Consider the following 115,322-nt stretch of genomic DNA (forward strand, 5'->3'; position numbering starts at 1 on the left):
ATGAGATATTAAGAAAAGGTTGGGGGAGAGGGGTTGGATAGAGATAAAGAAAGAGAGTGCCAACATCAAGCCTGGTCTAGTATCAAAGGATTGGACTAGCAGTAGAGAATCTGAGTTCTAGTCTGCCTTAAGTATGAAAGAAAGCTAGATGACCTCAGGGCCAATATTTTCTTCTCAGTCATAGGAAAACAGAAGTGGCATACTACACCCAAAAATGCTGCCTGAAGAGCTTCATGGACTTGTCATATAAGCACCAAGTAGAAAGTCTCAAAGAATACCAGGAATCACATTCTAAAAAGTAGGCAGATAGTTAAGATATAAGGCTTGGTTGAGTTTAATGTGCATAAAACACTGCATCATGGGAGTGAGCTTGAGGGAGCCCAACTACCAGCCACTCAACTCAATAAGCCACTGACATAACAGCAGTATTTACAGTTTACTTATGAAGAATGGCTATCTGTAATTACACCAGAGGTGGTATTCAGCAGGTTCTGACCAGTTCTAGAGAACTGGCAGTGGAAATTTTGAATAGTTCAGAGAACCAGTAAATACCACCTCTGACTGGCCCTGCTCCCATCTTTTCTCTTCCTCCCAAGTCCCAGCTGATCAGGAGGGAATGGGGATTTTTCTGTAAACTTTCCCTGAAGTGGGCTGGAAATGGAGATTTTACAGTATCCTTCCCCTGCCATGCCCACCAAGCCACACCCACAGACCCAGTAGTAAAAAAAAATATTGAATCCCACCACTGAATCACATGGATGATCTCAACATCTCTCTTCTAGGGAGATTTAGCTGGCCTAGATCCAGATGCTATTTCCTCAGAAATGCAACCTTGCACTTCAGCAGGATGTCAGTTTCACCACTGAAAGTCTGTTTCTGCCAATATGTCCAACATTCAATTGAGAATGACTTCTATATTTATTTATTTATCTGTATAACCAGTTTGATTTTATCATTGTGTCTGGTGATCTTTTCCATGTAATGTCATGCCTCAGTCTTTATTTGGTTTCCTTGAATGATACTAATTTAAAAAATAATGTTATTTGCTTTTGGACTTTTTTTTTTTTTAAAAAGGCCTCAATTAGGTTTGTCAGATAATGAGGAAACATAGTGTCATGTGATCACCCTTTGTGACCTTCTGACAAGTAAAGTCAACGAGGAATCCAGATTGACTTAACAACCATGTTACTAATTGAACAACTACAGTTGACTCAGTTAACAACTGTGGCAAGCAGCTTGTAAAATGGGGCAAAATTCACTTAACTATTTCTTCATTTAGCAACAAACATTTGGGACTCAATTGTGGCCATATGTCGAGGACTACTTGAACAGTATTTACACCACTATCCTATTCATGAATAGCAAGGAGTTGGTAGCAAATTTCTTTCCTGACCTTAAAATATTTTTTTTTTTTTAAAGATCATCACTAGAAGACTTTTGGAGGAAAGTTAAAAGAGAATGTAAGCTTTTAAACGAAGAGTTTCTGGTCCTGTTATCTTCTTTTTTAATTAAAAAACCCAAAACCTTAAAGCTTTGTGAAATGGATTTTCAGCACTCATTATAAGTAACACATGCAAACATACACAAATAAATTATGTCATAGTCTGGGCTATATATTAACTCATCCTTTTAAACATTTCAGTTCAGACATTGATCAAATATACTATTGTGTGCATGCTTATTTATATTATTTAATATATATTTGATATATTAAATCTAAGAGAAATGAATAATGTTTTAAAATAATCCCTTATTTCAACATTCTTAACACGTTGCTGTTACTATTTTTAAAAACATATTTTGTGGATTTTGCTCTGTTGTTAACCTAATCGTTCTTTATTTTAATATATTATTTGTTTGGAAGTCTTGACATATGATATTTCAGTGGAAAAAAAAGTATAGTCTTAATTTTTTTTTAATATTAACAAAGCTATCACAAAGTTATATTAGAGTGCCCTCTGCTGGAAATATTTCAGTTTTGACACACAAAATGATATCCACAGTTGAAAAAAGATCAACAGAAGTGCCACAAAGGCTTACTCTTTAGATTGAGATATGGAAAACTGGCATCATCTCCAAAACCAAATTGTGTATGAGCTCATGCAGAGATGAAAGGAAGTAGGCTGGATGCCAAAATTCTATTCTATTTTATTTTAAGGCATCAAAATGAACGGAATATGATAAATAATGGATGTGAACGCATTAAAGCCTATATTCTAATCCCAGACTCTGAAACAACAAGTTAATCACTTGTGTTGGTCCCATTATTGTCCTCAGATTCAGAATAGGACAATAATGAACTGAAAGCTAATAAAAGATATATTTCTAGCAGCTACCAATTCCTAATATTCCATCTCTTCCATTTTTGTCTTTTTCAAAGTATGACCAAGAATATTTGGAATGTACACTCCTAAACAGTATCAAGTTAAATCAGAAATGCTTTAACATTAAAAAGCATTCATTCCCCATTCCCAGTTCCTTATTTTTCTCTGGCCAGGAAAACAATTAAAAACATAGGCAAAATGGCACTCTCTTAGTTTTGCCTCCCGGGGATATATTTTAACTGGGTTTGGGTATTTTAATTGGGGATGTTTTTTAGGGTTTCCATAGCATATTTATTTCTTGTACAGTCTCATCTCCTCCACCTAAATGTTTAGTATTCAATTGTTTTATATTATTTATATTGTTATTCATGTATTTTATCTGCATTTTATCTGACTGTACACCGCCCCGAGTCCCTTTTTGGGAGAGGGGGCGGTTTAGAAATCTAAATAAATAAATAAATAAATAAATAAATTCCTAATATTCCATCTCTTCCATTTTTGTCTTTTTCAAAGTATGACCAAGAATATTTGGAATGTACACTCCTAAACAGTATCAAGTTAAATCAGAAATGCTTTAACATTAAAAAGCATTCATTCCCCATTCCCAGTTCCTTATTTTTCTCTGGCCAGGAAAACAATTAAAAACATAGGCAAAATGTTCTGGTGATACTTTAAAATTACAGGTAGTCCTTGAGTTATGATCACAACTGAGACCAACATTTCTGTTGCTAACTGAGACATTTGTTAGGTGAGTTTTGCTCCATGTTACGACCTTGCTTGCCACAGTTGTTAAATGAATCACTGCAGATGTTAAGTTAACATGGTTGTTAAGTGAATCTGACTTCCCTATTGACTTTGCTTGTCAGAAGGTCACAAAAGGTGAAAACATGACTTTAGGACACTGCAACCGTCACAACTATGAGACAGTTGCCAACATCTGAATTTTAATAACATGACCATGGGAATGTTGCATCAGTCGTAAGTGTAAAAAATAGTCATGTCCCTTTTTTTCAATGCCATTATAACTTTGAATAATCACTAAATGAATTGTTGTAATTTAAGGACTACCTATATGTAGATTATCCAATCACTGTTTGTTTGTTTTATTCAGTTTGGACTCTAGGTGGCTCACTACTATAAAATAACATAAAAACAATAAGATATCAAAAGCTAACCAAAATTCCCCTTCAAAAATAGTTCCAAAATAATCACAAGTTGGAAGTTCAATAACAAAGCAAACATAAACCTTGATATTTCTTTATAAAAATAATTACTGCATTCTCTTTTGATTTGCATCGCTAACTGAATACTCAGCATTATATATCGGAAATGTCATTTTCTTCCATGTACTCTTTATAATATGGTCAAGGTGAAAGATTATTACTTTGGATCATAATGATGTAGACCAGTGGTTCTCAACCTATGGGTCGGGACCCCTTTGGGGGTCGAACGACCCTTTCACAGGGATCGCCTAAGTCCATCGTAAAACACGTATTTTCAATGGTCTTAGGAACCGAGACACCAATTTTATGGTTGGGGGTCACCACAACATGAGGAACTGTATTAAAGGGTCACTGCATTGGGAAGGTTGAGAACCGCTGATGTAGACACTCCCTTCTTTCAGAATAGTTCATTTTCACACAACAGAATATGGATTTTACTGTGTTTTTTTAAACAAAATTGTTTTAATTGATATTGTTAGCAATATGAGTACTTAACAAAAAAGAAGTAATCTATTGGACTGCTTTTAAAAATATTATTTAAATATAGTTTACATAAATAAATCTTAAAACAGTATTGCAAAGGGAACTGAAGTCGGACTGCATCAACTGAACTCATATTTCAAACACTAATTCAGAACCAATTGCATTTACAGTCAATATTTTTCCAATACAGAAACAAGGGACAATGTATTTGCAACCCAGATACATGTTTCACATTTTGAGTTAAAATAACACTTATTTCACCTTGAGCAAATTAGACAAAAGACAGGGTCCAAAAAAATAAACTCAAAACCACAACATTGTGTGACTTTCCAAATCATTCTGATACGAAGCAGGATATGAAGTTGAAATAGGTTATGTGGTTCTCCTTAATTGTTAGGATTTTAAATTTGATCTGGAAAATGTATTTAGCAGAAGTAGTAATTGTATATAATCTCTGACACTACAGTAGCATACCATGTTCTGTATAGAAAAAAGTTATATTTTTATACTAATACTTTAATATGATTTTCTAAATGGAAAAAAACGGTTGGATTTATATATCACCTCTTCTTTAAGAATTTAAGGCATCTTATATGAGGGTCTCCCTTCATTTTATCTTCAGAAAAGCAACTATTTTTCAAACAAAAATAGCTGTCTTAAGAATGGATAAGAATGGATTAGAGCTGTGATGGTGAACCTATGGCACATGTTCCACAGGTGGCATGCGGAGCCATTTCTTAGGGCACGTGAGATGTTGACCTATCAGCTTCAGTGTGCATGTGCACACTGGCCAGCTGATTTCAGCCTTCATTTTCGGCTGTTTTTTGCCCTCCAGAGGGAGAAAAATGGCCCAACGCGCAAACCGGAAGTTGGAAAATGGGCCATTTCTGGCCTCCAGAGGGCCTCTTGGGGGGGGGGAGGCCATTTTCGCCCTCCCCAGACTCCAAGAAAGCCATGCGCGCATGCGCGGGGTAGCAGGCGGTATCACATGTGCATGCACAGGGGGCATGGCATGGGGGCATTAAGTTATTGGAGTGGGCATGCAGGCATGCGCGACAACACAAACGCTCATGCTCTTGGCACCCAAGGCGAAAAAGGTTCACCATCACTGGATTAGAGTCTGAATCTTCTCAGTCACAACCATTGCACTGTTGTATTTGCTTATAGACTCTGAGCCCTCATAACATTTAATATACTCATTCTCATTCTCTTTTTCTCCGTCTCCTGTATTCTAGAAATTGCAGGTCATCCTAGACTTATGATAGTAATAAGGCCTGGAATTTCCATCACTAAGTGAGGTGATTATAAAGCATGACTACATCACTTAGTGACAGCTATCCCTTCGGTCCTGGTTGCTTCGTCACCTGAATCCTACGGTCATTAGGCAAGGCAACTTTCTGCTGGCTTACCACAACCAATGCCATTGGGATAAGATAGCAGGAAATTATAAATTGCAGGCTTGCAAATAGGTGGCTGCTGCTGGGTGAAGAAGAATGTGAGTGCAGAGAGTGGAAAGGGCTGGAGAGAGTGCCTGAAGTTGTGGGACAGCGAACAGGTTCAGGGAGGCTGCACAAGCAGCATGGCATGGCATGGCATGGGAAAGATTGTAAGGGTGCGAGGGAAGTTGGGATAGGTGTGTGAGACCGCAAGAGTGTGTTCAACACTTTAGAACAGTTCCTGATCAAATGGTCATAGGTTAAGGACTACCTGTAAACCATTAGCAAATACAATACAATACAATACAATAGTAGAGTTGGAAGGGACCTTGGAGGCCTTCCAGTCCAACCCCCTGCCTAGGCAGGAAACCCTATACCATTTCAGACAGATGGCTATCCAACATCTTCTTAAAGACTTCCAGTGTTGGGGCATTCACAACTTCTGGAGGCAAGCTGTTCCACTGATTAATTGTTCTAACTGTCAGGAAATTTCTCCTCAGTTCTAAGTTGCTTCTCTCCTTGATTAGTTGCTTCTTGTTCTACCCTCAGGTGCCTTGGAGAATAGTTTGACTCCCTCTTCTTTGTGGCAACCCCTGAGATATTGGAACACTGCTATCATGTCTCCCCTAGTCCTTCTTTCTCTTAAGCTAGACATACCCAGTTCCTGCAACCGTTCTTCATATGTTTTAGTCTCCAGTCCCCTAATCATCTTTCTTGCTCTTCTCTGCACTCTTTCTAGAGTCTCCACATCTTTTTTACATCGTGGCGACCAGAACTGAATACAGTATTCCAAGTGTGGCCTTACCAAGGCATTATAAAGTGGTATTAACACTTCACGGGATCTTGATTCTATCCCTCTGTTGATGCAGCCTAGAACTGTGTTGGTTATTCTATTCTATTCTATTCTATTCTATTCTATTCTATTCTATTCTAATTAGATTCAGTAATTAGCTTAAAATAATGAATTTAATAAAGTAATGAGTTTGTTCCATTCTTTGTTACAACAATGGACAAGAAAAAAAGGCTGCCACTGGCAGGAGACTATTATAAACAGCAGATGGCTCTGTTTTCAAATACATTTCTACATGTGCTCAAAATAGTAGGAGCGTAAATGCACTATTCAGGAAGGAATCTTAGTGAATTCCCATTGAATTCCTGTTGTGTCAGACAGTCCCTTATTTACAATTGGGTTACATTCTAAGAGATCGTTCTTACGTCCGTTTTGTTTGCAAGTCCAACAGGCAAAAAATCTTGCACAGTCCAGTGCAATTCTTACTTTGCATGGGTAGTGATCCAGAGGGCTTTGAGTGGTAGCAGGAGGGGGTTGACATATGGCATGCCACATAAGTGCACTGGAAACTTGCCCTTTCCCATTTCTCCCACTGCAGCCCAGGGCTTGCAAAACCTATCAGGTTTTGCTGCAATACTATTGCTTGTGTGGGTTAACAATTGTGCTGCTCCTATCTGCAACTCCAGCCCAAAGGATCTTTAGAGGTGTTTGGTGTGTGTATGTCAGCAAAGTGTGGGAGAGAATTAGTTTCTAGCATATGACATATGCATATTTATTTGTATTGGCAAAATTTCACAACTTGAAAGTTCATTACTAATTGTATATATTTATGGTTGTATTTCTCTGTATTCATGACTGGGCTATTTATATTGTATATTTAGACATATGTTTGTGATATATGGAACATTTTCTTTTTAATATAGATCACAGCCTCCACACGGAAACAAAATTTTTGACTATAGAAATACTCAATTGAATTCATGCTTATGGAAAAACAAGGTACACACTTTTTATTTGACATGGCAAATATGGGCCAATGCTCACTGCTGACATAGTTGTGAAGACAACTATGGGAGCAGTGAAGATTGTCCCATATGAGTTGAAGTTATGGGTTGGGAACTTCTGCTATGCATTGAAACTTCGGAAACTTCTTACAGCATCAGGAAGGTAATTTTTAGGGAAATAGGTAAGAGTCACTGAATAATTTAAGAAGACTGAAACATTCATTAGGTCCTGGGAAACAAGATAATATTAAGAAGAGACTCAAGGAAGCTGTTACTTGATTCACTGGAGCGTAAGATGGAAGAAAGTTAAAACTTAAAGCAGGCTTGCAAGACTCTGATATTATAACATAGTTGTAGACTTCCTATGGAGTCTGTTTCCTGATCTTTTCTACTGTGAAGAGCTGACAACATAGAAGCAACACAGAAAGAATCCATCATAGAGCTGAACAAAGTTTAGAGTCCATATTAAGTCCCATCAAATTTGACTAAAATGCACCTTAATTTGGTTATCTGGGCTGTATCCAAAACTCATCATATGCCATCTTCCAGGTAGCCTTAGCCAGCCAGGAGGGACATGGATCTAAAACCAAGGTAGCTGAATATAAAGTCATGCGAATACATCCTTAGACTGATTATTTGGAACATTCTTGGTGGTTGCCTCACAGTCTCCAGATGTTTAAATAGGCTTTTAACCACTACACCAAATTGATTGACATCTAAGCAGGACCCAGTGCCTTCCATAGCTGCTCTGGAACAAATGCCATAATGCTTGACCTTGTGTCCCTGAAAGAGGAATTATACCCTTTATTGTAAAATGTAATAAGTAACATTTATTTGTTTTTTGGTATCCATAAGTAACGTCAGCCAACAAATATGTATAAGTAGAAAGGAAGATGCTTGAACTGCTAATTTTTATACAGTTTTGAACTGAATTGTTATAGTTTATACAGTTTTGTTTGTGGGTCCTTCCTTCCTTCCTTCCTTCCTTCCTTCCTTCCTTCCTTCCTTCCTTCCTTCCTTCCTTCCTTCCTTCCTTCCTTCCTTCCTTTCTCTCTTTCTTTCCTCTGCTGAGGTGAGATCCGAAGGATTTCTTGCGGAACGGAATCATACCGCTCGGTTCGCGCGTCTCTGCTTGGATTGGGAGGAGAATGAAATGTCCCTTTGCTTCACACGCTCTTGGGCGTCCGGCACCTTTTTCCTACCCCGGACCAGGATTCTGCAAGCTTCCACTCACTCCTCACAAATCGTCTCTGGGCCGGAGCTTCGCCGCTCCAAGTTTGCTGCTAACCACTTTTGCGTGTTACTGGCCGGTCCGGCTGGGGGGCTGAAGAGCGCCTTGCAGCGAATCCCCGAGAAGAAGCGCTTCCCAGGCACAAAGGCAGCAGGAGGCGCTGCTTGGCGCTTCTGAGGCGATCCATCCCCCCCGCGCCCCCCAGTCCTCCGCGCCTTGTCCCGCAGAGCGGACGCAGAAGAACTCCGTGGGACGGGAGCAGCTTAGCAGTTTCGTCTTCGGAGCGTCGCCGTTTTTTTTTCCTCGTTTTTTTGACTGGGGCCAACTTGAGAGACTTCGCGGTCTTCAGCTCGGACGACCCAGAGCAAACGATGGCGCTTTCCAAGGAAGCGCGGTAGGAAGTCTGCGGGCACGGCTGAAGACCTTCGCGGAGAGAGCCCAACGCCCCGACAGCTCAGCTTAAAAGGTGAGGCATGTAAGAGCGGGAGAGGCAGGTGCCTTATTTCGGGGATGCGATTTGTCGAGGACTTTTTCGGGCGGGGAGAGAGGTTGGGGGCCTTCGAGGAATTCACGGTGGGGAGGTGGCGATTTAGTTCGCCCTGTTAAGAGTTCGTAAAGTCATCGGGTGTAAAATAATGTATAGATAACCTAAGAGATCTATACTTCAAAAACGAAGGATGTCTGGGCAGACCGGTACGCAGGCACGTTAGAGAACTTAAAACTGTTCAGGTGATTGTGGGATGCCCCGGGTATGTCTGGATGGAGGGAGCGGGGGTTGGTTGGACTGTACACGCGAAATCTCTGTTGGGTGAACGTGCGGAGGGAAGGCTTCAGAAAAGGCTCTGGACAACTAACACCCCCTCCCCTTCGGGTTTTCTGAGACTGATTTGCTGCGTGTTGCAGGGAGTGATGGGGAGTCACACATACCTACATACACCTGTGCCATTGTTGTGTAAAATTGCGATCTTCCAAGCATGGAAATGGAATTGTCTTTTGGCGTGATGTTTTTGGAGATGGAGATGGACCAGGGAAGGATATCTTTGTAAGTCCAAAATGCCCATATGATTCTAGGGCTTGTCAAACTTTTCAGCTTTCAATTTCCAAACGTTAGGGGTGCTGAAAAGTTGGGACATGCCTTGAGGATTGTAAAGATATTTTGGTTACTTTAATATTATTTAGATGTGCTTGGTAAGCAACTACATGAATATCATAACTTGTTAGCATTTTGTTTGTTTCATTTGATTCATCATGAAGTAGGTTTTGCCCATCAAAGCTGGTCCCCTAAATAACCCCAAATAATGGCTGTGATTACTCTTTCAGCTATTCTAAGGTTAACTTGCCCACATTTTACCAATTTATCTCTGGCTTTTCAATTTTCACTATCTTCTTATGAGAGACTTTTCTTAATATAACTCTGTTTTGAGAGAGAGAAAAAAATGAGGCACTGTAGTACCTTTCCTTTTATGCCCCACTTCAGAAGTTAATGTGGGGTTGTTGTTTTTTTCAATTCAGTAAGAATTTTATTTTCCAGAAAAGTTGGGTTGGCACCCTTTGTTTCATTAATAATTTGTCATTTGATTAGTTAAATGCAGAGTTTTTTCATCATTCAACCATGAAATTTAAACTAAACAATGTCCACCAATCTGTTTTTTAATTAAGTTACCACTATCACTACTTTGAATATGTGAAGTGACTCTAAAGGACAATGCAGCAAATGAAATCTGTTGTTGTTGTTAGTTGCGAAGTCATGTCTGACCCATCGTGACCCCATGGACTACGCTCCTCCAGGGCTTCCTGTCCTTCCTATCCTCTACCATCCTCTGGAGTCCATTTAAGCCTACTGCTTCGGTGACTCCATCCAACCATCTCATACTCTGTCGTTCCCTTCTTCTTTTGCCCTCAATCTTTCCCAGCATTAGGCTCTTCTCCAGTAAGTCTGTACAGTGGTTTTTTTCTTCTTCTGAGTGATGGTACAGTGTCTTGTTTACAAAGCTGCCCTTTTTGTGATCCGTATGGACAACAAAAATAGCAAGGATAGACTGACTGATAGAATGTCTTGTTTTACAAATTAAGGACTAGCTGTTTGTAATTTGATTCTCCCCAACAAGAACTTGGCAGGCTCACTAGTCTTCAAACACTTGACCAGTATCAATAAACCAGTTAATTAGATTTGATGGTTTGACATTCCATAGCACTTTCCCATCCTGCCATAAAAGAGAATCTTTTGTAGGACTCGGATTTGCGCAGTTACAAAAGCCTCTAGTGTTGTTTACTTGTCTCAGACATGATTAAGTACTGTAGTATTTGCTGTATTATATCTGTTAATGGCTTCTATTCCGCAATCTTCAGGTACAAGGAGTATTAGCAGAAGTGCATTGTAACAACAGAATGTTTAGAGAAATTTCTTGGGTGACTGAAATAGGCCAATAATTTATGAGTGAGCTCAAATGGTGACTATTAGTTGGGTGGGAGAAATAGTGAAGATACAGCAGAAAAATGCTTGGCTAAAAATTCAGTTCGCAATGTAATGTTTTATTGCAGCTCTGATAGCTATAGCTAATAACACAAACAGGATAAATAAACAACAGTTCACAAGCATTGCATTCAAAATGGGTATAATTGAATGTTCTCTGATTCGCCTTTCTCACTGATGCATGTACAAAAAGAGAGGATGCATCTTGTTTTCTTAAATTGTGATGTGTGGATAACATCAGTAACGAACTACAGGAAATAATTTCTTGGCTATTTTTGAGAGGAGGAAGACCAGTGATCCCATCTATCGGGACACTAGAGTAACAGCAGAGTTACTTTTTGCTCTAGTAAGTAAATGAGATGATAATGAGGCCTTCCTGAGCATAGAGAAATTCACAGAAAGAAATAAAATAATAAAACAAAAGTAATCCTTTTATTTCCCTCGATATGGAAATTCTTACTAATGATAAGCAGCATTGTTTTCATATTTCATTGATTATCCATTTCATTCACTTGCCTGAATGAAGTCTTTCAACTTTTGTTGGCATTCAAAATATTCAACAAGTTAAAATTACATGGTGGACTTTGAAGCCAATGAAACTATAATAATAAAGTTTAGGATATCCATTAACTTAAGGTATGATATTTTATTAGTGGTTGAATAGTTTGATATGATTCTACCATGTAGTGGAATTTTTAAGAGAAACACCAAAAACATATTGATTATTTTATCTGATCCTGACTGTCATTTTTATTCCTTTTTTCTGAAACCCTTCAAGAAATACTACTATGCTCTGTGATAGTTTTAACAGGATTAAAGTTAATAGGTTTTGTGCACAGTATACTTTGTCTTGATTTTTTTTAATGCTTGCACTTTTTTGTCATACTTTTAATTTTTATAATACTTGTTAGGCAAAAAAATAGAATTTAAATATTTTAAATTGTATCAATTGTCTTTAGATATATTACATTGCCTCTAGTGGGACATCCTTCAAGCACACTTGATTTCTCAGTTTTCTAACTTACTTTCCTTCTGCGTTTGAATTGTAGGGTTTTTATCTGTTGGTTTTATCTGTTTTGTATCAGTCATTTTACCATCATTTATTTACTCCTTTGTGTTCTATATTTTTAGCTTATAAAAGAATCAAGGTCATTGGGTGGTTAACAAATATATGAAATAGATAAAATACAATTTCACTCCTTTTCTTTTTCAATTTCAAAACGACCAAGAGTGCTTATTTCCTCAATATTGGTTAAGCTGGATACAAGACTAAGGTAGCTCTTGGAAAGTAAATGTTTAGCAGTTTAGAAGCTTTTACAGATCTGTAAAAGTGGAAGTTTTCTAACCAGCTAAGCCACTGTTTTGTACTTCAAAAGAATGTGCCCATTGATTGAGCTCCATATGTGATGCAAGGCTGAAACTGAAAACTGGCTTCAGACTTCATTTTTCTCTGTAAACATTCCTGAATACCCAGTAACACTATTCAAAATGAGAGCATACATAATTAACAATGTGTGTTCTTCATGATGTGCATGCAGTATGGGATGTAAGGAAACGGGCTTAGCACAACAGTAAAGTGAGTAACTAGCATGCTGCTGAATAGTTTATTTACATTTTTTTTAGGGCCAAGTTAAGAATGGCAGTCAACTATAATGGAGAACCTTGATCATTGAATAATGAATATATTACAGGGCATATTTATGCACTGTGTGAATTTAAAAATATGTACACTTTTTGACATGTATTCCAGCTTGCTCTTAAAAAATAATACTTGATTTTGCATTTTTTTAACATGCTAAATATTAACATTATTTGATAAACACACACACAATGATTGGAATTTTAGTGCTGTTTGTTTCAACGTTATAGATAAGAAAAAGAAAATTACATTCCTTTGTGCAGTGGAAAGGCAGTAAGGCAAGAAAATAAATGTTCATTACATTTTCAACTTCAATGTCTATGCTGTTGAAGGAAAAATAACTACTTTATACTGATCAATGTTAGAAATCACTTTAAACCGCTTAATCTGAAAAAGGTTGTTATGAAAATATTTTATGGATAGATGAGCATTTAATGTGCTGGCCATGTGACTTTTTTTTTTTTAGCTAAGCCAAACAATGTAGCTTGATTTTTAAAATAAGATGTATTAATTGGTTTCAAAATACAGTGGAACAGTTTCAAGAAAAATGAAATAAATCTTCTAAGAACTCCAGAAGCCTATAAAGCTTGACCCCAATTGCAAATGAACTGTTCCATCTTGAAATTATTCAAATAGGGAATTATAATCAATTAGACCAAAGTCAGTATGGTTATACCAAGAGAGTCAAAGTTTAATGCAAGCATCAGATATTCTATATAGAAAACAATGCCAGTAAAGGATTAGCTCTGGACAGTAGTGGGGTCTGGATCCCGTTGCAACTGGTACAATGCAACGGGGCTCAGCATCCCCCACATGCATGCGTGCAGCACACACATGCACATGCGTTCTTACCTTCACGATGCCTCCATGATGTCTCCGCGATGCCTCTACGACGCCTCCGCGATGCTCCAGCTGCTCGGCGGAGTGTTGCCAGGTGCCGTATGCTCTGTGCGCATGCACGGAAGTGCCAAAGAGCTCAAATACAGGTAAAGAGCTCCTGGCAGGAACCGGTACGCCCGTACCAGGGCATACCACCTGCAACCCACCACTGGCCCAGGAGCATAGTCAAAGTAAAAGCAGAGATTCAAATTGTAAGTAAGCAAACCAGTCAAAGTTTGAAGCATTAGGACATGAGGTCAAGCAGTTCTTGTTTTTAACAGCTTTTTCTTTTATGTAATAAAAAGACTTAGCTCATCTTTATTAATTGATAATGATGCTCAAGTCTCATTGCTTATAGTTAAATATAATTATTGTATCTAGATAATATGATTTTAAAGAAACCTGGTGCTCCTGCACAGTACTGTTATTTAGTCTTCAATGTAAGGAGGAAGTCATTTACATGGGCTTGGACCTACAAACTGGATTGTAGGATAGGAAGACCAGAAGGATTACTACGGTCTTCCAGACTACCTTTTAGGGCTTAATTCCTTAAATGAAAGGAATAATCTCCTTACTCAGATGATGCAGAGAAATTGAGTTGGTACTACCAGTTTAATGAAAGCACACCACTCTAAATGTCCTAATGAGCATCCCAGTGTCTTTTCTTCCAAACCTTCCCAGACACAATAAAAGGTATTTATTACTAGAAGTTAACCCTGAGTCTCTTCATTCGAAATTTTATCTTAACTGTTTTTATGAATGAGTACATTTATAAGGAACGCAACTCTTCATTGAACTCAAGTAAATGTTTTTTTTTTTTCCATTTTGCACAAAATGAATATACTGAATGACCTATGTTATTTCTAAAGGGAAGATCCCAAAGTTCTTTTTACTGTGATTTATAGTTCCTATAATTGAAATACCTACAGTACCAAGTGATGGTTAAACCAAGAGGAGTTTTAAAGGCAAATCCACTCCTGAATTTAACTTGAATTATACAATATTTTGATAAACATATCATGCACCATGTTGGCACAGTAGTTAGAATGCAGTATTGCAGGCTAACTCTATCCACAGTCTGGAGTTCAGTGCTGACTGGCTGAAGGTTCACTCAGCTTTCCATCTTCTGAGATTGGTAACATTGTTGGGGGAATATTCTGACTCTGGAAACTGCCCAGAAAGTGTTGTAAAGCTTTAGGGCAGTATTGGTGAACTTTTTCAGCACCGAGTGTTGAAATGGGAGTGTGCATGCGCATGTTAGTGCCAAAAACCAGAAGAGCAGCTTTCTGGCATGCATGTGCATGCCGAGAAGCTGGGAGTCCGGTTTCCCGCCTGCACATGTGCACCGGTCACCTGGTCTTCCAGTTTCTGGCATGAATGCATAGGCGGAGACCAGCTGGCTGGCATGTATTCTTGCACAGAAAACCAGAAGCTTAGCTTCCCGGTGCGTGCATGCACGCTGGGGAACTACTCTTCTGGTTTCCGGTGCTCCCCCATGTGCGAAGACGAGCTGGACAGTGCACATGTGTGTGCCAGAATCCAGAAGAGCAACAGGCAACAACTGACGTGCCTGGAAAGATGGCTCTGCATGCCACTTCCGGCACATGTGCCATAGGTTTGCCATCACAGCATTAGGGGGCTGTATATAAGTCTATGTGTTATTGCTATTTTTATTTGCATACTACAACAGAAGTAGTAGACTGAGTTCATCACAGCAAATAGTACTTAATAACTTCCTACATATTACCAACCTGGTTTTAATATATCAATTGTCAAGGTTAAAATTCTGACCTTTTAGCTGTTATTAAAGATTTTGAACATTTTGGACAGCAATACCATTAGGCAAGGTCTTATGCAGCAAATTCTGGAAAATTCTAAGTGCTCCTCCTGTATCTCAATATTGCCTTCAGACATATGGAAGCAAGTAAGGAAAAGACTTTCAAGTAGCTTTTAGAATATGAAATTTCTTTTTAAAAAAAAATATTTCACTGCAATGAATCCTAATGACATTCTACCTAACCAGTACAGGCTCTGGACAATTCATCATGTTATTTCCCCAAAGTGTGCATCTTTGTTTTGCTTCCAACAACAAAATATCATGGAATGCTTCTGCATCTAACTATACATATTCTAAATTTAACATATTAGAAGTATTTTATATACATGTCATAAACATGCAATGGAGGACATACTGTACATCCTTAAGAAGTTTTGTCTTTTCCTCCTTAAAATCCACATCATTGCATAAAGAGATGCAAGTACATTGCAATATTTTCACAAGATTGTATGTATGTATGTATGTATGTATGTATGTATGTATGTATGTATTTGTGTTACAACCCCTGGTATGCCCAAATATGGGAGGGAGCTCACTACTCCCCCTTTCTGTCCTTCGGCTCATTATAGAGGGTCATCCAGGCAGAAAACCATATTTTTATTTTTAATGTTGCCTTTTTATATTTGTATATATATAATGCATGCATACATACACACATATGCACACACACACATACTATACATTCTCAGCTGCAAACACATCTCAATCTATTGGTTGAAAGCCAGTAAAAACATTTTAATTAAAGATTGCCCTTTTTGTTTTGACTTTTTTTCATCAACATCCTGTAAGGCAGATCACAGGATGAAGGCAGTTCAATCTGCTTACTCATTTTTATTGTCATTTGGTCTTCTAACATGATGGGGTTTACATATGTTGAGTTCTTTCATTCAGCAGTGAGGCAACTGGTGATTGTGAACTACGCTGAAGAATTCAGTGATCTTTAGAGACAACTGCTCTGTAGGAAACCCTTAGATATATATCACACTTATATTAAATTATGCTGTGATATTAATTCCTTGAAAATAATCCTGACACCAGAACATTGGTATAATAAGACTATTATATAATTAAAAATAAGTAACTCATGCCTCTAAATTTTGATGTAACAGACAGTATTAAACTACTTAATCAGTTTAACAGCTCTGCAACTCTGGAAAGCTGGTAATTTAAAGGAAAGCATCTTTTCCATTTTAAACCTTATGTAACAATAATGATAACAATGCTATTCATGTGACAGCTAGACAAAGAAACCATTATACATGTTGAACTGCAGTTTTAGTCTGCTTAAATTCAAGGAAAACTTGGCAGAATTAAGGTTAGAAAATATCTAGGATCATTCACTTTTCCTTGAAAACAGCTGTAACTTTTCAGCTAGAATCTGCTTGGCTTTATTTCTTTTACAGTTCTTTTGTACTAATTGCTTTGTTTTGCAAATATAAAAGTACAGCATTTTTTTATTTTAGAATGAAGGAACATTCTAAAATTGACAACACAGGTGGTCATTCCCCTCCTTCCCCAAGCTACTCTTCCAATCCCAGTTAATTATAGGTAAGAAACTGTCATTTCTTTCATTTCTCCTTGTATTTCATACTACAGAACGACCTCCCCCTATATCCACAAAATCACATTTTATTTTATTTTCATTCAAATTATCCATTTAAGAGACCATCTATGGCCATTAAAAAGATATCAGTTGCCAATGAAACCAGGTAATTGTATGTCAGCTTTAATTAAATTATCAGTTTTAATTTATTACTAAAGTTACTATTCTAAGATCATTCCATAAGTAGAGACAATAAATTATATTTAAATGTTATGATTCTCATTTAAATGTTTTAATTTGATACCATCTTCATTGGCTGAATATTTTAAACTAGATAACAGTGATTTTTTTTTCAATCTGGAAGCAAAGGTGCTTTTTCTGGAGGCAACTGGACTTGTTTTTCTTTGAAGACATTTCTGCAATTAGTCTGCAATTTTTTTTCCTCTGGAAATCAATTCCCACTCCCACACAATTCAAAGGATGTTCATCCCAAATTGTATGGCCAAAAGTCTGTAGAGGTTTTCAGTTATCCAGGTCATGATTGTCCCAAAGGTGCTTTTTATGGAAGCAACTAATTTGTCTCATGTTAATTACTGCTTCTCTGGATGTTAATTGTTGGAAAATATATGTTCTGGTCTTTTTGTTTCTTTTCTAACATTTTTATTTTCTATTTTGAATGATGTGTAAATGTGGTTTATGCCCATGTGTCTATTGATGGCTGATTTATCTGAATACCAAGCTTCTAGCATCTCATAGTCTGTTCATTGTGTTAACCGTTTGTCTGACTTAATTTTTAATTACAATTGTCATAAAATATAATAATAAATGTCAAGTGCCGGAGAAATCAGGAGATTCAGGCAGTTCAAATGAGTGTAAAGATTTATTGCAGCTTAAGCTCTCTAAAAGAATTTGACCAACTAACCATCAAACAAATTTAGCGGGAGATAAGATAGACATTCAGGGTGGGCTAATCTTAGAACTCTTGCAGGCGTGCAGGGACTTGTGACTTATGACACATTTGACCCCTCCTTCCGGCTCAGTCTAGTCATCTCCTACAATAAATAAAATATCATAACATGCAATTATGCAGTATTTCAATTTTATTATTTCAATCTAGAAATAATATACCATCTAAATAACAAACTATTTTGTACTAACAGCATACCTAAAACAATAACTAGTAGTTACAGATCTGTAATAATTCAATAGAATCCGTAGGATTTGTTTGTAAAACATAACTTTCTGATTATGTTTAGCACTAAGCAAGGAAGAAGCTGAAGAAACAATTAACACATCTATGCCTAATCCAGAAATTGAATTTGTCTATTACTGACAATATACAGTAATATATTCTTTCTTCCAACTACATCAAGCCTTCTAGGAAAAGTGACGACACAGCTGAATCGGTTAAGTTAATTAAGGCTAGACAGACTGTTACTATTTGTAGATAGCAATTTTGACAAGAAGAACCTTCATTAAAATATAAAAATAATCATTTGGGATTTTCAGCCATACCAGACATGGTGGGTGGGAAAGGGAGTAATATACCATATGCCGTTCAAAAATACTTTCCTAAATTATGCCTGGAAGGCTTGCATGAGCTCTCAGTGAAGTATATCTTAAACTGCAGTGCATTATTTTAGCAGAATTTAATTACTGTATCTTTGTCCAAAAAAGTTACAATTTCTAGATTAAATAATCAATATTAATGCATGGAGTTTTGGTGACCCCTGAGTTTGGTGATTGGCTTTGCAGGTGTTTTATTACCTGACTAGATGTTGTTATCTAGTTGGGTAATGAAACATTTGCAAGGAAACAACCTAGCTTAGGAGCATGAAGGACTCTGTAGATCAACCCCAAGTTACATACGTATATTATCTTCTATTGCAATATTAATATGTTTTAAAATAAGAAAAATCAAAATTTAGGATTTTCTAATGTAGCACAGAGAAACTGAAGAATTGTAATTCAAATAATCATGACAGTTATTTTCTAGTTTTAATAATGCCGCTTTTATAATACATCAATTAAATATAGGAACCCCCCCCTCTCTCACACACACACACTTAGGGCAAAGAATCCTGGCAAAATTATCATCAGGAATCAGAATCCCTGATCAAGCATCCTGTTTGTTAGGATGCTGATGATAAGTTCACAGTATCCATAGTTAAATCTACCTAGCCCACCAGAGCAGGAAGATAAGGTATGTTACTGATCCCAACTGTTAGGAAAGTACATTTAGTGCAGTGGTTCCCAATCTTTTTTTGGCCATGCCCCACCTAAGCATCTCTAAAATCCTGATGCCCCCCCCCCCCCGGTGACATATAATTCTTACTTTACTCAAAAAGTGAACTCTATTCACTTGGAGGAAGGCTAAAGGGCCATTAACTTGGTTTAAACAAGGTTTAAATTGCCCCCATTAAAAATCAAATTGCCCCCCCATGGAACGTGGGCCCCACATTGGGAACCACGGATCTAGTGGGATCAGTGGTGGGTTATGGATCCCATTGCAACTGGTACGGTGCAATGCGACCCGGCGTCCACCACATGAACACGTGCATAGCATGTGCATGTGTTCTTTCTGTACCTCCTGTGACGCTCCGCGATGCCTCCGCAATGCTCCAGCTGCTCGGCAGAGTGTCGCGCAGGTGCCACATGCTCTGTGCACATGCACGGAAGTGCCGAAGAGCTGAAATACAGGTAAGGAGGGCGGGCAGGTGGGCTCTCTGGAGCACCATACCAAAATGGTACCCAGGGCGTACCGCCTGCAACCCACCATTGAGTGGGATCCTTCTGTATGATGGTTCCCTCCCTTTTTGGAATATCATTCTTCTGGAGATAAGAATAGTCTCAACTTTGACACTTTTTTAGAAGGCCCTAAAGACATGCTTCTGTCAGTGGATCTGGGGACTCCATAGTAACAGAACTAATCATGCTTGTTGCCAGGAGAATGGGTGGTGGGTCAGTAGGGTATATGGGATTTTTATATTGTGTAATTTTAATGTTGTAAGCTGCCTGGAGGCAGTGTGCGAGTTGGGTGGCAATATACAGTACATGCATTTAATAAACAATTTAATAATTAAGTAGGACAAGATAGCAGAACTCTAGCTTTAGCCTATAAGGACAACTGCAAGGGCTACTATGACAAATCAAATTCCAAATGAATTTAGGTATAGGAAGTTATTTCAAATTGTGCATTTTGTATAATATGCTTGATGAAAAAACAGGTGAAAAAATGGACAGATGTCATAGAAGTGATTTCAAAGAATAAGGAGAAAAAAGAGTAATGCCTGATATTCAGATAGAAAAGGGGAAATAACTTGTTTTTAACCAGTTATATAAATTTTCAAACCTTGCATTTCCTAAGCATTGTTTTTTTGCGTCCGTATTTTATTGTCCTGGTGATTAGTTGTTTCATTTGACAACTTTCTAATGCTGTAATTATTCAAATAATTCTACACCATCTTAAATCCTGTTTGGATGATGGATAAACTAATTTAGAATAAACTAACTTCCTTGAATTTTTATTTGCACTTTTTTTTAAAAAAGAAAAGAAAGCAAAGAATTTGGTTATTACAGTACTTAGTGAGAATATATTTAACAAAGAAAGTAAGGAATTATGTTATTAAAAGCTTTACCAGGAGACTTTATTGTCTGTGATTCCAGTTTCAGACCTGAAGAATAATTCTGCAGCAATGGTAATAAATATGCAAGCACTAGGTACAGGCCTAGGGATTAGTGAGCTTGATCTTTTACCTTCTTTTGGTTAAATTGAAAGTATCTAGCAAAAGGCTGTTGGCTGTATAAACTCACATGTAGCAGATCAGTTTCATTTGCTTGTCATTAACCAAGTGCTTAAGGACAGATGCATGTACAGGCAGTCCTCGACTTACGACCACATTTGAGCCCAAAATTTTCCTTGCTAAGCAAGACAGTTGTTAAATGAATCGTGCTCTATTTCACAGCCTTTTTGTTAAGTGAATCAATGAAGTTGTTAAGTGAATCATGTGGTTATTAAGCGAATCTGGCTTCCTCCTTTGACTTTGCTTGCTAGAAGCACTCCAGGAAGGTTGCAAATGGCAAACCCAGGACCCTGGCATGCTGCAACCCTTGCAAATACATGCTGGTTGCTAAGCACCCAAAGTTTGATCACATGACTCTGGGGAAGCTGCAGCAGACATTAAATGTGAAAAGTGGTCATAAGTCACTTTTTTCAGTGCTGTTGTAACTTTGAATGGTCATTAAACGAATGACCTATATTTTTAAATGGTACATTTGGATTAAAATGAATCAGAATTGATTTTCCAATTCAGTACGATAAGACTGGTTTAGACTGGCTAATGTTCTGTCTAGGTAGTTAATCATGCCCTGTGGTTAAAATCTGAAATTGAAATATTTGGTGCCATTGGTTGAAAAAGTGTAATATATAAATACACAAGCTTGAATTGTTTTCATCTCAAACTGATTTCTATCACACCAAAAAGAATATTTATATCAGCCCTAAACTCTTGTCAGAGAAATCCTGTTCAATTTGTGAGGAAAGTTGTTTAACTGAATGCAACTGGAAAATATAATGTACCGGTAAGTATTTTCTTCCTGCATATGCCCATACACATTGTATCTGGAAAGGCCTGTTTGTGTGCCAAGGAGAGAAAAATAAAATCTCTCTGGGCAGCAATGAATGTAGTCTTTGCTCTTAAATATATTAACATCTAAATTGTTTGGATTTATTCTATAGTAAGCATACATAAGATACTTTTCCAAAGTGGAATAATAACTAAAAAACGATTGATAGTTCAGTCCTTGTTTAAAGGACTTGCTTATTAATAAGCTGCACTGATGTAGCCATTACTGATTTCGCTATTAGAAAATGCTTTATTTGTATGGTTAGGGATAGCTTACTTCGTGAAAATGGAAAGAAAAATACCTTGTTTACTCTAGTATTTCCCTAACATAATTTACTATGATTTTTTCCTCTGACAAGAGGTTTTCATAATTTGGTTTCATTAATTTTCATGTTTCTTTTAATTTATAAAAATAATTTTAAAAAATGTTTAAATTTATTTATTTATTTATTACATTTATGCATTATTTAAAAATAATGAAATAGGTTAGTTGATTTATATCAGCAAAATTCTGATATCCAATTCTGAAGATAAAGAATTAATTTCATTAATAAAAGATGCTTTGTTAGTTAATTATTTTTAATTAAAATAATATAAGGAGGTTTTTTTTGGTACAAGGAAGTGAGTTGTTCCTGTTGAAAACACATTTGCTTGAGAGATTTCCCTCCACATATTGTTTTCTATTCCCTTTGCCGTTTTGTTTTTTTAAATCACATCTTTTTCATTCTTTCAATACTGTTGAAAAAATGTAAGTTCATGCAGTTTTGCCTTGTAAATTTAATCCCTCTGAAGAACATATTAGAAGGCAAAATTTACCAGTGTCGGAAGAGTTTGGTCTGTAATCTCACTATTTAGCCTAGTTTTATATTTTAAAAAAGTTTTACGGCGGCTTTAATCCATGCCACATGCAGATGACCCGAGCAAAAACCAACTGTAAGACAGAAGCCTTGTTGTATATGCATTGAACAGTTGCTCAAAATTTGATGCACCAGCTGTGGTTTGACCAGTTTGGAAGTTAAGGGAAACTTGATCTTTTAATCTTTATTTCAGCAGACAGACTACAACTGTTTCCAAAATGTACCTGTCAGTTAAACTTAGTACAAAATTTGAACAGAGGGCTTTATTTACATATGAATATTTTTTAAAAGATAGGAAAAGTTAATAAAGAAGACACAGGTTTTCCCCCCTTCATCATTTTATTTGTACTCTTCGTTATAAGTTTGCATACAATAAAAAAATAAGAAAGTTAAAAATTATTATGATTTGGGTGAAATGCTGTCATATTTTTTCCATTGATTTCTCTGTATTCTGCTTGATGTAGCTGAGCTAAAACGACTTAGTTAAAACAAAGATCATTGATATTGGCTTCTGAAAATAAAAGATTAGGATAATCAGTAACAAAAAATACCAAATAACCAGTGTACACAAGTATTTTATAACAGACTAATTTTAAAAACTAATAGAAGATATTGTGAGACAAACTATCAATTCCAGTTGGATGTACAGTCTACTTATGTATCTGCTTATTTTTTTTGGCACACACCAATAAATTATTGTAAATTACTTCACAACTCATGTTGCAACTGAACTGTAGAACATTCTTAATTTTTACTATGGAGAATACATGTTTAATAAAGTGGCTCATTAAGTTAATATTTCACTAAAACTTTGTTTATTTAATGCAGTATCTCAGTAGTTAATTAGGTCATACTAGAAACAATATTTTTTGTAAAATATATGCAAACTCAATATATTTATCAATATTTATCAATATCAGTACTATCTACTTTCTAAAGGAAAACATAGTCAGATTTAATGTATTCAAATATTTTGTAAGGATCACTGTTTGAAAACTGAAATTCCTTTTTGCTTATGTTAATAAAAATATACTCACATTGTTGCTCACAGCAAGGAATTAACTTCTGAATTTCCTATCAAAAGATTAATGGAGAAGATGCCAGTCTTGGGTCATTCAATGTAAAGTGGACAGTACTTCCTAAACTTTCTTCTTTTCTTGTTTCTCAATGCAAGGAAGTGCCTCCTCAGTTCAAATTTATAGTATCTTCACAAAGATTTTGATTTTTAAAAAACATTTATTATCTAATTCACCAGTTTCTTTTATATTTTTCCTATTATAATTAATGCTAGCACAGATTTAACAACAGCAACAGTTTGAAATTACAACAGCACATAACAACAAGACTTAAGACTGGTCCACACAGTTGCATCCACAACAGTGTATCCAGATTCTAACAGATTAACAGAGTTGGAAGGGACCGTGCATGTCATCTAGTCCAACCCCCTGCAGGCGCTTGGCAACTGGCAAATGGTTGCAGAGGCCCATGGTTGCATGATTGCCATTTGTGATTTTACTGCCAGCCTCTGACAAACAAAAGTAATGAAGATTCTGGCAGGAGGTCACAAATGGTGCTCATGTAACATTGCACTGAAGAACTATGCAGGGTTTGCGTAACCACTGCCGCAACTATCTTTGTAAGTTGGTGCAGTCATGTGATATCCTGATTTTTGACTCTGTTGCTTAGTGATGATGTTGTCAGTCCTAATTATCATTGTTAAATAAGGAATAGCTGCATTTCTTGATTGCACTGAAATGTTGTCATCACATAATTTAATATTGAGTTATTCTATCACTCAATGCTAATACGAGTATGGCCTGAATAGTAGTTATTGGGTGTCTTTATTTTATACATCAACAGCATTTTAAATTAAGTCTTCTTTAGAGGATGCATTCTCAGAGTTGCAGGATTGAAATATATAAAATATTTGATGCATTTATCAAATAGTCTTTATTCTCTTAACACATTCTCTTTAACATTTTAAAATGTGTGCCTTAGCATTGGAAATAGCAAGAGTTAAATATACCTTCTACATTTATTGCTAATATGACCACTTTAGCAATGCTAATCAGCTGTACTGATTTTCTGTTTTGATTTTTCTTAATAATTAGGCAAAAGATCTAGTATGCAATCATGTTTTACACTAGGGGGTTCATGCAAATAGCTCAAAACTTTTTTACATTGATTTTCTGTTATTGTTAAATATATTCAGTAGGAAAACTATTGACATTAAAAAAAAAGGAAATACAATTACCTTCTTAATAAGTGAAATACTGCTGAAATCAAAATACTGAAATCAAAATGCACAAACGGGTACACTTTTAAAATTTATTTTTGATGTAACTGACTCACTATTGAAAAATTATATGCTTGTAAAATGTTGATGTTGATCAGGGGATCTAGACATGCTTAAAGCTAAGAGCAGACGTGCTTAACTGTAGCCTCTTCGCTTGTTACCTTTGTCCTAGGCCACTATGTTTTTTTTATCAGATGGCTTTTAATATTGAAAGTGAGCCCTTTTCTGCAAACAGGAATGAGTCCTTTTGCTCTTCAGATTGATTAATCAAGGCTTGCATTCTGTGTCATTAAAACAATTATGCTAAGAGCATCTGGTTGTTCATGCCATTATATTTAGTTTGGCTTTAACTCACTGCCCCTTTCCAATATAATTTCAAACCACAGTTTGTGATTATACATGAATCTACACAGTTAATAAGATAATATTTTGTGAGAAACTGTAAAATCAGGCAATCAGTAATATCAGCACAATTTACATCAGAATTGATATATTACAGTTATCTTTGCTGCCCCCAATCTTTTGGGCACCAGGGTTCTCCATGGTTCTGTGGAGAAAGGCTTTTCTACGGATCAGAGGGGGCATGGTTTTGCATGCTGCCTGCATCCTGCGGATGGGGTTTCGCTTGTTTGCGCAGACCAGTTGCTGGCATGCAGCGGAGCAGTGCCGCTCCATGGACCGGGAGTTGGGGACTCCTGCTTTAAAACATTAATACACAGGAGGATACAAATAAATTCACAAAATTTTAGTAATGAGAAATTGAAAATAGAAGCAAACAACCACAATATACCTGACGAACATTGTAGACACTGGAATATATTGACTTATCTACTGCACTCAAAATTGATGTCTTAATAGATTTCTGACTTAGCACTCTCTTTATTCCCTTCCAAATTTATTGTCTTTCTTGTACTTTTCTCTTTCCCCCTTAGCTCACCTTAGGGCTGGGTTATCTATCTATTGTTATATTTAAATAATAAATCTAAAGCCAACAGATGTGGGATGAACTGACTACCACTTCCCAAAATATCTGAAACTTAGCTGGAGGGTGAAATTTTGATTAGGAAAAGCAGATTAAGGACTGAGCAGTTGTCATAGTTAATTACTGTAAATAAGCAAAGTTATAGTTCAACTTGAAACTTCTTGCACATTTCGTAAAGTACAGACAGGCAATAATTTCTGAACTCTTGCATGTCACTAAAACAGATGTCATTGACAAACCAACCTACAGTTTAAGCAGAAGCAGGAGGTTGAAATTTAAAGCATTTGAGCATGGGAAATTGTGTTACACCATTCACAATCACTTGCTTTCTATTATTTCCTCAAGATGATATATGTTTTCTCATTCTGTTGCAAAGCAGGACTGGCTTTAGTTGTTTATCCAAAGTCTATGACTTTATAATAGCTTGCATAGTACCTGGCCATTAATATTAGCAATCCTTTTCTTTTCTCTTTTTACAGGCATTTTGTTGAAAAGATGGTTCTTTATTTGGACACCTTTGTTCATTTCACATTCATGCTTTTTAACCATTGGATAGTGTCAACTATATGTCTAAATCTTGAGGATCCAAATGTGTGTAGCCACTGGGAGAGGTAACATTACTTTTAATCAATAGTTCTGAAATTCTACTAGCATGGTTATTTTAATTACTGGCTATGTAAAATATGCATTTACAGTCAAACAGAAAGACATGGGTAACATTATGAAATGACTATATTAAAATATAAATATATATAATATAAAACCAAACCACAAGTGTGTACCTGTATTTTTATGAATGGCATAAAACTACTAAAACAAGATATGGGTATAAAACAAAAATAGCAGCAATGAATGATACTCCTCATCTATGAAGTACGCAGACTCTATTTAACAAGATTAACTGCCCCAAGACGATTGCACAGATTGACTATAAACAATGGCAAGATAAATAGCAACAATGGTGCTTTGGAATGTCTGCAAAAAGTATCATTTGCCTGTAAACAGGGGTATGCTTCAAAATGTTTAGCAAGGGGTTCTGTTCTCAGTTGCTGGGTGGGCATGGCCATGGTGGGCGTGGCCTAGTTGGCCTCCTGCATCATGGTGAGGGGGATTTTTGTCCTTCCCAGACTCTGGAGGCTTTCTTGAAGCCTTCGGGAGGGCAAAAACTTCTACTCGAAGCTCCGGAAGCCCTCTGGAGGCTGGAACTGGGTCCATTTCCGGCCTTCCTGAACTTCCAGTAGGCCCATTTTTTGCATTCCCCGAGCCTACACTTACCTACATACAAAATGGGCTGTGTTGGGACTCCTGGGAGGGGCAGGGTGGGATGGGCAGGGCCAGCCAGGAGTGAGATTTGGGGTTTTTCCAAAATGCACATAATCTTAGCTAGTGGTTCTCCCAAACCTCTGTGAACTCTCAGCAGCCCATCCCTGCCTGTAAGCAAGAATTGCTGGACCACAAAGTAGACAAAGTAATAGAAAATGAAGAAGCTAAAGTACTATGGGACAAACACCTGCTGCAAATCACCCCAAACTTAACAATTGTTGATAAGAAGCATAAAAAGTCTGAATACAAGGTCCTGCAAATAGAAGTAGAACAACTGTGGCAAATGAAAGCAAAGGTAGTACCTATAACCAATGGTGTCTTGGATGCTGTCCCAAAACATGTAGAGCGTCACTTGAACTCTATTGGCATTGACAAAATCACTATCATGATCATCATCTCTTAATCGCAGAAAGCAGCACTACTTGGAACAACTTGCATCCTTTAATATCATCCTTGCATCCTTTAATATCATTGAATGAGAACATCTGCCTATCCCAGATCTTTGAGAAAGACTCAATAGCTAGTCAAAACTGTCCCAAACAATCTAAACATCTGGCTAACTGTGTGCCCAACCATAATATTCATTATTTCATTGTATGCCCATAAATTAATACATTTTATTATTTTATAGTATTCAATAATATAAAAATTAAAGCAAACATTTCCCATACTAATGCATACTGTAAGTGTTGTTTGTAGTTTTTATGTGATCAATAATTGACTTCTAAATTTTCTGACAATGTCCTGGGCTCATAAGTGGAAGGAGCCTAATCAGCAGAAAGTGTCTTCTTTTTCTAATATACACGATTCTAACACAATCCACTTGAAGGAAAATAAATAAAAAAACTGTGAACCTCTATGAATATCCTGTATTCAAGGTATGGAAGAATATATGTACTAAGTATATAGAAATAATCTTGTATCTGAATTTAATAAGCAGAATTCCTAGCTAAAGGCTGCAATCTGCATCCTTCTGTTTGGGACTTACATTGTCTAAGTTAACATGGAATGGGCTGAACTTTCTTGGATTGTCATAAAACAGTAGGTTCGTATTATATTTGTAAGACATTGTATGTATGTATGTATGTATGTATGTATGTATGTATGTGTGTGTGTATATATATATATATATAATTACATTGTTTAGGTAAGCTTGAAAAGATACACTACTTGAATTAAGCTTGTCTTATGTTGACAGTACAGATAGTACTTGGCTTATGAACAGTCACTTAATGGACATTCAAAGTTACAACAGATCCCTGAAAAGATACTTACCAACTCCACTCCAAGGAAGGACAACTGCAATGCCCCCATTGTTATTCACTTTCATGTTTAATTTCAGGGCCACTGTAGTAGGGAGTGTATTTATCTTATTATGTAATTATTTTCACTCTCACCTTTATTTCCATCCTATTGAAATTTCTTTACGAAGTGCATGTTTAATAATTTTATTCCTTTTTTCCTGTGCAGTTATTCTGTTACAGTGCAAGAATCCTATCCCCATCCTTTTGATCAGATTTACTACACCAGCTGTACAGACATACTGAACTGGTTTAAGTGTACACGACACAGGTGATTTTTTAGTAATTCTATTTTGCTTACCCGTTTAAAGTGATGTTTTATAAATACTTAAAAGGTGATACATGTTAAAAACAGTAGAAACATATTGAAGCATAGTGGCACATTGATAGCATTTGCAAAATCAGATGATATGGATATTTACATGTACAATGCCACTGATATTTACATGTATAAATTATCTTCTGTAAGATAGCCTTGAAAATACTATCCTGAATTTTGAAATGCATTACTAGTTTAAAGAGGACGGTACGACTTGCAAAGATCTTCTCTTTCTCTAAAAAAGATAATTCAGTAAAATGGATATAATATTATTATTTGAGAACAGAAATCTTCAAGTGGTTCTGCAGTATAACTACTCTGTATTTAAAAAAACCCTGCCCCCTTGTATGGGGCAGAAGTGAAAATATGGCTTCAGCTACACATAGTGGAGCCACTGTGTGTGAGTTGGGTAGTTATAGAAATTAGTTTAACAAATAAACTCATGTATTTATTTACTGATTCTTTTTGAACACTACAGAATTTGTTTTTAATGTTGAATCATTTTGAGTTTTAAAAGTTCGGAATTTGTAAATTCATGACACTTCGGAGAAGTATACTTTGTTCTTGCTGTGCTGCCTTGTCTGGCAATGGTTTTGTGCATTTAAAAATTAACTATTGGTCTGAATGTGTACCAATTAATTAGTTAAAATATTTAATAGCAAATATAAGTTACAAATCCATATAGTATCAGCTGCAATTCTGCAGTATTTGTCATAGATCTTGAATAGGATCTCCATTTGCAGGTAATGCTTATCTTTCTTTGTAAGGGATAGCTGATTTATAGAACCAATACAATTTAACCTTAAATAGCCATAGCTGGATCTTTTGAAATAGTTGCTCACAAATTTTACATGTCCATATTTTAACAGAATCAGTTATCGAACTGCTTATAGGCATGGAGAAAAGACCATGTATAGACGGAAATCTCAGTGCTGCCCTGGATTTTATGAAAGCAGGGAAATGTGCATTCGTAAGTAAAATTATTTTCATAAGAATATCCAGCTATTGTTAATAATGAGAATGCTAATGAGAATTCCCCAAGAATCAAAATGTCTTTAGAAAAGCAGTGAGACGAGTATGGCGGTTTACAGGTATGAGATGCTTCTGTGACACTAATGGATAGGGAATGGGGAGCCTTAGTGAATATAGTAGTTATCAATTTGGCACTAAGCAGAGGAGTGTGGTATAACAGAATAACATAGTTGGAAGGGATCTCGGAAGCATTCTAGTCCAATCCCCTACTCAGGCAGGAAACCCTATCCCATTTCAGACAAATGGTTGTGCAAGCTCTTCTTACAAACCTCCAATGTTGGAGCACCTACAACTTCTGGAGGCAAGTTGTTCCACTGATTGTTGTAATTGTCGGGATATTTCTCCTTAGTTCTATGTTGTTTATCTACTTGATTAATTTCCATTCATTGCTTCTTGTTCTGCCTTCAGGTGCTTTGGAGAATAGGTTGATCCCCTCCTTTTTGTGAAAGCCCCGCAGATATTGGAACTTTGCTATCATGTCACCCCTAGTCCTTCTTTTCATTAAACTAGACATACCCAATTCCACAGTTGTTTGCATGTTTTAGCCTCCAGTTCTCTAATCATCATTGTTGCTCTTCTCTGTACTCTTTCTAGTGTTTAAAGCATCTTTTTTATGTCGTGGTGACCATAATTGGATGCAGTATTGTAGTTTAGTGCATTGAATGTGTGTACAGGTACATTGAAACAATCCTGCTGGTCAATAGAAACATATGTTTGCATACAATGTCCTTTGCCCCTGCCATTAATTTTCTTTTTTAAATAGTAATTTTTCTTATTGTATTGCAGATGGTAGTTCCAGTTGGAAAACTATCCAACCAGCCATCGTTAAAATGAGTTTTTAAACGATTCAAATTAAGATTAGGACTATTTGCGTTACCATACACAGCCTAGACATTGGGAAATGGCTTGTTAGTAGTTGTAGATTAACATATAATTAATTAAAAGAGTACTGATACATGCATAAGCACAACAGCAGCTCTTTCACATGCCTTGGAGTCTCAATGCACACAATTTAAGTGTATAGAACTTGGTGATTTGTGCTATGTAGCGAGTTTATTGTGAAGAAACAAACCTGATTTGCCTGGATAGACCTTCTTATGAGGTATTTTGAGACCATGCGCCCCATTTGTCAGTATTTAGAGGTTTAATACACCTTTTTATGGTGTACATCACCTCCCTGCAGTCTTTTCCCTTCAAAGTGAAGTGCAATGTTAATGTGTACATAATTTTGATTGACAGCTCCAGTTGGCAGTTTTGACTTCTTGTCTAGCATCTCTGGTGCCAGAATTAGAAGAGTCACTGATTATTTCTTCAGCTGTCAGTCAGTCAGGAAGATACTACTATAAGATTAAAAATGGATAGTGTTTTTCTTAAGCAAATTAGAACTAAATAAATGAATGAATGAAGAAAGGAATATCCTTTAGTCATATAACAGCATAGCAACTAAAGACAAAACCATAGTCTCTTTTTTATGCAGGAAAATGACATAGATTCCACAGACACTGACTGTGAGAAGGGCATGATAGAAAGTTATTATTTCCAAACACCAATTTCCACAACAGTGACATCTGTTTGTATTTTTTTTTATAATTAAAAAAGATCAGTTTATTTCTTGGGCACACATGGATTTTTTATTGCTGCCCCTTTTCTCTTCCACTGCTTCACGTGGCCTGAAGTATTTCCACAGATCAACTCCTTTTTTGAACATATTTAGATTATAATAGTAAAATATAATACTAATTAAAATTGAAGAAAGAAGTATAGAAATAAGAAATAAAAAGTGCAAGGAAACAGAAAAGAAAAGGAGAGAAGAAAGAGAAAAGTAAGAATTTAATAAAGAAAGAAAAAACGTGTATTTAGACGTGATTCCCCCCCCCCCAGTATAAATAAATGTAGTGATTCTTCACCTCCACTAAGATTACAAACATTTATTATTTCATTCTATATCACATCTCTTATCTATAAACAATTCCTTAAAACAACATATTTTAAGTTGTGATGTCAGCAGAAAGTCCCTAAAGAACTGATAGAACTAACACCATATCTTGTTTTAACTTTGATCAATTAAACCATCCTTATATTTCTTCTTTTTATTTCTCAGCTTTATTTCATTCAAATATTGTCATAAGATTTGATTTCTTTTATTTTTTTCATTGTCTTTTTTCTTCAAGGCTATAACAAGCCTCTTTTGCAAATCCTATAAAAACATTCATTTTACTCTTGGTTTGTCATTTGTATTCTCCTTTTAAATTTTAAAACCTCATCAAATTTGTTTTGTAGATCTAATGAAACATTCTTTTCTAAGTGATACTGGTCTGTGAGAACAATTTTTGATACCTCTTTTGATTAGTTAGCAATCTCATGAATATTTTCTATTAACTGTGTCCTACACAGCAGCCATTTTATAAGTTCTTGCTTCTAAAATACAAAATATACCACCAAAAACCCCTTCCTAAATTAAGAATTTAGCTCTAGAAATCTTACAACAGAAAAGAACACCATATGCTTATTTTTTATTCTGCACAGTATCAACTATTACTAATCTATAGAGATTAGGCATCTGTCTGAAATAAGAGAGACAGATAAGTATTATTGGACAACAGTAGCTAGTTAGAACTTTTTTTTATAACTTCAAATTTAGCAGATTAGTGGTCTCATGTTATATTTTCTTAGACATTATTCTTTAAAGATGACTAACATCCTTCTAACATATTTTATATTTATCCTTAAATGTGTTGGGAAATTATGATAAAACACATCTTTTTATTTTCAAAATTTTTCTTTCAATGCAACCACATCATAAATATCCCTATAGAGATAGTTCTCCATTTGGGCCCAGAATCTCAATAATTGCATGAAGGAGCTGTTAAGTGAGACATGTGACTGCTTTGTTCAATGACCACAATCCTGTCTCTCTCGTTGTGGTTGTTAAGCAGAATGGAAGGGAGAGCCTCCGCCTCCCACAACATCCAGGAGCCTGGACCTTCTCTCTACTCCACTAGGAAAAATGAAAAAAGAATGAGAGAATTTGATAGCAATTTTGCCAGAGTGAAAGTCCATTCCCTTAAAAATTTTGTGGCATGCTGGAGGAATGGACCTCCAATCTGGCAAAAACATTAGCAAACACCATAGTTCTAGAAGGCTTAGAATGCTGGCCATTTTGCTAGATTTGAGATCTTGTTTCTGCAATGCATGGGAGGATTTATGCTCCCTGTAGGGAAGGAAGGAGAAATCCCTTGGTACACTAGGGCAACAGACCTCAAATCCAACATCCCTCTGCTTGCAACCTTCTTTGCTGGCTTCCCCATTGACTTTCTGGGGAAGTTAATAAAGAAGATTGCAAATGGTGATCACATGATAGCAGGGCATTTGACAACCAGTTGTAAATGTGAACAGGTTTTCAAGTACCTAAAATGGAATCATGTGACCAGGGGAACTGGTATGTCATTTTACAATAGTTGGGAGTGCTTTATACACTGTAAGGCAAAGGTGGCCCCATTATCACTTAATGGACCATGCTGGCTCAGAAATTCTGGGAGTTGAAGTCCACAAGTCATAAAAGGGCCATAGTTCCCCACCCTTGCTGTAAGGTATCTGTTCCAAGTCTGTCGGGACGGGGAGCAGTTGTTAAGTAACCATCCATAGTCTAATTGCTTCTAATCTATAATTTATCCCTTGGCAGCGGTGCTCTTTTTAAATGTTTCTTAGGGCTGGAAGACTAAAATATACCACTGCAGTTTCATATTCCCATAAGAAACATTATATATATATATATATATATATATATATATATATATATATATATATATATATATATATATATATATATATATATATATATATATATATATATATATATATATATATATATATATATATATATATATATATATATATATATATATATATATATATATAATTATTTCAGATAAATGATCAAAGAATAAAAGAGGTGATGATAAAAATAGAAAAGGGAGGGGGCAGGAAGCTGTTCATATTGACTGTTTGAAGATATTTATCAAACATTATCTAAAGCACAATAATTTTCAGAAGTTTCTTTTTTAGTTACCAAGGTACTGTTTTACATTAATTTAGTAAGACATAAAATAAAGAAAAGATGAAAGTAGACATTTCTTTGGATTCATTTTTATCTTAGAAACATCTTTAAAGTAATGATTATGAATTCAGTGCTTGATTAGGAAGTTGTATATGAATGATATTTAGTAAATATGAAATTTACATTTTATAAAACCTTCCTGTACAAAATGCTAATAGTACTTAATACCACTGTTTCTTGCTTTTCATCACTGGAATTTACAGGGTTAAAATATTGCTTTCTTTATTTTGCTTTCTTTTTGTCTTTTTGTTTCAATTGTAGCAAGCTAGGACAATTAGTAAATAAATGCATATAAATGGGTGAAAGAATAATGACATTTAGAGTACAAATGAAAACAAGAATTGAACAACTTAGCCTCTTAATTTTGAGAGGAAACTGGAAAAGGATAGGTTGCAAATGGATAGGCAATATTCATTGTTGCTTTTTTGCAACCTGCTCGTTCATTGGTTTTATTCTTTCTGATTTTTCATTATTTGTTTCACTCACCCTGTTTCTTTGACAGCTCACTGTACTGATAAATGCATTCATGGCCGTTGCATTGCTCCAAACACCTGTCAGTGTGAGCCTGGCTGGGGTGGACCCAACTGTTCAAGTGGTAAGTCTGCATCTGCTCCTGTCAGTCTTCTCTGCTGTCTGTTCTGTTACTCTTCTTTGCAGGGAGATTAAAACACTGTTGTGCTATAGTTCTTCCGCATTTGAGATATCACTTCCAAAGGTGATTCACATGTGATTCAGTCTTCAATTTATTAAATATCAACATTGCTTTATTATTATATAACATGTTGTTAAATAGAGAGAGCATCTGAATCACACAAAAATGTTAAATAATTTGATCTCTTCCATAGAAATATCTCCTTCCAAAATTATAACAGAATATTGGCAGGTAATAAACTTAAACACAAATTCCATGCCCAGGTTTCAGGCTTTCTGATAGAAGTTATTTTTATATATTTAGACCTGAAAGGTTATCAGATTGATGTGGCAATAGCTTAGTTGTTCTATATATAGTTTTCAGGAATCAGAGAACTAGAAGAGAAAAGGACTACCAGTCATTAAGTCAGGCTTTTTCAAGCTGTACCACTTGTTAAAATAGTCCTCACTAAGGTGGAATTGACCTCATGACTAATGCATTTTTGTCCTTAAAGGAAGACTAGCATGGCAAAGGAATTGTTTAGTGCACCAGTCACCAACTGGTGGTCCGTGGATCACTGCTGGTCTGCGAGAAAATTTAGGTGGTCCGCAGAAAAATTATTTGCATTTTTTAATATTGCACTAAATCATGGGTCCTCAAACTACGCCCCCTGGGATGGATATGTGCAATGAATGCTTGTGTTGCTGCTGAGAGTTTCCCCCTTTGGGTTCTTTTTTGCGAGTTGGAAGGAGGCAGAAATTCCGACTTGGGCTCTGCTTCAGCCTCCTGGTGCTGTGAGTTTTGGCAAAGGCAGAGGGAAGCACTGCTAGTGGCGAAGAGCCGGAGGGTCTTGTTCCAGTCAGACTGCATCATGGCCTGGAACTGGCTGACCATCTCAGCCCACTGAGCCTCCAGGCACAGGTACCTAGCCTTCCCTCTGCTTGGAAAGCCTACGCTCATAGTCCTCAGTGAGTTGTTTCTACTGAGCCTCCTTCTCGGTCACATCCAATTTGAACTGAACCAGCTGTTGTGCCAACTCTTTCTCATGGTAGTGCTTGGCTCCAACAACTGCTTTCTGTTGCAGCCTTAAAGAGTCCAGGTGGAGATGGGAGGAGTGGCTGGGAGGTGAGGGGCGAGTAGATACTGGTGAGGCGCCTCTCGACGTGAGTGACATTGAGTTGGCCATCCCCACCCAGTCACATGCCCACCTAGTCACGCCCACCCAGCCGGTCATTTGGCAGATCATATTAGTGGTCCGCGGGATTTAAAATTATGAATTTAGTGGTCCCTGAAGCCCAAAAGGTTGGTGACCCCTGGTTTAGTGTAGTGGATAAAACAACCAGGTTAGAAACAGGGGGATTTTAGTCCCACTTACGGCAGCCCTAGGAAGGGCTGAGCACTCTGTCAGCTTTAGCAACATTTCAAAAATTGAAAAGGAAGACAGCAATGGCGAACAATTTCTGAAATCTTGCTAAAAAGACTGCAGGGCAATTGCCAAAAGTTAATACTGACTGGAAGCGGATACGCAAAAGATGCTGAACATGGAACAGGAAGTTCAAGTTTTCTTTTAGGCAGAAAAGCCAGAAGAATGATTTTGGGCCAGCCATTAACTCTCAGCCCTAGCAAGAAGATATTGGGAAACTATTTTTGAAATATTGACAAGAAAACTTCTTCAACCTGCTTATGCAGTCATCAGAAGAGAAAATGTTCTCCAAGGATGATAACAATAGCAACATTCTTAAAAGAAGTAACTCTAAGACACCAGAAAATACTGCCTGGATGAAACTGTATGTTGAATGAAATAGAACTAATTGAGATCAGACGTGTCTATGGAGATTCTCAGTCATCCAGGTCATGGTTGTCCCATAGGTGCTTTTTCAGGAGGATCCTGGACTTTCTGGGTTTTTTCTAAAGACATTTTGCTTCTCATCCAAAAAGCTTCTTCACTGTCTGATCAGCAGATTCTGACCAGTTCTGGAGAATCAGTAGCGGAAATTTTGAGTAGTTTGGAGAACTGGTAAATGCCACCTCTTACTGGCCCCGCAACCATTTATTCTCTGTCTCCCGAGTCCCAGCTGAGGAAATGGGGATTCTGCAGTATCCTTCCTCTGGAGTGGGGTGGGAATGGAGATTTTACAGTATTCTTCCCCTGCCATGCCCACCAAGCACGCCCACCAATCCATGCCACACCCACCAAGCCATGCCCACAGAACTGGTAGTAAAACTTTTTGAATTCCACCACTGTATGATCCACTCAGTCTAAAATTAAAAATGCATTATTTTCTGACTCTATTTGGAGACTGACTTTTTATACGATTCCTGTATTGTTTATGCTGGATTTCAGCTTATTTTATTGCTGCTACCTTTCCTTTCCATTTCATCTTGATGCCAAGTTCAGCAGTGCAAATGTTGTCTATTTACACAACTATTGTGTGGAAGACATGTTGCTGAATGAGTGAATAATAAGCTGAGAAACCCCTGGGATGTTAGTTACCCCGTATAAATTTTTTTTTGCATACTAATTGCAACTGACTTGAAATGCTAATAAAGAATGTTTTTTTTCAAAAAATATTTTTGTAGGGCACTTCAGGATAGAAAATACTGCTTTGTTCACACGCTGTTAAAGCAGGATTTTGTAAGCAAGAGGCCTAGGCTGTCTGGCATGCATCCATTTAACCATAGCAGACAAAAGGAGAAATGAGAGGGTGTTTTTATTACATTGTATTGCTCCAAATTTTATTTTCTCTAGCCATTCCAAAATGAAAGAGCAAATTTAGCTTGCATAATTTTATAATACTTCAGTTTGTTATTGCCACATTGTAAGATATGTATGACTTCCTTTATCATAGATTTTGCTGAAAACTATGAGATATTTCAATCCAAAACAAATGAGAGATAACAAGCGAAAGTGCTGGGAGATTTCTATGAATATCTGGAATTTATTTATATTGTAGATTTAATGTTAAAACTATTCTTCTGATTAAAATATAGGAAAAAGATATGTCACAATCTGCAAACAAAATAGGCTTGAACTTAATCAGACTACTTGTTCTTAGAAATATAACCCAGTTTGAAATGAAATTATTTTCTTCCTTGTTGTTAAACTTTTTCATCAAAATTTGGTTTGTTCATAAATTCATGTATATTCCTATCATTAAAAGGGTTCAAAATCAGCTAGTGCCATAGCTTTTTTCAAATTGAAATTTTACCTATCACAAATAACCCATCATTATTAATTAGAAAATCATTACAATTAAATGTTATATCCATAGATATTATTCCAGAGTGGGATCCACCAATGGAATGACATACCCATGTTGACCACATAGCAGGATGTATTATGTCTGTATGTATTTTAAACATGATTTTGAAATAACCCTTTACGTCCTGTTACTATTCAGCATAAGCCATTCGTTTTATGAATGGATTTTAAATAACTACATTTTTGTCAGTAAAAATTTAGTATTGTCACTTTTGAATTGTTTGTAAGCCAGTTAGAATCAAATTCACGTAATCATGTCAGTTAATGCATTCAATTTTACTAAAATGTCAACAGTGGTGTAGGATTCCTTTCCTTGAACCATTTTCTTAATCTAACCCAGTAATTCTATGCAATTTACTCAGACAATAATCTAAGTGAATTCAGTGTGCCTTAATCAGAAGAATATTCTAGTCTACTAATCTTTTCCTTTGATAGTAACTATATATGGATAAAAACCTCTGAACAAAGTGGCAGATGTACTTAATTCAGTGCAAGAATTTTGGAGACACTGGAGTTACAGTAGCATCTGAAAGGAGCATTAGAGTACTCTGTCCTCTTGAAAGTGTGTTCCAGTGTAGCAGAACCAAGTGAGTAAAGGCCAGACAAGAGGGCAAGGGTTAGAGACTTGTGTCTGGTGTGTAATTTAATATGTAATGGGAGGATGACTTAACTTTGAACTTAGCATTGTGAGACTGTGGTTAGATTGGGGCCAATCCTGTATTCGATTTTCAAACTTTTTTTTTTTAAAAAAGCAGCTGCACGAAAGTGCTGGTTTGTTGCAAATATCAGTAGTCTTTTATCTCTTGTAGGGCAAATGGCAACTGCTGGAGTTTATTATTTAAGTTTGCTAAGTTTGAACTGATCCATTTGTTTATCAGATTCCTATCCTATATTTCATTTAGGTTGCCATGTGCAGGACTAATTTCCTTTACTATCAAATGTAAAAGTGTGAAAATGTGACATAGACAACATCAAATTAATATTTCAACATATTTCTGAGCTGAATAGAAGTCATAATTTGATAAGTTTAGATTTATATACTTTCTCTGTATTTCCATGTCTAAGTGATGTTCAAAAAATTCTCCTTAATGTCAAACCTAGGTTTAGTGTTGTACATTAACTTAGGAAGTATAAATACATTATAGTTGACAAATTTTGGTTCCATTCAGTTTTGATTATTAATGGGACGATATGTATTTTATAGCAAGTTAAATGTAAGTGCAGAAAAAAGGTGATTCCTTTACATGATGTCTTACTTTCTAGTTGCGATTTAATGTTATCTTACTTGCTAAGGTAAAACTAGATATTGATATTACTTAGAGAGGGTAATATTACAAATTAGCAAATAATGCTGTACTGTAGTAATTAAAACTCAGCCATTATATGACAGTTGCATAGGAAGCTAAAGTAAGATGGAATGCATAATCTTTAGCTCAATTCTTGGATTTTTGAATAAAATCCATTCATTGTACATACTTTTGCTGCTTTCCTACCCCTTAAGATTCCTCATGCCATCCTGAAATTATCTTCTGGAAAATGAAATGAATTGTTATATGATTATTATTATTGTTATCAGGTTATGGGAAAATTTATGTAACAAACATACTTTAAAATGTATTTAGTTATCAATAAATACTTGTACTAAGACCCAAGAGAAATAACAACAAAAACAACAAAAACAAAAGCAACAAGAACAATGGGATAATGGAACAAACATGTAACAGTGGTACCTATTGTCATTGGGGCGCTTGGTACCATGTCCAAAAATTTTACAAAACACATCAAGAAATAGCAGCTTCCCGCAATAACACCAGTGGAACTGCAAAAAACTGTGCTTCTTGGAACATCGTACCTGGTTGACAGCAACCCATATCAACCATTAGCGCCAGTCAATGGTATTTGTGATACATTTTTAAATGTTCAGTTCACTGAGTTTCATGTTTAATGACTAAAAGAGATAACAACAACAACAATGTTCAAACTTTTTACAAGAATACTGGCAAATTCAGTATTCAATCATCTGATGGAAAATAGTTTGTATCTGGTAAAACAAAAAGGAAATTATAAAAAAATCAAGAGGAACTGCTAATTGACAAAATGGTACTAAAAATACAAAATGAAGAACAACAAATTTAAATATGGCGTGGATTGATTACAAGAAGGCATTTGACTCATTAGCCCACAGCTGGATTAACGCCTATCTAGAAAATTTTGGAATCAGCAAAAATATTTGTACATTTTTGAAAGCAAATATGCAAAAATGGAAAACAGTTCTAACAACAAATGGGGAGAACATTGGTGAAGTCAACATCAGATGAGGAATCTTCCAGGAACATATATTTTTTTTCTCCTCCAAGCACCTTGCAGACGCTTCCCAGGATCTGCCATCAGAATGAACCACTTTACTCCACTGAATGGTTGAGATAGCACTGCTAATGTCATTCTTCCTATCATAATGGCTTCGGACCCACTTTAATGCAATACTAAAGCTTTGTTTTTGTCTCTAAAAGAGCCAAGTGATGTGCTATAGTTTCCTAACTTCTCAAGTAACTTTTGATTCCACCCCCCTTGCCCCTTCTTTTCTATTCTTTCTAAGATCAGCCACTATTTCACTGCATTTTGCCTTTCATGTTGTCTCTAAACAGAGCCCTTTTATATCTTGCCCTGAGGGTACACTCAAACCAGCCCCAAACATCAAATTTCTTGCATTGCTCCACTTTGAAATAATTAGTCATAGAATCAATGAACATTTGTTTTAATGATTTAATAAGCATATATTACAAGTTTAAACATTCTTTTGAACAAAACATTAAGAAAAAAAAATTAGAATGCAACTTGTCCCCAAAAGTAGCATGGTAAAAATATGTTATTTTATGCTTCTATATGCTTGTCTTTGGACCATCGAAATTTAAAGATATTTCTAGTGACTGAAATGTATTTTATGAAAACAGATTAAAAAATTGCTTCGTTACCGAAAACAAAAATTAATATTTATTTATTTATTTATTTATTTATTTATTTATTTATTTATTTATTTATTTATTTATTTATTCATTCATTCATTCATTCATTCATTCATTCATTCATTCATTCATTCATTCATTCATTTCATCAAGCATGGATTGGATAATAGATATAAGTATAAACATGATTATGAATACATAAATGAATATGAATATAAGGGAATATTAGGACAAGAATATATCTCTACAAATATTTCCTGTTCAGTAAAGCAGTTGATATTTATATTCTGACATAAAATCAAGTTATTAAAACTTTATTCCCTGTATATAGTAGATCAATATTATTTGAGATGAACAGAAAACAATAAGCCATCCCTTGGAATTTGGATATCGGTTTACAGTTTTGTCAGAATTGCATTAAGAAAAAGATTTCTAAAGCAGTTGGAACATTGATTGCTATGTCAGTTTCAGAATTTATGGTGAAAGAAAGCCACAATAAAAGCAATTACATGATAATTATAATCTTAATAAATGTGATTAGAGACTGTTCACTAGCAGAAGTAATACAAGATTATTATTATATTTACCACATGATGAGAACATGACAGAAGAGAAGTAAACATATCCACACAATCCACGTAATTATAAGTAAAACTTCTATGGCAATGGTATAGCATAACTGGATGTCCAATTCAGCTATCCAGGCAATTGCCTGTGCCATTGCTTCATGCAGATCTTCTAGGGAACCAAAGAATGCATGTTGTGAGCAATCTTGCATAATATGTGTAATAGTTTGCATATCAGCACTACAATCTCAACAAGTGGAATCTTTCCATCCCCACTGATATAGGGGCAGAGGCATTTTTCCAGCATCACACCTAATTCTATTCAATTTCAACCAGACAAAATGAGGCTGGTAAAAACCAGATGATTTGGTAGAGGGATTGCTAATGGTCAGGCAACAAGAAGATACCTTGGACCATTCCTCACTCCAGGTATTTTCGGGTTTAAACTGGGTAGATGTTAAGGGAATATCTGTTTTCCAAGCTGGCCTACTGGATTTCAATATTGTGATGGACTGTGCATTATCCTGGTGAATAGGGAGGGCCTTGTTGCCAAGCATCCTTGGCAATGGATGGGAATGAAAGATGTTGTCATCTAATGTGGGGAAGTATGATATTAGATTAGATTAGATTTATTAGATTTGTTAGCCGCTCCCTCTCCACGAAGGGACTTGGGGCGGCGTACAATAAATAAAAAGCACATATTATACAATTAAACATTTCACGGAGGAGGTATAGAAATCACACAACAATCGTTACAATACATAAAAATAGTAATAATAAGGTTAAAAATTAAAATACCCCAATATAAAATTACAAGTTTAAAAGAATGCCAGGAGCATTAAAATGGAACTATGGTTGAGCCAGGCCGGCTAGTTGAAAAAGGTGGGTCTTGAGTTTTGAACGGAAGGAGCGGAGGTCAGTAGTAATCCTAATGTTGGTGGGGAGGTCATTCCAGAGGGCTGGGCCCATCACAGAGAAGGCCCTGCTCCTGGGCGCCGCCCTTTGGCATTGCTTAGTGGACGGCACCCGGAGAAGTCCCTCTCTGTGAGAGCGAATTGGTCGTAGGGATGTATGGGGCAGGATGCGATCCCGCAGGTAACTAGGTCCTGTGCCATGGAGCGCTTTGAAGATGGTGATCAACACCTTGAAACGCACCTGATAGACCACAGGGAGCCAGTGCAGCTCGCGCAGGAGAGGTGTTATATGGGAGTATCTCATACTCCCCATAATCACCCGCGCGGCCGCATTCTGGACCAGATGTAGTCTTCGGGTGCATCTCAAGGGAAGCCCCATGTAGAGAGCATTGCAGTAGTCTAGGCGGGACGTCACAAGCGCATGAGTGACTGTGCGAAGGGCATCCCGGTCCAATAGGGGGCGCATTTGGCGCACCAGGCGAACCTGGTGGAACGCCCCCCTCGCCACGGCTGCCACATGGTCATCCATGGACAGCCGGGCATCCAGGAGGACGCCCAAATTGCGCGCCTGCTCCATGGGGGCCAGTTGCTCACCCCCAATGGCCAGCGATGGGATCAGCTGGTTGAACCGGGGGGCCGGAAGCCACAGCCACTCCGTCTTGGAGGGGTTGAGCTTGAGTCTGTTGTCACCCATCCAGACCCATACGGTAACCAGTGCAGAGGAGTGGGAGAAATAATCACCTGTATCTGTAGCATTCCTTAAGCTACACATGTAGTGCTAAATGGGTGACAATGATCAGATGCAGCTGTACTGCCCTTTTGAAGTGTATAAAATCAAATACAAAATTATTATCTCTTATTTAAAAACAGGTAATCCATCTAGATTTCAGGATGCTTAAACAAATGGCACCTTGGATTAGATACAGAGGCAGACTGGCAATCAATGCAACTTGTAGAACAGTAGTGTAATACGTGCTCTTCTGGAAGCTAGCAACGTATTGCTGCATTCTGTACCAGTCTATTTATTTATTTAAGGTATGGCAATGTTACAATAATCAGGAGACTACAATTAGCAGGCTAACACATACTAGGTTTTGGCTGCTTGAGACTGCTAGCCCATTCTGTTCACAGTCATGCAATATCCATGGAACACCACAGAGGATAACCTAGCTTTACACCATAAAGAAAGAAAGACGAACAGCATCTTGTAGCATCATCTGAAGTCCTCTTCCTCCACTGAACCCATCTTGCAGGCAGGTGTCACCTCTGAGAAGGGCCAGTGTTTTGACTGCCCACATGAAGCGCCAGCTGGTCTTCCCACCAAAGTGGTACCTATTTATCTACTTGCATATAACATGCTTTCAAACTGCTAGGTGGGCAGAAGCTGAGGTGACAGATGGGAGCTCACCCGGCCCCACAGAGCTAAGACTTGAAGCATCTCTAGTATCAATGGTGGGTTCCTAACTGGTTTACTACAGGTTTGCTGAGAGAGGGTATTTTGTGCGCACGCGCAATTTTTTTTGATAAAAATAAAATGTAAAAAATAGGAAAATGCTTTATGAAAATAAAAACCATAATCTATAGCAGGAGTCAGCCATCCATTTTTGGCATCCTGATACCACTGTGCCAGTTTACATTAAACATGTGAAAACTGGCAACATCACAGTTAAAATCATGTAAATTCTGATATATAAAATGATTGCATCTCATGAGATCCTATAAGATCTCAGTATATTTTCATGTGAAAAATTTGACTTTAGAAATTGAAAAAACAACAATTTTTTCAGTTGGACCCCTAGTTCCCATGTATATAGAATAGCTTATTTGTGATTTATATTGACTGATGGTAGCTTTCTAGGGTGTCAAATCCCTTTTTTCCTAACACTATGCCCCGGATTGAATGTGTGAACTTCTGAATGCAAAGCATGTACTCAGGAACTGAGCTGATATTTCTTGTTAAGTCTCCAGGCGTGACAGATAGCAAAACAGAAACAAAACAAAACTCCATGTCTTTTTTTACTTTCGGAGCACATGTTTATTATGGAAATTTTCAGACACAATCTTTATGCTTCCCTGCAGTGTCATTTACCATCAAGAATGTCTGTAAAGGTCTTGTAAAGTTCCATACTGCCAATTATATTTCTCACAGGATCTGGCAGATGCAGAAGAGAGTAGAAACAGTAGTTTTTGGCACAATTTCTGTGGGATATTCACACGAGGTACAACCTCTGCCAGATTCTCAGAGAAGCATTTCGTTTTTAATCAACCCCTGAAAGACTGAACTCAACCAAAGTAGACAATTGCATTTTCTCAACCCAGAAGCAGAATAATCAGGGAAGCAAAGAAAAAAACCTAAACTATTTTTTTTAACTGAACCATTATAGAAGTTGTATTAAAGCATCAGCTAAACCTATACAATAAGAATCCAACCTGGATTTGAGAAATATTCCCTCTTAATTTTGTTACTGGCTTTTCATGCCATCTTGCAATAGACATTATTCTGGCATAACCCTTGTCCTTTCTTAAGGACGATAACACAATCTTTCGTCTCCCTTAGGGTTTAATCTTCATGCTATTTTATATTTACTTGGGAATAGAAAGATAAATTGTGTAATGAGTCAGAAATGCTTCTTGTGTGGGAATATTCAGAACTACTTCTTGTGTGGGGATATTTGGGCTGTTTTAGATGTCACAGAATTTGTCCTATGACTTCAGAATTTGGCAACATTCTTGGATTCAACCATGGTCCTGGATACTCAAACAGTGGTTGGATTTCTTTATTCAGATGAGAATTTATATGCCACTTTAAAAAAATCACATGTTTATATATCTTAATTATATCTAGGTTGGATATGCAGCTATTTTTTAAAAAATGAAAAATCCAAATAGTTCAAAACACGGCAGGATTTCAAAGTTGCTTCCAACTGAGCCAAATTTATAAAATCATAGAAACCAAGCTCAGTTAAATGCAATAATATAAATTAATACATCCCTGATAGATATTTTCACTTGGATATATTCATTGAACCAAACTGAACTAGGAATCAGTCCATTCCTTTAACCTGAACATTTTGAATTTTCTTTTTGACTTCCAAAGTATGAGCTATCCACCCAACTGCAAATATGACAATCATTCCTCCCATATTCTCTTTCAAGTTATTCATTAAAAATTATAGAAAACTACATCACCCTTGTGGTAGTATTAGGTTTTCTCTACCAGTCTGATGAAGAGGTTTTAATGAATACGCTTTGAGTATAATTTGCTATCCAGCTGTGTTTTCACTTAGTTGTCATGCCATCCATCCAACACTTAACTAGCTTGTTAATCAGAATGCCATGGCTAGTTTGTCAAATGCTTTACTTGAATTCCATCTACAGTATTCCCACAATCTGCTAAGAAAATCATCCAATCAAAAATTGAGATAATATGGATCTGGCAAGACTTTTTGTTGCCTAATCCATGCCTAATTATTGCATTGCTTTCAAGGTGCTTATTACTCAGTCTGTTTATGAATTATTCTAGAAACTGTTATTATATCTGTTTCATTGCTTCTCTATTCTTCTGCTTTAGAACCTTAAGGGTAATATTTTTCTGCCTTCAGCTGTCTGGCATTTTATCCTCAAAATGGAAAATTAAGATTTGCCCAGACCATCCTCTATATTTTATAAAATTAACCTGGCTCTGGAGATTTCTGTTTCTTTAAAGAGTTATTTCTATTTAAAGTTGAAGTCTTCTGTATGTGCACATGGTTATTTCTGAGAGCAGCATACTATTCTGAGCAATGATTAGTGAATCAGCTTTTATAACTATAACTGAAAGGAGATTTATTCACAGGAAGTGCCTGATGGCGACAGGTAAAGTCTAATACCTGAGTACCTAGAGTTTCCTTACGTTTCACTAAAATACTTCAAAACCATGAGAGGATGGCAGATAAACTTATTAGGAACCTTCAAGAGTTGAATGAAATTGTGGATATGTTTATGAGCTAATGTCAAAGGGAGTTGTGGGTCCAAATCCAATGGCATTATTTCTTTACCATCTCATTATCTACCACCAGAATATGACAATAGGTAAAAGTTTACTTTGTCCCCTCATCATTTAGCACCGAGCCTGATTTGTTATCTGCAAGATTGCTAATCTGAGGTCTTTCTTCCTAGGTTTATAATATATTTCCTATACATAAACCTCTTTTCTGCTATAGTAATAAAATCTGCTTCACTAATCCTTGCTCAGGTCAGACTAATTCTCAAGAATACTTAGACATCCAGTCAGAATATTTCAACTCCAACAATTCTGTAACATGTTTCGATTTACCTTGAATTTCAGTCCTGTCCAATCCTGTCCTGTCCCTTCATTCTATAGCTCACAGCTGACTGGCAGAACTTATTCCACCTAGAATCAAAATAGGAAATGAGTAGTTCTGCCTTTTCTTTGTTTTGTCTTTCTTTAAAGAATGAATGTTACCTTCATTAAGAGACTGGATTCCTCTTCTTATAAGAAGTTCTTTTTAGTCTCTTTGCCAACAAGCCTCAGTTCATTCTGAACCTTAGCTTTTCTGATACCATGGAATTAACTCTGAACAGCCTGTAGGCTATGTCCTACATAGGTTCTTTTTTTCTTCAGATTCTCGATAGGTTTTTTTTTTTTGTATATTGTTTTCTTCCACTGTCTTCTATTTTTACTCTTCTTTGGAACTTTTTGCAATTGTGCTTTTAGGATCTTCTTTTTAAAGAACTTCCAACATCTGTCTTCCTTCCCTCTCTGAAAGAGAAAAAAAACCCAGGAATTTCCTGAAAGGACTGCTTGGCAGAGTTTATATTCCAACATATGTTGGGGTAATTAAAATCTGCTATTACTGTACTTTATGCCTCTTTCACAGACCTGGCTCTGAACCAGGATTCAACTAGTTCTGACCACTTCAGGAGAACCAGTTGTTAACTTTCTGAGCAGTTTGGTGATTTATTATTTATTTATTTATTTCTTAGCGCTTATAGACCGCCCCCTCTCCCAAAAGGGACTCGGGGCGGTGTACAGTCCGTATCGGAAATACATCAAATTAAAATTATTAAATAGATAGATACCTATATACGTATATAAGAGGAGGGTAAAAAGATATACAAAACTGTACAGCTAAGTAAATAATTTAGAATATACAAAATTTAAAACCCCAATATCCTGTAAAATTAAGTTTAAAAGAAACAATCCCTCTAAAAACCAGTAAAAATATGTATGCCAGGAGGTAGACGTTATAAATTATGCCAGGCCAGCCAGTCGGAACAGGTGTGTCTTCAATTTCTGTCGGAAGGAGCAGAGGTCAGTGGTGGTTCTAATGTCGGGGGGGAGGTCATTCCAGAGGGTTGGGCCCATCACAGAGAAGGCCCTACTCCTTGGTGTCGCCCGTTGGCATTGCCTAGTGGACGGCACCAGGAGAAGCCCCTCCCTGTGATCTGGTTGTTGGAAGAAATCATTAGGGCAGAGAACCGGTTGTTAAATTATTTGAATCCCACCACTGCTCTGAACCTACTTTGAATAATGGAGATGATTATAAAATTATGAATAAAAACATCATGGCATGTTTAGAAACTGTAATGAATGAACTTGCTTATCACCTAAATTAATAATCTTAATCTGCCAAGTTTCTCTATTGCATATGATGTTACTTTTGAATGGAGCTGGCTGAGATCAGTTTGTGGCAGCCAACCACCATGGTACCAAAATACATTAAAGTACACAACTTTTGCTTGTTCATTAAATTCTGATACTATAATATGGTGGCTACCCCAATGGGAAGAAAGAAGTGTTGCCTCAGCTATCATTTGAAAATAACACAAGTTCCCAAATGTGAGTAAAATAATAAAATAATTTTCCAAATAATATTTGGACAATATTTGGAAAATTGCAACTAAAGTTTTGCATATCTTCAAAGGAGGAAAGTTTTTTTTAAAAATACACTTAAGTGTACTTAAAATACATTTAAATATAACTTAAGATAAAGAATTTGCTTTATGACTTTCAGGAAAATAATTTTTGAAATAACTATGTTGTTAATCCCATTTCATTTATGGACATATTTTCCATTTTATTTACTTCATAAAATGAAGTAGGTTGCAGAAGGTAAACAGTAGTAGCAGAAAGTAAACATTTTAATTAAAATGTAAATGATAATAATTGACACCTTAGGAATTAATAAATTGAATTAGACCAGAATTAGACATTTTCAGTAAGTAGATTACTTTGTTTACTACTCAGACATGAAAAATAAAAAAAGAAATGGAGTTACTTTTATAGTGACATCTGTAAAGACACTGAAGATGGAAACAGACACAAAAAGACAAGGAAAATCTTCCAAAAGATCTCTATATTCAGAAGGAGATTCCATTCTTGAATTGGAATACTAAAGAACACCAATGGACAGATAGTAACTGATTCAAAGAAGTTAAAAGAAAGATAGAAAGAGTGAAATATTGTACAATAAAGGTGTCAATATCCAAAATCCTCATCCTCATCATTAGATCCTGTTCAAAGCACATTGGTCAGCAAGTCTTTTCCAGCAGTTTCAATCATTTGCAGCATCTTTGGCATCATTCCAAGGGTCATTCATAAACTTAAGATGTTCCTTAAGCGTTTGGCACCAAGTTTGGCATCAAATCTATACCAGAAAATTGATCCAATGAACATGGAGATAGATTACCATCTCATTCACTGATTTAAACTGGTAGAGAGACTTCAGAAGAGACTTCATGAACAAACAGGGACACTTGGGAATGAACTAACAATACTAGGAAGAACGACTATCTAAAATGACTAGGAATGACGATGGCATTTAGGCAGAAGAGTAGGACCGTTGGTATTTATGCAAGCAAGTCATAATCAGCCCCCCCCCCTCAAAAAAAGTAGTAACCTGCCTTCAGGGAGTGTGTATATTTGCAAAGGGATGCTGAAATGAAGCTGCTATCTGAGCATAGAAGAGGTTTTAAACATGGCAAGCCAACTAGAATTAGATTTTATCTCACTATTAAAAGACATCATTGATGCTAATAATACAGTTACATACTCATGGTCAGTGGTATGTGAATCACAACAGATAACAATAACATCCAAAAGGCACTGCAAAATATAGTGCAGTGGTGAACCACACTCATATTTGTGTTTGCTGTAATCATGATTCTCTTCCCACGCCATGTTTCCTGTTTTCACTACATGATTAAACAATCTTGCTATCTTCCTAAATGTTCTTCAGTATTGCATGTTACAATTTTATTTTTGAATATTGTGAAAAAACAAAAAACACAGTTAATTTTTTTAATACACATGAGTAATGCTTCGTTTTTTGTCTTCATGGCTCAAAAATAAATAAATTAGAATGATGAATATGTTAAATAGGAGGGAAATTCCTACAATGTAATAAAATAAAATAGGAACAAAAGATTCTAGAGGAAACTAGATAGGAAAGGAATTATAAATACAACGATGTGAATATATATTGCTTGAATACATATGAAACATAACATGAGATCTATTTCATGTAACTAAAATAGCAACAATGATTGAAGAATCTAACAGCATCCAAAAAAATAGCCAATTTATTATGGCATAGGTTTCTATCAATCATTCAAGTGCTATTTTACAAACAAATGTTACCATGGTATATATACAGTAATACATCCAAATTATCAATCACTCATTTCTTTCAATAATATGTCACATTCATTTTACTATATTCTTTCTATTATGGGTAAAGAATGTGCAAGTATTTAGTTGAATAGTAAAGGTAGTCCTGCTGCTAATGTTGTTTTTCAGCCCTCTACAGATTTCTTCCCATTGTATTTAAAATTTGCATCAATTCTGAAACTGAGCAACAGCCAAATCCACACCCACACAATCAAACCACTTGTCTCTTTCACAAAAAGGAAAAATAATAGAGCTGTTTGCTTCTTCTGCACAACCCACTATCTATGTATATTCCTTTTATAAACATAACATATCCTTTGAAAACTATTTGAGGAAATCAGTAGAACTGCGTAGAATGAAAATTTGGGGAACTAAGGAAAAACAAATTGATTTGACTGGTCAAAAGAGAAAAGCATGATGCGTCCATTTGAGCCTTTTCTTCTAATTGGATATTTCGTGAGGGAATAGGATGCAAAAAAAAAGAGGGATGAACTCATGATACCACCTTTAAAATGGATCTACAAGAATATAGAAAACTTGTTGCATGACATATTTTAGATATGGGTATAATGGGTAGGACATTTGACCGATTACACATACCTATGTAATGGATATAAACTGTTTATTGTTGTAAGAGCTAAAACCTATATGGAAATGACTATGCCAGAAATATTGCACTATGTCCAACATTTTTAATGTTTGCCTAATAAAAACATTTTTTAAAATATAGAAAACTTGCTGCATGACATATTTTAGGATGTATGTTTTAGCCTTTTGTTTCAAAATTAATCAACACTTTCACCTTCTATGTATTCATTCACTCCATTAGCTCATCCCACCTTCATTCAGATTTATTACATTATTTCTCTTTGTCTTAATTTCATAGATCCACAACATACTATAGCTCTTTCATGCACTTCATTTGTTAATTCATACTCTTATATACTTTCTTATCTTACATTCTAAGTAGCATGCTATGAACATCATAGATGCTTTGCTGCTTAACATGCCCTTGGTCAGTTAAGGCTTTCAAATAATATTTTTAGTCAGATTAAGAAATTATGGACTATAAAGTCCTTGAAACTGGTAAGGATAATACCAGTTTTTTGGGGCAGATTTTGTCAATTATAGCCAATCAAATTTGCTCACACTATTCCATGCAAATCTAGAAAAGAACTTGCAAGCCACTTATTGTTCTTCACATTCCCTCAATGTGGTTATATATGTAGTGTATTGATACACATTCAGAGTTATACATAATTTAATATCAAAAATGTGTTTTTAGATAAGGAGTGTGGAGGCAGGTAATATTTTTTTTCCCAGAAAATTTTATTGGTTTTTAAAAACATTTATAAGGAAAAGGGTAGGTGGAATGGTATACAAATTTTGGCAGTTGCAAGTGTGGCAGACGCCCCCTCCCTCCAAACTCATAAGATACATCTATGTATAAAACATTAATACAAAATCGTATAAAATCAGCATATTAATTCTATAAAAAATTTTCAATCAGCTTATATATTATGATATATAGTCTAGATATGATTTCATTATTACTTTCAGTCTGTTTATAACAATGTGATTTTCTTATTCATTTTTGTGATCTGAGCTTTCTTAGTGTTGCCCCTTCTCCCCCCGCTGGCAGAGCTCCGGCCCCTCCCGTGTCCTGTGTGACCGTTGAAGAGTCTTCTGTTTTTTCTAGGTTCGCTTTATTTTTTTCCATAAAGGCCTGAGCCTCTATGGGTGTATTGATTCTGATTCTTGTCTCCTCCCAGAATATCAGCATCCCTTCAGGCATCAACCATCTAAACCACACCCCTTTCTGGTATAATTTATTCGCCAATTGCGAATAATTTTTCCTTTTCTCCCTAATTTTTTTGGGATCTGCTTCAAGATGGTTATCTCCCTGTCGTGATATGTCAATGTTTGCCCCCTTTGTACACCCAGAATTATGTCTCTTGTGCTTTTCCTAAGAAATTTGATATGGACCTCCCTGGGTACATTGTGTGTTCTGGCATATGCTGAGTTCACTCTATAGACCAGGTCTATCTCCCATTCCATCTGTTGTTTATCTTTGTGTATATATTCAGCTAAGATATTAGTCATGATGTCCCTTATGTTTTCCCCATCTGCTTCTATAACATTTTGAAATCTAAGATAAAAGGACATTCTCTCAAATTCTGTTTTCATTTGTTGGATATCAAGTTCTTTGTTACCCTTCTGCAAAGCTTCTACCCCCCACCTCGCCTCCGCCACCCCACCCTCCACAAGGTCCAGTCTCTGTGAGTTCTTATAAATTTGGACTTGATTCTCTTTCATTTCTTCCTTCATTTCCTTTAATTGTTTCTTAATTTCTTCCTGGCCCTGTATGAGTTGTTGAAGCATTTGTTGCAAATCCATCTCTGTACTCTTAGGTTGCATCAGTTCTGTAATCTTTGACTGTGTAGCAGGACTGGATGTTGCAGATGTCGGTGCAGAGGTAGCAAAGCCAGGTTTTCCAGGTGGTGGTCTTTTTGGAGACATAGTTTATAAAACAGAGAGATCAGTCAGTGTAGAGACTGGACAGCTGAAGAAGTAGAGCAGGCAGATGAGTTCAGGAGGCAGAAGATCCAAGCAGCTGGGAGTTTCTTTAGTCAGTCTAGCAACAGAGAAAAATTTTCTCTCCAGAGGGTTCAGGAAATAGCAATCCACAAGAGATTCTTCTGGGTGACACGGAGACAAAGACCGGAAGCCTGAATTTTTCTTGAATAATAGAATATAGTGGTACCCTCATGAAAAATTGCTTCTGCAGTCAAGATTTTAAATGCAGTTTCTATGTAATAGTTAAAAAAATTAACACATATGATCCCAGGTATTGTTTTTGAATTTAACCAGGGTTATCTTAGCCTGTTTTAGTCATCCTTTTCCCACAGAAATTAATAGCTCAAGTTAGTCAGGACAAGGTTAACTTACATGTATTTCAAAGACTTACTCTGGAACCAGCCCAATAGCTGAATGAAAGTCACAAATGAGCTTTGTAATAGAGTAGGGATTTGAAGTCAGGTAACTCAATTTAAAGGAACACTAGGCATGTTGTTTTCGAGTTATTTAATCACTCCTGTCTCTTTGTGACTTGCTGGATTGTGTATCAATAACTGCTTCTTTGAATTCCTGTAAACTCTCATGCTTGTGACATCAGTAATAGTATCTAGCTACATTGTCTGACATTTTTCATTGCCTTCAATTTTTCTAGGCACTAGGATCTTCTCCAAGAACTCTTACTTTTGAGTTATGCGCTCAACAGTTGTAAGCTTTAGCTTCATTATTAGTAAATTCAGAGAGCAATCTGTTTTACTTCATAAAACATTTGTCCTACTATGGTTTGAGGTACTCTTAACAATTTTCTTCAGCACCTCAATTCAAAGGCCTCAAATTTGTCTTTGTCCAGCTTTTCAGATGGTACAGCTTTCAAAGCCATATGTTCCTATTGAGAAAGCCATCGGCTTTGTTAACAGTGTCTGATGTTGCTGCATTCAGGCATAAAATGCTACTATTTGCTTGGTATATAGTCTAGACTGCAGGATGAAAAGAACACTTTAAAGAAAAAAATAGAATTGCAAGTACATAAACTCATATTCTGAATAATTTTCAAAACATCTGAATAATTAATCACAAATTATAAGTTGATGGAAAATCATATGGTAGATCCAAATGTATAGTTTTCACTAGTTATTTTGTTTGAATTGTTGTTTGCAACCATCTATGATTATTTTTATGTTGTTTTATAGGAGAAAATAGAACTGCATGCAATTCTGTTATAATCAGCAGGAATTGGATTCAAACATTACAAATGTTCTTACAAATATTCTCTTCCATCAATTCTTGGATCCATGAAAGTTTTATTTTTTTCTATTTTCAAAAGATATTAAAACAGAAAAGTGTAGGTGGAATGAAAAATCTAGAATAAAACCATTAGAAATCTATGTAGACATCCTAAATTTTATACTGCAGTGTACAAAATCACAAAAGTTACTTTTCATTTTGCAAATTTATGAATGCAATTTACAAAAAAAGTGGATCTTAAACCGCCTAATAATATGTATTGAAATTTAATTATAATGTGAAATAATCTAATATGAATCTTTAAATGTACCAGTGTCCCAATAATAATTCTGATATTCCAATTATGTTTATACCTTGAAAAATATTTGTTCCCAAACCTTTTTTTATAAAAACAGTTGCATTTCTCATTGGAGTACATGAGGTTTTATACTTTTCTTGTTGTTAATACTGAAGACATATTTTGAGAACCCTATGAATTTAATTTTATTTATTTAATGCACATCATAACCCCCACTATGAGTTTTTTACTTGAGATATGGGTAAATGTTTGCTGTTACATATTTTTATGATCTTCCCAATATGTATGATAGTTCTAAAATAGTAGTCATTTGAAATTAAATGAATGTTCAAGAAAAATGTGAATTATGAGGTCTTCATAGTATTTCTATTATTCATCATACAGTCACAAAGAGATATAATTAAGGGGAAAACCATCATCACTTTGTATTTTACAGTAATATGTTGTTTTGTTTTTGTTAGCATTAAAAAAAAGATAAGTGAATTTTTAGTTCTAAGGTAGTGAAGCTCTGCCCCACCCTGTCCCCCATTCAATCATTCGTAGAGACTTCTTGAACAAGTCTCTATGGTTTTTTTAGTAAGGTTTTTCAGAAGTGGTTTGCAATTGTCTCTTTTCTAGAGCTGAGAGAAAGTGTCTGATCCCGAGGTTATCCAGCTGGCTTTGTGACTAAGACAGATTAGAACTCACAGTATCTAGTCTGATGCCTTAATCACTATACCAAACTGATTATACATAACCTATATAAATAGTAGAGGTATATGAGAACAATCTGTTCTTGCCAATTAACACTCAATTATTAAATATTGTCATCTTATTTACTTTCTTCAGTCATGTGACCTAAAATCTAATTTCTAGCTAGAACACTGACCTTATCAAATATATGCATTTGTAAATACCTGGATATTCAGCCACTATAATATCAATTAATCAATCAGAATAGAGCTGGACAGGACCTTGGAGGACTTCTAGTTCAATCCCCTGCTCAAGCAGGAGATCTTATATCAGTGATGGCTGACCGTTTTCCAAAGGCATGACAAAATTGTGTCTGTGCGGGTCCAGACCCCCAATGGAATGTGTCCCACCCATCTGGGCATGCGTGCACGACCCCCACATATGGGAGGGGGAAATATCACCCTCCCCAGGCTCTGGAGGCTTTCCTGAAGCCTGGGGAGAGTGAAAACGGCCTCCCCTGGGTCCCCAGAGGCACTCTGGAAGGCAGAAATGGATCATTTCTAAACTTCCAGTTGGCCTATTGGGCCCGTTTTTCACCCTCCCCAGCCTTCAGGAAAGACTCCGGAGCTTGGAGAGGGTGAAAAACAGGCCCAATGGGCTAACCGGAAGTTTGGGGACAAACTTCTCTAGGCTCTGGAGGGTTTCTGGAAGGCTGGGGAGCGTGAAAATGGTCTCCCCAGCCCTCCAGAAGGCTGAAAATCAGATGGCCAGCCCACGCATGCGCCGCCAGAGCTGAGGGCTACCATGCCAGCAAATATAGCTCTGCATACCACTTGTAGCACGCGTGCCATAAGTTCACCATCACGGCCTTATATCATTTTAAACTAGTGACTAGTTAGTGTCTTCTTAAAAACCTCCAGTGATAAAGCACCCACAACTTCTGAGGGCTAGCTGCTCCACTGGTTAATTGTTCTCACAAGATACTTCAAACAAGGAGGGGTGTTAATTCTATCTTTATTGTATTCTATCTTTAAGTACAGAGTATTTGCAAGTCTGAAAATACTCTCTCTCTCTCTTGCATTTATAATCCAAAAACTAGGGAAACTTCTGATATGTATGCTACATCCCCAATCTTTCTGCAGCTGGATATCATATAAGGCATTGCTGGGAAGATTAGTGGATGGCAACAGGAATTTTTTATTTATTTTTTATTAAAAGAGTTTTGTACAAACAGATTTTCCCCCTTTTCACCCCCCCCGCCATACATTGTAAATCTCATACAAAAGCTATACCGCCCCCAACCCCCCCGCAAAAATTCACATTCAAATATTATACCAAATACTTTGCCCCCTCTCCTCCCCCCATCTTAAAGTAAATTACTCATATTGTATCCCCTCTCCTCCCAACAAACACAATGTAAATTTCTCTTAGATTAATAATAACACATTAATACCATCTTCTAAGCTAATTTAACATATATAACTCTTAATATAAATTTCTCCTAAAATAACATTGTTTCATTAATCCCATCATCTAATTTATTCATACAAATATAATGCCCCACCCTCCACCCTAACCCTCCCCCACCTCCCACAGAAACCCACCCCCCTGACTTCCGCTGTATACCACTCTAACAATTCCAAACATCCCGTATATTATTTACTCTGATCATCTATCAATCTAAGCATTCTTACCTAAAGGCTACATAATAACTCCTAGTCTGGTATTTATTCTCTATATAATCAATCCATTTTACCCTCAACAGGAATTATTAAAGTGCTATCCCAGAATAGGTCCAGGGTGTGAAGACCCAGAAGGCTTCTGGTAGGAAGTTTAACATCTCCAGGTTTCTGTCCTGCAGACTTTATTTATTAAATTATTATTATAATTTAATTTATATATCCTGTAGAGTTGGATGTTCCACTACAATTACACATGAACATATTTTTTTCTAGCCCACCAGAAGCATTTAAATTATTTACATTATACTGTCTTCAACTTACAACAGTTCGCTTAATGACTTTTGATGTCATTTGACCTTGAAAAAGTGACATGACCATTTTCACAGTTATGTGAAAAACTGTGCAGCATTCCCATGATCATGTGATCAAAATCCAGATGCTTGGCAACTAGTTCATACTTATGACTGTTGCTGTGTCTCAAGATCATGTGATCCCCTTTTGCAACCTTCTGGTAAGCAAATTCAACTGGAAGCCAGAGTCACTTAACAACTGGGCTACTAACTTATCAACTGTGGTGATTCACTTAACAACTGAGGCAAGAAAGGCCGTAAAATGGGGGGAAACTCACTTAATGAATGTCTCACTTAACAACATAAATTTTGGGCTCAATTGTGGACATACGTCGAGGACTACCACACACACACATATACATACACGAAACACAGTTTGGAAGAGCATATTGTGTACTATATACACAAGATAGTAGTTTAGCAGTAAACTTTACTAGAGTGGTAAAGAAGCATAGCAATGAGTAAAGAGTAATAAAAAATTACATGTTGTGTTGAGTGGAGATTTCCCCCCACCTAGATTCAACTATGTTTTATTGTGTATTACAAATCACAACATCATTAGACAATTGTGTCCAAGACAAAGCTGTCATATCTAAGTAAAGTATAAAACACATTAATGGGGAAAAATCTTTGTTAAGAACCCACTATTGTTAGTTCTCTGCAGTCTGAAGAATCTAGCTTTACGCTAGAGTAGTGATCGGTCTGAGGAGATGCCATTTGTTTTTGTCTCCTCTAAGGTCTAAAAAAATTGGTCTGTTTTGCCTCAGGAGAAAACTATGAGAATAATAGTCACTAAAGTAGTCCAGTGACAATTATTAGCAAGGATATTGCCATTTTATTTTCAGTTCAGCATGAAAATGAAAGCAGATGCTCTAAGCATATGTATAATGAATTCTCAGTGAACTTCATATGATCTTTATAGAGGTTATTTACAGTTTTATCATTTAAAAAAATCTTACGTAACATTTTCTCTGTGAAACTTGAAAAATAATGTGTTTACAAGGATTTATCTTACTAAACTTTACAATTGGCAACTCTTGGGGCCTTTTTCAAGGTCTACATATAACGAATGTCCACAACTGGTACTGTTTGGGTTGCTAATTCACAGTAGTATAACTAGGTTTTAGTTTTTAAAAATATTATTTCTTAGATTCTGCATTTTCCATAATCACTAGAGGCATAATTTCTACTATCTCTCCATTCATGGAGATAGGTTAAAAAGAAAAATTAACTCAAAAATTTTCAGAGAGGAACTGAGGCATTGCTGATCCACATCAGATAGCAAAAATGAAAAAAGAAAAAGAAAAATCCATGAAGAAAGTCAGGAAGGAAATAGATTTCAAGATGTGTCTTCATATTTCCTGCTTAAAACTTCATATTATGTTTGCTTACAAACAATCTTTTAACATTTCTCATCATATGTTTTGTTGTAATACAGCTGGTAAGACTGCTTCTGCTTTTTTAAATATAATTTATAAGTCTATAAAAATAATATGTAAATGCATTATGTGTAATAATATAATTATATCAAGGCAAATTATATTTAATACCGTAATTTATCATTATAATTATAAATGCAATAATAATGATATGTTTTCTCTTGCTTAATTTTAAGATGAAAATTGAGCAATTCACTTTGCCTCAGTATCATAATTAATTAAATAGCAGGGAGAATATGTTGACAAGGCAACCCCTAAAATCTTGCTTTCTGTTTTCTGTGCAGCATGTGATAGTTACCATTGGGGACCTCACTGCAGTAGTCGCTGCCAGTGTAAAAATGGAGCTTTGTGTAATCCTATCACTGGAGCCTGCCACTGCACTGCAGGATTCAAGGGATGGCGCTGTGAGGAACACTGTGACCAAGACACATATGGAAATGATTGCCGCCAAAAATGCCAGTGTCAGCATGGAGCCACCTGTGATCATATCACTGGAGAATGCAGATGTCCCCCTGGATATACTGGAGCTTTGTATGTGATTGATATATTGGCTATGTGTGGAATATTAGAGAATTTCACAATCATTTTTTTCTTTTACAAAGAAGATGGCAGTATAGTGCTCATGCTATGATTACTCTTTTGGTGAAGATAGAAAAATAATTTGCACTCTGCAAATAGTTTATTGGGATTTGAAATGGTTTCTCGGTTCCAAATTCAATATTGCCAACTCGTGGATAATAAATAAGCAACAGAAATATGACAAGATGAGCTATATTTTAATATTTTGAGGAATATTAAATGTATATAATGTATTTTTATGTTGCTTGTATTAATGCTTGATTCCTTTTTTAATATGTTGTCCTTAGGCAGGATAGAAACAGTTTAAATAGATTCTAGTTGAACCTTCAAGACTAACCAATATACTGAAGCTGAATAGTTCATGGTCCAGAGCCCATTGGATGAGATGTAGGAGGAAACCATTTCATGCATCCAACACAGTGGACTCTGATTTATAAAAGACAGAATGAATGTGCTCAGGATATTTTTATAACAATAGATTATGACAGAAAATATGAGAAAGACTCTCAAGAAAGAAAACTCTGGTAACAGTGTGTAAGAAAATGCAAATTTCAAATTCTTACTCCATTATGCCTTAGAATCAATAGCCGTCACAATTATTTTCCTCTTATCATCCTATCACAAGTAAATAGATCTGACGACAAAATTGCTTGGTGTTGATTTGGGAAAAGGTGAGATAAAGCTACAATGAATTCATCAGCAGTCTGTTCGTGCCAAAAGTTGCTTTGAAATTGTCTAGATCATATATCAGAATATAGAGAAGGCAGCATCTTTCCCAAAGCAATCCAAAGAATGAACATTTCAGCAACTCATCTGAATACAACATTCTGTAAAAGCAAAAACAGGGGTAGTGATGAATTTTTTTAAAAAAAAGGAATAGTTAATTATGAATAGAGAAAGCAGGACCATAATTTACTTTTGTATATAACTTATATTAACTTTGTATACCGGTAATAAATATATTTGATTGCTCAAGGCATAAGCTCATTATTTGAATATAAGAAATATAAGAATATTGACTTAGTAATTGTGCACCACATATAGCAACAATGTACAATCTCTAATTCAAGCCTAGTATTTTGCCACAAAATAGAGCAGGATTCAGGAGACAATATTTAATCAAAAATAGGTAAAGGATATTTAGCAAATACATAGAAACTTTTAACATTATAGCTTCTTTACCTGGATTAGAAATTCTTATAAAGTAGAGAAATATTTTTGCTGTTTTTAAATTGATAAAATAAGAAAAACCTATTGGCTTTTACAAATAGAAATACTTTCTTAAGTAAAGAAATTATTTATATAGTTTTTCCTTAGTTTTACAGATTAACACTCCTAACCCTATTAGAAACATAAACATCTCACCATTCCTCTTATAATTAAGAGAAAAGCTTTAATTAAACACTTTCTCTCTGTAAATGTGTGTGTGTGTTTGCCTTATTTTTAGCTGTGAAGATCTTTGTCCACCTGACAAACATGGGCCACAGTGTGAAGAAAGATGCCCATGCCAGAATGGAGGAGTTTGTCATCATGTAACAGGAGAATGTGCCTGCCCTCCTGGACGGATGGTAGCTATAATTTCTATAAAATTTCATTGCTTTTGACTCTGAAATGTCATGGGAATGTTTTAGGACAGGGGTGTCAAACTCAATTTCATTGAGGGTGGCATCAGAGTTGTGTTTGACCTCAGGGGGCCAGGGTGGGCATGGCCAGCTCAAAGTCACTTGCATCGGGGGCACCTGTGGTGGCTCGAGCTCTCTGCCAGCAAAAATGGCCTCCCGAGTTCCATTTTCTGCTGCGACAGCTTCCTGTAACCTTCTGTCAGTAAAAACAAAGCTCAGGAGGGCGCCTGCAGCCCTAGCAAGCTCCATTTTAGGCTGCGACAGCCTCCTGCAACCCTCTGCCAGCTCCATTTTTGCTGGCAGAGATACTGTAGGGTGGTCCTTGACTGTTTCCAGTCCTACCTGCCAGACCTAATTCAATTCAATTTCAATTTATTAGCGCTTATAGACCGCCCCCTCTCCCAAAAGGGACTCGGGGCGGTGTACAGTCCATGTCAAAGAACACAATTAAAACAGTTAAAATTACTACATGGGGAATATATATATACAAATATAAAATGCATGGATGGATAAGAGGAGGATAAAAGATGTGCAGGACTGTATTGCTAATAAATAATTAAAATAAACAGACATTAAGATCCCAATACCCAATAAAATTAAGACTGTAGAATAATACCCTTAAAAACCAGTAAAATATAAATGCCAGGAGATAGGTGTTGAAATTATGCCAGGCCAGCCAGTCGAAACAGGTGAGTCTTTAGTTTCTGCCGGAAGGAGCGGAAGTCGGTGGTGGTTCTAATGTCGGGGGGGAGGTCATTCCAGAGGGTTGGGCCCATCACAGAGAAGGCCCTACTCCTTGGCGTCGCCCGCTGGCATTGCCTGGCGGACGGCACCAGGAGACGCCCCTCTCTGTGAGAGCTAAGCACCCCATGGGCCAGATCCAGCCCCCGAGTCTTGAGTTTGATACCTAGGAGTTTTAATTCTAAGTTAAATGCAGGGAAAAAAGGGAAATGATTTGTTTGAATCTATTACCGTTATGTAGAATTGAAATCTTGGATTAGCTTTCTTTTACAGCATAAACATTCCAACAAATGAACAATCTAACACTCATGAGAAAACATACAGTATATAGTATTGGAAAACTAAATTATTATTTTTTTGGCATTTTTACATTTCATGCAAACTCATAATGCAGTCCTATGAATAAATGCGAAGTTCTGTTTTCAAACAGGGCACAGTCTGTGGTCAGCCTTGCCCAGAAGGACGTTATGGAAATAATTGTTCCCAAGAATGTCAGTGCCACAATGGAGGGACATGTGATTTAGCTACTGGCCAATGTCATTGCAGTTCAGGGTATACAGGAGAACGGTAAGAAGGCAATTCTTCAGAGCACTCGATCATCATGATTGTGGAAAAGAAGAAAGTTGAATAAATTTCCAATATTATGCAAACTTGATTACTGTTCCAGTCAAAACTAAACAAAAGCGGGTTCAATTTTACTTAAGAAACAAATTGGAATTCAATCACTGTGTATCACTAAGTGATTTTATTTAGCTATGTTTTCATTGATCATATTTTAAAAATATTTGCATTTTTGGGGTCTTTTTTTCTCATTCTGAATAGTTTGGTCATGTCACTTCTATTTATAATATGAAAAAAAAACACTGCCCCATTTCATTTTTAAAAAACATTTATTCCTATTTTATTGTTCATTAATCAGTGACTGGTTTATGTGAGGACATAATTCATGTGAAGAGTCCCATGGTTGCAAACAAAGTTTAAGCACATTTTCTTCTATCAATTCTTTTTTCTGAATATCATCACTTCACTGCCATTTTCCCCAGTTCCTATGGGGCACAATACAACTCTTTCATCCCTGTAGATGTTAGGGGCTTACTGTCTTATTTTTTCCTATATTTAATCTTCTTGGTATGATAACATGAATCATTTTCAGATGGGAAAAGGAGAAAATTTTGTCCCAGAAGTTTTTAAGTGGACTTTATGCTAGCAAATTAATTTTCTATCCTGCTACTTCTTATGTTTATGTGATTTGTGCAGAATAACTTTACACTGAATTTGTTTTAGCTATTGAATTATAAAAACTTTTTGTATTTTCTGAAATCTTGTATAATATGTGTGCTGTTTGAAAGGAATGTGTAGCCAGCTGGCTATAAGCCTGGCCTCTTTTCCTAACCTTCAATTATCTCTACATAACGTATTTTATGTTATAAAGATCAACATCTAATGGCACGCAGATGTCTGGGCTTTTCCTCTTTCAACTTTCACAGGAAATATTATGTTATCTAGTTTGTCCTACTGGGTATGATTTAGAGTTGGACACTTAAGTGAATAAATCCTCACATAATAAATCAAATGGCACTTTGTAGAAAAAGCATTTGCTTAAATATTGTAGCAAAATTCTGTTAAAATATTTGGAAGTATAGTGTAGAAAATTGACAAAGGAAAATGTCCTTCACTAGAGCAATCAGGAACTGCCTACTTTATATGAAATTTTAAAAAACTGTTCTAATATATATTTAGACTATTTTTCTATGTAGCTCAATTCTTGCCTAGCTCAACATTAGCAACAGCAATAGCATCCACTGCACTTTATGTAGAAATGAGATGTTCAGAATTACCTTATTGGTGTCCTTCATAATGGCCTGTCAGGAGGAACACTTTTTGAAAGGAAAACAATAGCAATAGCACTTAGAATTATACAGTGCTTCATAATTCTTTACAGCCCTCTCTAAGCAGTTTACAGAGTTAGGATATTGCCCCTGACAATCTGGCTTTTAATTTTACGGAAGGGTGGAAGACTGAGTCAATCTTGAGCTGGTCAGAATCGAACTGCTGGCAGTCAGCAGAGTTAGACTGCAATATTGCATTCTAACCATGTCTCCTTTTTGTAATATCTCTGTAATATTTCCATTGAGAGGTACATATGATGCTGCTTAAGTCACAAGAGCATAGTTTGCGTGAATTGTTATCCAGAGTACCATAATTAAAAAGGGGATTTGTATTGCATGAAATTGCATCTGTATGCATGGTTGTGTTTGCATCTGTTATATATATAGTGCTATTACCCGAGAAGAATTAAATGTATATTTTAGAATATTTTTATGGAATGCAAATATCTTTTTCTTCCTGGTCTTTTTATCAGATGTCAAGATGAATGTCCAATTGGAACTTTTGGAATACAGTGTGCAGAGATCTGCCAATGCATGAATGGTGGAAAATGCTATCATATTAGCGGAGAATGTCTTTGTGAGCCTGGATATACCGGAGTATACTGTGAAACAAGACAATGTGCTGAAATAGTCTATGGTCTTAAATGCGACAAAAGGTGTCCCTGTCATTTGCCAAATACTTACAGGTACTTTAGATATTTCTGTTATATCTGTGCGGGATCAACTTTGGTTTGCCAATTAGTCTTGGACAAATTTTTCAGTAGGTTTTATAAAAAAATGCTCTTATAATGCCACTCAACCATTGTGACAAATCACTAATGCAGGTGAACTTATATTGCCACAGCAAGAACAATATATCACCATGAATCACTACTGAGAAAGCAGGAAATATAAGAATCTGAGGAAGGATTCATTTTTCCAGATATCCAGATATTGTACTTAAAGCTGTTCAGAAGGATTAAAATCTTTGGATTTTTAAAAAATAAATGCTTAAGAAATCGTGCTTTTTGCTATATGTTTCTTGCAGGAAAAATATATAGTATTAAGAATGTAGGTTTCATGACCTACTAATAAAAACAAAGTCACAGTTTATTTACTTCTCCTGACAAAGCTTTGGAAGCTATTACAGGTTGTCCTTGACCTACGACCACAATTGAGCCCAACACAGTTGCGTCCATTGCTAAGCAAGACTTTTGTTTAAGTGAGTTTTGCCCCTTTCTTGCCACAGTTGTTGAGTCACTGAAGTTGTTAAGCTAGTAACATGATTGCTAAGTGAATCTGACTTCTTCACTGACGTTAGAAGGTTGCAAAAGGTGATCATATAACTCCAGGACACTCCAACTGTAACAAATACACGATTGTTACCAAATGTCTGAATTTTTAAAAAATGTTTTATTGGTTTATCGAAATATAAAATACAAGGAAAAATTCAAAAAAGTAATAGAAAACTAGGAGGAGGGGGAGGGGAAAATATGGTGTAAAGAAGGAAAAGGAAAGAAAAAGGAATCGACTTCGACTCCCTTCAGCATGGTAGAAGTTAACAACATTACAACTGCAACTTTTTACTTTTACACAACAGTATGTACAGGCCATTTCTATAACAATAAACCTATTTAATTAGCAAAAACTAAAGTTTTATTTTTTTCCATTGCAAGCACAAAATTCGGAAGCAATTTCAGAATAGAAACAAGGTTAGATATTTTCTCTTCGTTGGCTAAAAGATCAATTTGTCCGTCTCTACTTCTCTTTGCTGTGGGGAATAATATATATTTCTGTTAACTCATTATTCATATTAAGAGAATCCTCTATCTTATTTTAACTTTTTTTAACCCTAAAGGGAGAAAACACTTTTTCTAGTTTTGATATTTTACTCTTTATTAAAAAATACACATATAAAGGCAGGGGGGGGGGGGGAACCCTTCGTTTTAAACCAGAACCCAAAATACAACTACTTTTGAGCTTTCATTCAATAATATACAGTATATGTATGTCACACCAAATGTCTAAATTTTGATCACATGACCATAGGGATGCTGCAATGATCAAAAAGTGTTACTTTTTTCAGTGCTGTTGTAACTTCAAATGGTCCCTAAGCAAATGGTTGTACCTTGAGGACTATGTGTAATCAAATTAGTACAATGGAAGAAATTAGATAAATAGATACACTAGGCCACAATTGGAAATAAATGGAGCAGTTTGATCTTTTATCTTCCAACTGAGAGGAAGCTAGGTCTAGTTCAGAAAAATCAAGGAGCTACTGTCTGAGATGAAGCCATCATATAACATGTGTTGTATAGCTGTTTTGATTGGATGGATCTTTAATGGTCCATTTAGCAGAGAAACTTCTAAAGAAATGCTTCCTTCATTCTGTAACATCATTGTTCATGAGAAATATATACTTAAAAATTCTAATTGCTTGTTATGTTTAGTACTAGAATTGGAAGCCAGCAACTTTTCCATTAACTTGTCTATTCAGTGGCGTGTTCACTCTTTTTCCATTCTTGTCCTTCAACAACATTGTTAAATTAGTAGGACCTGGGCTGGAATGTTTATCAAATGTCCTGCAATTAATGTAGACATTAACTTAGAAAATAACTAAATTTGTAGTAGACATTTTAAATTGACAAGAATGTATGGCACAACATTATATAGCATTTCTGATATTTCAAGGATTAAGTTGATTCATGTTCATGTTCAACACAGCTGTTCATTTATACCACTGAAGGGGAAGTCAAACTAAAAAAATAGAAGCACTTATTTTAGAAAGTGTTTTTTAAACATTTCTTCCTTTCTGTAACAAATTGAAACGATTTAGCAGTAATATGAGTATAGCAGCATTGTATTGTTATTTTAGAATACAGAAGTGAACTTTAATTGATATTACAAACATTTAGCTTTTAGTGTAAGTGGAAAAATTGTATGTGCTTATATGTTTGTATGTGCGTGAGAGAACAAACAGCAAAAATGTCAGAGTAAATGACAGAAATTAATACTGCAGATATATTAAAGTTAAAGTTATGATATTCAAATTCTGATTGTTATAATCAAGGAGGCTTTTCTTATGCATATCAACAAACACACTAATATTAGGCCTAGGATGTGAAAATCTTCCAAAAATATGATCAGCATGAATGTATTGTGGCTATACCTGGAGAAATGTAAACACTAATGCCCTGACAGTCTGTGCATTTCACATTTCTCTATCAATAATTGCTGATTAAACATAGATTCACTTTCATTTTCACGTAATCTAATTTCCCAAGATTTATTCTAAAAAGAGTTATGTATTTATATCATTCTTCAAACTCTATGAAACCTAAGCACTGCCAGTTAAAGTAACTACCCCAAAAGTATTCAAGTAATTTAATTTCCTATATTTAATCATGGATTATGATGTATAATTTTGAACTCAATCAGTGTATGTGTGCACCACATATTTATCGTATACCAGGAGAAGAGGTATACAAATATTTATGAGATTTGGCCTCAGTTCAATTGTATGTGGATTCCATTGCTCTCTCTCTCCCTCTGTCTCACACACACAACATGAAGAAAAAATGAGGTAGAAAACAGTATTCTAAAATGATTACATTTTCTGTTTCTTTATTGGTTTTATGTTACGATGTTGCCCATGGTTACCAGAGTTAAAATAGCTTCCTGAAGTACAATAATTCATTATTATTTATTTCCAAAGTACTGTCAGGTGTTACCATATAACGTCTCATTAATCTAAAATAACACAGATGTTTTCCTTATTTTTAAAGCCAAAATAAAAAAATGACTAAGAATGAAAAGCATGATTCTGAAGCCCATGTGAGCCACTCATAAAAGCACTTCCAAGCATCGTCTGCTTTTTTATTCAGAGAGAGAAGATAAAGGGTGACTGAATCAAGCTCCTTAGGAGCCAATTCCCTGTTAAAAGCACCTTTAAGTGCTGGCTCCAGGGAAGAGTCCTTCCAAGCTCTTCTGCCTGGGAGCAACGTAACATTTACCCAAGTGACACATAGGTTTTACTCCTGGGTCAGTGACATCATCTCTTATGTTGAAGTGGTGCTTGGGAAATATCTGGCCTTGACCCAGTTGAATTCTTCTGGGTTAGAACATGACTAAAAAGAGATGGGTGGCAAAATCCTATTCTATTAGTGAAGTATTATTGTGCCAACTAGTAGTTAGAATTTGCTTAAATTTCTGACTGGAACCTAAAATACACTTTGTCAACATGTACTAATTATTAGAGCTATAACCTCTCTACAAAATATGAACGAGAGCAACATTTCCCAACTGAGATTAGATGAAGATTTGGGAGTCAGATTGCTTCATTGGGTTTGCATAATGTGTATCTAATATGCCACAAGGCCACTACGACAGTTAAGACAAATGCATTTTAAATAATAACAACAGTAATAAATTACAATTTGCCCTTTTCTTCTAGAACATTTAATACATAGACCAATAAGAAAACCATGCCCTTTTGATTTTTCATATATATTTGTTTGAAAATATGTTTTACACACGAACAGATGTGTTTCTTTCATAAGAAAAGTGATATCTTAGGGATAGATTGACTGCAGTTCAATAATAGGGATAAAGAACAGCTCACTGTAAGGAATTACACTGGCAAAATGAGTAAGGGGCATTGAAAAGAGGCATTAAAAAAAAACACAGAAAAGACACTCTTCTGTCATCGTTCATTTAATATGTCTTGACTTGAGTACATTTCCCCCCTTTCAAAATGCCTTAGGGAATATTACTTCAATCACTGATCAGTCATCTTTAAACAGGCTGCCTATTGTAAATATAATTGATCTGGATATTAAGGCTTCCCTTTGGTGAGAGTTAAGCTAAGTGCTTTTCCTGCCAGAGGACCACAGAACTGTCCTTGTGTTTACTGTCTTGGCACATATATTTTAGCACAGCTGATAGTTCCATTTGTTGCAAAATAACAGCTGTGTGGTTGCGCCTTGAATAAAACTGCTGTTTTCAGGTAGGAACAGATGGCCTGACACCAGGTATGGAAGCTAAAATATCAACATTCTTGAAGGCTGTAAGACTGCCCTTGACCTTTCCCCTGTAAAGCAATTTGGCACAGCTTCTAAGTAAAAATATACACAACTTGCATACTAAATACCTACTGGAATTTAGATGAAAGCTCATAGGTTCATGCAAGGTCAAATTATGTATCTGTTAATTAGAATTTGGTTTAGATTTTATGGAAAATGAATAAATTCTGGGGAATAGTTACAAGGTTGCAGGTAGCATAAAAGGGGTGATTAAATCTTGTTTTTTGCAGTCTTGACAAGAATACATTCCTTGAAGCTACTATTTTTCTTAAGAAATCTACTGGATGCTATAGTCAATAAAGGATTGGCCCAGGCTGAGGAAACCTTGTTTGAAATCCATCCTTAACTTTGAAAGTGTCCTGAGAAACTTCAGGCTACTCACATTCCTCAGTCTAATCTACTTCATGGATTTTTGAGGGGAAAACGTGGACAAGGGAGTTCTATAATTGTTGTTTCAAAGAAAGGTGGGATAGAAATACATACATGGATTTAACTTAAATACTGATTTTCCTGAGTATTGAGGAAAGATGACTCATGAAGATAATCTAATAATAATCTAATAATAATCTAATATTTCAATAGAGGTTCATTTTTATTATTATTTTAAAAAATCAGAATTCAAAAGTATGTTCCTAATCTTCATGGTAGCCTATTTTGTTTATTTCTACAGTTCCAAGGTAATGAAATATTGAATCAATGAGTTTACATTTGATGTTATAGGCTATAACTAGTCCTTGATTTACAATAGTTCAGTTAGTGACAATTGAAAGTTACAATGGCACTGAAAAAAGTGAATTATGACCATTTTTCACACTTACAATTGTTGCAGCATCCCCATGGTGACATGATCAAAATTCAGATCTTTGGCAACTGGTTCATATTTATGACGGTTGCAATGTCCCGGGGTCATGTGATCAGCTTTTGAAACCTTCTGACAGGCAAAGTCAATGTGGAAGCCATTCACCTAACAATCATATTACTGACTTAACAAATGCAATGATTCACTTAACAACTATGGCAGGAAAATGGGGTAAATTCACTTAACTGTTCCACTTAGCAACATAAATGTTTGGTTCAATTGTCATCATAAATTGAGGATTACCTGTACATATGTGGCTAATACCTGTCTTATTTCATCTGAAAACTTAATTATAAATACATTTATAATTATATCGAAGTGGTAGATTTTCTCAGCACTGATTTTGTTTTAAATCATAAAATATGTAGATGATATTATTAGTAGCACAGTATTAATGCTGCAGTAAATTAATATTAGACCACATGGTCCTCTAATTCCACCCACTCCCTGTGCCCAAGTGAGGGCATTTTTCTAAATAACTTCTTTGTGTGAAATCCTTTGTATAATGTGTCCATTTTTCTTCATTGGGCTCTTGGTATCATATTCTCTCCAAATGCTTTATCTATCCATTCGTTTTTGGCAGCTGCCACCCAACGTCTGGAGAATGCTTTTGCAAGCCTGGCTGGTCTGGTCTCTCTTGCAACGAAAGCTGTTCCCCAGGATTCTTTGGTGACTCTTGTCAACAAATCTGCAGTTGCCGAAATGGTGCTGACTGTGACAGTGTGACTGGAAAATGCATGTGTGCTCCAGGATTTAAGGTAAATGGTTCTGATTGTTATTTCATTGGTTGTCTGCCTTTGAAGATAGAAGCAACTTCCATAGTACCTCTTGGGATTATAACATTCCATCAGAAGAGGTGCTTCAAAATACATAGGGATGCAGATAAGACAACTTTGTTTCAAAAAAGGGAATATATGGAGCTGAGTTGAACTGTGGAATTCTTTTTCCCCCCATAAAGTTTTTTTTATTTTTCATTTTCATAACATATAATCACATGTATACTATTACACAGCCAACATCGTATCGTATTATTAAATGTTTACATCAATTCATCTTACCATCAACTCCCCAGAAGAAAAAGGAAAAAAAAGCAGTTATTGGTTCTTCTGCTCTCCATACACTATATTTGTGTGTTCACTTTCTTCTCCCTCGCTCATCCCCCTCTCTACCTCCTTTCTTCTCTCTGTCCTCCTTCCCTTCTCTCCTTCCCCTTCCTCTCTCCTACTCCTCTCTCCTCTTTCCACTCCTCATTTCTCTCCTCCTTCCTCTTCCCCCCTCGTACCCTCTCTCCTATCCCTCTCTCCTTCTCTTACATCTATCCTTTTCTTCCCACTCTTCATCTCAATTGCTTGGTGTATTTCAGCTTCTGAGCAAGCTCCATTTTATGTTGATGGTATTTATAGTTCCTTTTCAATATACATATTTAATTTTAAACATGTATTCTCTTCTTTTTAAAAAAAAGAAAAATAGAACAAAAAAGTATACATATATGGTCATTGTACTTTAACACCACCATCCCCAGCCTAATTTTGGTCGAGATGTAGATCTGGTTACAATTCCCAGCTATTCTCATCTTTATCTTTATATAATTATATATCCTTACGTGCCCCCAATTTGTGATTCTGCCTTTAAATCTCAATAGTTTCCCATTATAAGTGTATTTCATATTCCCTCTCCAATTTTTCCATGTCTTGAATTAGATTACCTTTAGTTGTCTATGAAAGGCAAACCTCGCTGTTCAATATTCATTTCAATTCCCTTGATCCATTGTATAGAATAACAAACGGTAAACATCTCGCTTTATTTCATTATCTTAAAAGTTCTATGTATATCCATGTTTCATATATTTTAACCCATGCTTAGTTGTCCTTCTGTTGTCATTTCCAGTCAATTTGCCATGTATCATGTATAAAAGTGAATGGCAGACCTCTGCTTTACAACCTCCCATTGTCAGTTTCATATTTATCAACATTCCATATATTTTGGGCTTTGTTTAGTTATCTTTCCATTATTATATTCCACCATTAGCAACTCCATTTTATTGTCATGTTTTTCACAACCTCCCCACATCAATACCAATATCATATTTATCCATATTCCATATATTTCAACCTTTGCTTAATTATCTTTCCATTATTACATTCAATCAAGTAGCAACTCCATTTCACTGTCATATTTAGAAATAAAACCCTTATCTTAGTTTTATATTCTCCCACATAAACATTTCTGGTTGTCTGATTTTTTCCTAGTAAGTCTTTTGTCCCACTTCTCTGTTCCTGCCCTCTTCCTTCTCTTTGCTTTGGCACATCCACTCTCCACAACTTTCCCCAAGTCACCACCAAAAGGATGTTTTTTATTTCTCTTTGTTTGGGCAAAACCTCTCCCTTATGCCACTAACAGCCTCAATCTCTTTTGTCTGCCTTTTATTTCCCTCTGTTATCCTTCATTATCTTGCCCCCCTTCTTCTTTGAATTCTTCTTTAGGTATCTGCTTCTCTGGGTTCAGAATTCTATTTAGGCTTGATTTTAATGATTTATGCATAGTTTTTTTTTTATAATTTCACGTAGTTCTTCAAATTCCCAGCTTTCCATGATGTCCAGTTCCAAAGTTAGAATTAGCTGTATAGTTATTTCAAAGTTCTGGTCCATCTTAAGTTTGTCCATTCCACTGCTGTAGGGGAGAATGATGGGAGCCATCTTGGTCTTTTGTTCTTCCTTAATATTCCAATAACTGCGGAATTCTTGATGTTCTCTGAGCCTTGATGGTGGTTTCTTGCACCTAAGAGCCGAGGTGGCACAGAGGTTAGAGTGCAGTCCTTCAGGCTACTTCAGCTGACTGCTAGCTGCAGTTCAGCAGTTCAAATCTCACCGGCTCAAGGTTGACTCATCCTTCCATCCTTTCAAGGTGTGTAAATTTATTACTTTATTTAAGAGCCACACTACTGCAGTGGTTAGAGTACAGTACTGCAAGCCACTTCTGCTGATCACTGGCTGCCAGCAGTTTGGCATATCGAATCTCACCAGGCTCAAGGTTGACTCAACCTTCCATCCTTCCGAGGTGGGTAAAATGAGGACCCAGATTGTTGGGAGCAATATGCTGACTCTGGAAACTGCTTAGAGAGGGCTGTAAAAGCACTATGAAGCAGTATATAAGTCTAAGTGCTATTGCTATTTCAACTAAATACCATCATCATGCAGATGTTTCATTACCCAACTAGGTAACATCATCACACTGATAAGGTTATCTTTTTATTTTACGATCTAATTAAATCATTTTCTTTAACATTGCATTTTTCTTACCTTTTGTCAAATGTCTTCTAGGGTTCTGATTGTTCTATTCCTTGTCCTGTTGGAACATATGGAATAAACTGTTCATCTATATGTAACTGCAAAAATAAGGCTCTTTGTTCCCCAGTGGATGGTTCTTGTGTCTGCAAAGCTGGTAAGTAATCTAATTTACATTTTTGTACTATGAAATTCATACTAAACATTTTAAATATTAAATACTTTTAAAAGAATGACGATCATAAACCACACCATGCTGCTACTTCCAGCACTCTCAGAATTAACTTTCACACTTTAATTCTATTCACTGCACTGCAGGTTCCTTCCTCTTGATCATTCCAAAACGTTTTTTAAAAAAAATGTCTGTCAAGATCCCAGTGTCTTTCCCCTGACTTTTAATCATATTTATTCCTCATTTTTTTTGCTACTTATTTTGCAATTAACTCTCTCTTGATATAGTTGATAGTATTTGCATCATCCTGGCATATATTTTTCTTGTGCATAGCAGTTAATCTATTTCCTTTCTTCCTTTTGCATTTTTCTTTTTGTTGCCTCAAATTGCTTGGTGACATTTGTAGATCTAAAGACTTTGTATCAATAACTACATGTTGTGAAGTCAGTTGCAACTTACGTAGTGAATTGCAGCTCAAAGAAATCTTATGTCTTTTAATAACAATGGCTAGATGGAAAAGATGGTGTTTGACTCCTGTTTTCTTTTTTGGGTTTTTTGCTGCCATAGACTAACACAGCCATCCTCCTATAATCCTAGCAAGTGAATGATATATGTAAAAACAGCTTCCTATTCAAAACCTGAAAAGGTGCTTATCAACTCTCAGTTGTTCTTGTGAAGTAAGATCTTAGAACTCTATACTAAAAAGAGGCATCTTCTTTTTACTGTGTCAGGTTGGCATGGAGTGGACTGCTCTATAAATTGTCCTAGTGGGACATGGGGTCTTGGCTGCAATTTAACATGTCAGTGCCTTAATGGAGGAGCATGTAATATTCTGGATGGAACCTGCACATGTGCTCCAGGTTGGAAAGGAGAAAAATGTGAATACCCCTGTCAGGTAATAAAGCAGACTCCAGTGAAAGCTTGATTTGGAGATTGCAATAATATAATGTCTTTATAAATGTATTGGATATTGCAATATTATATGTTGTATTTTTAAATAAAACATGTCTATATCATCAGAGGTACTGTAGTATGAAAAATAATAGTTAATAACAATAGCACTTATATACTGCTTCATAGTGCTTTACAGCCCACTCGAAGCGGTTTATAGATTCAACATATTGCCCCCAACAATCTGGGTCCTCATTTTATCTAGCTCGGAAGGATGGAAGACTGAGTCAACCTTGAGCCAGTGAGATTTGAACTGCTGACCTATAGCTACGGTAGCAGTCAGCCGAAGTAGCCTGCAGTACTGCACTCTAACCACTGTGCCACCTCAGCTCTAATCCATATAATCCATTAACTATGGCACAAGGATGTCATCCCATCCCTTTTATAGGACACGTCTTAGTCCATCATCATATTGACATTTTGAATTTGTTCTTTGATGTTCCAGTTTGAAGCAATTTTTCCACGTCTTCCTACGCTCACCTTGAAGTATAAATAATGTAGAACACCTCATTCATGAGCTTGGGAATAAATTAATGATGGAAGAAAGAAATATGTTTCATTCACAAATCGAATCTCTTATTAGGTCAATAATATAAGGCTGGCATTTTAACTGCACTAAAATAAATTGAATATAATTTCATTTTCTTCCTGGCAGGATGGCATGTATGGCCTGGACTGTTCAGAGCGCTGTGATTGTAGTCATGCAGATGGATGTCACCCAGTAACAGGTTATTGTCGTTGCCTCCCAGGATGGTCAGGTAAATTTGAAATGGTTGTAACAATAGGACAGTAGTGCCATCCAAATTTTGATTTAGCTTAGCCACCCTTGGGTAAATTAATAGCATTTTGATCAATATATGAAAGTTTTAGGATAGAGTCTATTTTAATCACAATGAGTCCAAATATATGTGGTGCAACTCAGATTAATTGCACAAACCTTTCTCAGAAACTAGACATAGAGTAATTCTCTGGAATGGAATAATTTTATCTAAATAACTGTAGGCCTTTAACCTTTCATGACAGAATCCCATTGATTGATTGTGTGCCACCAAGTTGCTTTCAACTCCTAGCTTTCAAAATCTAAATTTTCTCCATAACGTAACTCATACACAATACTTATTTTCTTTGCAAAAATGTAATATTTAAAAGACATATACAAAGTGCTGTAAATTACTTCCTATGTTTCTGAATAGAATACACATGAGCATATATATTAATAGACTACTGCATACTGCAGTGGCTGGAGTTTTGAAATTTCATTGCTTCCATTCTTGTAAGAATCCAAAATATTAAAAAATATACTGGTAGAGTATTGTCAGAAGATTGTCAATCATCCAAGCAGCACTATCTAAAAATTGAGTCATGGCAACTGAACTTGTTTTTTTCTGGTTTGAGACATTTTGTTGCCCAACATCACAAACCAACAAAAAATAAGTCAGTTGCCATGACTCAACTTTTAGACAGTGGTACCTGGATGATTGACAATCTTCATCAGCATATTTTCATGCCCTTTGGGGAAGAAACCGGAAGTTGGTGTGGCAATATCCCTAAGAATTTTAGGGGCTGGCACCTTCTAACAACTGTCTGCCAGTCTGACAGACAGACTGTCTGTCTGTCAGATTCCCCTAACCAACTTGTTCAGACTGCAAAATAGTTTGGATGGGCAGTAAAACATGGGATGTTAAACCAACAAAAAATACATGCAGTTGCCATGACTCAACTTTCAGATAATTCTACCTGGATGACTGAGAATCTTCATGGACAGGCAAAGGTATTGTTTGTGTTCCAAGGATATCCATCTTAGTACAACTGGAAACCCTAATAAAAATGTCATTGCATTCTCCAGTCTCCAGCCTCTGTTATATTGTATTCTGGGGATTATGCCTCTGGTACTGTCAAACTAGAAAGGTATGGCAATTTGATCAGAAAGAAAACTCAGATTAATCAGCCAGTCTCTAAAAAAAAAAGCATAATAGTCTCATATGGTCAAATGTTATATTATAGCTATTGTAATAGGGTTGCTTCCAAATTGTGATTCTTAGATCTATCCTAAAGTTGTTTACTCTAGACTTTTAAGTATACCATGTTACTAAAACTGCACCACTCTATTTTTATTAACAAGTATTTTAAAATATATTTCTATCACCATCTTCACAGCAAAAATTACTAGAGTTACATATATTGATTTAATTGTGTGGTTAGAATATTTAACAAGATACAAAAAAAATGGCTCATACATTCAACTTTATCACAACTACAACTCTGATGCTAGCAGAAAAAAATATTAGTATTACATCTACAAAGTTAACCTTGGCAACTCTTCTGTAATCTGACAGTACCCTATAGAGCTGTTTCTGAAAATATGCTTTCCATTTACTGGCTCTCTTAATTAATGCAAATGTGACATTTCATTATTTTGTTCACATGAATAGATGTTTTTTTTTCTTTCTCTTTCCTAATTTAACAAAAACCTCTTATGTCCTCTGCCATTTGTGGTATCAATCTTCTAAGCTTAATCAGCTTTGTATGGACTAGTCCTAGCAACTCCTTGCTTGTAAGATCTCTCATATAATCCTGATGCCCTCTTTCTGCTTCTTTATTCTGCTTGTCTTTAATTGTCAGCAGTGTTATCCATATTTTTGTTTAAAAAGTTTCATAGTCCATAAATTCTTTACTTTTTTCTTCTTCTTCTATATCTTGCCCTTTGAAATAGATTTCCTCTCCATTTATTTCTTCTTTCAGTATTCCATTCTTTGCATTTTCAAAAACAAACCAACCACCATGGATGTCAGCAAGTTTAATCACTTTATATTCATTTTCCACTTCAATTCTTTGAATTTTAATCCCCTCATTGTGCATTTGGTAAACATCATCAAATTTTCCATCAGGTTTTTCTGTAAGCTGTTCCAAAAATTCCAATTTTTGTTCAATTCTCTCATATGTATTTGTTAGTCTTACTAATTCTGAAAATATTGTCTGCAAACTTACAATCTCTCTATTTTCCTGATACTCCGCCATCTTAAACAAAAGTGCTCTCGCTTGGAAGGTTTTTTTTAAAGTTAAAACATGGATTCACAAAAGCCGTTTTTTCCCCTCTTCTCTGGTTGAAAACACGCTTCAAAGGGACATTTAGCTTACTCCTATCGCTCTGTAACGAGCTGTCAAAACAAACCGTGAAGAAAGGGAAAAGTTCCGCTTGAGTACACAAAGCTCCAATCAACAAACCCACCCAGCATGTAGCACTTTTAAAATATTTCTTTTTTTATATTTGTTTTATATTTCAAATTAGAAAAAGAGGTCGTCTTTAAATGAATTAAAAAAAATATTCACAGCAATGCAAGAGGAGAGCTTTGATCTATAAATCACAGAGAGTCACAGAAAAAAAAGGGTAGAAAAAGAAGACTTAATCCGTCCATTTTAAAAAGGTTGTTACGATTCCATCCATGAAGATAGCATGTAAAAAAATGGGATAGCCACTGTCCAGAACCGTTGCAAATTTAATTTCATCGCTTGATTCTTCTATTCTTCAGCCCCGCCCTCCTTCTAAAAATCACACAAGATCACAAATTTGAGATACAGCTATTTTAAAGCGCATCTTCATCTTTCATAGCTCACATTCACACATGCCAGAATAAGTGTTATGTTTGACTATAGTGCTATTTGTCTTTGGGCAAGAGTGATTTTGAAACACCCAGTACCAGCAAAGTTATCTTGTTTGTATCATGTTATATATCTAGATATTACTGAGATGATTCTTTATTTTTTTCAATATTTCAGTCCAAGTAGACTGTATTTATTTACTTAGAACATATACTGTACTTAAGAAATAAAATAAAGACACTCTAAAACCAACTGTTCCCAACTACAGATAGCAGACCATAAAATGTATAAAGATGTCTTAATAGGATATTTTGCACTTATTACAGTACAATCTGATAATACAGTAGCATGCCAAAATGTAAGGATTTGTAATATTTGTTATCCATGACTGCTATATTTCAGATTTTATTCAGTGTCTATCACTAAGCAAAATGACTTTGATTCCATTTTCTCAGGATCATGAGAAATTTAGATCAATCCTTTGGATTACAAACTTCTTTAAATTTGGAATGCAGTTCTAAGATTTGAAAAAATAACAATTGTATTACAATTGACATTGTGAATTCTTGTTCCTTTTTAATTAGAAATATTTGAACCAAACTAATTTTTACCAGACACTTAAATTAACAAAATTTAAAATGCATTCCTCACTAGACTTTTAATCCATTCTTGCCAACTATACTTCAGTAAACAGGACGATGAAAGCATTCTTACAATTGTCAGATGCAATCTTCATTAACATGTTAAGTTATACTACCTACAAACTTACCCTTGTTCAAACATAGATGTCTTTCTTTTCATCCATTTTTTTCTTGGACACTAACATTGTTAGCATTTCTTTCAATTCTGATATTCAAGATATTATTACCATTTCCTTATAAATCTGTGAAATACTCCTTCCCAACCTTTTGTCTCCAGTTTAATCCTAACCTATTCCCTTGTGTTTTCTTTCAATTCCGTTTATTTTGCTGAAGACTATCTATTTAGTCTTCTTTATCCATTCCCCAAATTTAAACCAAAACCATTCTTTTTCTTGTTTCTTTTATTTTTAAGTGTTTCTTTGCAAATATTTATCTGTATACTATAACTTTTACTTAATTTAATTCCAGTAATCATTCTCTTTTATGTACTATTGCTCATCCATAGCCTCTTTCACCTCATCATTCACTCAACCTAGAAATATTTTTTTCATACTTCACAGTAATTACAGTCATTACTGTAACTTCACTCATTGATATATTTCACACCAGAAAAGCTTCCACATCTTCTTTCTGTATGTTTTTAATTAGTACTATTAGGAAATTTCTCTATCTTCTAATGTCTTTGCAAACTTTGACTCCTGTTCTACTTTCATTCTGCTTTCTTTTGTCTTGCCTTTTATTTCATGTTCACTTCCAAATATCCTCTCTTGACACTATCAAAATATGACCAGTTTCTCACATATAAACGATATAAATGAAACAAACTGACATTTTACTAAGAAGATACTCACTGAACAGCATGCTCATTTACTCTTGGGTCTTCTCAAGGCCCGATCATTTTTTCAGCTCACTCTCTTCTTGTTCCCATCAATCTGTTCCTATCATTTAGCAGAATCATTTTCCCTCAAATAATATTCATTCAGAATGTTGGACAATTTCACCAAAGCTCATCTCTGGCATATTATCATTAATCAACAGGGTACATACAATTATAATGAGCTATGTATTCTTAACTTTCATATGCATGTGAAACAATATTGAGCAACACAGTTTCATATTTTCTGTTATGTATTATTTGTCTCTATTCATGATTTAATCTGCACCTTTACTTCTCTGCATGTATTCCTCAATTCCACTGCACAATATCAGCTTACAATATCCTTTGCCTTTTTCTTAGTTTCACAGACACACAACAGTTATTTTTTATTTTATTTCGTTAATGAATTTGTACTCTTTATTATTATTATTTTTTAAATAAAATTTTTATTTTCAAGCAAACACAAACACACAACACATATAACATAAAAGCCTCTTCAACTACATACAGTGTGTCGATTGGTTACGAGGTCTTTCTGCGTCCTTTCCATAGTCATCACTTGAGCTTTATCAAAATTCACATATTGTCAATCAAGATATCTTTATTTTATTTATTATTTATTATTCACACTTATAGACCGCCCCCTCTCCCGAAGAGGACTCGGGGCGGTGTACAGTCACTAAAATACGTTGTAAAATACATACATAAACAGTTAAATAATTAAATACGTAGGTGAAGGAGGTTGTGAGACTGTAATAGAATAATAAATATAATACGTTAAAAGCCTATTAAAACCCCAAACCCAATTAAAGTAAATGAATCCCGGGAGGTAAAACTAAGAAAGTGCCAGGCCAGCTGATTGAAATAGGTGAGTCTTTAACTTTTGCCGGAAGGAACGGAGGTCGGTGGTAGTTCGAATGTCTGGGGGGAGGTCATTCCAGAGGGTTGGGCCCATCACAGAGAAGGATCTACTCCTAGGTGTCGCCCGCTGGCATTGCCTAGCAGACGGCACCAGGAGGAGCCCCTCCCTGTGTGAGCGGATAGGTCGCAGGGACGTGTGTGGTAGGATGCGATCCTGCAGATAACTAGGTCCTCTGCCATGGAGCGCTTTAAAGATGGTGATCAATACCTTGAAACGCACCCGAAAGGCCACAGGTAGCCAGTGCAGCTCGCGCAGGAGAGGTGTTACGTGGGAGTAACGGGTACTTTGTATACATTGTTATTATACTTCCTTTGTTTGATTATCACTATTGTTTCTCAATTTTAGACAAGTTATTCTAAATATATAACCATTAATATTATAATGATTCATTATATCAACTTCAATATATCCAATAATAAAGGGTTTTTTATCCTATTCTAAGTCATTCTATTATTTTAGCATTGATAACATTCCCTAATAATTTTCAATTCCATGTTTTTCCCCATTATTAGTGTCATCAATCTAATATCCATATATTCAAATTATTATAATTTTTAAACATCCATTAAGCCTAGCTATTATTACATCCTTTCAACATAAGGCATATTAAATTTGAAGTAAATTTGTATTATGGCATTTCATTACATCATCCTGAAATCATCCATATTACATCTTTATATTCTATTCTATATAGAATTGTTTATCTTTTATAAAAAAGGATTTTCAACATCATCTCCATAAATCTCACTTACAGTATGTATAAAATTTCATATTATCAATCTAGTATATATAAATGTTTTGTTATTATTATTAATCATTTATTTGACTATAGCTATTATTATGTTGTATATAGCACTCAAAATTTACCGGTAACTACATTTAACTAAATTTTATTGTGACATTTCATTTCATCATCCTGTATCCTTCCAGAAATAGTCCAAAATCTCTTGCCATTTGTAAAGTCTGTATTCAAAGTGATTTCTTGATAAGTCTTATGTGGATTCTCTTAAGAACTTGTTGTTCATTGCATGTCTTATAAGGATTCAAAACACCCTATCTGCTCCTTTTATCAGCTTAACTTTTGCTATCATTAGTGCTTTTGCCAAGATTACTCTCATTATTTCTGCCAAATTTTCTCTCCTTTCTTCATCTATGTTCGGACATCTGAAATAAAGTTCCGGTTCATTGATCTCTCCTTTCCATATTTCACACTTGTCATTTCCCTCCACTCTCAGTTTGCTGTCAGTGTCAACAATTTTCTTATCACTTTCATATGTCTCTGTGATTTTTTGAGCTCTGTCCTCAAACTTCATCATTGTCCTGTACTTTCTGTATTTTGATCTATAATTTCAAGTCTCTTTTCAATTCTCTCTGTGATTATTAAAACTTTTTGAATTTCTAAGAAAATTCTTTGCAAAGTTAGTGCCTTTTCCTCTTCACATTGTACCATTTTCCAGGTTATAAACACTGCCAAAACATCAGAGACTTTTTAGGTTTCCAACAAATTCAGTGGAGTTTTTTTAAATCAAAGCTTTCTCTTTCCTTCAAAGGAACACCTGTATAAACAAAACGTTTTCCACTGACTCTTTCAGTAAACAAACCCTATAGCTTTGTAATATCAGATATTGCCAAGCCTCTAGCCACTAGATGGCAGTGTTACCTCTTTTCCATCTGTTTTTGCCTCTCTCTGTAAACTCCAAGTTCCGGAAGAGGAAAAATAATGTTTAAAAATTATGCTCCAACCAAGCCTTACGAGAGAAGAAACTTTTAATCCACGAATACAAAAAATGGAAAAAGTCTAGAGGAAGAAGGAAAAAAAGAGACCAGTCCAGTTTAAAAGTAAGAGGCATTTGTAAAAAGTCCATCAATAGAAAACAAACAAAGTTAAGGTAGGAAAGATAACACGATAGTTTTAAACCAGTGTTAATTCGCCGCTTATTTTCTTCTCTCTTCAATTTTATTTTAAACTCCAAGTCTTTTGGGTTTTCCCTTCTCTAAAATAAAAAAGAATTCTCACCATTTCTACACACTGTCTCTCCTGTACTGCTTCTGTTTCAGGGGCTTGTCCCAACCTTCTGCAACCATTTTGGCTGCTTCTCTTGTAGCTGGCAAAAAGAGCTTTCTCCTGGATCAATCAGGGACTTTGTGATGTCCCTGAGATCAGCAGGACATGCTCTTCTCTATCACTGTTCCTTCAGAACAGTTTATGTCCAAAAGGACCGTCCAGGAAGAAAGATATTGACAGCAATCCTGGAGCCCCAAGATTGCATGTTGTGTCGTTGCGATGTCAAGCCCTGTCTCTCTATACTCTTTATTATTTATTCCTCTTACATTTCATTCAATATTCTATTATCACCATTTTTATTATTCTGTTAATATGCTATGAAGAACGGTTCATAGATATTGAGCAATCATGGCTTTGTTCAATCAAGGGATTTACAGAATCTTTTTAATGTAAATAGCTTTATAACTAAACTGATGGCTAGGTTTTTAGCCTTAGTCATACCCATGCATTCCCAGGGAATGTGGAATTCCCTGCTAAGAATAGGGTTGATTTTGCCAAAAGTACAATCAAAATCTAATTATAATATAGTATAGTATGGATAAATAGGACACAATGGAAATTTCAACATTTCAATGGAACAGCACCAATTCTAGTCTTAAGTTTTTTTTTCCTTTGCAAGAATCAAAAATCCTGGTTAGGGATGGGTCAATCTATCAAACTCAATATTTGTTGTTAGTTGCAAAGTCATGTCTGACACATTGCAACTCCATGGACAACGTTCCTCCAGGCCTTTCTTTCCTCTACCATCCTCTGGAGTCCATTTAAGCTCATGCCTACTGCTTCGGTGACTCCATCCAGCCACCTCATTCTCTGTCGTCCCCTTCTTCTTTTGCCCTCAATCTTTCCCAGCATTAGGCTCTTCTCCAGTGAGTCCTTCTTTCTCATTAGGTAGCCAAAGTATTTGAGTTTCATCTTCAGGATCTGGCCTTCTAAAGAACAGTCAGGGTTGATTTCCTCTAGGACTGACCAGTTTGATCGCCTTGCAGTTCAAGGGACTTGATATAGGTTTTGTTTTGTCTAATTTTAAAACTTCTACTCCTTTTGACAGGAGCAATTATTTTCAGAATTTGCTTGAGAAAAATAGATATTTGTCTATTGTTTTAGTATAGGCTCTTCCTTGTAGTCCTGGAAAAGAATATGTTTGGTTCAAGGAAGGGTAGACAGATGCCACATTTGCAATCCTGCACAACGCAGAGCATATTTTTGCCTTTGAATCTGAAGTATTGCACAATCCCCAGTATTTACTGTTTGTGAAGAGGGCCTTGCTTTGACTTGTTTGTACCTTTGAAACATGAGCAAATATATAAAATATCATTTAATGTGCACTCCAGCAGCTGTCAATATGGATCGTTTACTGGATCTCAACGTCACAGTACAGAGATTAGATTTTCCACATGTCAATTTTACCACAATAATATTACTATTATTGCTAAAATATATGAAAAGGTTTTTTTTTAATATAGACTACACGTAGACTACAAATTTTTTAGTGGAATAAATAATATTATCCAAGTAACCATTCCCTTCATTCACACCATTGTATGTGCTACAGGAATGCTAATTTAGAAGTGAAGCTCTTGGCATAGTTCTCTGAGTTCGAGGATTTTTTCAGAGCTGCTTAGCTGAAGTTTATCACAACCATTTTGCTATTGCCTAGCAACTTGCAAAGTCCATAAAAGAGGTCTTTGTCCATTCTCCTGGCAAAACATTTCCTGACCGATCTGTTCAACAGGAATGAAATTAATAGACTTATTTGCTAATAATTCTTTTGTTTTAGAAAATGTATTTTAAATATTCAAGGTTTATATAAAAGAAGCATCTGTGTAATTTTTAGTGTAAAAGCTTTCTATGCCAAGTACTCATGCAATCATCTAGGGGCTGAAATATCTAAACATTAAGGCAGAGTTGCTTGCTGACATGTGGCCTTCAAAACAAGAATGTGGACAAATATGTTCCTTTTCCTGTTTGTGTTCCTAATTTTTTTAGCAGTGTTTAGTTAAATACATGTATTAATAAAGACATGTGTAAGAACAGAATTCATCAGGGAATTGCTCTGCATGTGTACAAAAATAATACATTTTCATTGCCAGTCAGATATAGTCATATTATACCAGTGGTGAAATTCAATTTTTTTTACTACCAGTTCTGTGGGCGTAGCTTGGTGGGCATGGCAGGGGAAGGATACTGCAAAATTCCCATTCCCTTCCCACTCCTGAGGGAAGGATATTGCAAAATCTCCATTCCCACCTCACTCCTGGGGAAAGGATATTGCAAAATCTCCATTCCTTCCCCTCTCCTGGGGGAAGGATACTGCAAAATCTCTATTCTCATCCCACTCCTGGGCGAAGGATATTGCACAGTTTAGATTTCAGGCAAAATAAAAATAGAAGTTTCCAGTCTTCTCCTCACTGTTGGGCCACAGAAGGAGAAAAGAAGAACACACAAATTTAAAGCTATCTGTAGATGATATTTATTTGGCTAAACAGTAATTTGGGATTGTAAACAAGTGTAATTATAAATGATATTTCAGTTTAATTTATCTTATTTCTATAGATAATTAAACTAACAAATAATGTATTTATAATGTATTCATATCATATTATGCGTTAACCAAAAATAAATTATTTAATTTATTAACAGAAAGTCCTATCTGTCTACTCAAAAATAAATTTTGTTAAGTTTAATAGTGATTTATTTTGGGAGATGTGTAGTAAAAGAATATTTACATTGGATGAAACACAATGAATGAAAACATAAAAAGCGAGAAAATAATTTCTAAAATAAATCTCTCTTTTTTTGTCCTTGTTTACTCCCAGTAGCAAAATATTCTCTTAAATTGCTTATTTCAAACTTATGTACATTAATTTCTACATTCAAGTTTAATGTTTTTAAAATGTACCAGCACAGTCAAATTTTTAAGGTATGATGTTTGCACAACTTTCAGTGGACCTAATGATAGCCAGCATAGATTCAACAAGAAATTTAATTTATTTGCAAATATAGGTGGCTGAATTTAAAATTCCAGTAGAAAATGTCTGTTCTAAGCTATTGAAAAATAAGTTACTTTGTGATTTGATTTAGAAAACTGAGCTAGCTAGACAAGAATCAGCTTGCAAGAGGTTGATGGTACAACTTCTTTTATATCTTGACAGTCAATTCAAAGTCCATTCAAATTTTCATTCAATCAGGAAAAATAGCCCCTTTATACTTGTTCAGTATCCTGTATAAAATTAGTTTCTGAGTTCTTGTCAAATTTCAATGTGATGCATTTTCCACTACAGTTATTTCTGTCATTATTTCTCTAGCAAATTTGATAAAAAGACCTGGGTCATAATAGGCTTAACCTACATTCTCCTTTATTCTAACCAAGAAAGATATTTTCCCAACAGGATTCTGTTCCCAACCCCATAAGAGTTAATATATGGATTGCTGAAAGGAGATTTTTCTTCTTCTTAGCTTTACTCTACTAAGAAAAAAAGGAAAGGAAAGAATAAAAAAAACATACAAACATCTATTTTAATATCTTTCAAATACAGATGTAAATTAGCAGGATAGCATGATAACTCCAGATATAATATACAATATATGATTTTAAAAAGGGGGAAAAGTGTAGTTTTCCCAAACACTTCAAATGATGTTATGAACTTATGAACTGTAAAAGAAAACAAATCAATATACTTCCATTGACCTGTTTTGCACAATCAAGTGAACCTTTATTTGTTTAGATTTTTTGTGTCCCCAATGTATATATTTTAAATAAACAAATAATATTTAGAATTATTTAATCTTTGCCCTTCTAATAGATTAAACTGGGATATTTAAGCTATTCAAAAGATAATATATTCACAATACATTGCGATTATGTAATGCTTTAAGGCAACACATTCATAAATTGCAGATGCAAGCAATTTCAACTACTGTAGTCGGTCTTGATCTGAAACCTAATTGATCCAATCATTGCATCAACTGAATAGCACATCACTATTTATTTTGGTCACCCAATAATTTTGGTTTCTTATTTCTTATTCTACCCCTTTCTCCCGACTTTGAGCTCATTCTTTCCCTGTTTTAACAAGAAGCTCTTTTTAATCACAGGAACCCAAATTTTACTTGTTGTGGCTTCAAATACAATAAAAAATCAGATATACGTAAATAATCTCTACATCAATGCTCCTTTATGCTCAGATGAGCATTATTTGCTTTGAAATTTGCTAGCTTCCCCTTAGATAGAAAGGAATAGTCATATGGGGCATAGAGTCTAGGGCAGTGGTTTTCAACCTGTGGGTCGGGACCCCTTTGAGGGTCGAACAACCCTTTCACAGGGGTAAGACCATTGGAAAACACATATTTTCGATGGTTTTAGGAACCGAGACACCAATTTTATGGTTGGGGGTCACCACAACATGAGAAACTGTATTAAAGGGTTGCATTGGGAAGGTTGAGAACCACTGGTCTAGCACTTCACTTGATATGTTAGTGGGGGTATAGAAGTCTATGGAAATAATGCTGAAACTCCAGATTTACATTATACTTCATTTACTATTTTATTTCTGGTAGCTTTGTTGATCTTTTAGTATTATTATTGATAACTGTACACATTGATTGTTTGCAGGAATACATTGTGACAGTGTATGCGCTGAAGGACTTTGGGGTCCAAACTGCTCATTGTCCTGTTACTGTAAAAATGGAGCATCATGTTCTCCAGATGAAGGAATCTGTGAGTGTGCACCTGGTTACAGGGGTGCTACTTGTCAAAGAAGTAAGTTTCCTGTTCCTAGTTTATTATGTTTATAATACTAACATATAAGGAAACAATTTTATGATAGAAAAACATTCCTACAAAATGATATGCTGAGTTAGTAATCTAACTACTTTTTCATATGGAAATCTATCATATAAATAATCCAATGTTAAAAAAAAACCATAGTTATGTATTTATACACATATAGACACATATATACACCCGGAGGAAATGCATTAATTGCCTTCTGTTAAATTGGATAAATTATTCAGAATGGTACAATACCCACAGGAAAGCTGATGGAAAAAATGTGTTTTATTTGGTAGCTACAACCTTGGGTTTTATAACAATTATGAGTTATTTACCCCCTGTTAAATTGCAAATTTTTGTAGCTACTTGCATTAGCAATAGCAATAACAATAGCACGTAGATATATATGCTACTCCATAGTGCTTTACAGCAGCAATTCCCAATCTTTTTGGTGCCAGGGACCAGGAGGGCGATTTTTCAGTGGAACAGGAGTGTATAGTTTTGTATGCTACCTGGATTCCACACGTGCATGGATGGAGTTTTGTTCACTTGCATCAGGGGTGGATTCCTGCCAGTTCTAACCTCTTCTATAGAAGAAGTTCCACAAATCTACAGTGCCGTTTAGAACCAGTTCCAACTCCCTCCTCCACCCGTCCGCACCACACTTGCCCCGCTCACTGCTCACTGATTGGCTGGTTCACCAATCGCCCTGCCCGCCTCCATGAGTCCTATCTAACATCCCTGGGGTTTTTTTTCTAAAGAGTTAGGGGTGCAAGGGTCTTGTAACTTGAATGCTTTAAGACTTGCACACTTCAATGCCAGAGTTCCTGAGCCAACATGACTGGAGGAGGAATTCTGGGAGTTGAAGTACACAAGTCTTAAAGCTGTCAAGTTTGAACACCCCTGGGTTTTTTTCCCTAAAGGGTTAGGGGTGCAAGGGTCTTGTAACTTGACAGCTTTAAGACTTGCGTGCTTCAAATGCCAGAGTTTCTGAGCCAACATTTTGGTTGCTAAGCAAGAGCGTTGTTGAGTGAGTTTCACCACATTTTACAGGTTGGCCACGCCCACCCAGTCACATGACTGTCAAGCCACTCCCACTCAGTCATATGGCTGGCAAGCCACTCCCACCTGGTCACATGGCCAGCAAGCCACTTCCACAAAGCAGGCCACACCTACAGAAGAGGTTCTAAAAAAAATTGAAAGCCACCACTGACTTGCATGGCTTGGTTCCTGGTGGTCCATGACCTGAGGGTTGGGGACCCCTGCTTTACAGCACTCCCTGAGCAGCTTACAATGTCAGCACATTGTCCCCAACAATCTGGGTCCAAAATCTTCCACATTTTTATTTTAAAATAGCTAAGAAAAAAAATACAAAATCTTTAAATGGGATTAGCCAGTTTAAAAAAAACTTGATTTATTTTTTAAAAAGTAATACTAAATATACATTTGGTATATAAATTAAAAATATATAAAAGCATATAAATGCAGTTTAATCAATAATAAATAAAGCAGACTCCACTTAGAAGACATAAATAGGAGAAAGTTGTTTGCCTATTGATGGCCTACATTTATAATTATTTTTTTTACTTATTAAAAACAAATTGAAACAAAAGATTCAGAGACTATTCTTTAAACATATGATAAAAAAAAAACTAAAGTAGAAAAAAAGCAATAATTCTATACTTAAAAGCAATCCTAATAATGGAAAAGGAAGAGGATACTGATTAAGAAGAACCAATTGAAACAAAATAGTGGCAATAAATGACCCAATTATATGGTGTAGGAGTCAAATCCTATTTTAAAATCACACCTTTGGGGGTTATTTCTTAACATACCTGTACAGTTGTATTAATAAAATATACAATATACGGTAATATTGTGTATATAATATAATGCAATTGTATTGATTAACATTTCATTATCTACTTCCCACTATATCTAGTTACTGTTCTCTGCTCTAACTCACATGTCTCTATGCACCCTCATCCTAACATATATTTTTTCCAACTGTGCTTCTTTTATTAATAAGCTTTTTCTGAAAGTATCCATAAAACCTTACCAAAGAATGGACATTTTCTGTGATCTATTATGTCTTTATATTATCATGCGATCATACATTGTAAAAGGACACATATCCTCACTCTGAATGCTGGAAAAATATGACTTTATTATTATCATTTTAATTCTTCTAAGCATTTTATGTTAGTTATTAGAAATTGAAATCTGACTCATAAATTTATGTAGTAGTCTAAGGTATAGAAATTGGTACTAAGCTATAGAAATGGGTACTTCTTAATTAACAAAACAATCTGAGTGATTAATGTTAAACCATCCCTTTATCTATGGGATGTTTAATCCATCAAATTTACTCCCACATCAACCCCATTGAATTGAACTGAAGCTACTCAGGGGTTTGCAAGACTAACGACAATTGTTACCATCTCTAATGACTTTCAGAGTTAATCATTCAGTTAATGCTGAAGCACTGTAAATTAAATGAAGTAAAGGCCTTATAACATAAATGTAGCCTGGAGTCTCTGTTTATTATATATGAGACAGGATAAATTCTTAGTATATTTGGGACAATATTGCATTAAAAAGGATAGTTGCACTAATTATGTTTATACAACTTGTTAGATCGGGTAACGGAAAGGCACACACAGGCTAACAGTAACAACAGCTCTTTATTAACTCAGTAGCAACTATGTACAATCCAGCGAAGGTTGAGTCTGACAGCAGCCCCTTTATAGGGAGCTGTCAGATCCTTCGACCAATGAGATTAAACCTCTGTTCCCGCCAGAACAAAGGACCTTGGTGGAAACCATTATAGCTGAAGCTAGTATCTAACACAACTGTAGCTAACTTGCATAAAGAGAGAAGGGAGAAATTATGGGTGGGCTTTTTTTTTTAACTGAAAATTTGATGTGACTGGAATGCTTTGTTTTGCCTTCTTAAGGAACCTCTTTCAAACACATCAGGCTGGTTAGAATTCTAGACAATTCTAAACATGTAAAGGCAAAAGTTAGTCTTGTCAATGTTAATTGCTGTTTAATAACTTGAAACATTTGTTAATATATTGATTGCTCCTTAAAGGAATGCCAGAATATTAGAGTTGTAAAGAAATAAATTCTACCCAACAATTTATTTCTTCCTCAGTCAATTCAAATTTTTCTCTGAAGAAAGGACTGGTGTATTGCCATAAGAGTGAATAGGATTTTTTTCTTTAACTCATGAATGGAACAAAAACAAACAGCAGCGTGCAGCTGTCTGCACTTGCTCTTGTACAGAGAAAAATATTTAAACTACCCAATTGTAGTGACAATTATGACAAGGAAACATTAAATTATGAACATAATGGTTTTATATACAGCGACACTAATAAAAATAACAGCAATTTAAAGTAAAAATTCATTGTGTATCAAGCTGTTTTTAAATCTCAAATAGTTATTACCTTGAAGGGAAATCACTGGAAGTTGAAAACAAATCCTGAAAGAAGCAATAGTATATATTTTTCATAATGTTGGCAAGAAAACAAAAGGTATGTCCCTAATGTCAGTGGTGACTCAAATGGATGAGGAGACCAGCTTCATTGGGAGAAGATTGAATACTTGAAACTGTATGAAAGAAATCTGCATAAACTAGAGCCTCTCCAGTATTTCCAAATCTGTCCAAATGAATTTAGCTCAGTTCTTTTAGATTAGATAAGTATGTGTGGAAGGTGAATATGATAGCATCTTTCTTCTTTCAGTTTGTTCTCCTGGATTTTATGGACATCGTTGTAACCAGGCCTGTCCCCACTGTGTTCACAGCAGTGGCCCATGCCATCATGTGACAGGACTATGTGACTGTTTACCTGGTTTTACTGGAGCTCTCTGTAATGAAGGTAATATCACCAAATAATGCCAACAACTGTTCGCAGTTTTGTCCTTGTAACACATTTATTTGCTAGGCTTGTACAAATCATTGTAAGAGTTGCGGTACTGAGCAACATAGCCTCAATCAGTAAATGATACATAAAGGTAAAGGTTCTCCTTGCACATATGTGCTAGTTGTTCCTGACTCTAGGGGGCGGTACTCATCTCCATTTCAAAGCCGAATAGCCAGTGTTGTCCGAAAATGTCTCCCTGGTCATGTGGCCAGCTTGACTACATGCTGAAGGTGCATGGAACGCTGTTACCTTCCCAGCAAAGGTGGTTCCCATTTTTCTACTTGCATTTTTACGTCCTTTCAAATGGCTAGGTCGGTGGAAGCTGGGACAAGTAATGGGAGCTCACTCTGTTTCGCAGCACTAGGGATTCGAACCGCTGAACTGCTGACATTTCTGATTGACAAGCTCAGCATCCTATTATTTACAGTCAAAAAATTAGATCCAAATGGTGGTTCTGCATTTTCAAGAATCATCTTCCATGTTATATATAAAATTTATATCTAAATGCATATAAGTATTCTTTAAAAATCATGGCTCACCCTGTGGCAATCATCATCATCATCATCCTCGTCATCTTCATCATCATCTGAGTCTGGTAAAATCTTTCTCAACCATCATATGATGGAGTGAACTGCAGCTCATGAAAGCTGATTGTTAATCAGAAAAAATACTTCCAGACCCTTTTATTTTTTGGTTACCTTGTGCTAACAAAAAATAAGTCATGGAAATAGTTTTCCATATATGATATTTTACTTACTGAAATAAGATTGTTGAGTGCTAAGTGAGAACAAGGACCAAAGAGAAGCAGCATGGTGAATATACCACACTGAAACAAGCAGGGAAAAAGAACAAAGATATATACAGAAGACAGACAGAAGAGTGAATCCTGGATAATGAGAGAATGTGAGAAGTCTGCAAAGATAAAGAGAAGGAAGCCAGAGAAATGGATGGGAAAAACAAAGGTTATAGAAAAAAAAAGATAACTACTGACATCTGACTATTAATATAAACGTATCTAAAAAATAAAAATTAGCAATAGCAATAATGATAGCTATTATATATGCCCCATAGTGCTTTAGAGAACTCTTTGGGTGATTTTGAACATCAGCATATTGCCCCCAAAATCTGGTTCCTCATTTTATCAACCTCAGAAAGATGGAAGGTTGAGTCAACCTTGAGCCTGTCAGGATCAAACTCTAGGCTGTGGGCAGATTTAGTCTGCAATATTGCATTCTAACCACAAGGCAGAAGTTTAAAAGCATAAACATTCATGACCTCTGTATTTTATTTTTATAGTTTGTCCCAGCGGAAGATTTGGAAAGAACTGTGCAGGGGTTTGCACATGCACAAATAATGGAACTTGCAATCCAATTGACAAGTCTTGTCAATGTTATCCTGGCTGGATTGGTAGTGATTGCTCCCAGCGTAAGTACTAGCATTTCCTTCTTTGGGAAGTTTCTATTTGGGCCATATTTCATTAGAGTTTAATTCATAAAATCTTTTCCCACACAAATAAAATGATTAAAGCAGCATGGCTAATTTATCTCACTATATTTACATAACTAATAGTGTGTGAGATATATGCCACGTGCATTTTCCACATTTGAAAAAATCAAACTTTACAACATAGCCACTAATATAAACTCTATAAATAATTCAGTAGCTTTACAAATAAATAAAAACATTCCTGTATTTTATCCATGGAAACGTTCACAAAGAAGAGACTGGAAAATATGGAACTGTCCTTGATAAGTGTATAAAGACAAGCACAGCTGTAACAGACTAAAACAGTGTGGGTCCCCCCACCCGCCGCATGCCTAGTGTTTTGGAGGGAAGTCAAGTTTCTCAAAGATACAAGTTCTTTCCTATATGTAGTCTCACGTGTTTTCTGAAAAAAATATGTACCTTTGTGTGTTCACCTACTGGCCATTTGCTAACTAATAAGTAAAACTCAGATAAAGACCAGATGTCAGCGTTCCAAATATCATGCAGAATTAAATCAGAGTCCAAGTCAGAGCTATCCTTAAGGTTCCAATTTAATAAGACAGACATGTTGGTATCGAACTGTGGAATCCCAAATCCGAAAACTTCCTGGGATTCCACCCAGTTGAAAGTTCATGATCTTTTCCCCACACCCACAAATCCATCACATGGTCCAATCTTCTTCGGCCACGCTGGTATCTCCACCCAGCTGGTTCCGGTCAGGTGCAGAGGTGTGGAAACAAAAGATGACCTTGGCTTCTATAAAGGAATGAAAACAACACATTCTACAACTCTACTCCTTTCTATTCCTCCCTCCCAATTTCTACACTAATGAAATAGCATAGTGAATTAATAGAAAGTGTGGCAGGCCAAATATCCTAAAAGGAACATAACTACAGGCCTGACCCCAGAATGTTCAGAGAACAAGATGGTTGCCAATTAGAGTACTGAACTGTTGGCAGGCTGATGGTACTAGAGTTTGGACTGTATTGAAGAAGTAGCTGGCATACTGAGCTTTGCACACATCCATTCATCTAAAGAAAATTTAAGATTTAATCTAGCGAAAGTACAGCAAGGCACAGCTAAAAGGAGAAGCGAATCATTGGGGGCCAGTAAATAGAAATTGTCAGTAGAGAACAAAGTTAGGGAGAAACAGTCTACAACTTGAAATGAATGAAGCTTAGTTCCAACTGATTGCCTCCCAAAGAGAGAAATAGATACAGTAACAACTAGTGGGATAAGAAAACACTGTGTAGAGAATGAAAGTGAAAATAATTTAGAAAGGTGGGAAAACTGAGAAATGTTATTTCAGAAGAATGTAGTCCCTGGTGTACACAGTAATTGCCATCATACTGTTGCCAATGTTTTTGAGAAGTAGAAACCCTTTATTTAAAGAGGGGTTTTTGGTGTGTGTGTGTGTGTGTGTGTGTGTGTGTGTGTGAGATACATGCTTTTGGTGATGAAGTCTTTCTGATTGAAATTAGCTGACAAAATTAGTGGGCACAGAAGAGACTAGTATAGAAGGCATATACTTAAGGCAAATAGTACAGAAGTGGGAGAGAGCTACTGTTTCCTTCCAACAGTATCTTTCACTGACAACGGGCTCATTTAGTGAGGTCCACTCTTCAGTCCTCTACTAGCAAACGTAATTGGAAGCCTTAGAAGAAATGTTCACAGGTTGCTTACCTATCTCATTGATCAATTGTAGACTTGGCTCATTTCTTATGTATGCATATGAATATGTAATTGGAGGACTTTTTAAGTCTTTGCTTGCTGGGTTTCTGCTGCTCTTCAAGGGGAGTACAGACTGAGGAAACTGTTGTGTGCAAGCAGCATCTTCCTGGCTGCCCGGCAAGAAGAAATGTCATGATCTTTGCAACAGAAGTGAGAGGGTGGCAGAAACTCCTGTTCAAAATGGCCATTGGTTTGTAGAACTCAATGAATCTTTTGCACCTATCTTCAGATGTGTTCTGCATATGGTGGTCAATAGCAATAGTCCAAGCAAAACCTGGACTTATATACAGCTTCATAGTGCTTTTACAGCCCTCTCTAAGCAGTTTACAGTCAGCATTTTGCTCCCAACAATCTGGGTCCTCAATACTAATGGAATGGATGAATGGAACAGGCTGAATGGGGTGGACTTAGATTAGATTCCAGGAATATGGTAGTGGAAACATTGGGAAAGTTAGTTAAGAGGGCATGACTTAATAGTGTTGCATCCCCTTTCTTCCAAGTCAGTTGTTTCTCTCCTAGGTCCAGTTCTGGACAGTTGTCCACCTTGGTCTTCATCTACTCTTGGTAAATGATAATAGTTCTTATTTCCTTACCAATGAGCAACTGATAAATTGGAAGAAATGAATGTGCCAGTGAAGGAAAGGAGATATACTGAATGTTAAGGTTGACTTTTAAACCAGGAATATCCATTTTATATCATACCTGTGAAAGGAATAATATTGAAAGAAAGAAGTATCCCCATTACTTTAAAAAGCCTTTTGAATTATTTCCATAAAACTCTGATTTTTTAAAATATATGTATGACTTGGCAAGCCTTACTCATCATTGCCTTCTCCACAGCAAATTGTTCATTATGGAGGACATTAAAAAAAAAACCCAAGTAAACCAAAATTTTGATAGTCTCATTGTAGTCTTCTCACTTGCTATGTTTTTAAACACTTTCTTTAAAAATTGAATAATTTTTTATGCACAATATCTCGGACAAAATTCATATTTATTCTGCATATTTTTGTACTGTAATAAGGCTAACTGATTTGTTCTGTTTCAGCTTGCCCTCCTTCTCACTGGGGCCCAAACTGTATTCATACATGCAACTGCCACAATGGAGCTCACTGTAGTGCTTATGATGGAGAGTGTAAATGTACACCAGGATGGACTGGTCTCTATTGCACACAAAGTGAGTTAAACATATTTGCCTTGATAAATTTATTCTGCATTTCAGAAACAGTAATATCAACATTAAAAATTAGAGGAGCTCCTGTTGGCTGACAAAATAATCTATATGCTTCCTGGTTTTTTTTAAAGGAATTTTTAATGCTCGCAAGTAATATTATTCATGTCAGAAAGTGAGAAATTGTATTGTATGTATCTATCTATCTATCTATCTATCTATCTATCTATCTATCTATCTTTACTTTACTTTATTTAGATTTATAAACCACTCCCTCTCCCCGAAGGGACTCGGGGCGGTGTACAGTCAGAGTTAAAACACCATATACATACATATACATAGAGGAGGCGATATACAAACTGTACAGTAATAATAAAATTAGAGAACAACATTAAAATCTACCCCAAAATCTACCCCAAAATTAAAATAACTGCCAGGAGGATTAGAGAATAGGACTATAAATGGGCCAGGCCAGCTAATTGGAACAGGTGGGTCTTGAATTTCTTGCGGAAGGAGCGGAGATCAGTGGTGATTCTAATATCGGGGGGGGGGGGGAGGTCATTCCAGAGGGTTGGGCCCATCACAGAGAAGGCCCTACTTCTGAGCGCCGCCCGCTGGCATTGCTTGGTGGACGGCACCCGGAGGAGTCCCTCCCTGTGAGAGCGAATCATCACAGGGATGTATGGGGTAGGATGCGATCCCGCAGGTAACTAGGTCCTGTGCCATGGAGCGCTTTAAAAATGGTAATCAATACCTTGAAACGCACCCGAAAAACCACAGGTAGCCAGTGCAGCTCGCGCAGGAGAGGTGTTATGTGGGAGTATCTAGTACTCCCCATGATAGCCCGCGCGGCCGCATTCTGGACCAGCTGCAGTCTTCGGGTGCATCTCAAGGGGAGCCCCATGTAGATAGATAGATCTATCTATCTATCTATCTATCTATCTATCTATCTATCTATCTATCTATCTATCTATCTATCTATCTATCTATCATCTATCATCTATCATCTATCTATCTATCTATCTATCTATCTATCTATCTATCTATCTATCTATCTATCTATCTATCTATCTATCATCTATCTATCTATATCAAAGCGAAATGCCACTCACGCATCATGAAATGTCCAGAACCGTAAAACTGAAATTTGGCACGTATGTTCCTCTTGGCTTCTAGGTGCTCGCTGAGAAAGCATTTTTCGAAATGACCATTAGATCATCAATATATTTCTTATATTATTATAATATATTATTATTAACACACTCTGATGCTAAGGTGTTAGACATTCCACTCCCCCTCCCAACCCAAATAACTCTGTTCCAAGTACCACTTGGGCGTGGCCAGTGAGTGACTCATCTGGCCTGCGGGCTGGGAGTTTGGAGAGGAGCCTGAGGGAGAGAAGGAAATAAGATAGGAGAGGCCTCTGTGGGGCAAGCCTGAGGAAGAGAAGGGGAGAGGAGAGGTCTCTATGGGGCATGCCTGAGAGAGAGAAGGGGAGAGGAGAGGATTCTGTGGGGCAAGAGTGAGGAGGGAAGGGAGAGAAGAGGCCAATTGTAACTAATCATTAATTTTCAAGCTGTAAGTGTTGATTTATCAAGCCCGATCACATAGTTTCACAGCGGAGCACGGGTATTCAGCTAGTAGGGTATAAACCAGAATGAAAAATTAGAATTCCAACAGCTGTGCATGTTTCAAAAATGATTACAAATGCATCACACTTGCATGAATATAGCATCTTTCTATTCATTTAAGCAGTTTGATCTTTTTAGGCTTCTGCATGAATCCCCTCCTTCCCAACTCAAAGTGTCAATGCTTTAAGAGTCATAATTGACTTGAATGAGTGGATTACACAGAAGCATGAAGAAAGTGAAGTTGCTTTTAAGAATTACAGGAAGCGCTGTAGCCATACTTTGGATGTTCACATAGCTGTTTTTTGAGGATCATTTATAAACAAAGTGTAGCCCTCCTAATATCTTTACTAGTAATGGCAATTAGTTCTGAAACAATTATTGATTTGAATGAGGGGGTGTGGCTTCTGAATACACATCTCCTACAGTAGTAGTAGTAGCAGCAGCAGCAGCAACAACAACAACAATAATAATATATTTACATTGCACCTATATTTACAAGCTTTTGTTCTTTTCTGCTCTGATGTTATTTTGTTGTTTCATAACTCTGGATTCTCTAGAATATATGGAAAAATAGTTTTTTTTCCAAAATCTAGTGGATTTCTTTTAAAGTAATGAAGTAGTGAGATTACAACAAAGTTTATGCAATTTATTCAGAATTATACCCTATGAAGATCTTACTATGGAAGTTCAGGAATTTTTATTAGAGAACTATTTATTGGAGAGCTATTTCAATGATAAACACTTTTAAGGATAATAATATTTTATCTTTTCTTTGGATTATGAATTGTGTATTTTTAGAGATACCTAGGTTATTTGTTTCAGAGTGGCAGCTATTGAACATAAACTGCTTCATTTTATTTCCTTATGCTCTTCTTCAAGGATGTCCGCTGGGTTTCTTTGGGAAAGACTGTGCTTCAATCTGCCAGTGTGAGAATGGAGCTGACTGTGATCACATCTCAGGCCAATGTACATGTCGCACAGGATTCATGGGGAAATACTGTGAACAGAGTGAGTTGGAAACTTTTCTTACACATTGTTAAGAGAAGATGTAAGTATAATTAAAATCAACTTAGCTCTTTTTTCTTATTTAGATTAGGCTGACTATAATAAAATTTTACAAGGATACCTAAATGGATAAGATAAAGACAATGACACTTAATACCAATAGTGGTATTCAGCCTGTTCGGACTGGTTCCGGTGAACCGGTAGTAGCGATCTGCGGGTGCCACCCACCTGCCCACCTGCCCTGGCTCTATGGCATCCTATTTAGCCATGTTTTCTAAGCCGCGCACATGCGTGCAAACTGCATTGCATGAGCAAAGCACATGCACGGAAGGCCATGTGCATGCACAGAAGGCGCATGGTCTCATGAGGCAAGCTTGCGCTCTCTCTCACACAGTTTTGGTGTGTGGCGGTGGTAAAAGTATATGAAACTCACCTCTGCTTAATACATTCTGAACCGTAATGTATACATACTGAATTCAATCCAATGTGGGGGTATTTAAAGTTTGATCTTAAGCCATGATTTTCACTGAATTTGGTGGGATTAAGAGTGCATAGTTAGCTCCTTAAAGTGCAATTCTAAGCAAAGTCACTGGCATCCACATTTCATTGAAATCAATAGAATGTAATGTAAATAGGAGGATTAAGATGGATGTTTGCATTGTAGCTGAAATTACTTTCAATAATATTTCATCAGTTCAAAAACAATCTACAATTTTCTTTTTCTTTTCCTCTAAAAACTGGTATATGTTCTGAATATTATAGTTGGCTTTGGCATATTATGAGAAACATTTTACTAGTATTTTCCCCTTAAACTTTGTTTTTTCTAAAGAAAAATGTTTACAGTTAATACTCAGGAAACTACATTTTAACTTCAATTAATGCAATTACTCAACATGGATATTTTTATAATATCTGTAAAACATCACAATATATCTTACTCTGAGAGTTTGATTTCTATTGTAACAAATGGTTTCCCAACTATTTTAGCAACTTGATTTTCTGTGGAGCCTTTTTAAAAAACTGGTGACAACATTATCTTTTATTGAGTGAATAATACATTGTACATGTATTTATTTTAAATTGTATTTGATTGCATTTATAATCATCTTTCAGCACACCAGGTTATGGCTTAGATATAAAGTCTTCTTGTGAAATCTCGCCATCTGATGGTGACTAATTGCATCTGCAGACAAGAAGAATTTATTCATAGAGCTTCAAAAAAGCTTATAAACTAATCCGGCTACAGCACTGTAAACATACATACGTGACTTTGTTTCACAGGAAAACTTCCTATCATGAAATAGGGATTTCCTTTCTCCTTCCTCCTACATACATTGAATTCATTTAAGGCCTGCTTTTCATAAACGGTAGGGAGAGACATGTTGAATGGAAAATGGAATCTTTCCTGCCCTGCTAATGAATGGATATCCATTAACATAGAAAATCTTCACTCTTCATTACTCAAAATTTGGAAGTCCTAGTTTTACTCTAAGTTGCTCATAGTCACTTATGGCTAGTTTATGAATCTGACTGCAAACTGGAATAATAGCAATAGCAATTAGACTATATACCGCTTCACAGTGCTTTACAGCCCTCTCTAAGCGGTTTACAGAGTTAACATATTGTCCCCAACAATCTGGGTCCTCATTTTACCCACCTCAGAAGGATGGAAGGCTAAGTCAACCTTGAGCCAGGTGAGATTCGATCTGCCAAACTTCTGGCAGCCGGTGATTAGTAGAAGTAGTCTGCAGTACTGCACTCTAACCACTGCACCAGTGGGGCTCTTAAATAAAGTAATAAAGTAAATCCTCTATGTGCTTTTTCTTGCTTTCTAAAGAATGTCCCCCGGGTACTTATGGTTATGGTTGCCGACAAATATGTGATTGCCTGAACAACGCAACTTGTGATCATATCACTGGAACCTGTTACTGTAGCCCTGGCTGGAAAGGAGCAAGATGTGACCAAGGTAATATTTTCTAAAAATTGCTCATTAAAAAGATGACATGACTGCCTTCCAGAGTACATTTGTGTGGCTGCTTTTGCTATTTCAGTTTTCAGGATAGAATACTAGACAAGGATGAAGAATGCTGAGAGTTTTAATTTCACAATATGTGAAGCTTATTACAATCTTGCTCCCATTCGATATATGTATAATCAGACACAATTCCTTATCTTTTAGATGGCACTTACCTAAGCATGATTAATCACAATCTAATGTAAGTTTAGTCAAAAGAAAACTGTTTTACATTAAGAGGATTTGATCTGAACTAAATTGGTTCAGGATTAAAAATTAAACATCTACCTAAGTAACATTTTGATCTAAGTAACATTTCCATGTCTGCCAATCAGATTTTCCACTGGTCAAGACATAGTGTGACAAGTTTGATTGCAGATCCCCAACAGGAGATGGACAGAGAAGAAGAGACAAAGGTGTTGGGCAAGCACCTTCAAGCCATAGACCCACATTTTCCTTCTTTCATTTATGCGCTTCCCTTTCACTTCACAGACTCACTGCCTCCAAAATGGCTGAATTGAGCAGAAGAAAATATGTGTTAGCCATAGTGGCAAAGATTGTGTAGACATTCTGGATAATGCCAAGACCTGTTGCTCAGCGGTGGTCGCTACTGCTGGTTCGCTTGTGGGCACATGCACGCTTGATGTGTACTGCGCGTGAGTGCAATAAAAATACTCTGTGCATGCGCAGAAGCAAAAAACAAGATGGCAGCGACTATGGCGCCACCAGGAGAACCAGTTTGGGGGCGTGGCATGTGTCAGTTCTAGTGATCCAAGCTGCCAAACCACTTACTGGTTTGGCCAAACTGGTCCGAAATGGTAGGAACCCACCACTGCTGTTGGTGTAGAGATTAATCAGCAATACTTAGGTTGTCAAGTTCTAGCAGTGTCTGGCCAACTGATTTTTTGGGGGGCGGGCGGGGGGGGACTAAAATTGGTTTGGATGAACCTCAAATCAGAAAACTAGATAATAACACTGCTGGTAATGGATTATTCTAAAGTCTCTAAAGCTTTATTGCTGACTGGAAATTTGAGTCCAATTCTATTCCAGTGCTTTAACTACTGTACTACTCTCTGTGAAGTGACTTTTTAAAGAACCAGGTTTCTTAAAGCAACTCTTTAAAATATATAACTCACTAACGCAATGTAATTGTTTTGTGACATCATTATTTTTTTAAAATATCTGAGTACCCGGTTCCTTAACCATTTTCAAGCATACTTACACCATTTATAAAATAATGTATATTAGACATTTTCAAAACATTTTGAGATTGCAATGTGATGATCCCCAAATGCCCTGTTTCCACCTTAGAATGGCCATTCTAAAATTTATTTCTAACCTTACAGGAACTGTACCCATTTCTTAATAGTATGTTCTAACTCAGAGATGGGGGGGGGGGGGATTGCAACAGTGTCAGAATGCTGCCAGTAGACTACAACAGAGTTGAGATTGAACAATATTTCAAACAGTGATGTGCGGTGAGGTTTGTGGCTGGTGAGGCACTGACATCATCAAATTATCATCATGAAGGGAGGACTGTGACAACTTTGATCTTTGCAAGCGTGCAAGCAAAATGCCCCAGGATCACGGTGGCGGGGACAGCAACTCCTTCCGCTGCACTGCGGAGAAGACCCATGCTGTGTGCAGGAGACTCCTCAGCACTAGCCTCAGATCAGCGCGAGCTGTGGTCCCCATCATGTTGGCTCAGGAAGAAGGGGAATGGGACCGCGGCTCGCGCTGATCTGAGGCTAGCGCTGAGGAGCCTCCTGCACAGCGTGGGTCTTATCCGCAACGCAGAGGAAGGAGTTGCTGTCCCGGCCACCGTGATCCTGGGGTATTTTGCTTGCACGCTTGCAAAGATCAAAGTTGTCACAGTCCTCCCTTTTTTAGAGGCTTTTTTAGAGGCCTCACCTCAGCACTCGCCTTTTCCCTTTTACATTTTTTTTCTTTTCACGAGAGCGGTGAGGCTCTGCCTCCCCTGCCTCCCCTGACTACACGTCACTGATTTCAAAACATGTCATATGCTTCTAATATACTGTATATTGTTCAGGCTTAGGCAACCCAAATAAAAATATGCACATAGAACTTTATATGTTTATGACTGCCTTTTTCATTTGTTTTCTTCTTTTCTTGTTTTTGCAGCAGGGGTAATCATTGTAGGAAACCTGAACAGTTTAAGCCGTACTAGCGCTGCCATCCCATCTGATTCTTACCAAATTGGAGCCATTGCTGGAATCATAATTCTTGTCCTTGTTGTCCTTTTTCTGCTTGCATTGTTCATTATTTATAGACAAAAGCAGAAAGGGAAAGAAACAAATATGCCAGCAGTTACCTATACGCCTGCCATGAGAGTTATCAATGCAGATTATACAATTTCAGGTAAGAATACAGTACTGCAAGCATTAATTCTACCTCTGTTAGACGTATAGACTTTCTGATTTTTCTTTGAAGACATTTCGCTTCTCATCCAAGAAGCTTCTTCAGCTCTGTGCTTCTGAGCTGAAGAAGCTTCTTGGATGAGAAGCGGAACATCTTCAAAGGAAAAACCTAAAAAGTCCAGTTGCCTCTTGAAAAAGCACCTTTGGGACAACCATGACCTGGATGACTGAGAATTGTCATAGAGATACATCTGTTAGACGTAATTTTAGCAAAGAAAATTTTTAAAATTGTTTCAGTAGTTAAGGGCTTTGTACATTGTTAGCAAATTCTATAGGAACAGAATATTTTGCTTTCATTGATTGGTTGATTATGTTCCATCAAGATGTTTTCGACTCCTAGTGGCCATATAGATAGACCACAGTACTATGAAGAAAAATGAAAATCTAAAATTCTTTCTATACCCTCAGTATAGCATTTTATAGTTGAAATTATTTAGCATCTGCTACTTGTTAACCACTAACTTTCTGTACATTGCTTAGCTGTAGTCCAAAGTAATGTAATGTCTTTAACCTAGCAATATTTGATCTTCCAGATGTTGTTGAATTCCAGTTCTCATCTAGTAAGAATGGCTACTATTAAACAATGATAGGAATCCAATAATATTTGGAAAAAATTAGTTACTTGTCTTGCTTCATCAGGACAATTTATAGACAGTTATTTCAGTAATGTATGGGGAAACCAAACAGATTAACATTTATTGTTCCTGCTAATGAATGTATTACTTGTTATTTAAAAAGAAATTGATATGTGGGTGTGGGAAAGGATGTATTACATTGCAAATTATATGTATAGAGGAGTATTATATCTGCTTTGACCTTTACAGAGATTGAAAAAACAATTATATTTCATTTTGGTAATAAGCTGCATTTGAAACATCCACATAAAAGTGATGAAAGGCCAGCAATAATTTGAATTAATAAAAAAAAAATTATTTTCATAAAACTGTGAAATATTAATTGGTGACTTAGTATGTTTGATGAAGAGACTAAACTAAGTTCAGAAGATTAATTTAGGAATGAATGATTCTACCAGAAACTTACAGTAAAGAAAATGTATATTTTATAATTCCAGTGGTGAAATTCATTTTTTTTTTACTACTGGTTCTGTGGCTTGATGGGTGTGGCAGGAGAAGGGTACTGCAAAATCTTCATTCCCACCCCACTCCAGGGAGAGGATACTGCAAAATCCCCATTCCCTCGCCACTCCTGGGGAAAGGATATTGCAAAATCTCCATTCCCATGCTACTCTGGGGTCAGCCAGAGGTGGTATTTGCTGGTTCTCCTAATACTCAAAATTTCCGTTACCGGTTCTCCAGAACCTGACAGAACCTGCTGAATTTCACCCCTGGATAATTCACGTCATAACTGCAACTAGAATTGTATTTGCACAAAAATTGGAAAAATGAAGAGATTCCTATGGCTGAGAATGTGATTAGAAAAAAATATTAGAATATGCAGAAATGAATAGGTTAACACTTGAAATCAAAGAAAAGGAATAATCCGATTATTATAACATATGGGAATTATTTTATCAATAGTTAGAGAATAATTATGAAAAGTGGAGAAAAGCAGATGAGTGAAATAGAGATTTTTTTTAACAAAGTTAAATAAGAAGAGGATTGTTATAGTATTAGGTACGGTATTAGTATTAGTATTAAGTTATAGATATAATAATAAATATGGCTGTAAATTGTAATTGTTATTATATAAAATATTTGCACAAAATATTTGTACCCAGATAACACACTGTTTAATGGAAGATGATGTTTGAATCAATATGAAATATTTTTTAAAAATAAAAATAAATGATAATTTAGGAATGAAAAAGTATTGCAAAGCAATGATGTAAATCATTCTTAATCTGTGTTTTAATTCTAGGAAAGTTGTTTGATAGTTCTTAAGAATTACAATATAAAGCCAAGGATGGGTAATGATAAAGATTTTTTCTTTCTTTTCAGAAACTGTTACTCATAATAATGGTGGAAACGCTAATACTCACTACTTCTCCAACCCCAGCTATCACACTCTAACGCAATGCTCAAATACAGCAATTGCTAACAACATGAATAGAATGACTCTGTCAAAGGTAAGAAAATAAAAAGGCTGCATATTTTGTGCTACGTGGACATATGAACTGCCTATCTCAGAAAAGACTATACTTGTAAAACACTACACTTTTAGTTGCCTTCTGTACACTGAAATATATCATTATTTACCTTCTTTTTATTTTGAAACAGTCACTCAAGAACCAACTATTTGTGAATCTTAAAAACACGGATCCCCAGAAGCGTGTTCCCATCATGGATTACACAGGGACATTGCCAGCTGATTGGAAGCATGGAGGCTACCACAATGAATTAGGTAGGGACATGAAAACAGACTGTTCTGAACCTGATACAATAGATTTTAGAAATTAGGAACAATTAGTGCAATGACTATAACTATTCCTAGCAGAAGAGACTAGTAATATATTTAGATTCTCTTCTTGTCCATTATTGACAGGGGTTTTTGGAGCTGACAGAAGCTGTTTGGGGAAATCCTTGAAAGGTGAGTATGACATTTCCCCAAAAGAAAATATATCAGCATACGGCAGATTTCTTGAAGTTAGGCAACCCTGGACCAGATCCTGTTCTGGATAGAGCCCATAAAAATATATAGGAACTATAAATTAATCCTGAGAATACTTTAATTCATGAACCCCAGAAACACAGGTAGCCCTCAACTTACCATCTTTCATTAAGTGACCATTCAAAGTTTACAACATTGAAAAAAGTAACTTGTGACTATTTTTCACACTTATGACAGTTGAAGCATCCCCATGGTCACATGGGAACCAAAGTTGGACACTTGGCAACTAACTCATATTTATGACGGTTGAAGTGTCTTGGTTCATGTGGTCACCTTTTGTAATCTTCTGACAGAAAGGATCCAGGTTCACTTAACAATTGTGTTACTAACTTAACAACTGCAGTGACTCACTTATCAGCTGTGGCAAGAAAGATAATAAAATGGGGCAAAATTCATTATCTCAACTATCTCGCTTAGCAATAGAAATTTTGGGCTCAATTGTGGCCATAAGTCGAGGACTGCTTATATGTTTTGATACTATGTAAAGTTTTTTTTAATATGTTGCATTACACCTGAACTTAAAGAAAAAGAATACAAAAATAGGTTTTTCCCTTAGGCCTTTTGAGCATCTTTCCACCAGTGGTGGGTTCTTGGGACCAGTTCGACCGAACCGGCGGCCTGGGTCGCTGGAACCAACAGCGACACAGGTTTGCCACACCACCAAACCGGTTCTCTCGGCGCTGCCATAGGCGCCACCATCTTGTTTTTTGCTTCTGCGCATGTACATAATTTCAGTTGCACTGTGCATGCGCACATCAATTTTAGTTGTAGTGTGCATGTGCATGCATGTGTGAAGCACTTATGCGCTGCACATCCTTGAGTGAACTGGTAGTAGTCTCTGCAGGAATCTACCCCTGCTTTCCATCCATCATTTTATTTAACAGAGTTACAAACTTTTTGGTTATTGCTCAGCCAAGAAATCCTTATTAAACTATTCTCATATACAGCTGCACCACCACTGCTCCCAATGAATGTTAGTCCATCATCTCTTTGGTTACACTTTTTGGTTTCGCCAGCAAAAAATTATGAATCTTCATTACTCTGTGACCTATGCTGAGGCTAAGCATTCTGATCTTCTTCAACCTCCCTTCACAAGGTTTAGTTTTTCTTCCTTATTCTCTGAACCTCTTCAATTTTATCTAAATGCTAGAAATGTGCCCAAAACTCATTGCAATACTAAAGTGGAAATACTAATCAACATGATTCAGAAACTATATTTTTGTAGATGCAGCCTAAAACAATTTTTTTCTACTGTCTCATCATGATACTGATTTATGTCAAGTTTATAATCGGCTACTATTCCAAGGACTTTCATTTTCATTAAATTCACTGTGAATAGTTGAAACAATGCTGAAGAAATCATTGGCTTAGCATGAATTAATTTGCTGATTTGTTTCACTGTTATTTCTGTATACATTGCACTAAAAATAGAAACTTGGCAAATAACCAAAACATTTCAAAGAATAATTCTAGTTTGTTATTCGTTGTCATTCTATATTACCATTAAATTATCATTTTTGTGTTTTCTTAGATCTAATAAAGAATTCTGAATATAATTTAAGTAACTGTTCCTTAAGTAGCTCTGAAAATCCATACGCTACTATTAAAGATCCACCAGCACTTATGCCAAAAAATTCAGAATGTGGATATGTTGAAATGAAATCACCAGCACACAGGGATTCTGCCTATGCAGAAATTAATAACTCTGTTTCGTCTAACAAAAATGTATATGAAGTTGGTAAGTCCCAATTTTAGAAATGAACTATTTATGTTACACTAACCTTTGTTCTGTTTTTCTCGGGTTTTTTTAGTAGTCTGTCAGTTTCTATAACTCTACCATCTTCTTAAAGATAATTTATAAATAATGATAATAAACAACTTGATTTTTAAAAAAATCTTAAATTTTTTAGAAGGCATTAGGATGCTGTCCTAGGAGGTTGTGTTGTCATGATAAAATCTTGAAATGAATGCAAATTGTTTAATGGCATTATCAAAAGAGCCTGGGAAAAGGGGAAAAAAACATTATTTTAAGCAGAAATTATTTAAGTGCTACAGGAGGACTAATTCATTAGTTGAAGAGCCATAACATTAAAGTTTTTTTTCCTCATATAACTGATTAAAAAATTGCCAGTGAGTCCAAAATGAGGAAAATGAAACAATTATGTCAATAAACATACATTTAAATAAAAATACTGTGAAAGTGAAGAACTTTTTTTCACAATTTCATGTTGGTTATTTGGTAGTTGCTGAAAAAATAGTATAAAATTGTTGGACGTTATCATCTGAAAACTTGGCAGGACTTATTTCTTGTAAGAGGCAACTATGCCCAAAATTATTTCTAATTTTGCAAGGAAATAAAAATGATATTGGCAGCTCTTTAAAAGAAGTTTTTGTTCAATTTGGCATGTGTCATCCTGTTATATAACTCAACTACAATTCCTGAAAATTCAGCTCAACTTCAAATTTCTTGTCATGGAATGCAGAATAAAATTGATTAAAAAAGCATATAAGCGACACGGGAAAACGGCAACTGATATGTTGTGCTTTCCAGTTATTATTAATAATAACTGGAAGCACTGAAGTTGGTTTTGAATTAAGTTTAAATTGGAGCCTAAGCTTCATTTATCTTGTTTATCTGTCACAGGTAGACATTAGACAGCTTGAGGCAGAAAGTGGACTCAGTTACTCTGGGAAGTCTGTGTTCATGGGAAATAACACAATGCCAAGAAGGAGATAGGGCAGTCTATCTGGAAGCTCCAGAGTAATGAAATACGAAGATGCTCAGTAGAAAGACTTTTGTGGAAACAAATGCAGCAACTCTATAGTGTTCAAGCATAGGACAAGAACCAATGGATGACAGCTTTAGCAAGGGAAATCCACATTCGAAATAAAGAGGAATTCCGGGACCATGAGAATGAATAAGTAGTGATAGTTGCTGCTGCTACATCATTGAATACTCTCATTCAAAGTTGGACAATCAAAACATCCTAGATAATTCCAAAAGTTTCATATTGATTTCAACATCACATTAACATATTAATTTTCCATAAATCTGATTTTATTTTTTATTTCATTTCATTTTATTATTTATCACATTGTGTAACCATTTTACATAATGACATGTACGTTAATGTACTTTTATGTACTGTATATTAAAATACCATTCCACTTTTTATATACATCAAAATATTATTCCAAAAAGATACCAGATGATCATATAACCCCACAATATGGATCAATGATTCCTCAATTTTTTTATACCTACCACAAAGAAAGTTGATTATCCTTTTAAGCACATTGCTTAGGGAGTCCAATATGGTCATAATACAAGTTTTTGATGAATCAATCTCAAATATATTGATACGTTTTAAAGTTAGTAAGTACATTGTACATTGTTTGTAATCTTTGTTAGCCAAGATTTCTGTTCTTGAGTCCACTTTTTGAATATCTCAGGAATTCTATTTTAAAAATATACTCAAACTTTAAATAGAGATATGTTACAAATTTTACTTCTGCCATGGATTCCTTCAAATAATTGAGTGTCTCAGATGCCTTTGAAGCGGCCAAAGCATCTGGTGTACATGGATCCATTAGGACATGCTTAAGTTGAAACATACCACCACTGTTGTGAATTGGAAGACCAAATTTAATATGAAGTCGGGATAAATCCTTAAAACAACCATTATATAATAATTAGTTTAAAGTCACAAAAGCTTCTACTCCAGGTTTCCAACAGAGCATTTTATCACCTATTTTTAGAGTAGATTTCCCCCAAAGATTTAAGTTTTATGAGTTTCATTACCAATATGACCCAAAGATTTTTCGCTATATATACTCCTGGAAATAAAACATCTTTTCTGTGATTGATTGGTTGATTAGATTTTTTTTATCCCACCATCTGAATTGACCATTGTTCCAATTTCACCAGTGGTGGATTGCTAATTGGTTTACTATCAGTTCGCTCATGCATGCGTGTGTGCTTGCACGCGCAATGCCTCTGCACATGCGCAGAAGCATCCTAGCCGACCCGTCCGCCACTGCCACTACCGGTTTGGTCAAACCAGGCCAAACTGGCAGCAACCCACCTCTGTCTTTCATCCTAAGAACTTCCTGAAACACAGGAAGTCTCTCTGTGACATTGGCCTCCTGTATATTTACTACTGGTTGAGGCAATTAAGGGACACTGCGTCTCCTTTTTTGGCAAAGCTACTTGCTATCAGTAGCTTCCTCCTTTTGAGAGTCTTGTTTAAAGCATGGAAACTACTAAATGAATGAATTCATTAATTTTGATTAAATTTTATGATTCTTTCTCACAATATCAGAGTAATAACACATACATTTTTTTTAAAATTGCAGAACCAACAGTTAGTGTTGTCCAAGGCAATTTAAGTAATAATGGACCCATCAGCCAAGATCTTTATGATTTACCAAAAAACAGCCACATTCCTTGCCACTATGACCTGCTGCCTCCTCGGGATAGCCCTGCATCTTCTGACAAAGATGAAAACAGTGAATAACCCTTGATGAACATAATCAAGTTACCTTGAAAAGTGGAATCTGGTTATTCTTTTTCCGTTTGCCTACCTGCATCCAGTAAATGTTTGCTGTACATAAAGGAGGAGAATCAAACTACAGTTTCTGTAAACTCACTACTGATGAATAGACATCAAGCTTGGAAGGTCATATCAGATTTTCCATCAAACTTTTTTTTAAAAAAGGCCAAACATTTACATTTTGATACATCGGCTCAACATCTAAGCTTATGGAACAATGCTTGTGAGAACTCTACTGCTTAGAAGAAGCAGCCATCTTTCACTATCTCAACTTATATATGTTGACATACATTTTTTTCTTTTTATGACACTGTAAACCCTTTATTCGGGATAGGGTTGGGTTGACTGAATGGAGCTGAATGTTTATTTGCTGGATGCCCTTCCTGATGCCTATATGGAGTTTGCGGTAGATATTTTTTCTCTGCTCCGTGAGGGGGAAATATCTGCTGCTACCTAGGATTGAACTCTCAAACTTTTGAGTGGGAGGCAAACATCTTCACTACTAGGCCCCCACACTGTTCATATATGATGACATACAATCAAGACAGCGTAATCTGCCAAATATTCACTTAGCCAAGTAGCCAGGATTACTAATTATGGGTAGGGGTTGTAAAAAAGAAACTGATACTACTTTTGCAATGGCAAAGATGACATAAGGAGATATTCAGAGTATACTCACCACAATCCTGGACTGATTGGACAAACCTTCAAGATATTTCTCAAATTGCTAGTAGTTGAAATATAATACAGAACAGGAATAATTTTGAATAGGAGTGAATCAGTGAAGATTGAAGATTGAATGAATACGTCTGGAGATCTGTATCATGAAATGGGATTTGTCATACCTACTGTTGGATCAATAGTGGCTATTCTAACTACAATATTTGTTATATGTGAGTAATATATAACAAATACATATATCTATAAGAATTGCATAAACATATAGAAGTTTTATTTTTACCAAAATGTCTTCAAGGACTGGATGAAAGAAACCAGATATAACATATATACACTCTGAATCAAAAAAAGGTTTCAATTCATTAACAAGGAAGAGTATTCTTCATCTGAAGTTAATTGAACCAATCTTTGTATACTTGTTGAAAAAAGTACCTTTTTTAAGATAGGAAAGGAATAGGAAAAATATGCTTAAGCTGGACTTTTGCATTGTTGAAAACTTGGCATGCTTAGCCCACATATAATTAACTTGTATTTTAAAATAATGTAGCTGTGTTTTCTAGTGGTTTAGAACATCCGTGGTGAAATATTATATTTTATAACCCTGTCAACTCCCCTTATTTTCAGCTTCATGAAATTATTTGAGTGCATCACTTTCCCAACAGACTTAAAAGTTGCAATTTACCAGTGTGTAAACTGTGGTGATATTCAGATTTTTAAAAGACAGGTTTAAATTTGGGCAAGGGTTTATTTATACAAAAAATATTAAACTGGAGAGAACTTAGATGTGATTAATTCTTTAATTAAAATTTAATATCTCTGTTTCAAGGGCATTTTCTTATGCTCTAATATTCCAATAGCTAAATGTTCACATAAAAGATTAAAAAATGGTAAATAATCAGCTCTCCATCTAGAATTGTTTTGTACAATGCAGCTATCCATTACCATATCATTTTTAGCCCTAACAGTAACAGATTATTCCTCATATATGTATAAAATATAATAGTTGGATTTTTCAGTTTGCAGTTTCCAATTTTCTATTTCTTACCATTCAGTTCCTAAAATTGGTATGTCATATGCCCTAGAGCTATTAATTGTTTTAAAATATCAGTTGCTCAGATCTAACATAATTGAAAGCAGATAATGATAGTTGGAAAACAAAAACTTTTCTAGATATTCCAGAAGATAAACCTGGATTGAAACTAAAATGTGTTTTACTTCAAAGGCATTCTACATCAAAAGGTGCTGCCAAAACTTGATTCAGACTTGGTAGGCAGTGTCTTTGTATACTAAAACACATAATATGCTTAGAAGATGCAAACCTGAAGGACAAAAGAACAGAGTTTTGCAATTTAAACAGTTCAAATATCTTGCTGAAGGATAAGGTTGGAGTAGTGTCCGAAATAGCTCTATTGGCTTTTGTGTCACGGTATAAAAAGCTTACAAATAAAGACTATCTCTTTTTGAACTGGACTTCAGTCTCAATTTATCAACAATTTAAGAGTAAAACAAATTGGCTTAGTACCTGAAGAGTTCCTGAATTTCATTTTGTCTCATATTAAGAGAGAATGTAATGGAAAATGTCAGTAAAAGAAAAGATATATAAAGGAAATAAAATCTGGGCTTTCAAATGTAACAGGGTACTCAGCTGTATGCACGTTGTCTCCATTGATGCTGGCCAGGCTCCCTATTCCAAAATTTCTGTCTTTGTGTTCATTGTTAAAAAATTGTAAATGTTTATTTAAATAAAAGGACACCAGGAGATAGTCTAAAATTGTAAAATCATTTCTTTCTTTATCTCTGTTTCAATTGGCAGGAATAATTTTCATATAGTTGAAAAGCAGTAAAAAAAAAAACGAGCAGGTTAAAATATTGTGGGATTTCCAATTCCAGACTGATAACATCTTGCCTTATAACACACCAGATTTAACCGTGGCTGAAAAGAAGAAAATGTGCAGTTCATAATTCAACTCCTTAGGATAGTTTGTTATCTTGTTATCATAATTTTAATAATTTTCAGTGCGTTATTATATAAAGATGTATTTATTGTCTTTTTATGTTTTAAATTGAAGGGAAAGTAGTGATATGTCATTGCTGGTTGAAGAACAATCTTTCTATAAAATTGACTTCACTTTTAGTTTTAGTCATTCCCATTTGAAAGATATTAAGTGGACTAAAGATTCCTGATATCCAGCATGAGGATATTTACCTACAGAAATGTGAGACATTAAGTATGTGGTCTCAAAATTGGTTGGAGATTCCCAAGTCCTACAGAAGAATTCAGGAGGGGGAGGGAATAATAATACTTTAGTTCCGACGCATATGGTTAAAATAATTGTGTAGCTTGTCTATTGTATTTCACCATCCTTTACCTCTGTCAGGAAACTTAGCAGAGAACCAGAGAATGAAAACAGCAGTTATAACTGTAGAGGACCTCATCAAAAGAAGATTTAAAAATAAATATTGTTTTTCAAGTTTCTTTCCTGTTATCTCTGGTAGTAGAAGAAGCCCTGAAAATATATAATGCAGAATTATGGTAAGTAGAAGAAATTCCTACTTTGGAAGGGCATCTTTTTTTTGTATTTAAATTTATTGCAATAAACAATCAGATTGGATATTATCAGTGTTGGGTTCATACGCCAAGGTATAATGAACAAATAGACTTATATGTTACTAGCAATAAAGAAGGCAAGGAAATGAGGATTTAGAAATATGGATGCAAAACAAACGTGTTGACTGATGCAAGATGAATGTCTCCTTAATCTATGTTTCATACAAAGAAAGCAAAGAAATCCAGATGCTTAGTAAGTAAAAATATTATCCATTCATTGTTACTGTATTCATTTACATTCATGTTTACTTTTCACAAGAAGAAAAGACATTATTTAGTCCATTATAATTCCCAACAATATGTAGCCAGCAATTATCTTATGGCATTTACAGGTTACTTAAAATTAAATTTTAATCGCTTTATAATTAAAAGAAATGTAGGAACAGCTCTCTGAAATCCCAAAATTTTATTCACCAACATTGCATGTGAACCAAATGCAAGTGACAGAATTAAGCCCTTGCCACTATCTCAAAGGTCCAGGAGAGGGCAGTCTTATCACAATGTTTCCCTTTGAAATGAATATGCCCTGAATCAGTCACCCAATTTTGTACATTTTCAATCGGTTAGGAACCCACCACTGAGGAGAATCTATCGTTGCCAAAAATTCTACATCCTTATTGCCATTTCAATCATTTCATGAAGAGAACTGTAGTCCGCAAAAGCAAATGCCTTTTAATAAAACCCAATAGATGCTATCATTCCTTCTAATTTAGCGCTTCCAAAGTGATCACAGTGCATCTTCTGGGTTAGTATTATATTTCACGTGGCAGGTTTGCGATCAGAAAAGCAAATAAATTAAAATGTATTGGTGTAACTGGGTAGGGTTTTTTATATTAAATTGATTGAAAATGTACAAAATTGGGTTACTGATTCAAAAAAGATGTAGGATTTTTGGCGACGATAGATTCCCCTCAGTGGTGGGTTCCCAACCGGTTTACTACCAGTTCACTGAGAGGGAGTTTTGCTCGCTTTGCTTGTGCGCGCGGCCACCACATATTGCTGCGCATGCGCAGTTGACTGAAAGCTGCGCAAAAACATGCCGACGATGACAGAAGAAACTGGAAACTGGTTCGGGGGCGTGGCAGGCCTGGGTCACTGAGGGTTCCAGCAACCTAGGCCACTACCAGTTCGACCAAACTGGGCCGAACCAGTAGGAACCCACCACTGATTCTCCTCCCACAAACCTTTGAAGCCCACATGCATAAGTTTGCCATAATTGATTTATTGTTTCCCATGTACATGCATTCTTAAAGACATATATGAGAAATTTTTCCTATCTGCTCCCTTTTGTCATCTTTTTATGTAGGGTACGAAAAAGAAATCTTACTGCCTATTATTGCAGGAGAAAGGATTTGGAAGGGGAAATAAGTTTCATTTCTTTACCTCTGTTGTTTGAGTTTTGTGAAATAATCTTTAGGGTCAGATTATCATAATGGATGCCAGCATTGTCCTGGAAAAAATATGTGGGTAGGGGAATGTTTTCAATAGATGTTGATGCCCATGAAAGGCATGTTGCTGGTATGTTTATCTTCCTTTAGACTAGCTCCTTCACGCCATCACAAAACAGACACCTCACTAGTTCTGCGGTGAAGTTTGACAACTGTGTCCTGACACTGTTGCCTGACTGTCTGGTAGGCAGTTTCTTGTGAACAGTCCAAGAACTAAAACAACAATCAAACCCAGTTTTCTATTTTAGTGGTCTAGGCAGATAGCGGTTTGAGGAAAGCTGCTGGGATGAGTTTTCCCGTTCGCCTTTATCTTTGGCTTTAGTATGTTTGCCAGATCTGGCCTGCAAAAATACCCAGGTTACCAACATAACTTGTTTGGCAGCTCAGATCGGGTAGCTGAAAGTTTTAGCCTTAACTTTATTTACAAAGCTAAGGTGTTGTTTTTTTTAACAGAGTGAACTTAAGTTATTTATATAATGTCTCAATATTCAAATATTTTTTCTTAGCCCCTTATTTTTAGATTTTGAATTATATCCACATTTGCTTGCTTGCCCTGCTCTACCCTCACTACACCCACTACTCAGTGCAGAATTGTTCATCCAAAGGCTTCTGGTCTAAAGAAGGAGCTCAAGTCTTCTGCCTCTTTTTTAGCCACCCACTAATTTTTTCTGATACCCAGTTCTTAATCGTTGTCATGGATCCTGATCTCCTAGGAGAAGCTTTGGCAAGGCATGGATGTCTTCTGAACATTCATAAGGGAAAACAAATTATCTGAAAGGCTCCTTGATGCAATTCATCCAGTTGTAAAACATGACTTAAAGACAGTATTGTCATTATCGGTGTGTTTCTGGGTTCAATTCAAGGTGCTGGTGATTATTTACAGTATATAAGGCTTTATAGGTAACCACCAGCACCTTGAACTGAATCCAGAAACACACCGATAATAGTGTGTTTGCAACTGGGATTCCGATCCCAGTTGCAATGTATGGCTGTGAAAGTTGGACCATAAGAAAGGCTGAGCGCCAATGAATTGAGGCCTTTGAACTATGGTGCTGGTCCTATGAGTCCCTTGGACTGCAAGGTGATCAAACCTCCTAGAGGAGAGCAACCCTGACTTCTCTTCAGAAGGCCAGATCCTGAAGATGAAACTCAAATACTTTGGCCACCTAATGAGAAGGAAGGATTCACTGGAGAAGCGCCTAATGCTGGGAAAGATTGAGGGCAAAAAAAGAAGGGAACGACAGAGAATGAGGTGGCTGGATGGAGTCACCGAAGCAGTAGGTGTGAGCTTAAATGGACATCAGAGGATGGTAGAGGACACGAAGGCCTGGAGGAACAGTGTCCATGGGGTTGCGATGGGTTGGACACAACTTCACAACTAACAACAACAAATGTTTCCAAGTTTGGGGTACTGAATATTCCAAGGGCCTGGTTTTCTGATTATATTGATAACAGGCTAAATATCTTGCTGTTGTGTAACTTGAGTTGGATGTTTTTTAATGTCTTCACTCCTTCTATTGTTTTTATTATTTCAATGTTTTTAAATATTTAATTGTAATCCACCCAGTCATGAGACTGAGATGGGCAGTCATAATGTCCAATCTGTGTAGAGTCATGATGGTTTCATGCATAGCATGATGTCATTCCACAATTTCAGCATGCCATTATAGGTGTGATGTCATTGGTTCCTTTTTGCTCCCAGGGCTCCCGGTATACTCCATGTAGCTCATGAAGTGATCCAAATACGTGTGTAGAATAAAACATTTATGAGATGCCACAATATTCCGCTGGTTTTGATTAAAAACGCTCTGAAAGCAATATTTATTTATTCATTTCTTTCTGCATTTCTTCCACTCACTCACACCAAATCCCTGGTCTCTCACAGTGGTACAAAGCAGATCCAGGCACTTATGCTTGAAATCAGCATCTTGATCTGAGAATATCCAGCTAAATAGTCTGGCACATTTTATGTTCAAAGGTACAGGCAAA

The 115,322-nt window shown here is 35.9% G+C and overlaps 1 protein-coding gene across 1 annotated transcript; it reads left to right on the forward strand.

Moving 5' to 3' along the window:
• Positions 1-8,939: 8,939 nt before the first annotated feature.
• On the forward strand, positions 8,940-111,036 carry MEGF10 (multiple EGF like domains 10). Its single transcript, XM_081942285.1, has 25 exons — positions 8,940-8,957; positions 26,102-26,233; positions 28,416-28,517; positions 29,435-29,535; positions 34,217-34,309; positions 58,267-58,513; positions 60,009-60,129; positions 61,355-61,491; positions 63,287-63,499; positions 69,316-69,490; positions 72,053-72,173; positions 72,920-73,083; positions 73,795-73,897; positions 85,857-86,003; positions 89,764-89,898; positions 91,240-91,368; positions 94,208-94,336; positions 96,841-96,969; positions 98,804-98,932; positions 101,123-101,359; positions 103,377-103,504; positions 103,656-103,779; positions 103,921-103,965; positions 105,578-105,784; positions 108,403-111,036. The coding sequence occupies exons 2-25, from the start codon at positions 26,118-26,120 to the stop codon at positions 108,561-108,563; spliced, it is 3,393 nt and encodes a 1,130-aa protein (XP_081798411.1). The 5' UTR covers positions 8,940-8,957; positions 26,102-26,117; the 3' UTR covers positions 108,564-111,036.
• The last annotated feature ends 4,286 nt before the right edge of the window (positions 111,037-115,322 follow it).

Source organism: Natrix helvetica (assembly GCF_964273705.1).
Source record: "Natrix helvetica genome assembly, chromosome: 2".
NCBI lineage: Eukaryota > Metazoa > Chordata > Lepidosauria > Squamata > Natricidae > Natrix > Natrix helvetica.

Coding starts and splice junctions, on each gene's coding strand:
- MEGF10 (XM_081942285.1), top strand. CDS start 26,118: ATGGTTCTTTATTTGGACACCTTTGTTCATTTCACATTCATGCTTTTT. Junction 61,492..63,286: donor TCAGGGTATACAGGAGAACG/GTAAGAAGGCAA, acceptor TCTTTTTATCAG/ATGTCAAGATGAATGTCCAA. Junction 63,500..69,315: donor CATTTGCCAAATACTTACAG/GTACTTTAGATA, acceptor CGTTTTTGGCAG/CTGCCACCCAACGTCTGGAG.